This window comes from Hordeum vulgare, chromosome 4H (assembly GCF_904849725.1).
Source record: "Hordeum vulgare subsp. vulgare chromosome 4H, MorexV3_pseudomolecules_assembly, whole genome shotgun sequence".
Lineage (NCBI taxonomy): Eukaryota > Viridiplantae > Streptophyta > Magnoliopsida > Poales > Poaceae > Hordeum > Hordeum vulgare.
Window position 1 is genome coordinate 175,677,022 of NC_058521.1, and position 144,179 is coordinate 175,821,200.

A 144,179-nucleotide genomic window follows, 5' to 3' on the forward strand; every position below is an offset into this window, starting at 1 on the left:
ATTGAGCAGAATACGGCTCGTCAGCCTAGGAATGCTGTAGTGTCCCTTAATGACTTTGTGAAGCTGAATCCTCCAAAGTTTCATCATTCCGTCGATCCCCTCGACGCTGATGACTGGCTGTGCAGCATCTCACGCAAGATTCGCTCTGCAAATGTGTCTGAGGCCGACAAGGTAACCTTTGCGGCGTATTTCCTGGAAGGACCCGCCAATCTGTGGTGGGAGAATTTTGAAGCAACGCGTCCCGCTGAACCAGTAGCCACATGGGCAGACTTCAGTGCAGCCTTTCGTCTGCACCATATTCCGGAGGGCCTGATGGATAGAAAGAGAGAAGAGTTCTGTGCCTTCACACACGGCAAGTTGTCTGTGGATGCCTATAGCCACGAGTTCGGTAACCTCGCCCGCTATGCAACAGAGGAGGTGTCTACTAACGCCAAGAAGCAAGCAAGGTTCCGTAAGGGTCTGAGCCCTGAGCTCCGTCGTGATCTACGCCTCCACGAGTGTGCAAGCTTTCAAGCCCTAGTCAACAAGGCGATCAGTGCCGAGACTGGTCATACTGACTTCGAAGCCACAAGGAAGCACTCCCGTGAATTTGGCTCGTCTTCTGGTTCCACGTTTCCAAAACGCAGGCTGTGGGTTCCGAACAGTTCTCTGCCGCCAAGATACACTCCGAGGCCATCCTACGTGGCGCCTTAGACAAATCAGGCCAACCCTCCAGCAAAAGCTTATGGTGGTCCAGTTAGCAATGTTGCACCACGTGCCAACCAAGTGATATGCTATAAGTGTGGAGAACCAGGGCACTATTCCCGTGAGTGTCCTTAGAATGTGGGTGCCAAGCAACCCGGAAAGTCCGTCGGGCAAGCCAAGTGGGGCAAAGCTTACTATGTGAAGCCAACTCCTGCACGTGGCCGTGTGAACTATGTGTCAGCAGAAGAAGCTGCAGAGGATCCCGACGTCATGCTGGGTACGCTTCTTGTTAATCATCACCCAGCGTCCATTCTCTTTGACACTGGGTCTTCTCATTCCTTCATTTCAGAAAGTTATGCACAGTTGCATAACATGTCCTTTTGTGATATGCCAATCCCATTGGTTGTCCAAACCCCTGGTAGTAAATGGCAAACCTCTAGGGTAACCTATGACAATGAAATTCTAGTAGACATGCTAGTTTTTCTAGCCTCATTGATAGCATTGAAATCTTCGGATATTAATATCATCTTGGGCATGGACTGGATGTCAGCTCACTATGCCAAGATTGATACTCATTCTAGAAATGTCCAGCTTACCCATCCCTCGGGTGAGATAGTAAATGTCTCTACTCGAGCTGCCAAATGCCAACTCTATTCCTTGAATGCCAACCCTCTTCCGGAACTTGAAGACATTCCGGTAGTCCGTGACTTCCCGGATGTCTTTCCAGAGGAACTGCCAGGAATTCCACCTGACAGAGATGTAGAGTTTGTGATAGATCTAGTTCCGGGAACTGTCCCAATAGCCAGAAGACCTTATAAGATGGCACCCCTGGAGCTAGCCGAGCTTAAGAAGCAACTAGATGAGGCCTTGAATAAAGGTTTCATTCGTTGTAGCTCTTTTCCTTGGGCTTGTCCCGTCCTCTTCGTCAAGAAGAAAGACGGAACGGATCGGATGGTTGTAGATTATCGACCAGTTAATCTGGTCACCATAAAGAACAAGTATCCGCTCCCCAGGATCAACGATCTGTACGATCAGCTCGCTGGATCCTCAGTCTTCTCCAAAATGGATTTGAGGTTGGGATACCATCAAATCAAGATCAAGAACGGGGACATTCCAAAAACGGCTTTTGTTACTCGTTATGGCCAATACGAGTACATCGTCATGTCCTTCGGTTTAACCAATGCCCCAGCCACCTTCTCTCGACTGATGAATTCAATCTTCAGGGAGTATTTGGATAATTTCGTCGTGGTATACCTCGATGATATTCTCATCTACTCAAAGAACGAACAAGAACATGCCGAGCATCTAAGGCTAGTATTGATGAAACTTCGAGAGCATCGCCTTTATGCCAAATTTTCAAAATGTGAATTCTGGTTACCAGAAGTGACCTATCTAGGACACGTAATCTCTGGTAAGGGTATTGCTGTCAATCCCGAGAGAGTTCAAGCTGTCCTTGATTGGACTCAACCTGAATCGGTTAAGCAAGTTAGGAGTTTTCTTGGTCTAGCGAGCTATTGTCGCCGCTTCGTCGAGAATTTCTCCAAGGTTGCAAAGCCTCTGACTGAACTCCTCAAGAAGGATAAAAATTTCGAGTGGACACCACAGTGTGAGCATAGTTTTCAGGAACTGAAAAGACGCCTGACTTCCGCACGTGTGTTGCTACCACCAGATTTTTCTAAGGACTTTGTTATCTATTGCGACGCCTCGCGACAAGGATTAGGTTGCATTCTCATGCAAGATCGTCATGTGATCGCATACGCATCTCGTCAGTTGCGTCCACATGAGGATAATTATCCCACACATGACCTTGAGCTTGCAGCTGTGGTCCATGGACTAAAAACCTGGCGACATTACCTTTTGGGTAATCGTTGCGAAATATTCACTGATCACCAAAGTCTGAAATATATCTTCACCCAACCGAATTTGAATCTCAGGCAAAGACGATGGATTGAGTTGATCTCGGATTACGACTTAGGGATAACTTACACCCCGGGGAAGGGCAATGTTATGGCCGATGCACTAAGTCGTAAATCTTATTGTAACAATTTGATGCTACAACAAGGTCAACCACATCTCTCTGAGGACTTTCGGAAGTTGAATATTCATATTGTTCCTTAAGGATTTCTTTCTACCCTGGTGGCGAAGCCTACTCTTAGGGATCAAATCATAGCCGTGCAGGCCTATGATAAGGGTATATCCCGGATCAAGGAGAATATCGCTAGCGGCAACGCTAGGGATTTCTCCATCAATGAGAAAGGTGTTGTGTTCTTTCAGAACCGTTTAGTGGTTCCCAAGAGCAAACGTCTGCGGCAATTGATCCTTAAGGAGGCTCATGATTCTCCTCTCACCATTCATCCTGGTAGTACTAAGATGTATCAGGACCTACGCCAGAGGTTCTGGTGGACTAGGATGAAGAGAGAAATTGCTGAGTTCGTCGCTAACTGCGACGTTTGTCGTCGAGTTAAGGCAGAACATCAAAGGCCTGCTGGCACCCTTCAACCTCTAGCTATTCCTGAATGGAAATGGGATAAAGTTAGCATGGATTTCATTACCGGATTTCCCAAGACCAAGAAAGGGAATAATGCTATCTTTGTGGTCATTGACCGTCTTTCCAAAGTGGCTCATTTTCTTCCTATTCGTGAGAGTATAACAGCTAGCCAGCTAGCAGAGTTATATATCTCCCGAATAGTGTCTCTTCATGGTGTTCCCCTGGAGATTAACTCGGACTGTGGGAGTATCTTTACTTCTCGCTTCTGGGAAAGTTTTCAGAATGCCATGGGGACTCACCTATCTTTTAGCACTGCTTTCCATCCCCAATCAAGTGGTCAAGTAGAAAGAGTGAATCAAATTCTGGAAGATACGCTCTGAGCTTGTGTTATATCGTTCGGTATGAATTGGGAGAAGTGCCTTCCATTCGCTGAATTCGCTTATAACAATAGTTATCAATCAAGCTTGGGCAAAGCTCCTTTTGAAGTTCTCTATGGACGAAGATGTCGAACACCTCTTAATTGGTCAGAAACCGGAGAGAGGCAGCTCTTTGGCCCGGATATGATCCAGGATGCAGAAGAGAAGGTTCGCATTATTCGTGAACAGTTGAAAACAGCCCAGTCTCGTCAAAAGAGCCAATATGATCGTCATCATAAGGCTGTGACCTTTGAAGTTGACGAGAAGGCTTACCTTCGGGTTACACCTTTGAAGGGTACCCATCGATTCGGTATCAAGGGCAAGTTGGCTCCTCGTTACATTGGTCCTTTTCGCATTCTTGCCAAACGAGGAGAAGTTGCCTACCAGTTGGAACTTCCTCCGCATCTTTCCAAGGTTCATGATGTCTTCCACGTCTCGCAACTCACGCGTTGCTTTTCGGATCCTATCCGTGAAGTGGACCACGAAACGCTTGATCTTCAAGATAACCTTTCATACCGAGAATACCCCGTGTGTATTCTTGATCAAGCTGAGCGTACCACTTGACGTCGAAACCTCAAGTTTCTTAAAGTTCAATGGTCAAATCATTCTTAAAAGGAGGCAACTTGGGAAAGAGAGGATCGTCTCCGACTTGAGTATCCTGCGTTATTCCCGACGACTTCTAAATCTCGGGACGAGATTCTTTTGAGTGGGGGTGAGTTGTCACATCCCTGACACCTTAAGCAAGTTAGTCTTGTGCTCATGTCTTCTTTGCATTTGCATCTAAGAATTTTCAACAAGATCAAAGAAAGAGGTGAAGAAAAACTCAAAACCCTAGCCACTACTTTAAATAAAGGAAATCTCAAACTAGTTAAAATCAATGAATCCAAAATGGCCTCAAGAAATGTTCAAACTTTCTGATAAATCATGAAAGTAAATGTGCAATGAAGAAAACCATTTTCTTGATACTTTAGGCATTTAAATAAGTGCAAAAAGCTACTGGCTTCAAGTTTTAAATTTGAAAACAGAAACTTTAAACTTTCAAAAATATTGAAAACTTTGAGAATGGTTGGAAATATTCCAACAAATTTTCTGGTGTGCTTAAAATAATTTTTACAAACTTTTTGGGAGCTGAAATAATTAGCAAGTTAATGAATTAGTAAAACAGAAACAAATCAAAAAAAACAAAAGAGAAAGAATGAGAAAACCCTTACCTGTCGCCCGAGCAGGCCCAGTCCACCAGGGGCAGGGTCGTCTTCTTCCTCTGCCTTCTGGCAGAGGGGAGATCGACCACGGCGGCACCCTCCACCTCCTGCTTCGCCGTGGTGAGCTCCAGAGCCCCCGGGACAGCGCGACAACGGGGTTATCCTCCCCGAGGCTGACCCTATCCATTCCCCAGCGCCAGTTCCCCCCTCCTCTCGGATCTTTCCTCCCTCCTTCTGTCGCCATTACCACGAGCTTGAGCTCGAGCCGCAGCGCCTCTAGCCACGGGAACCTCCCTCCGGGTAGTCCAGCAGCTTCGCCTCGTCGAGCTAGTCCTCCCTGCAGAAGCCGAAGTCTCCCCGAGCTCTGCATCGCCCCCAACGCCATCGTCTTCCACCTTCGGCCGCCGACAAATCGACGGTGAAACGCCGGCAACAGCCCTTCCCCGAGCCGTCTAAGCCCTGCTCTGCACTCCCCGTGAGCATGCGGTTATTTCCCCTCTCTTTCCCCTCGGATCCGAGCCCCCTAGCCACTGGACCTTTGAACCCGTACTCCGGCCGCCGCCCCGGCTCATCGCCGGCTTACTCCGGCCACCTATAGCCCTCCCTGAGGCCAGCAGTGGATGTGGTCGAGCTTGGAGATCACTCCAGTGCTCTCAGCTTCCTGTTCCGAGCACCACAGCACATTCAGCATGTCTCCGGCGAGGTTCCGCCGCGGTTTTGGTTGCCGTCGGCCAGCCTCCGGCGAGGGCCGACGTGGCCAAGCTAATCCAGTAATTAAAACGCTTAAACTCTCGCTGACAGTGGGCCCAAGGCCAAGTCAACCCAGTTAAGGGGCTGGTCAGCGCGGGATTAACCCCAGAGAGGCTGACCAGTGGGTCCCCCGTGTCAGGTTTGACCTGAACAGGTCGGCTGACCTGCTGATGTCAGGCTGACGCAATAAAGAGAATTTCCACTATAGAAATAATTCCAGAAATGTTTAAAACTTCAAAAATTCATAGAAATTAATCTGTAACTCCAATGAAAATAATTTATATATGAAAAAGTATCAGAAAAATTCAAGGAATCTGAATATGCTATTTTCAATCATGTCTGAAAAAGTTACAGAACCCAAACACGCAGATTAATGATTAAGCCAATTCTTATAAATACTTTATAAATGGAATTTGGAAAATATTCAAATTTCATTATGAATGACATGATCACACACTGTCCTAATTACAAATCAGTACCCTAACATGACATCTCATGCATGTTAACATCAAGTTGATCTGAGCATTAGGTCGAATCAATTAAATCGGTATTCGAGAATACCTCGTTTGAATTGATATTTGAATGTGATTCAAATCAACTTCAAACCTAATACATGTTGTTTATAATAGTTTATCACCTTGCATTCTCATGCCATGCTCATGCATCATCTTGTTTGCATATGATTGTTATTGATTGTTGCCATTCATTTCGGTAGGCTCCGCACCCCCGGATTCCACCGAATATCCGTCTGACGGATATTGTCCCTCCTCTGAGCAACAAGGCAAGCAACCATTTTTGATCATCCCGATAAATCCCATGTTCTTGCTCCTGCACTTATTTATTGCATTAGGATCAAATGCTTCAACTGCTTTTGCCACGATTAGTTGAACCCACTTCCTTTGCATGACCTAACCTTGTCACAGTAAATAGCCGAACCTTGCAACCTAGCATACCTGGTAGTTGCTTGAACCTTGATGTGCCTTATCCTGCTATGCATGCTATGCTTAGAGTTCTGTATGGTCTGTCATCTCGGAGATGAACAGAATTGTGAGAATGTGTTCGGTAAGCAAAGGTTGTGTGTTGAACCTGATTTGGTAAAGGTACCGGTGAAAGGCTGTGTAGGAGTACATGGCGGGTTGTTTCATTGGAACCGTCCTTAGGAACTGAGTTCCGTGTATGTAATCCAAGACTAGATACTACCACACGTTGGGATACTTAATTGACCCTCTCGACTTATTAATCGCTTAGTACTCGGTCCAGGAGTTGCAAGTAGTTTCTGGTGTTTATAGTAATGCTGGAGGCCGTGCATGGTGCTGACCTGAGAGGTGGGCTGTGATGCGGTAGGCAGTGGCACGGTGTACCAAGTGGCACCCGGATGGTGGGCTTGGGAACCCTGCGCACATTGTTTGAGGCCGTGGCGGAAACCTCGGTCGGACTTCCGTACGGGTTACTCTCAAATAGGCGATAAACCTGGACTAGGTACTAGTGTGGTTAACAGTCGTGGCCGACTCCGTCGCTGGGCTTCCGCTTGAAGGTTGCCGAGGTGCATGACATGCACATGGCGATAAGTGGCGAGAGCGTGTGTGACGAAGTACACCCCTGCAGGGTTATGATCTATTCGAATAGCCGCGTCCGCGGATATGGACTACTTGGAGACATATGTTGTTCATAGATAACTTCACTGGCTACTCATAAAATTGCCAAGATAAGCGTGAGTGTCATGGACGGCATTTCCGTATGGAGACGGAATGATTCCACGATAGTGTATTGTTGTGGTGTTAGTGGACTCATGTGCGAGAAATCAAGTTGTCAAAATTATTTAAAATGCAAGTTGTCTAGCCACGAGTCAAATGCTGGCTTTCCGCATGAAACCCCACAATACCCTTTTGATACCTTGCATGAGTAGTTAGTTATCCTAAAGTCTTGCTGAGTACCTTCGTACTCATGTTTGCTTAATAAATGTTGCAGAGGTTGCTAATGACCCTAATGGAGGCTTCTTCGTAGACATCGACGACGACGAGTAGCTGGTGTCCCAGCTACGATCTGGCCCTACGTTGGATCTGTAGTATAGTCACGCCATGTGCCTTCTAGTTCCCTGTCTGTACTCAGACAGTTTAAACTCTTCCGCTGGCTTGTAACTGAATGACTGCTATTATGGGTCGTGAGACCCTTAATGTGTAATATTATGTGTGTGGCTCTTCTGAGCCTCCTAAATAAAGCTTGTATGTTTATGGTTATGTTGTGATGCCATCGATGTATCAGTACATATCGGTATGCCATGCGTACGTGTGTCGTACCTGATATGTATGGGGTTCGATTACCTAGTCGTGAACTTTAGTAGCACTCCTTACAAGGAAATGCCCCTTTGTGATCCAACGAGCCTTGGTAGTTCGCTACTGCTCCGGACACATTGGTTGACCGGCATGTGTCCTTCTTAGCTGCTGTGTCTGTCCCCTTTGGGGAAATGTCACGCGATGTAATGGAGTCCTTGTAGCTTGCTACGACTCGTCTACATTCGCTGATGACCGACACCGGCTTTGTTGGGTCATGTATGCCTGTCCTTGTGCGGTACTGCCACTTTGGTTTATGACTAGACATGTTGATCCGGGTTCTTTGACATTGGAATGCTAGCGACACTATTGCATACGTGAATCAAAAGACGCAAACGGTCCCGGCTAAGGTAAGGCTGCAGTCGTGGAGTTAACCGTGCGTGAGACTGCAAAGGGATGCGATGTGTTACAGGCTGGATTCCTATGATTTCACGTTGTTATCTTGCCTTCTTTGTATGTTTTATGTACCTTTTTATATCTTTTTGGGGACTAACTTATTAATTCAGTGCCAAGTGCCAGCTCCTGTTTTTTCCGTGTCTTTGACTCTTTTCAAATCTGATTTTGGAACGGATTCCAAATGGAAGAAAAAATCCCGAAATGATTTTTTCCCGAATGGAAGAAGTCCAGGGGGCTTTTGGTCCAAGCCAGGTGGGCTCCAGGGAGCCCACAAGCCCTCACTCCGCCACCAGGGGGGAGGCGGCAGTGGGCAGGCTTGTGGCCTCCCTGGCCGCCCCTTGACCTAGGTCTTTGCCCTATAAACTCCCAAATATTCCGCAAAAAATCAGGGTGTCTCGAAAATACTTTTCCGCAGCCGCAAGCTTCCGTTTCCGCGAGATCTCATTTGGAGACCCTTCCCGGCGCCCAACCGGAGGGGACTTTGGAGTTGGAGGGCTTCTTCATCATCATCATCACCCCTCCAATGACTCGTGAGTAGTTCACTTCATACCTACGGGTCCGTAGTTAGTAGCTAGATGGCTTCTTCTCTCTCTTGGATCTTTAATTCAAAGTTCTCCATGACCTTCATGGAGATCTATCCGATGTAATCTTCTTTGGCGGTGTGTTTGTCGAGATCCGATGAATTGTGGACTTGTGATCAGATTATCTATGATATATATTTGAGTCTTTGCCGATTTCTTATATGCATGATTTGATATCCTTGTAAGTCTCTCCGAGTCTTGGGTTTTGTTTGGCCAACTAGCTCTATGATTCTTGCAATGGGAGAAGTGCTTGGTTTTGGGTTTTGCCATGTGGTGACCTTTCCCAGTGATAGTAGGGGCAGCAAGGCACACATCAAGGAGTTACCATCAAGGGTAAAAAGATGGGGTTTTTATCATTGGTTTGAGATTATCCCTCTACATCATGTCATCTTGCTTAAGGCGTTACTCTGTTCTTATGGACTTAATACACTAGATGCATGCTCGATAGCGGTCGACGTGTGGAGTAATAGTAGTAGATGCAGAAAGTATCGGTCTACTTGTTTCGGACGTGATGCCTATAGAAATAATCATTGCATAGATATCGTCATGACTCTGCACAGTTCTATCAATTGCTCGACAGTAATTCGTTCACCCACCGTCTACTTGCTTTCATGAGAGAAGCCACTAGTAAACACTACGGCCCCCGGGTCTATTCACATCCATCGTTTACAACTCCGCTTTTACTTTGCTTTGTTACTTTGTTGCTTTCAGTTCTCACTTGGCAAACAATCTATAAGGGATTGACAACCCCTTCATAGCGTTGGGTGCAAGCTTTTGTGTTTGTGCAGGATCTTGAGATACTCCTCCGCCGGATTGATACCTTGGTTCTCAAACTGAGGGAAATACTTACCTCCGCTGTGCTACATCATCCTCTCCACTTCGAGGGAACACCAAGGAAAGAAGGATTCCTGGTGTCGTCAACGTGCCCATTTCTGGCGCCACTGGAAGGTCTTTTGTGCAGTAGCATAACGGACATCAGAAGCATTTCTGGCGCCGTTGCCGCGGAGGAGAAATCAAGATCTATCCAAGCAGGTCTCACAAACTCTTCTCTTGCATTTACTTTTGTTGCCAGTTGCCTCTCGTTTTCCTCTCCCCCACTTCACATTTCCCGTTTTCATTCGCCTTTCGCTTTCGCTGTCTTCTTTTGTCCGTTTCACTCTCTCTTCCTGCTCGTTTGTGTGTGAGATAGTCCATCAATGGCTAGACCCACCACTCCAAACGACACCCCTGAAAATGAAGTTCCTAATTTCAGGCAGAATGAGGAAGAAAATTTGAAGGAAGCTTGGTACAGGATTTGCAATGCTCAAAGTAGATCTACTCGTAAGCAATCCACTACCGTCCTCCTTCACAGTTTCTATGTTGGAATTTCTCCTTGGAATAGGTATATCCTTGATACCATTGTAGGTGGGAACTTTTTGGGGAGCCATACCGTTGACTCCTATAGAGCTATCATTAATTTGGTAGGCTCACCCTCGCTCATGGTTAATGGAACTATCTTGACCTTGGAACACGTGATGCAAAGGCTTGACGCTATTGAAAACAAAATTGCCACAATTGAACTTATTGAGGGTTTGGATAGAAAGATCGACAATCAAATCTCTCAGTACGGATCCAAAGTGGGAAACTTTTTGAAAAATTTAAAGGAGAAGGAACTTATAGTTAATGATTCTTCTAGAATTGGCAAATTAGAAGATGTGATAACCAACTTGGGTTCTGCTTTTGCCGCTGTGCAAAATACACCAAATCTTACTCTCAAAAAGACCGTCAAGCCTGTTTTTGTTCCTAGAGCTAATGGTGAGTCATCTAATAAAGATGAAAATCTTAAGATGATAAATGATCACGCTACCTATGGTTTGAGTACCAAAGATGACTATACGTGATTCCATCACTTTCGCTTAGCTAAGGGCGTTAAACAAAAGCGCTTGTTGGGAGGCAACCCAACAAATTTATCCTTTTTCTTTTTGTTTTGTGTTTTCCACGCTTTCATAATTCTGTTATGATTGTTCTTTTTGTGTTTCTTTTTGTGTCTGTGCCAAGCAAAACCGTTATGATTAGTCTTGAGGATGATCGTTTGGTCATGCTAGAAAAGACAGAAACTTTCTGCACACGAAAATAATTTTTATTTTTTCTGTAAGAGCTTTTGAGTTGATTCCTTTTGCTGCTGATTGCTACATAAATACTTCAGACTGTCGTAATTTTTCATAATTTTTGAAGTACTAGAGGTATACGAAACATACAGATTGCTACAGTCTGGTCTGCTTTTAACATATTCTGTTTTTGTTGTGTTGGTTGCTTATTTTGATGAAACTATGGATAGTATCGGGGGGGGGGGGTATTAGCCATGGAAGATTGAAATTACAGTAACCCAACATCAGCACAAGTAGAATTTAAGTTTTCTACAGTACCTAAGTAAGTGGTGGTTTGCTTTCTTGTACTAATGTTATCACGAGTTTCTGTTTAAGTTTCGTGTTGTGAAGTTTTCAAGTTTTGGGTGAAGTTCTTATGGAAAAAAGATAAAGAGTGGAAAGATATCAAGCTTGGGGATGCCCAAGGCACCCCAAGAGATTCAAGGATGCCGTAAAAGCCTAAGCTTGAGGATGCCCTGGGAAGGCATCCCCTCTCTCGTCTTCAATCCATCGGTAACGTTACTTGGGGCTATATTTTTATTCACCACATGTTATGTGTTTTTGCTTGGAGCGTCTTGTATCGTAGGAGTCTTTTATTTTTGTTGTGTCACAATCATCCTTGCTGCACACCTAGAGAGAGAGACATGCACACACCGTGATTTTGTCGAGCTTCACTTATATCTTTTGGTAGACAATTCAGCTCACACGTGCTTCACTTATATGTTTTGAGCTAGATACTTTTGCTCTATGTGCTTCACTTATATCTTTTAGAGCACATCGGTGCATGGCTTGGTAGTCGATCTATGCTTTGAAAGTAGTCTCAAAAGGGGTAGTTATCCAAAGGGATACGAAAACTTCCACCTTCATGTGCATTGAATAGTTAGAGAAGTTTGATTCATCTCAATTAGTTTTGAGTTGTGATTATGGTAATATTGAAGTCATGCTAGTAAGGTGTTGTGGATCTAGAAATACTTGTGTTGAAGTTAGTGATTCCCGTAGCATGCACGTATGGTGAACCGCTATGTGATGAAATCTGAGCATGATTAGTATATTGATTGTCATCCTTTGCGTGGCGGCCGGGATCGCGCGATGGTTTATACCTACCAACCCTTCCCCTAGGAGTATGTGTTGAATGCTTTGTTTCGACTACTAATAAAACTTTTGCAACAAGTGTATGAGTTCTTCATGACTAATGTTGAGTCCATGGTTTAGATGCACTTTCACCTTCCACCATCACTATCTTCTTAGTGCCGCGCAGCTTTTGCCGGTGCACAAAACCCACCATTAGCCTCCCTCAAAACAGCCACCATACCTACCTACTATGGCTTTTTCAGAGTCATCCCGAGATATATTGCCATGCAACTACCACCATGACTTGTTCCACCACATCTACATTGCCATTGCATGATCGTAAGATAGCTAGCATGATGTTTCCATTGATGTCTATGCCATGCTAGATCATTGCCACGATACACTACCGAAGGCATTCCATATAGAGTCATAGTTGCTCTAAATTTTGAGTTGAAAGTGTGATGATCATCATTATTGGAGCATTGTCCCATGTGAGGAAATAAAAGAGGCCAAAGAAGCCCATAAAAAAAGAGGCCAAAGAGCCCACCAAAATAAAAAAATAAAAAAAAGAGAAAAAGGGAGAAGGGACAATGCTACCACTTTTTCTACACTTGTGCATATTAAGCACCATGATCTTCATGATTGAGAGTCTCTCGTTTTGTCACCATCATATAGCTAGTGGGAGATTTTCATTATATAACTTGGCTTGTATATTCCAATGATAGGCTTCCTTAAAATTGCCTTAGGTCTTCGTCAACAAGCAAGTTGGATGCACACCCACTAGTTTTCTTTAAGAGCTTTCACATACTTGTAGCTCTAGTGCATCATTTGTATGGCAATCCCTACTCATTCACATTGATATCTATTGATGAGCATCTCCACAGCTCATTTATATGCCTAGTTAATGTGACTATCTTCTCCTTTTTTTGTCTTGCAACCTCCACTACATTCCACACCATCTGTAGTGCTATAACAATGGCTCACGCTCATGTATTGCGTGAGAGTTGAAAAGGTTTGAGAAAGTAAAGGTGTGAAACAATTACTTGGCCAATACCGGGGTTGTGCATGATTTAAATTCATTGGGCAATGATGATAGAGCATAGCCAGACTATATGCTTTTGTAGGGATAACTTTCTTTTGGCCTTGTTATTTTGAAAGTTCATGGTTACTTTGCTAGTTTGCTTGAATTATTATTGTTTCCACGTCAATAGAAAACTATTGTTTTGAATCTAATGGATCTGAACATTCACGTCACATAAGAGGAATTACAAAGGACACCTATGCTAGGTAGCATGAAAGCATCAAAAAATCAATCTTATGACTTCCCTACTCGAGGACGAGCAGGAGTTAAGCTTGGGGATGCTTGATACGTCTCAAACGTATCTATAATTTTTGATGATTTCACGCTGTTATCTTGCCTTCTTTGTATGTTTTATGTACCTTTTTATATCTTTTTGGGGACTAACTTATTAATTCAGTGCCAAGTGCCAGTTCTTGTTTTTTCCGTGTCTTTGACTCTTTTCAGATCTGATTTTGGAACGGAGTCCAAACGGAAGAAAAACCCAAAAATGATTTTTTCCCGAACGGAAGAAGTCCAAGGGGCTTTTGGGCCAAGCCAGGTGGGCTCCAGGGAGCCCACAAGCCCCAGTCCGCCAACAGGGGGGAGGTGGCGGTGGGCAGGCTTGTAGCCTCCCTGGCCGCCCCCTGACCTAGGTCTTTGTCCCATAAATTCCCAAATATTCCGCAAAAAATCAGGGGAGCCTCGAAAATACTTTTCCGCCGTCACAAGCTTCCGTTTCCGCGAGATCTCATCTGGAGACCCTTCCCGGCGCCCCGCCGGAGGGGTCTTTGGAGTTGGAGGGCTTCTTCATCATCATCATCGCCCCTCCAATGACTCGTGAGTAGTTCACTTCAGACCTACGGGTCCGTAGTTAGTAGCTAGATGGCTTCTTCTCTCTCTTGGATCTTCAATACAAAGTTCTCCATGATCTTCATGCATATCTATCCGATGTAATCTTCTTTGGCGGTGTGTTTGTCGAGATCCGATGAATTGTGGACTTGTGATCAGATTATCTATGATATATATTTGAGTCTTTGCTGATTTCTTATATGCATGATTTGATATCCTTGTAAGTCTCTCCGAGTCTTGGGTTTTGTTTGGCCAACTATATCTATGATTCTTGCAATGGGAGAAGTGCTTGGTTTTGGGTTCTGCCATGTGGTGACCTTTCCCAGTGACAGTAGGGGAAGCAAGGCACACATCAAGCAGTTGACATCAAGGGTAAAAAGATGGGGTTTTTATCATTGGTTTGAGATTATCCCTCTACATCATGTCATCTTTCTTAAGGCGTTACTCTGTTCTTATGGACTTAATACGCTAGATGCATGCTCGATAGCGGTCGACGTGTGGAGTAATAGTAGTAGATGCAGAAAGTATCGTTCTACTTGTTTCGGACGTGTTGCCTATAGAAATAATCATTGCATAGGTATCGTCATGACTCTGCACAGTTCTATCAATTGCTCGACAGTAATTCGTTCACCCACCGTCTACTTGCTTTCATGAGAGAAGCCACTAGTAAACACTACAGCCCCCGGGTCTATTCACATCCATCGTTTACAACTCCACTTTTACTTTGCTTTGTTACTTTGTTGCTTTCAGTTCTCACTTGGCAAACAATCTATAACGGATTGACAACCCCTTCATAGTGTTGGGTGCAAGCTTTTGTGTTTGTGCAGGATCTTGAGATACTCCTCCGCCGGATTGATACCTTGGTTCTCAAACTGAGGGAAATACTTACCTCCGCTGTGCTACATCATCCTCTCCGCTTCGAGGGAACACCAACACAAAAGGATTCCTGGTGTCGTCAACGTGCCCATTTCTGGCGCCACTAGAATGTTTTTTGTGCAGTGGCATAACGGACATCATACATCACGGCGTCTCTTAGGTGAGGCGGCGAAGAGCTCAGTATATTTTTCCGCTGTCAGGCGGCGACTCTGAAGAGGGACGGCCCGGATCGGTAGCAGACCACCCCTGGTAGCAATACCGGCCCTTCCTTCAGGTGCGCCTTCTTTCTTCACCTTGCGATTCTTCATTTTCTCAGTGTGAAGTAGGCCCTTGACTTGGTGCAGTTCTTGGCGAAGCTTCGTTGATTCCTTAACCAGAAGGTGTTTCAGTGTGTAGGATGAGAGACTGAAGTAGATGTGAAACCTTAATGGCATCCCGTCCTCTCCCGTCCACTCCTTCCTTAAGAAAAGGTAGGTGACGAGTAGCGGGCTCATCAGCCATCTCAGGGAGGATATCGCGGAGACGCACGAGCGCCTCTCGCGCGGCTGTCTCCACTACCAGCATCAGTTCTCCCATTTGTGGTCCTTCAAAGAACCAACTAGTCGGGGAGTCATTAGCCTTCACTATCACGTCCACGTGATATTCCTTGGTGTCGGCGTTGACCCAGTGCTCGTGGTAGAGGAAGATGGGCGTGCGGCATACGTGGCACTTCTCGAGACTATCCACCAGGAGTAGGGGAAAGCCGGTCTCTAGAAGCATCTCGGGTACGGCGACCATCTACAAGATATAGGAGAGAGAGAAAATCATAAGGTTTTAGGTGCAAAGTCGTGTAAGGCTGGTGTACTAATCGTTTTCGGCTAACGTCCATGCTACCTAAGGCTTCCTATAGTCAGGATGGCTCTGATACCAGTTCTGTGGGGACCCCGACTGGTGAGCCGAGTTCGCCGTGCCCAGTGATCCCAAGGATCAATGCTCACTAAACACAGATATAGAATAATAGAGTCTTACATCCAAATACCGAATATTACATCAAATGACCGAAGGGTCAGGTTCACAAACAGAGCCTAAGGCCAAATAAAAACGGGTACAACGGGTAGCGGAAACTCATAAGGGCTAAGCGGGTGCCCATGCCATCAAGCCTACAACGACAGGCATTCTCACTTGGAAGCATCCTAGATCGCAGGTCCGTCTCCGAAGACGTACTCGTCGCCAAACTCTGGTCCTTCCTTGTCTGGTCAATAATATAACCAGTGGCATGCCAATGAGTACTTTGAATGTACTCGCAAATAGCCCATGATATGAACAATGAAAGTGAAGGATGACAATATCATGCCTTTCTAGTATAACTCATCTGGGTAGAATGATCATGAATATGCATCAATTTAAAGAATTACTTTTGAAGAACAGGTTACAGATATCAACATATCTGCTAAGGGTTGAACCATCCGGGTTCACCCTATATGCCAAGTCATCGGACTTGTCATAACATCAATGTATCAGCTGAGGGCTAAACCATCCGGGTTGACCCTATATGCCAAGTCACCGAACTTGTTCATATTATTATTGTAACAACACCTTTTTAACACCACACACACTCACACTTGGTTTATGCGGAAATATCAGGACGTAGTTTAAGTAGGATTACCCAACTGTCCTTGACCTTGGACACGACTATTCAAATAGTTTACACTCTGCAGAGGTAGTACGCTGGATCCACGAGATACAGGAAACTTCTGTGTCATCCACCACTCGCGGTATATCACATATACCCGAGGTAAGTACCCGATCATCATCTTTCCCTTGATGATACTAGACAAAGAGGTCCACTCGATTGGTACCCAGCCCACTTGTTGTACGTCTTACGAGCATCGACTCTGGATAGTTTCAACCATGCGGGGACAAACGGTGTGCCTGGAACTCATAATAATGGCATAGTCGTCCTACCTGGCACGACCCCATCACGAGAGCGACGACAATCACTCCCGCCACTAGTAATGTGGCTCTTTGCTAGTACCACCAGAGTAATCAACAAAGCCCCGTCCCATAAAGGGGTGTCGTGGTTGTACAGGTAAGGTTGGGACGGTCGACACATCATAAATCTAATCCCATTTCTGAAACCATACTCACACAAAACACCGGTGCATCACTTCACCAAAAGTGACCACCAACTCATCATCACCCTCGGGCATTAGTGGCACCCGACGGGGTTTTCATAAACCTTTGATTTAACTCATCAACATGTTCATGATAATATGCTTCTATCTTTACTTGTCAACATGGTATAACATGACCCTCAAGGGGTAGGGTCAAGCTCAATGCAATGGTTCTTTAACTCTACTAGTCAACATGACAGTAGCATGATCCTCATAGATGGTAGGGTCAGGCTCATCATGCTTGTGCTCCGAGGAGCCATATGTATAACATCACCATCATACAAGTGATTCGAAGAAGCCTTCGGTACCATCACACCAATGATGAACCGGCATTATGATCACATGCAACGGAAAAGTACTTGCTATTCTAGCATGCATCAATGTGTATGCTCAAGTCAGGGTCAAAGGGCTGCTTGCCTTGGTCAGCTAAGTATCCTGGGTCTTCGAGGTCTTTTGCTCCGAATCCTTCGTCACTCGGTAATTCTATCATCGAGAATAGAATAAATAAGAAATAGCTCACACAAAAACAGATCATAAATCACTTTTAAAAATGTTGCAAAACTTGGTAAAAATCAGGTTGTTACTTTGAAAATTATCTTCTCTTTGTTTTTACTAGCAAAGCATTTTTAATAATTACTAAACAGAGGCAAACTATTCCTTTTAAAGCCTTTATTTTATTATAAAATAGATTTTGTTTTTGAAAAATGTCAACAATGGCAGAATCAAATACTACTCATTTTTAGAAAAATATTAGTGGAAGAATTATATTTTTCCACTGGGTAGTTATTTTTACAAAAATCATTTTAGTCTCAGGTTTAAAAATAAAAGAAAAAGGCCAAAGCCTGGCCTGGGAAGCAGGCCGGCCCAGCCAGCCAGCAGGCTGCCAGGCGCGCGTGCGGCAGGTTTGAACCTGACGTGCAGGCCCCTGGGGTCAGAGGCCGTGGTTGCACGCGGGGCAGCTCCAGGACGCCGACTGGTCGAGCCCACCTGTCGGGTTCTTCCCCTACCTCCTGCCAGGGAGGAGGAGACGAACGCCGGCGAGGTGACCGTCGTCCATGGGCCTAGCTAAGGCCAGGAATGGGTTCAGCATGCCTCCGCCTACCTGCGGGTGGTCGGGACAGCGCCGGAGAGGCTTGGAGTCGCCGGCGATGAGGTGGCCGTGGTGGAGGGGTTTCGGGATGTGGTTGAACTGGTAGCTAGGGGCACGGAAAAGCTTGGGTCTGTTGGGGGAAAGGTTCCTAGTGTCGAGGGGAGTGCTCTGGTGGGTCGAGTGTCACAGGAGCCGGCGTGTAGCCGGAGATCGACCTGAGCTCCGAGGCGGAGGGGCCTCGGTCGATCTCGAGCACCGGGGCTCTACGAGCTCGATTGGGTGGCTAGGGGGGATCTAGTGGTCGTGTAGAGGCTGTTGGAGGGGTGTTGAGGTGCCGGGGAGGCCTATTTATAGGCTCGCGACGGTGAGCCTAACTCGGTGCGCCAGTGACGCACCGCGGCGCGCGTGCGTGCACAGTGAGGAGCTGGCTGCGAAACCACGGCCTCCGAACATGGTTTAGGACGCTCTGAAGCATCGGCCGCAGAGGGAGAAGGCGTGGGGTCGAACTGCAGCGTTCGTGCATGCTCGGCCGAGTCGGATGCGCGCGGGCACGCGTCGCCCGAGCTCTAGTGCGGGGGAGGAGGGTCCCTGGCGGCTCCTTCTCACTAAGGGGTTGTCGGGGGAGGTCTTGGACACTTCGGGGGAGGTTGGAACCGGCCGGGGGCGTCGTCCCCTTCTAGGTTGCTCCCTGTAGCGCGTCCAGAGCGCAGCTTTGGCATGCCACGGCATGCTGGCGCACTCTGGGACACTTCAGACGTGTCCCTCATGTCGTGGGTGTTGCTGGGAGTGTATCTAGCTGTTGTGTGCTAGTGAGAGCACTGGCTGGTCAAGGGGGACATGTTTTACTAGTGGTGTCAGTCCTGATCTATGGCACAAATTGGAGTTTTTGTCACTTGTGCTTTGAATTGGGAGGGGCCAGTTGACTGGGTGTTTAGGTTGGTCTGAGGCACTAATACACCAAGTTTGAGGCTGTGACATTGGGTAATACAGTGGCTAGGTGGGTTTTTACCTTGCTGTCAGAAGGTGTTCGACAGTGGTTTGGGGTGCTTACACTCCACCACTGGAACTACAACTTAACAGGTTTGGTCTTGGGGTTAAAGTAGGGGTTTCCACCAATTTTGAGCTCCATTGCACAAGTTTAGCTTTGTAAACTTGAAAATGCATGATAGTGGCCAGATCTGTCCTCTCCAAAGGGAGTGTGACTAAACAGAGTCTAGCAAATCTCATTTTTGATGTGGAGTCCTCATTTGAGGTGCCAAACACCCCTCCAAAGTTTCAGCCCTATTGGACAAACTTTGCTATGTAGAGTTGTTCCAACTCTATTCTGGACAGAGATGGTTTTAGGCTCATTCGTTGACCTTCCCCACCTTGGATCAAGGTGAGATTTTATGTGGGCACCAAATATGGCTTCGGGAGGCTCCTGTAATTTAATGGGATTTTATTGAGAATATTTCCGTTGGAAATATCTCAAAAGGTTAAAACAGACAGGAATGGTTTTCAGGGTTTTACTCAAATAATTATAATATAAAATGGGGTTTAAAATGTTATGTATGTAAAATATATGTCCTTCTGAGTTTCCATGATTTTACTCAGAATTTTCTAAGGCAGAGAAGCATTTTTCCTTGTGGGAATATCCTTTCTGGCCTTAGAAACAGACATGTATTTAAAATAGAAAAAATAATGTTTTAAATCATTAAATAATGTTTTCGGCAATAAATAATAGTATTTGAGTTCAGATCACCAACTTTGGTTGGGAGTGCTACTAGGCATCATGAGCTAGTAGTGTAACCCAAGCAAGGTAGAGGTGATTTGATGTCAAAGAAAAGAGTTTTGGAAATTCATTTAAAATAAATAAATTTGCCATGGGTTTGGATCAACAAGCAAACAAGCATACATTCATACAAGGCATTCATAGCATTCACAACATCATTAGAAAAAGTTTGAACAAGCCCTGATTTTTGCAACTTGAAACATTGGTGGTGAAAAACAGGGTGTGACATATGGGATGTACATTGATGAACAAATGGCATTGATGAACTTTATATGTATATCATATATGTGTTGTGACCTATATATCATATATGTGCTATGAATTATATATATGTGCTGTCAAATAGAAAAAGAAACAAAAATGTGACAATATTGGCTCTTTGCAGTGTGCTAGCTGATGGCAAAGGCCTTTGCCATCAGGCAGCTAACGGCAAATGTAGCACGTGGTACACAGCTGTGCAACCTGGGCAGGAGCAGCTGGCCATATGGGCTCTTCGCCGTCCGCTGCCTCGGTAGGCTGACGGAAAAGAGGTAGGGAGGTAGACGTCAAAGAAGCAGACATGCGCTGGCCCAACTCTGTGCTGGCCCATAGAAGCACACGGCAAAGATGGGGAGGGAAGCAGACGACAAAGATGCGGACGGAAGCAGATGGCAAAGCCTCCGTTAGCCCTAACGGAGGCATCTCCTGTCGGCTGTCGTCTCAAATTCTTTGCTGACAACTCAGTGTCTGACACTGACGGGAAAGAGCTTTGCCGTCCGCTTAGGGTAGGCTGACAGCAAAGAAGCTACAATGCCATCGTAAGCTGACACATAATCTTTGCCGACAGGTGTTCTCTTTGCCATATGTGGATAGATCAATGCTGTCGGTAGAGTCCTCTTGGCCGTCTGTTAGGGCAGACGGCAAAGAAGCTGATTCCTGTAGTGAAACCTATAGCGATAGGCCGGCAGCCCAAGGACCCCTCAGTCCTGGACTGCCTCAGTAGACCTGGAACTAGCCTCAAATGTCATAGTCTTGATTCTTAGTAGCTTCTCATGCCCAAATAATCGGCTAGTGGGGCGAGTTCTTATTCCCATTTATCTTTGGCCAGCTTTAGATCGTCCATAGGTGACTTCCTTATTTCAGTGCAGTACGTGTCACTCACCCTCGAAGGCCAACTTCTCGAGTGTGGACATTTCCTTTGTCTGGCCACTTTTTGGTGAAAGGTGGCAGCCAGTCATGACCACTAACCAGTTCCAAAAACTCGATTTGCGGTTCGAGAAAGTTCCTTCACTGCAACGTCCCATCGATATGGAGATCGTGACCCCTTTTAAAGGGTTACTATTTATAATTTGGGTTATCCCACGGGCGCATAATTGCACGATTATATCGGTAAGTGGCAAGGTCAGCAGCGTAGTAAAGCGGCTCTTGGCATTACACCAACTTATAAAAGGGAAACAACCACCACAACGTCCGCATGCTTCTCAGATCTCACATTGCGATTGCCTTCCCCAATCTTTTAAGCTCCAAGCACCAAGGCTAAACCTTCTCCCCAATCTCCTAAAACCACCCCCAGTTAAGCCAGCGCCGACTCCGGTTCCAAGGGCAAGTCGTAGGCCTCTTGCGTCACCAACAGTGATATCCAGGAGATGAAACACGCCGGCTATCTGTCGGCTGACATAGTTCATCGTGCTCTGAAGAAGGGCCAAGTCATCCCCACGCTAAAGCAAGGCGAGAGGGTGGTGTTCATCCGCCACTTCATCTGGGGACTCGACTTCCTGCTCCACCCCTTTGTAAGGGCTTTGATGTTTTTCTACGGGTTAGATTTTCATGGTCTACCCAAAACTCTTTCATTCACATCTTGGCCTTCATTATCGTGTGCGAGGCCTTTCTGCATGTCCAGCCACATTTTGTCTTGTGGTTAAAAGTATTCAATGTCATGCCAAAAGTAGTTACTTAGGAGCAGGCAGACTATGGGGGGTGATGATTAGTGAGCTCCCCGTAGTACAATTGTCGAATGATACTTCTATAGATACCGTCAATATCTGGCAACAGGAGTGGTTCTATATCATTGAACCACGTGATGCAGACTGGGCAGCACCCCCCGGATTTAGATCCGCACCACCCACCAAGCTGGTTTTGTGGACGAGGGAGGGGCTTGATTGGGGGTCAGCCATGGAGGTGGAGTCACTGCAGAGGTGCATCTCCTAACTGGTAAAGAAGAAGTTTGAGGTGACCAACGTGGTTTAGGTCATGCTTCGCCTACACCTCCTCCCCTGCCAACATTGGGCCACCCCCATGTGGTTCTACAAGCCCGAAGACCTGGCCACTGTGCTATGCTTTTACCACACCACCGACGACAAGCTATGGAAGGTGTCGTTCAAGCCCCAAAAGACTTTGTCGGCCGAGGTGGAAGACACGAGCCTTGACGAAACACACCCTCCCGGGGCGGTATGATAAAATTTCATTATTGTGTTCAGGTACTTCTATTTAATAAGTCACTTAACACTTTCTTCTCCGTATTCGCAGGACTGGCTAGAGAAAGCCAGACAGATCAACTAACTGGGACCGCTATCCGAGGGCCTTAGGATAGCCTTATTGACGGCCATGCTTGTCAAAAAAAACTATACACGGTGCCGGAGAAAAAAGAGAACAAGGAAGACAAGAAGGAGGCCTCCGCTCGAAAGGGCCTCCGGACACATAATCCCGAGGAAACCAAAGCCCCTTCTCCTCTTTTGGTAGAGCAGGAAAAGGGCGGGGAGGATAGCGACTCGTCCTAAACAAGGAAGAGGGAGGCGTCTGAAGACATCGAGGGAGATCTACCTCTTGTTGCCCCGAAAAGACAATGCAGGGCCAGGATGGTCCTGTTTGACAATGGCTCGGACTCCGCCGAGGAGTCTGGGGCTTTTGAAATAGTTCCTCAAAGGAACCCCAGCGTCAAGCCCCCAACCCAAAGGTATGTATCTCAAGAATCTATCAGTTTTTCATCATATGCATACTTTTCATGTTGTAGGACATCACGTGACCTTCCCACCGAGAGCGGGATCTCATCACACAACACATTTCCCCCGGTTGCCGAGGAGGGCGGGGAAGTGCTATCTCGAAGGACCCCTCCTGAGCCGAACACAGGGGGCGGGGGTGATGATATTATGACCTAGGTTAACACCTCGGTCGCTGAAGACCAGGAGCACGAACCCCTTCTGGCAAACAAAGAGGGGAGCCTGGTCATCCTGAGCTCTCTCCGAAGACAGTTCGAGAGACTCCCAAGGCTCCAGAGTCGTCTATTCCGGATTCTCCGAGAAGGGAAACTGAAGTGCCGCCACCGGAGCCGCCCGTAGTAGAGCAGGCCCAAATCGGGTGGTGAGCCGGGATGGAAGAGACTTTAAATGACTCCTCCATCGTATAAGAACACGATACTCTTTTGGGTGCTGCTTTACAAAGCATTTGGTCCGTTGAAAGTGTATTGAAGGAAGATTTTGACAACCTCTTGACTGGGTTCAAGGTAATTCATGTAATACCCTTTTACAGAGAGAATTTTATTTCATAAGTTCTTGTAGTCCTCATATATAGTTGCCCGTGAGACCTGTGTGAATTTGAAAAACTCATGCGGGGGTCAAATATCTTAGAAAAACACTTAAAATATTTAAAGTGAGACGTAGCCCCCGAGACTCTGGCAATATTGAAGAAATCTTAGCAAAAGATTCAAAATCTGATAACTTCGGGAGTCTGACACATATGAGCTGTTATGGAGGCCTTGTCTTTGTCAACATCCCCTAACACCATGGAATTGGCGGAGATGAATGAGAAGCTCAAGATCTCCGAGGAGGAGCTCGACCATCTCAACAAGAGCTTTGACGAGGGGCAAGGTTGAGAACGTGGGGTGTTTATAACAACTATAGTTGTCCACGTGGAGGTTGAGAACCTCAAGGTGGAGCTAAAAAAGTGAGGCAAGAGGCTGTCAAACAGAGGTTGGCGGCCGAACAAGTAGCTATCGAATTGACATCATTAAGGACTTGTAGTGATTAGCATAAGGCTAGGGTGGACGAGGTGCAGCTGGAGCTCAAGGATGTCATCGCTAAATGTGAGGTCCTTGAGCAAAAGAATAAGGACAAGCCTCCAAGGTGACCTCGTTGACCTTGATCGTCCAACAAGCACGGGCGTAGGCACATGTCTATTAAACAGAGCTCCTCTAGGGAAAACTTATTCCGGATGGTAAGAGATACTTACTACTATGTGTCTTCCGTGGTAACAAGTTCACATTTATCACATGAGTGTGGTGTTCTTCAGGCGTGTTTGCGGATCTTCCGAAGAGTGCGGCGAATGTGACAAGGAACTTTGCGCCCAGGAGGGGAATGCTGAGTTGAGGCTAATGCGGCCATAGTTTCAAGCCCCCGAGCACCCTCTCCTTCCCATTGATCAGATAAAGAAGCTGATGTAGTTGCATCAGATGGCAGAGCCACCCATGAAGGACATCTTCATTAGGCTATGACCTTCAGAGCTACTGCCGAGCAGCTACTTTGGCTTGGTGTAGAATTTGTGAGATGCAGCACCCTAGATTGACATCTTGAAGCACTCTATATGCATCGAGGGATCTTGGATGACCTTTGCGAAGACCATGGTGCAATAGCCGAAGATAAACCCGACCGAGATGGCCACCGGACCCCCGCCTTCTAGAAAGGAGCATGGGCACCCCGAGTAGTACTTTCCCATTGTAAAGGATCGTTGGTACACTCATTTTGCATTATGAATTATTATTTATATTTGTGTTGATCCTGTCCATTATCCATTATGATCATACAATTCTTATGCCTTCTCTCTCTGAATATGCAAGGTACATCATTGAGAGGGAAATATCTAGAAACTCGAATTCTAGACCCGGAAACCAAGGAAAAGTCAAAAAAGTCAACTTGCTCCAAATGACCTAAAAATTTACGGAGATTTTTTCTGAAATATTTGAGAATTTCTGGGCCAAATATATACCAGAGACGGGCCACCAACTAGGCACAAGCTAATAGGGCGCCCCCCTCAGCTGCGCCCTGATGGCTTGTGGGGCCCCAGCTGACCCTCTAGTGACTATATTTTCCTAGATGGTGTGTTTTACCCTAGAAAAAAATCATAAGTTATCTTTTGGGATGAAACATCACCCTCTCGAGGTGGAAACCTCGGTAGAGGCCCTTTTGCTCTCCGATAGAGAGATTCAGCAGGGGGAATTCCCCTCTAGGAGGGGGAAATCGAAGCCATCGTCATCACCAACGGTTCCTCCTTCGTGGGAGGACCAGTGTTCATCAACATCTCCACCAGCACCATCTCATCTCCAAGCCTAGTTCGTTACGTGTATTCAATCTTTGTCTTGAAACCTGAGATTGGTATCTGTGGGCTGCTAGTAGTGTTGATTACATCTTGTAGTTGATGCTTGTTGGATTACTTGGTAGAAGAAAATTATGTTTAGATCCTTAATTATTATTATTACACCTATGATATTGAACATTTTGATGTTGTGTGAGTAGTAATTATTGTTCTCAAGACATGGGAGAAGTATTGTTATAAGTAATCATGTAGAGTTGGGCTTCGTTCGATATTTTGATGATATGGATGTCGTTACTTCTCTTAGTGGTATCATGTTAACATAGACTACATGACACTTCACCATGTTATGGGCCTAAGGGAAGTCACTATGGAGTAACAAATAGATGATGGGTTGCGAGAGTGACAAAAGCTTAAATCACAGTTTATGTGTTGCTTCATAAGGGGCTAATTTGGATCCACATGTTTCATGCTATGGTTAGATTATTCTTAATTTGTCTTTCGTAGTTGTGGATGCTTGCGAGAGAGAGTAATCATAAGTAGGTGTTAGTTCAAGTAATAACATAACTTTAGCACCGATCCACCCACATATCAAATCATCAAAGTAGCAAACGCGAATCAACTTAATATGATGAACATGACTAGACAGAAATTCCCATGTGTCCTCGGGAGCCCTTGCTTTATATAAGAGAACTTTGAGGCCTCTCATTTTCTATAAAAAGGATTGTGCTACCTTGTTGCACCTTTTATACTATTGTGACTTGACACTTGTTATGAATAATCTTGACACAAAATTATCTATCGCTCTTACTTACAACACCTGGAGAGAATTTCTTGCTGAAAACTACTTATCATTTCCTTCTGCTCCTCGTTGGGATCGACACTCGTAGTTATAAAAAAGACTACAATTGATTCTATATATTTGTGGGTCATCAAGACTCTTTTCTAGCACCATTGCTGGAGAGTGAAGCTCCTTTGGTAAGTGGAAATTTGTAAGGAAATTTTTTCGATACATGCTGAATATTTATTGTTGCTTGTCACTATGAACTGTCACTCTTTGAGTGGCTTGTTCGGGTCATCTTTGCCTCGAACAGAAGTTGAGGAAATTTTTCCTCTACCTGTTGAACCTACTAAAAATATTTATTGTGAGATTCCTTCGGGTATGTTTGATAAACTGCTTGCTAATCCTTATAATGGTTCAACTCATCCTGATTACCATTTGATATATATCAATGAGATTTGTGGATTGTTTCAGCTTTCAGGTTTACCCACAGAAAAAGTAAAGACATAGTTTTCTCTTTCTCTTGGGAGGGAAAATCACTAATGTGGCATAGTCTATTGGATGATATTTCATAATGTAATTGGAGTCGCTTGAAGCTGGAATTTCATCAGAAGTTTCATCCTATGCATGTAATTCATCATGATCGGAATTTTATTTATAATTGCTGGCCTCATGAAGGAGAAAGAATCACATAAGCTTGGGGCAAGCTTAAATCTATGATGCACACCTTCCCCAACCATGATCTCTCAAAGTAATTGATTATACAGAATTATTTTTGCCCGACTTTCTCATGATGATCAAACCTTACTCGACGCTTCTGCTGTAGGTTCCTATATGAAGAAGACTATTGAATTCAAATGGGATCTTCTTGTAAAGATTAAATGCAACACTGAAGATTGGGAACTTGATGAAATTAAAGAGTAAGTTATAAAGCTTAATTTCGATTCTGTCAAATCTTTTATGGAAACTTCTACGTTTCATGAGTTTAGCAATAAATATGGACTTGACTCTGAGATAGTAGCTTCTTTCCCTGAATCTTTTGCGACCTATGTTTACCTGCCTTAGGAAAAGTGGTCCAAATATCATCCTCCCATTGAGAAATTACCCGAGGAACTGGTTATAATTAAGAAGGAAGAAATAATTTTTAACCATGTTGATCTAATTGTTCCTACTGCTGACATTAAGAAACCTCCTTTCCTTGTTAGGATTAGAGAACATGCTAAAGCTACAAGAGTGGTTTATAATAGATATGTTAGAACACCTACACCTTGTGAACAAGTAAATGTTGAGCCTACTGTAGGTATAGTTAAATATCTCCTAGTTGATAATATTGATGTGAAGGTTATTTAACTCTGTGATTAAGCTGCTAGAATTGCAAAACCTATTAGAAACGAATGAGATGAACTCGATAAAAATAAATTGGTAGTAGGCACACATGTCATCTCAGTCAAAATTGGAGATCATTGTTATCATGGCGTGTGTGATATTGGTGGTAGTATTAGTGCTATTCTTTTACATTATATCAAGAAATTATGCATGATATGGCACCAAGTGGAATTTATTTTATTGACGTCACTATTAATCTTGAAACATTGATACTATTTCTCTACATGGGATTGTTAGAGATGTTCAAGTCTTGTGCAGAAAAGTCAAGTACCCCACTGACTTCTTGGTATTTGGTAGGGAACAAGATAACTTTTATCCCATCATATTTGGTAGACCATTCTTGTATATGGTTAATGCTGAAATTAATTGTGCTACTGAGAGGTCAGATTGTGCTTTGGTGATATTTTTCATGAGTTTAACTTTTCTAAGTTTAGAAAACAACCACATGAAAAAGAATTGGCTAGTAAAGACGAAATAATTGATCTTGCTTCTATTGCTGTGCGTCCTATCGATCCACTAGAACAATATTTGCTAGACCATGAGAATGATATGCATTTGAATGAAAGGAATGAAATATATATGATACTCCTTGATCAACACCCTATCCTTAAGCACAATTTTCCAGCTGAAATTTTAGGTCATCCTCCTCCACCCAAGGGAGATCTCGTATTTGAGCTTAAGGCTTTACGTGATACTTTGAGAGATGCTTATCTTGACAAAAAAGAAGATATATCCTAATATGATTAGTGCTAACCTTTGAGAACATGAAGAAAAGAGATTACTAAAAGCTTTAAAGAAGCACATGGCTGCTATTGGATATACTCTTGATGATTGTTGGGCATGTGGGACCGGGGGTACCGAGACCCGTCGGCCTGCGGCCCTAGGCACGTTGCGCTACACAAGACTGGTTCGGCCCATCGGCAAGCCGAATGATGAAGACCCTCGAGAGGGCCCTAGCCTCGCGAGGAAAGCATCTCAGGATCATCGCCTAGGACCAAGAGAGGGCACTCGCTGCAAGGACGCATCCTGAGGCCACCCCTTAGGATCTTGCGGGGCGAGCTCGTCAAGGGCGACCTGACGAGGGTCTCATAACCCCGTGCCTTCACGCGGGTGATGCAACTTGTGTAGGCGGCATAGGAGCGAAGACAGCGGGCATGTACAAGATAGATTTCTAGTTTCGTGCTAAGGAAGCGGCGCCAGCTGGCGGGCTCCCAAAGCAACCCCCAAAGGTTCCGTGATTGATACAAGAGGACTAGGACTGGGGGGGGGGGGCTCGGCAGGACGGATCTCACCCCGAGCCCACCAGCGCGTCATTGGGAAGGGCTTTTGTAGGTGAAGACCACCTTTGTCACGGTGGGACGCAGTCGTGTCCCCTTTCAAAATGGCTGTTCTGGCGACCCTTCTCGTTGAGTGTGTTTTCAGGGGAAGAGGACTATGACCGGTATAAAAGAGAGGCCCGACCTCTAAAGCAGGACCTGGTATCCATCATATCCACTAGGGAAAGAACTCTCCTTTGTACTCGTCTTCCACCTCAAGCAATCCAGACAGGCAGGAGTAGGGTGTTAGACCACAAGGTGGACCAAACCTGGGTAAACTGCTCCCGTGTTCTTGTTCACTTCCCTTAGCTCGAGCCATCGGAGAGCCACAATGCAGCAGAGAGGTAGAACAGGGTAGGAGAGCGAGCACACCCCAGAGTTGGAACTTTTTTAGGTCTGTGGAGCCTTGATTCCGACATTTGGCACGCCAGGTAGGGGTCCGCGGTCATCCACTAGCTCCAGATTTGTCTCCAACTTCATTGACCCCATGGCCTATGCTCGTCGCACGCGTCCCTCGCGCTCGGTGCCGGACGACCATCACCGGCCCACCAGCGTCATGGCCACCGCCGTTGTTGCTCGTGCCGCCCGAGGACAATAGGGCCCCTCGTGGCCGTCGGCGTAGCAAGGAGACCGCCCCGCTGCCCCCTCCCGGCATCCGCCTCAGCCTCTGTTCACGTGGGAGTCCTAAATGTGCAAGGTGCGCTTCTCATGGCCAGTGAGTTGCTTTGCCACCGCCCGATGGATGGAGGGTATGATGCTTGGGCGGACCACGTCGCCGAGCTCGTCACTGTCACCAGGAAGGCCTTGGCACCCTATGCCCCACTTCACCCCCAGTGCCAGAAGCTGGAGGCTCGACCAGTGAGCCTCCTCCACCACCACATGGTGACTCGCTCAATCCTCAGCTCGACGGGCCTGGGCAAGGTCCACCCGCCACCATACTGATTCTCCTCGGGGTCCTGGTGACCGGCTTTGGGCCGCCACAAAGCGCCCGCGGGGGCATGCCCAAAAGATTTGGCGGGATGTTCTACGCTCACCACAACTCTCGCACTCACAACACACAATACTACCGGGTTGGTGGGTCTTCCCAAGGCGAGCGCACCGCCTAGTGCCTAGCCCGCGTTCGTGCCGACATGTTGGGGTTTTAGAAATATGCCCTAGAGGCAATAATAAATAAGTTATTTTTATATTTCCTTGTTCATGATAATAGTTTATTATCCATGCTATAATTGTACTGATTGGAAACTCAAATACATGTGTCGGTACATAGACAACACACTGTCCCTAGTGAGCCTCTAAGGACTAGTTCGTTGATCAAAGATGATCAAGGTTTCCTGGCCATAAACATGAGTTGTCATTTGATAACGGGATCACATCATTAGGAGAATGATGTGATGTACAACACACAAACTATGAATGTAGCATGTGATCATGTCAGTTTTGCTACTGTTTTCTACATGTCAAGTATATGTTTCTATGACCATGAGATCATACAACTCCGAGACACTGGAGGAATGGCTTGTGTGTATCAAATGTCACAACATAACTGGGTGACTATAAAGGTGCTCTAGAGGTATCTCCAAAGGTGTCTGTTGGGTTAGTGTGAACCAGGACTGGGATTTGTCACACTGTATGGCGGAGAGGTATCTCTAGGGCACACTCGGTAATACAACATCGCAATGAGCTTGCAAGTAATTTGACTAAGGAGTTGGTCACGGGATCTTGTATTATGGAATGAGTAAAGAGACTTACCGGTAATGAGATTTAACTAGGTATGGAGATACCGACGATCGAATCTCGGGAAGTAACATACCAATGGACAAAGGGAACAACATGAGGGATTAAATGAATCCTTGACATAGAGTTTCAACCGATAAAGATCTTCGTAGAATACGTAGGAGCCAATATGGGCATCCAGGTCTCGCTATTGGTTATTGACCGAAGAGTGTCTCAGGTCATGTATGCTTAGTTCTCGAACCTGCATGGCTGCACACTTAAGCTTCGGTGACATTTCGATATAGTTGAGTTATCTATGTTGGTGACCAAAGGTTTTCAGAGTCCTGAATGAGATCCAGGACGTCACGAGGAGTTCCGCCATGGTCTGGATACGAAGATTCATGTATAGGAAAGAGGTATAAGGGTTTCGGAAAAGTTTTGCGCATTGCCGGTAGTGTACTGGGAATGACGAATCGTTTCTGGGGGTCCATCGGGGGTGCCCCACCCACCCCATGGTGCCATATATGCCTAGGAGGTGGCATACCAGTCCCTGATGGGCTGGATAGCTAGCCCCTATGGGCCTATGCGCCAAGAGGGAAGAGAGGGGAGGAGTCCTAATTGGAGAACGACTTCCCCACGCCCACCTCCTAGTTGGAGGTGGATTCCTCCACCTTTGGCGGCCGGCCAACCCTAGGGTAAACCCTAGGGCGCAACCCTGCTATCCCACAGACAACAACGCCAGAAGTTGACACGTTGACAGAGGCTGGTCTTGTATTGGTTCTTCCCTTGAAGAGGAAAGGGTGATGCAACACAGGAGCAGTAAGTATTTCCCTCAGTTTGAGAACCAAGGTATCGATCTAGAAGGAGGGTCTCGTGAAGTCCAGAGTACCTGCGCAAACACAAACAAGCTTGCACCCAACGCTTCAAAGGGGTTGTCAATCCCTTCAAGATTGTTTGCAAAGTGAGATCTAAAGGACGAAAGTGCAATGAAGTAAAAAGTGTAAGGCTGCAAATATGGTGTGGAGTAGACCCTGGGGGCCATAGTGTTCACTAGAGGCTTCTCTCAAAATAGCAAGTATTACGGTGGGTGAACAAATTACTGTCGAGCAATTGATAGAACCGCGCAAAGTCATGAGGATATCTAAGGCAATGATCATGGATATAGGCATCACGTCCGAGACAAGTAGACCGATACTTTCTACATCTACTACTATTACTCCACACATCGACCACTATCCAGCATGCATCTAGTGTATTGAGTTCATGACAAACGGAGTAACGCTTTAAGCAAGATGACATGATGTAGATGGATAATCTCAAACCAATGATGAAAAACCCATCTTTTTACCCTTGATGGCAACAACACGATGCGTGCCTCGCTACCCCTTCTGTCACTAGGTGAGGTCACCGCACGGTATGAACCCAAAACCAAGCACTTCTCCCATTGCAAGAATCGTAGATCTAGTTGGCCAGACAAAACCCACAACTCAAAGAGAATCACAAGGATATGAAATCATGCATAAGAGAGATGACAAGAAACTCAAATAAGATTCATAGATAATCTGATCATAAATCGACAATTCATCGGATCTCGACAAACACACCGCAAAGGAAGATTACATCGGATAGATATCCATGAAGATCATGGAGAACTTTGTATTGAAGATGCAAGAGAGAGAAGAAGCCATCTAGTTACTAGCTATGGACCCATAGGTCTATGGTGAACTACTCACGCATCATCGGAGAGGTCATGGTGTTGATGAAGAAGCCCTCCGTGTCCGAATCCCCCCTCCGGCAGGGCACCAGGACGTGCCCCAGATGGGATCTTGTGGAGGCACAAGCTTGCGGCGGCGGAAAAGTGATTGCGATGATCACCTAATTTTTTCTAGAATTTATGGGATTATATAGGCGAAAGACCTAGGTCAGGGGACCTCCAGGCTACCGACAAGCCTGGATGGCGCGGCCCCCCTGGCCACGGGGTGGGGCATTGTGGGGCCCCTTGAGCTCCTCTGGCTTGGCTCCCAAGTTCTCTGATCTTCTTCCGTTCCTAAAAAAAATCTTTTCGGGGATTTTTTTCCGTTTGGACTCCGTTCCAAAATCTCCTCTGAAAGGGGTCAAAAACATGGTAAAAACAGGAACTGGCACTTTGCACTGAGTTAATAAGTTAGTCCCAAAAAATATATAAAAGGCATACAAAACATCCAAAGTTTGACAAGATAATAGCATGAAACCATAAAAAATTATAGATACGTTGGAGACGTATCAAGCATCCCCAAGCTTAACTCCTGCTCGTCGTCGAGTAGGGAAGTGATAAAGATTGAATTTTTGATGTGGAATGCTACCTAGCGTAGATGTCCTTTGCAACTTATTTCACGTGACATGAATGTTCAGATCCGTAAGATTCAAAACAATAGTTTGTTATTGACATGAAAACAGTAATACTTCAAGCAAACTAGCAAAGTAATCATGAACTTTCAAAATAACAAGGCCAAAGAAAGTTATCCCTACAAAATCATATAGTTTGGCTATGCTCCATCATCCTCACACAACTAATGTAAATCATGCACAACCCCGGAATTGGCCAAGTAATTGTTTTCGCACTCTTACTTTCTCGAACTTTTTATAACTATCACGCAATACATGAGCGCGAGCCATGGATATTGCACTATAGGTGGAATAGAGTGTGGTGGTGGTTGTGAGACAAAAAGGAGGAGATGGTCACGTTAACTCGGTGTATCAATAGGCTATGGAGATGCACATTCTTAGATATCAATGTGAATGAGTAGGGATTGCCATACAAGAGATGCACTAGAGCTATAAGTATGTGAAAGCTCAAGAGGAGAACTAGTGGGTGTGCATCCAACTTGCTTGCTCACGAAGACCTAGGGCAATTTTGAGGAAGCCCATCTGGAAGGACGTGGATGTCGCCTAGAGGGGGGGTGAATAGGCGCTTTAAAATAACTAAGGTTTAGGCTTGAACAAATGCGGAATAAAACTAACGTTTAATATGTCAAGCACAAAACCTACAACGAACTAGGCTCACCTATGTGCACCAACAACTTATGCTAAGCAAGATAAACAACTAAGTGATAGCAAGATATATTACAATAAACAATATGTCTATCACAAAGTAAAGTGCATAAGTAAAGGGTTCGGGTAAGAGATAACCGAGGCACGGGGAGACGATGACGTATCCCGAAGTTCACACCCTTGCGGATGCTAATCTCAGTTAGAGCGGTGTGGAGGCACAATGCTCCCCAAGATGCCACTAAGGCCACCGTAATATCCTCACACCCTCGCACAATGCAAGATGCCGTGATTCCACTAAGGGACCCTTCAGGGCGGTGACCGAACCCGTACAAATGGCAAACCTTGGGGGCGGTCACCGAACCCGTACACGTGGCAACCCTTGGGGGCGGTTACCGGTACCCGTACAAATTGCTCGGGGCAATCTCCACAACCTAATTGGAGACCCCAACGCTTTCCCGGAGCTTCACACCACAATGATTGAGCTCCGAGACACCACCAAGCTTCTAGGACGCCAAAGCATCCGCGAAGAACAATATCTAGGGTACTAAGTACCAAAGGTAATAAGCTTCTCAAACTTCACTTCCACGTATCACCGTGGAGAACTCAAACCGATGCAACTAATGCAATGGCAAGAACACACGAAGTGGTCAAGTCCCTCACACTCAAATCCCTCCACAACAACGAAAGCTATGGAGAAATATGAGAGGAAGAACAAGGAGCTCACAAAGAACTCCAAGATCAAGATCCAAGGAGTTCCCCTCACATAGAGGAGAAAGTGATTGGTGGAGATGTGGATCTAGATCTCCTCTCTCTTTTCCCTCAAGAACAAGCAAGAATCATTGGAGGGATTGAGAGTAAGCAAGCTCTAAGAATGTCAACAATGGAGGTAGAACAAGAGCTCAACAGATGGATAAGGCCAAGGGGGAAGAAGACCCCCTTTATATAGTGGGGGAAGGAATCAGACCGTTACCCCCACTCTCTGCCCGAGCTCCAGCGGTACTACCGCTGGCTGCAGCGGTACTACACCTGGCACTCCAGCGGTACTACCGCTGACTGCAGCGGTACTACCGCCAGCTAGCGGTACTACCATTGGCTGAAGTGGTACTACCGCTGGCACTCCAGCGGTACTACTGCTGGCCCCAGCGGTACTACTGCTGGGCCCCTGGTAGTGCAAAGGCACTACCACCGCCAAGAAAGTCTTCGCAAAAAGGTCCGTCCACGAACAACCGCTAGGCAGGCGGTACTAAGCTCCTAGAGCGGTACTACCGCTGACTAGGGGTGGTACTACCGCCAGCCAGCGGTACTACCGCTAGGGCCAGCGGTACTACCGCTAGGGCCAGCGGTACTACCGCCAACTCTAGCAGTACTACCGCTAGGTCCAGCGGTACTACCGCTCGCCACTGAAACAGCCATAACTTTCGCATACGAGCTCCGAATCGAGCAAACCCAAGCTTGTTGGATTCAGGACGACAAAAGCTATCCAAACGGCGACCATGGTATAGAGCTGTGAGTCCTCTATGAATGAAGAACCGGCAAAAACTCCAACATCGAAAACATCATAGTAGATGCATATGGACTCCGTTTTCGATGAACTCGAGCTTGTCACGAAGATGACCATAAGCTCTAAAACTCACAATGAGAAACACCAAACAAGAACCAAGAAGTATGATGCAAGGATGCAAATGGTTTGAGCTCTCAACGAACGATACGATCAAGCTACTCACTTGAGAGCCCCCCTTGATAGTACAACAATCTATCCTAACCAGAAAACCTATCAAGGGCAAACCTATAACTTGCACCTCGTCCTCTTGAGCTAGATGATGATGATCTTGGCTTCCTCAAGATGGACCACCTTTCTTGATTGCGTTGGCTTGATGAAGACTAGTGATTGCTCCCCCATACTCACTATGGGTGAGCCACTCTTCATCATATCTTCACAAGTCCATTGCCCCCACAATGGACGGCAAGCTTCAAGCATGCTATCTTCGTGCTGATCCACTTGAACTTGCACATCACAATCTTGATGACAATCACAACTTGACGTCATACTCCGTGGGTTGTATGAGATCTTCCTTTTGACGCAAGCCCATGGAAACACACCTAACCCCCACATAGAACTCTCACGAAGACCATGGGTTAGTACACAAACACGTAATGGACAATGCTTACCATACCATGGGATCACTTGATCCTCTCTCGGTACATCTTGTACGCTTTGTGTGTTGATCATCTTGATTTACTCTTTGTCTGAGATCTTGATCAACCATGTGTCTCTATGACCATTCTTTGGATAATACCTTGAATACCATCTTGGTCATCATATGAGATCTTCCCTTTGACGCAAGCCCATGGAAACACACCTAACCCCCACATAGAACTCTCACGAAGACCATGGGTTAGTACACAAACACGTAATGGACAATGCTTACCATACCATGGGATCACTTGATCCCTCTCGGTACATCTTGTACGCTTTGTGTGTTGATCATCTTGATTTACTCTTTGTCTGAGATCTTGATCAACCATGTGTCTCTATGACCATTCTTTGGATAATACCTTGAATACCATCTTGGTCATCATATAAACTCCTTGAACCCAACAGATGGACTTCAAGAAGTGCCTATGGACAAATCCTATAAATGTAACTTAAGGCAACCATTAGTCCATAGGAATTGTCATCAAGTACCAAAACCACATATGGAGATATATGCTCTAACACCATCATTGGAATATACAAGACAAGTTGTATAACGAAGATTCCCACTAGCATATGGTAGTGACAAAGCAAGAAGCTCTCAATCATGAAGAACATGGTGCTAACACGAAGCACAAGTGTGGAAAAAGAAAGTAGCATTGTCCCTTCTCTCCTTTTCTCTTTTTTTCATTTGGGCTCTTAGGCCTCTTTTTTTCTTTTCTTTTCTTTTCTTTTTTTTTTTGTTTTGGGCTCTTTGGCCTCTTTTTTTATTTCCTCACATGGTAAAATGCTCTAATAGTGATGATCATCACACTTTTATTTACTCACAGCTCAAAGATCACAATGATGATGACTCCAAAGGAAATGCCTCCGACAGTGTACCGGGATGTGCAACGATCTAGCATGGCGTATGACGTTGAAAGATCTCGCTAGCTATCTTACGATCATGCAATGGAAATATGAGAGTGACTGCACAAGTCATGAGACGGAACGGTGGGAGTTGCATGGCAATATATCTCGGAATGGCTATGAAAATTCCATAGTAGGTAGGTATGGTGGCTGTTTTGAGGGAGGCATATGGTGGTTTTGTGTACCGGCGAGAGTTGTGCGGTACTAGAGAAACTAGCAATGGTGGATGGGTGAAAGTGCCTATAATCTATGGACTCAACATTAGTCATAAAGAACTCACATACTTGTTGCGAAAGTTTTTATTAGTAATCGAAACAAAGTGCTAAACACATACTCCGAGGGGAAGGGTTGGTAGGTGTAAACCATCGCGCGATCCCGACCTCAATACAAAGGATGATAATCAATAGATAAATTATGCTCCGACTTCCTAACATAGCGGTTCACCATACGTGCATGCTACGGGAATCACTAACTCCAACACAAGTATCTCTAGATTCACAACACCCTACTAACATAACTCTCAATATTACCGAATCCACGTCTCAAAACTAATTGAGAGAAATCTAAACTTCTCTTTCTACTCAATGCACATGAAGATGGAGGTTTTTGCATCCTCTTTGAGTACCTAGCACATTTGGGATTACTTTCATAGCATAAGCCAACTACCAAATCATGCACCCCCGTGCTCTAAAGATATAAGTGAAGCACAAGAGCAAAAGTATCTAGCTCAAAAGATATAAGTGAAGCACTAGAGCAAAAGTATCTAGCTCAAAAGATATAAGTGAAGCACAATGAGCATTCTAGCAAAATCACGATGAGTGCATGTCTCTCTCTCTCAAAAAGATGTGCAGCAAGTATGATTGTGACACAACAAAAAGAAAAGACTCCCAAGATAGAAGACGCTCCAAGGAAAACACATATCATGTGGTGAATAAAAATATAGCTCCAAGTAATGTTACCGATGGATTGAAGACGAAAGAGGGGATGCCTTCCTGGGGCATCCCCAAGCTTAGGCTTTTTGGTGTCCTTGAATTTGGCTTGGGATGCCTTGGGCATACCCAAGCTTGAGATCTTTCCACTCCTTATCTATTTGTCCATGAGAACATCACCCAAAACTTGAAAACTTCACAACACAAAACTTAAACAGAAACTTGTGATAACATTAGTACAAAAAAACAAACTACCACTTCTTTTTGTACGGTAGCAAACTTGAATTCCATCTATATTGATGATGGGCTACTGTATTCTCACTTTTCCATGGTTAGTACCCCCCGATACTAACCATAGTTTCATCAAAACAAGCAACCAACTCAACAAAAACAGAATCTGTCAAAAACAGACTAGTCTGTAGCAATCTGTATACTTCGTATACTTCTGGTACCTCAACAATTCTGAAAAATTACGATGGCCCAGGAAAAAACATATCAATCAGCAGCAAAAAGAATCAACTCAAAACCTCTTTCTAAATGAAAATTACAAATGATCTCGTGAGCGAAAAGTTTCTGTCTTTTTCCAGCAAGATCAAACAACCATTACCAAGACTAGTCATAAAGGCTTTGCTTGGCTCAAACACAAAAAGAAACACAAAAAACACAATCACAACAGAATTACGAAAGTGTGGACACTACAAAACAGAAATAAAATCACGTATCGTCATCTTTGGTGCTCAAACCATAAGTGGCCCTCATCATGGATTCATAAGACAATCTTATTTTCTTTCTAGGAAAGTGTTCCATGCCCTTCCTTAAAGGAAATTGAAATCTAATATTCCCTTCCTTCATATCGATGATAGCATCGATATTCCTTAGGAAAGGTCTACCAAGAATAATGGGGCATGAAGGATTGTAATCAATGTCAAGCAGAATGAAATCCATGGGTACATAGTTCCTATTTGCAATAATAAGAACATCATTGATCCTTCCCATGGGTTTCTTGACAGTAGAATCAGCAAGATGCAAATTAAGAGAACACTCTTCAATCTCATTAAAACCCAGAACATCACAAAAAGACTTTGGAATCGCAGAAACACTAGCACCCAAATCACACAAGGCATTGCACTCATAGTTTTTGATTTTGATTTTGATGGTAGGTTCCCAATCATCATGAATCTTTCTAGGGATAGAGATTCCCATTCAAGTTTCTCTTCAAGAGATTTTATCATAGCTTCGACGATATGATCGGTAAAGGCTTTGTTTTGGCTATAAGCGTGTGGAGAGTTTATCATGGATTGCATCAGAGAAATGCATTCAATCAAAGAGCAACTATCATAATTGAATTCCTTGAAATCCACGGTAGTAATTTCATTACTACTCAAAGTTTTATCGTCTTCTACTCCACTTTTAATGCTTTTAGCATCAAGATAGATGGACTCCGAATCTTTGGGGCACTTTTCAACCAAAGTGGATTCATATCCAGCCCATAATCATTAGGTTTGACACAAGAAAACAATGATTCAATGGGAGTCACACCAAGCGCTTTAAGATCTTTGTGATTCTCATCACGAGAACACACCTTTTTAAGCCATTCATGTCTAGCGCGAATTTGGGCGGTTCTTTCTTGGCTCTCAATCATGGAAACACGCATATCTTTCAAAGTTTCATCCATGTTGATTTTGGGAGGAGCACATCTAACTTTCAAAGCATCAACATCACAAGAAATTCTATCCATGCTCTTAGCAGAATCGTCAATTTTGAGTAGTTTTTCCTCCATGGACGCATTGAAAATCTTTTGAGAGTTGATGAACTATTTTATATTACTCTCTAAATTAGAGGGTAATCTATTGTAATTTCCATGAGTATTGTTGTAGGAGTGGCCAAAGTTATTAGAGGAATTACTAGGAAAAGGCCTAGGAACATAGTTTCCTCTAAAGGCATTGTTGTTGCCAAAGTTATTCCTACAGACAAAATTAACGTCCAAGCTAGCGTTGCTACTCTCAATCAAAGAAGACAAAGGCATATCATTAGGATCCAAAGGAGCACTTCTACTAGCAACCAAATTCATTAACTCGTCCATCTTAGCACTCAACGAGTTAATTTCTTCTATAGCGTGTACCTTCTTACTAGTACGTGACCTTTCAGTGTGCCACTGAGAGTAGTTCGTCATGATGTTGTCTAAGAGCTTTGTGGCTTATCCTAACGTGATTTCCATGAATGTTCCACTTGAGGCGGAGTCCAAGATATTTCTAGAAGCGAAATTCAAGCCAGCGTAAAAGATTTGAATAATCATCCAAAGACTCAAGCCATGAGCGGGACAATTTCTAATCATTAATTTCATTCTCTCCCAAGCTTGTGCAACATGTTCATGATCAAGTTGCTTGAAATTCATGATATCATTACGGAGAGAGATGATCTTAGCCGGCGGAAAATACTTGGATATATAAGCATCTTTGCACTTATCCCAAGAATCGATACTACTTTTGGGCAAAGAAGAAAACCAAGTTTTTGCGCGATATCGCAACGGGAAAGGAAAAAGCTTCAATTTAATCACGTCATTATCCACATCTTTTTCTTTTTCATATCACAAAGCTCAATGAAGGTATTGAGATGGGATGCGGCATATTCACTAGGAAGGCCAGAGAATTGCTCTTTCATAACAAGATTCAGCAAAGCGGCATTGATTTCGTATGACTCCGCACTAGTGGCGGGAGCAATCGGAGTACTAATAAAATCATTATTATTAGTATTTGAGAAGTCACAAAGTATGGTGTTTTCGTTCATGGTGATTTCAGCAAGCAAGCAAGCAGACAAGCAAACAAAAAGCACGCGAGAAAAAGGGCGAACGAAAAAGGCAAATTGGTGAAATGGGGGAGAGGAAAACGAGAGGCACCTGGAAAACAAAGTAAATGCAAGAGATGAGTTTGCGACACCTACTTGGATGAGTTCTTGACTTGATCTTCCTCCTCGGCAACGGCGCCAGAAATTCTTCTGCTATCCCACAGGCAACATCGCCAGAAGTTGACACGTTGACAAAGGCTGGGCTTGCGTTGGTTGTTCCCTTGAAGAGGAAAGTGTGATGCAGCACAGGAGCAGTAAGTATTTCCCTCAGTTTGAGAACCAAGGGATCGATCCAGAAGGAGGGTCTCGTCAAGTCCAGATTACCTGCGCAAACACAAACAAGCTTGCACCCAACGCTTCAAAGGGGTTGTCAATCCCTTCAATATTGTTTGCAAAGTGAGATCTGAAGGCGGAAAGTGCAACGAAGTAAAAAGTGTAAGGCTGAAAATATGGTGTGGAGTAGACCCTGGGGGCCATAGTGTTCACTAGAGGCTTCTCTCAAAGTAGCAAGTATTACGGTGGGTGAACAAATTACTGTCGAGCAATTGATAGAATCGCGCAAAGACATGACGATATCTAAGGCAATGATCATGCATATAAGCATCACGTCTGAGACAAGTAGACCGATACTTTCTGCATCTACTACTATTACTCCACACATCGACCGCTATCCAGCATGCATCTAGTGTATTGGGTTCATGACGAACAGAGTAACGCTTTAAGCAAGATGACATGATGTAGAGGGATAATCTCAAACCAATGATGAAAACCCCATCTTTTTACCCTTGATGGAAACAACATGATGCGTGCCTCGCTACCCCTTCTGTCACTGGGTGAGGTCACCACACGGTATGAACCCAAAACCAAGCACTTCTCCAATTGCAAGAATCATAGATCTAGTTGGCCACACAAAACCCACAACTCGAAGAGAATTACAAGGATATGAAGCATAAGCGAGATGAGAAGAAAATCAAATAAGATTCATAGATAATCTGATCATAAATCCACAATTCATAGGATCTCGACAAACACACCGCAAAGGAAGATTACATCGGATAGATCTCCATGAAGATCATGGAGAACTTTGTATTGAAGCTCCAAGAGAGAGAAGAAGCCATCTAGTTAGTAGCTATGGACCCGTAGGTCTATGGTGAACTACTCATGCATCATCGGAGAGGTCATGGTGTTGATGAAGAAGCCCTCCGTGTCTGAATCCCCTCCGTCAGGGCACCAGGACGTGCCCGAGATGGGATCTTGCGGAGACAGAAGCTTGCGGCGGCGGAAAAGTGATTGCGATGATCTCCTGATTTTTGCTGGAATTTATGGAATTATATAGGCGAAAGACCTAGGTCATGGGACCTCCAGGGGGCCCACAAGCCTGGATGGCGCGCCCCCTTGTCCGCGGGGTGGGGGCTTGTGGGGCCCTTGGAGCTCCTCTGTCTTGGCTCCCAAGTTCTCCGATCTTCTTCCGTTCCAAAAAAAATCTTTTCGGGGATTTTCTTCCGTTTGGACTCCGTTTCAAAATCTCCTGTGAAAGGGGTAAAAAACATGGAAAAAACAGGAACTGGTACTTGGCACTGAGTTAATAAGTTAGTCCCAAAAAATATATAAAAGGCATACAAAACATCCAAAGTTTGACAAGATAATAGCATGAAACCATCAAAAAATTATAGATACATTGGAGACGTATCACACCCCTCCCCCCTCCCTCCTATATATAGTGGAGGGGAGAGAGCGCAACGGCACCTCAATATTAGGCACGGCTCCCGCTCCATCCCTCTAGTTCGTTCCACCTCTAGTTCGGTTCGACAGTGCACGACGAAACCGTGCCGGATCAGGTCCACCACCATCGCTGCCACACCGTTGTGCCGTCGGTGAACTCATCGACCTCTTGACCCTTGCTTGCTGGATCAAGGAGGTTGAGATCATCATCTAGCTGTATGTGTGCTGAATGTGGAGGTGCCGTTTGTTCAACTCTAGATCGGGATGGATCGTGATGGGATCGCGGGACGGATCATGATGGGATCGCAAGACAGATCGTGATGGGATCGTGGCACGAACTCCGATTTGGATAACAAAGAGATCGACTACATCAACCGCATTATATACGCTTCTGCTTACCGATCTACAAGGGTATGTAGATGCACTCCCCCCTCTCGTAGGTGTTAGTCACCATAGATTGATCTTGGTGAGTATAGGATTTTTTTTGTTTCACATGCGATGTTTCCCAAAAATGGCATCATGAGATTGGTTTATGCATAGATGACATCTCGAGTAGAACAAAAAGGAGTTTATGGGCGTTGATATTCAGATTGCTTCCCTCCTTAGTCTTTTCTTGATTCGGAGGTATTGTTGGATGAAGTCGCCCGGACAAACCTTACTCGTCCACGTACGAGAGACTGGTTCCATCGACAGACATGCAACTTGTTGCATAAAGACGGTTGGCGAGTGTCTGTTTCTCCTACTTTAGTTGAATCAGATTCGATAGAGGCGGTCCTTGGAGAAGTTTAAATAGCAAATTGTATATCACCATTGTGGTTTTGCGTAGGTAAGAATCGTTCTTACTAGGTACCCATAGCATCCACGTAAAACATGCAACAATAAATTAGAGGACGTCTAACTTGTTTTTGGAGGGTATGTTGTGATATGATATGACCAAGAACATGATGTTATATATTTGATGTATGACATGATCATGTTGTAATAGTTAAATATCGACTTGCATGTCGATGCTACGACAACCGGAAGGAGCCATAGGGTTGTCTTTTTTTATTTTAGTGCTTGGTGATGCTTTACTTTATTACAAAAATCAGTAGCTATAGTAGTACAAGCATAGTTGGCGCGACAACCTCGATGGCAGCACAATGATGGAGATCATGGTGTTGTGTGCAGGTGATGATTGAGATCATGCTGGTGCTTTGGAGATGGAGATCAAAAGCACAAGATCATGGCCATATCATGTCACTTATGATTTTCATGTGATGTTAATCCTTTTTATGCACCTTGTTTTGCTTAGGACGATAGTAGCTGTATAAGGTGATCCCTCACAAAAAAATCAAGATAAAAGTGTGTTCTCCCCGAGTGTGCACTGTTGCGAAAGTTCATCGTTTCGAGACACCACATGATGATCGGGTGTGATAGACTCTACATTCACAAACAACGGGTGTGAGACAGTTTTGCACACGCTGAACACTCGGGTTATACTTGATGAGCCTAGCATGTACAGAAGAGACTGAAAGGTAAAACATGAGTCATATAGTAGATATGATCAACAAAGAGATGTTCACCATTGAAGCGAACTCATATCACGTGATGGTCGGACTTGGGTTGGTGGATTTGGATCATGTACCACTTGAATGACCAGAGGGATGTCAATTTGAGTGGGAGTTCTTAAGTAATATGATTAATTGAACTCATTATCATGAACATCTTCAAAATGTCTTTGCAAATTATGTTGTAGATGATTAGCTTGCACTGTAGCTCCTCTCTTTTCGATCTGTTCCTAGAGAAAACTAAGTTGAAATATGATAGTAGCAATTATGCGGACTGGGTCCGTAAGCTGAGGATTGTCCTCATTGCTACAGAAATGGCTTTTGTCCTTAATGCACCAATCGGTGTGCTACCCCCCGAGTGTCGTCTGTGGATGTTGTGAATATCTGACATACATGTTTTTGATGGCAACGTGATAGTTCAGTGCGTCATGCTTTACGGTTTAGAATTGAGGCGCCCAAGACGTTTTGATTGTCACGAAACATACGAGAAGTTCCAAGAGCTGAAATTAGGATTTCAGGCTCGTGTCCATGTTGAGAGGTATGAGACCTCCGACGAGATTCTTTGCCAGCAAAGTAAGAGAGAAAAAGCTCAGTCGTTTAGCATGTGCTCAGATTGTCTGGGTGCTACAATCGTCTGACTCGAGTGGGAGTTGATCTTCCAGATAAGAGAGTGATTGACATAGTTCTCCAAAGTCACTGCCACCAAACTATCGAGCTTCATGATGAACTATAACATATCAGGGACTGAGATGATGATCTCTGAGCTATTCGCGATGTTTGACACCGTGAAGGTAGAAAACAAGAAGGAGCATCAAGTGTTGATGGTTAGTAAAACCACTAGTTTCAAGAACGGCAAAAGGAATGAAGGGCACCTTAGAGAATGATAAGTTAGTTGTCACTCCAATGAAGAAACCCAAGGTTGAACACAAATCTGAGACTAAGTGCTTCTATGATGCGGGAAATAATCACTAAGACGGGACTGCCCTAGATACATGGTAGATAAGAAGGCTCGCAACATCAACAGAAGTATATTAGATATACATGTTATTGATGTGTACTTTACTAGTACTCTTAGTAGCACATGGGTATTAGATACCGGTTTAGTTGCTAAATTTTAGGACCTCAAAGTAAAAGCTACGGAATAAATAGAGACTAGCTAAAGGCGAGGTGACGATTTGTGTTGAAAGTGTTTCCAAGGTTGATGAGATCACCATCGCACGCTCAATTGTCACAACCTGTTTTTACTACCACTTCTCTGTAATGCAAAAATCTGAGCTTGTTAAAACTTTTTCAAAACTAATGATGTGAGTGCCATGTTTTTCATTGAATGACTTGTGTGATGATAAAACCGATTTTACAATATTTAATTGTTTTCAAAACTTTCTTGTTTCTGATCAGGGTAAAACCCTACTTTGAGTTGCACTACTTGCCCATGATGGAAAGACTGGTTTCTACCCAAAGTTGGTGATCTTATTTTAACTTATTTTAGTATTTCAAAACCACAAAAATAATTATTTTTATAATTGTTTTCTTAATTTATTTACATGTCCATTTCTGAGGCCAGAAATGGTATTCCTACATGGAAAAATAGTTTTCTGCCTTAGAAAAATCTGATTAAATTTGGAGATGATCACAAGGACATATATTTTCCATACATAGCATTTTAAATCCCCTGTTTTTATTATAATTATTTGAGTAAAACCCTAAAAATCATTTCTGTCTGTTTTGACCTTTTGAAATATTTCCAAAGGAAATATTCTCAATGAAATCCTAGAAAATTCCAAGGGTATCATTAAGCCATATTTGGTGTCCACATAAAGTATCACTTTAATCCAAGGTGATTAAGGACCCGAAATAACCCAAAACCCCCTTCTGTCTAGATTGGAGTTAAAGCAACTCTACATAGCAATGTTTGTCCTATGATGCTGAAACTTTGCAGGCCTGCCTAATACCTCAAATGAGGGTTCCACACCAAAAATGGGATTTGTGGGACTTAGTTTGCCCACACTCTCTTTGGAAGGGACAGATCTGGTCAAATAGTGGTGTTTTCAAGTTTACAAAGCTAAACTTGTCCAATGGAGCTCAAACTTGGTGAAACCCCATGTTTTAGCACTAAACCCAAACCTGTTAAGTTGCAACACTAGTGGTGGGGTGCAACCCCCTCAAAGCACTGTCGAGCACCTTCTGACAGATGGGAAAAAGCCCTCTTAGCCACAGCTAAACCCAACCCCTTTGCTCCAAACTCATAGATTAGGTGGCCAGTATCAATGCCCAACCACAGTCAAGTGGCCCCTCCCTGGTTCAAAGTGGAAATGCCAAAACCCCAATCTAAGCTTCAGTTCAAGGCTAACAGCACCAGTATTTCTTGTCTCCCTTGACCAGCCGAAGCTCCCATGAGACCCAAATGGCTAGCCTCACTCCCAGCCAGTGCCAGGACATGCTAGACACGTCCAAAGTGCCTCAGAGCGCACCAGCATGTCGTGACATGCCAAAACTACGCTCTGAGCCCGCTACAGGAAGCCACCGAGGTGGGGACGACGCTCTCGGCCAGTTCCAGCCTCCCCCGAGGTGTCCAACCTCTTCCCTAATAACCCCGCTGCATCGAGAAACCCTCAGGTCCCCTCCTCTCCCGCGCTAGAGCTCGTGCGATGCGTGCCCGCGCGCACCAGAACCGGCCAAGGTTGCGCGACCATGGATGCTCTACTCCTCTCTCTCTCTCCCTTTGTTGCACATGGTTCTGGCAGTCCAAAACCATGTCCTGAGACCGTGGTTTCGACCCTACCTCCTCCCTGCACCCGCATGCGCGCTGCAGTAAGTCACCGCTGCTCCCGAATCGGCTCACCGTCGTGGGCCTATTTATAGCCCTCCCCCTCGCTCCTACACCCCTTAGATAGCTTCACCACGACCACTAGCACCTCCCTAGCCACCCCAGCAAACCAGTACAGCCACGGTGCCCGAGATCAACCGAGGCCCCTCCTTCTGAGAGCTCCGGTAGATCTGCGGCTACACGACGGTCCTGCATCCCTCGACCCACCAAACTGATCCCCTCGACCCCAGGAAGCTTTCCCCCAACTTCCCCAAGCATTTCCGTGCCCCTAGCTGCCTCCTCGACCACCTCCCGAAACTCCTCCGTCGCGGCCTCCTCGTCACCGATGAACCCTTGCCTCTCCGACATTGTTCTGACCACCAGCAGGTAGGCGGCGTCATGCCAAGCCCATTTCTGTCCTCGTTGCGGCTTGAGAACGTCGGCAGCCTCGCCGGCGTGCTCCTCCTCCTCTCTGGCCAAACATAGGAGACGACCCCGACAGGTGTGCCCCACCTGTCGGTTGCCCAGCTCCCTCTCCCGTGCTGCCCGTAGCCGCTGATCGTAGGCCCCCGCACGTCAGGTTCAAACCTGACAACGCGCGCGCCAGGGCTGGCTGTCGACTGGCCTCGGGCCGGCCCAGTTCCAGGCTGAGCCAGGCCAGGGACTTAGCCCATTTTTCTTTTATTTTTAAAATCTGATTTCTAGGATTTTTTTGAAAACATTTAACCAGTGTAAAAATATAAATTTTTCACTGTTATTCTTCTAAAAATATGTAGTATTTAATAAGACCTTGAGATGAATTTTTCAAACAACTATTCTGTTTTGCAATAATAAAAAGGACTAAATTGGAATAGTTTTGCTTCTGTTTGGTTGATTTTAAAAATGTTCCTTCATTGGAAACAGAGGGAAATATTTTTCAAAATAACAACTTAGATTTATCAGTAATAAAGAACATTTTGAAAATAACTTTGTGACCTGTTTTTGAGTGAGCTATTTCTTATTTATTCTTTTGACGACGATAGAAAATCCGTGTGACGAGGGAATCGGAGCGGAAGACCTCGAAGACCCCGGATACCTAGCTGACCAAGGCAAGCATCCCTTTGACCATGACTGAGCATATGTTATAAATGCATGTTAAAATAGTAGGTATTTCTATTGCATATGATCATAAGTGCCGGTAAATCATTTGATGTGATGTTACCGATGGCTCCTCCGGAGCACATGCATTGAGCTTGATCCTACCCCTTTTGAGGATCATGCTAGTATCATGTTGACAAGTAATATTGGAATAGTATTAGCATGAGCATGTTAATGACATAAATCAAAGTTTATGAAAACCCCGTCGGGTACCACTAATGCCCGAGGGTGATGATGAGTTAGGTGGCCACTTTTGGGGAAGTGGTGCACCGGGTATTTTGAGTGAGTATGGTTTTGGAAATGGGATTAGATTTATGATGTGTCGACCGTCCCAACCTTACCTATACGACCACGTTACCCCTTATGGGACGGGGCTATGATGACTACTCTGGTTGGTGCTAGAAAATAAACTCATTACTAGTGGCGGGAGTGATTTGTGGTCACTCTCGTGATGGGGTCGTGCTAGGTAGGACGACCATGCCATTTTTATGAGTTCCACGCACACCGTTGGTCCTCGCATGGTTGATACTGTCCAGAGTCGATGCTCGTAAGACGTACAACATGCGGTCTCGGCACCAATCGAGTGGACCTCTTTGTCTAGTATCGTTAGGGGAAAGGCATTGATCGGGTACTTACCTCGGGTATGTTATATAACGCGAGTCGTGGATGACACAGAAGTTTCCCGGATCTCGTGGGTCCAGCGTACTACCTCTGCAGAGTGTAAAACTATTCGAATAGCCGTGTCCACGGTCAAGGACAGTTGGGTAATCCTGCTTAAACTACGTCCATTTTTTCCGCATAAACCAAGTGTGTGTGAGTGGTGATAAAAAGGTGTAGTTATGCAAGTAATGATATGACCAAGTTTGGTGACTTGGCATATTCGGTGAGCCCGGATGGTTCAGCCCTCGACAGATATATTGATATCTGTAACACGTTCTTCAAAAGTAATTCTTTAACTTGATGCATATCCATGATCATACCACCAAGATGAATTCCACCAAAGATGCATGTTATTGTTATTCTTCACTTTCGTTGTTCATATCATGGGTTGTTTGCGAGTACATTCAAAAGTACTCATTGGCTTATTTGATGTAATAATTCGGTACTCGGATGTAAGACTCTTATTATTCAGTATCTGTGTGTTCGGTGAGCATTGATCTCTGGGATCACTGAGCACGAACATTCGGCGATCTCGACTTGTAAGTCGGGGTCCCCACAGAGCTGGTATCAGAGCCATCCTGACTATAGGAAGCCTTAGGTAGCATGGACGATAACCATGACGACTAGTGCACATAGACCTTAACCTGATATTCTGCACCCACTAAAAACTTCTAACCCTCTCCTCTACATCTTGTAGATGGCCGCCGTACCTGATATGCTTCTGGAGATGGGCTTTCCTCTACTTTTGAGTGATAGCCTCGAGAAGTGCCAAGTACGCCGCACGCCCATTGTGACAGCCCGAGACCGACGTTCGAGAAGATTCACCCTTTAGTCCATGGTTGCCGTGTGTTTATTTTATTTGTCGCATCATTCTAGCATCATGCACATCATCTGGATTGCATCGGCATCCCGTTGCCGCCAATTTCCAAGACCCGCATCCGATATTAGTTGCCGGTTCTCTTCGTTTTCATCGATGTCCGTTTTGAGCCCGACCACACACGCACACGCCCGCGGCATCGTCAAAACCCTGTTTTAAAAAGTGCGTATAAAACTTTCTCTGATTGGGTTGAAACTTGGCGTGTGGTCTCATTTAGATATAGTAGGCCGCCTGCCAATTTTCATCACAATCGAGTCTTTCTGGTACCAGAACGGTCGACCGTAGTGGCACCGTCTTCGGTTATTCATCGGACGTGTTTTGGTGTTTTAAATCGCGTTGCCACGCTGCTCCATTTCCCTCTCACCTCCGCCTAGCCACTCTACACAACCACCTAGCCATTCCCGTGTCCGTGGTTGTTTGATCGTGATCACGTGGTCGAAAACTGATCCGGATTCGGGTAACCCTAGCCCCTATGTCTATATATAGACAACCCTTCTCTCTCTCTCTCTCGGTTCCCGTACAAGCCTAGCCCTAGCCGCTGCCTCTGCACTCTCTCCTCCCACCAGCGCCGCCGGCCCGCCAAGCCCACGGCTGGCCCGCCTAGGCACGAGGCACCGCCAGCCTCCCCGCTCGTCCCGTCCTCCTCCTCGGGCAGGAGCACCAGCCCCGCGCAGCCCCTCCCGCACGCGCCGGCATGCCCCGACGCCGCCGCCTCGCCGGACCTCGCCGGAGTGGCCGGAACCCCCCTCCGCCAGATCTCCTTCCCCCTCTCCCTTCCCTTTCCTCTCCCTTCTTCCTTCCTTCTCCTTCCTCACCTGTTTTATCCCTCTCTTCGCAGGTACCTAGTACCATGGACAGCCGCCGCCCTGGGGGCTCGTCGGAGCCGAGCCGCCCTTGCCCCGGCCAGATCCGGCCGCCGCGGTGCCCCTTCGGCCGCCACCCATCTGTTCCTGGCCGCTGCCGTGCCTCCCACGCCTCCCATGGCCGCCTCCCTCCTCCTGGTCATGGAGGACGAGGGAACCGCCGGTGCTAGCCTGTGCGTGGGCCGCGCAAGGCCCAGCCAAGGCGCCTTCCTGAGCCAACGCCAGGCCCACCCGGCGCCCCGAGGCCCAACCCAACTCCACCTCTCCGGATTCGGCCCAGGTGCCCTCTGTGAGCCTCAGATATTCCCCGCCCCCGGCGATGCTTATTAAGTTGTGCCATGCCCTGTTCAGGCCCCATAGTTTTTTAGGATTTCGAATTAATTAATTTCAGGAAATATTAGATAATTTCAAACACCCGTATCTTTTTACTCGTGCATCGGATCGGAACGTTTTAAATATGAAACTTGATTAGTTTTCCGCGTAGATTAATAATTTGCAACTTGCATGCATGTTTGGAGTGGTTTGACCCGCCGTATGCCTAGATTTGCGTGCTGTCCTATTATGTTAATTATTTCGTAGCTATTTTCGAGCGTGTCCGGATTGCTCAAATCCCGTAGTTTAAATGCTCATGTTTTTAGGGGACTTTTTCCATCTATTTTAGAGTGGTTGTTTGCATTTTTGCATGTAGATTTTGTCGGTAGTTTTCTATCTCATGTTTAGCACATATTCTCGCATATACGTGTGGCGATATTTTTATTTTGCAACCCCACATGTTATATATGTTTCCGGGGTAGAATAATCCATAGAATTTAACTGTGCATTTAGTTTTAGCATTTGAGCAAGTTAGTGCACGTGATATTTTGACATGTTGCCCTTTTGTTTACTTTGTGGGATTTAATCCGTGCATGATATGAATGAGTTCTCAACTAGAGCTATGCCCTTGGATGTGTAGGCTAGCCTCTGATAATTTTGGTTGCAATAGAAATCCATGTTTAGGTGTTGTTTTTTTGATGTCAACATGCTAGAAAATAGTGCTATTTTGGAGATGTTGAAATATTTCTAAGTCTGAAATCTGTTATATTTTGTTGCTCTCTTGCCATGAGTTTATCTGGTGATCTGTAGCTCTTTTGAGGTTTGTGCAATGGAGCTAGTTGTAGTCCTTAAGATTGTCTAGCATGCTGTGAATTTTCATGCCATTCGGAGTCCTGTAGAATATAGTTTTAGTGCTGTCAATATGCCTTCAGATCGTCAACTACACTGTTAAAACTGATATTTTCTCTAAGTCTGAAACTGTGTGTGAGATGCCATTTTGTGAGTTCTTTTCCTAGTGATCCATGCTTCCATGCTAGATGTTGTTAGTAGTATGTTGTAGTGCATCTTTCCCTCTACTGTCTCATGCCTTGGTTGAGCATTTTGGATTTGTGTAGCTTGTTCTTCGAGGGTGTAGAAAATGCTATGTGGCCGATTTTGGCACATTATGACTATTTCTTGTATAGCTTGTAGTTGTTGAACCATTGCTCTGTTTTGATCGTGCCCTATATGAAACTTGCTTAGATTCTCGTGTAGTTTCATATTATCTTGCTGGTTGTATGTTTTGAAATGATTGTGACTGTCGTTGCACACATATTGCATTCATGCCATCATATCTTACGGTGTTTGTATCTTTTGAACCGTAGCTCCGTTGGAGATGTTCTCTATCTGTAAATTGATTGGAGCGACGCGTAGAATCACGTGAACCTATTTATTTTTCTATTTAACAATTATTAAAACATGTTAGTTCAGATCTGGACAGAATTATAAATTAATGTATGAGGTCATTTCGGAGATGCTATATGTCATTTCCAACCTCATTTAAAATGCCTAAATAGGTAGTTTAGTTACGCTTCACCTCTTGCCATGTTTAACCAACATTTAATATGGTCGTGTACCTAATCGTGATAGAACTAAATAATTTGTATGTGGAGTTTCGTCAATATGCAACTCGTTGCATATTGAACTTCACTTAATGTGTAGTGTTTGATTGTTGTGAATTGCCATGCCATGTCTTGCATATATTCAATTGATCATGCATCATATGTGGATTACATCTTCTCGTGCTTGTGCCATGGTGAATACCTGTGTTGATGCTTGTTTCCGGTTTTCTTCGTCTCGATAGAGTTCCGCAAGCGTGACGGAAAATGAGGATCCGTTCGACTACTTCGGTTCGTTTGCTTCACGGAGTCATTCTTCTTCCAAGCGGGATCTCAGGCAAGATGACCATTTCCCCATATATCATTACTATCAATGCCATGCTAGTTGTCTCACTTCTATCGCTATGTCTCGTTGCCTAGCACGTGTTAAATGTCAGCCTCTCAACATTGCTACGATACCTTCAACCTGTTCACAACCAAGCAAACCACTGATTGGCTATGTTACTGCTTGCTTAACCATGTGTTAGCTTTGCTAGTTGCAGGTGCAGTTGCTTCCATGTGATAACATGGGTTCCTTGTTATATCACCATATTTATGCTATTTAATTTAATGCACCTCTATAATTTAATGCACCTCACCACCATTGCTAACACCTAGAGAGACCCTGATCTGGAGATTTTGGTGGGCATCTAAGATCATTGGGAACCCCTGGCATTTCATCAAGCACTTTTGGAGCATGACCAGAGTTGGCATGACTTTGAACCTGCATTGTGGAGTTGGTGATCCAGCCCAACCAGGATGTCTAGGATATTAGTCTTGACACATAGCATGATCCTGTTTAGTTTGCGCTGTTTTGGAGCTCTTGTGTGTTCACTCGCATGGTGTCGAACACCTTACGTCCATGCTCTGGGTGCACCAGAGCGCATGTTTTGCATGCGCAGATGCCGAGTCACCGTGTCCTGGTGCCCCTTGCCCTTTGGTCAGCTGCCAGAACTGCGTCAACCCCCTCTCCCCGACAGTTGGTCATCGACCTGTGCTCGAGCTGCAGCGGCAGCGCGACGGCCATGGCCACTTCTGTGCTGTTGTAGTGGTCGGCCAAGCCATTCCCGGCTGCCAGCTGCCCCCTGGACCGCCTCTTCCGCACCAGCTACTGCTGCCCCGCTGCCCTGCTGCCCTGCTGAGCCCCTGCCGCTGCCATAGCTTCGCCATGCTCCTTCCCTCCTGCTGGCATGAGCTCCTGCCGTCGATCTCATCCACAATGTCGGTGAGACGACATGATACGGCTATATAAGGACCCCCCGAAGCCCTCTGAGCTCATAGTAGCCTCTCCTGACCCTTAGCCCCTCCCCCTCATCCCAATTTGCCGGAGTCGCTCGTCTGTGTCAACAGTGCCGCATGCGGCCTCCAGCCAAATTTTTCAACAGCCCCGAGCCCCTTCTGCCTTCCCTTGGCACTACTAGAGTCCCCTCACGCCCCTGAACCCATCCCCGATGCGACAGTCGAGCCATGGCAGCTGTAGACCGAGGCAATTCAACCAGAAAAGCTTTCCACCATTATTGAAGCACCGCCCAGCCCCAAGCTCCATTGCTCTCCTAACCGCCAAAAATGGATGCGGCGTGCCCCCACGAGCATGTGCATAGTCGGATCATGGCGGGAGATGCCTTGTGCCCCCGGCGAGCCTCGCCGGAAGGACACCTCTGCACTGCCCAGGCTCGCGCGGGAGGTAGTAGGAAGATCCGACAGGGGGGTCCCGTCTGTCGGTGGGCGAGCCAATCCCCGAGTGGTGCAAACCCCCTAGTGCGTCTTCTGTTAAGTAAACCATATTTCCTGGCAGCTGTCTCAGCTAATACCCTCCCTCTGTTAGAAAGCGTATTTGCACCCGAAGCGTTTTCATTTATTTTGGTTCTAAAAACAAAGTTGGCTAGAAAGTTTGACTCGCTCTAACTTTTTATAGGAAACTCCAATTCAATTGATTCTTTTTCCTACATGTTTAGAATTTCATCTAGTTTATTTTAAGATTTATTTCAAAAAAATTCAAACAACATTTGTGTTCTGTTTTTAATATGTCTGTTAATTTAAATATTTTTCAATATAGGAATTGAAGAGAGGATACCTACTCCAAGATATGGGGTACACATCATCCTCCTCAAACCCCTAAGACAAGCATCTTGAATCCAAATTTTGCATAAGTTGTGTGATGATTGTGGTGGTGCATATATTGCGTGATTTGAGGTTATGTTGAAAATAATCTCGCATGAAATGATACCTTGCATTCTTCATACATGCTACTCATATCGTAATAAAGGTGAAACATGATGATGGCAGGTGCTAGGTATGAAAGGTCATGGAATAACCTAGTCACGCGGATCGTGATAGGTTATGCCCTGGTCTTGACATGTGCACGATGGTGCCGGGAAAACTTGGTTAATTCCAGTATCGACCTAGATCGAGTCTTGTCCGTGTCATACTTCTATAACATGCCACCACAGTTTCCTGGATAATGGATTCAGTAAAGTGAGTTGTAGACCTATTATCAGTCGCACACCAAGTAGAGGGGCCGGTATAAAGGTATCCATGGCCATGGAATAAATCCAGTCATCCGGTCAGGGGGCATGGGTGTTCCCGTCTGGGACCGGGAGGGAATGGCCCTTCCCAGTGAGCGCGCGGTATAAATTTTTGATCCCATGCTAGTCGAGGTAGGAGCCTCCTCGTCTTATGGTTTTGCCTTGGCACCGTAGTCCGGGTGAAGGCCGGCTTCACGGAGGAAAATCGGTGTGTGATGATTCTGAGTGTCCACTTCTAAAATGCCGTACGCGGGATTAGTCTTGTCGACTATCGGAAACTGTGAGTTGTGGGTAAAGAGTACACCCTCTATAGAGTAAAAACTATTCGAGCATCCGTGTCCCTGGTCAAGGACGTTGTTGGACGAGTCAAGTGTCGGCCCTAGAGTCGGTCTTTGTAGTATAAACGTGATAAAAATAATGGTTGTGGAAAATTATATGATGATGTGGGGCATGATCATATTATCATTATTACTCTGGACTAACCACTATGATTACGATGTTGAATATCCCTGGGACGGTTCTACCTCCTGGATATTCAATATTTGTTATTATTTCTTATTAGCCCTTTCCATGGTGTTGCTTAGACGCCCAACTATGGCATGTTTATCATCTCATATAAGTCCTTTATGTGGTGTTGCTAAGTCGCCCGACTGTGGCATGCTTATTATCATTTCTTATAAGCCCTTTCTATGGTGTCCCTCAGACGCCCGACTGAGGCATGCTTATTGTCATATCTTAAGCCCTTTCTGTGGTGTCGCTCCGACGCCCGACTGTGGCAAGCATATTACTCATTATTATCGTCTTTTGCTTTTTTGTAAATCATTGGTGGAAACATTGCATATCTTCATGAATACATCCATGAATTAAACTCTAATGGCAAGATATAATTGTTAGTAGAAATTTGCATGCATCTCACCCGCTTAACTTAATTGTTTTCTTAATGTTTGCGAGTACATTCAAAGTACTCACTAGCTTGTCCCTGGCTATTGTCTTGGCTAGATTGCGTTCGGAGAGGAGCACGATGTCGTCAACCCCAGAACCTAGTAGTCAAGGATAGTAGCCTTGTGAGATAGGAATTTATCCACGTCAGTTGTTCCTCTGGGAATGGAGTCCCATGGGCAGTGGAGATTCCTCGAGTCGCTTCCGCCGACAACTTCAGCCTTTTTTCAGCCCAGTAGACCTTCATGGTCTTGTAACCCAGATTTTGTATTTTTTTCTTGGATATTCTGTATCAAGTAAGTGTCTACCAGCTAACAGCAATCCTGGGGCTCGTAAACACAGAGATATGTTTTATGGAAATTATTTTCTGAAAAACACGTCGCTACTGGTGGCAACCCAATGAATAAATTTATTTTTGCTTTATGTTTTATGTTTTTGAGTGTTTGCATAATTATGCTTCTGTTATGATTATTTTTTTATGTTCTGTTTAGTGTTTGTGCCAAGTAAGACCTTTAGGATGATTCATAAGATGAGTAGAAACAATGCTGAATCTGAAACACAAACGTTGTCTCCAGTGCACGAATTTTCATTTTTTACTCGAGCGTGATAATGAGCTGATATTTTAATAAAGTATTGTGCTACATATTATTTACGTTTTCCTATTTTTTCCGAGTTTGTAGAGTTACAGAAGTATGGTTGTAGTACATATTACTACAGACTATTCTGTTTAAGACATACTCTCTTTTTATTGTATTGTGTGCTTGTTTTGATAAAGCTATGACATGTATTTGGTGGTATAAGCCATCGTAAAGTTGGAATACAGTATATATAATGCAATGTTAAAATATCAACGGGTTTGCATCAGCACCTTAAGGTAGTAATTTTTTGCTTTATTATACTAACGGATCTCACAAGATTTTTTTTTAAGTTCTGTGTGATTGAAGTTTTCACGTTTTGGGTGAGATCACGATGGATGAAGGAATAAGGAGTACAAAAGCCTAAGCTTGGGGTTGTTTGCTACACCCCAAGACAATATTCAGGAAGGTATCAAGCAACTAAGCTTGGGGATCCCCTGAGTGGCATCCCCTCTTTCTTCTAACAACCATCGGTATTCTACTTGAAACTATATTTTTATTCATCACGTATTATGTATTTCACTTAGAGAGTCTTGTATGATATGAATTTTTGCTTCTTTTTCATTTTGCATTGTCATTTGTATTCTTGCTGGACACACCTATTTGAGATAGCCAAAATATGCTATGATTTGTTAGAATTGCTCTATGTTCTTCACTTAAATCTTTTAGAGCTATGTAATTGCTTTAGTGCTTCACTTATATCTTTTTTAGCACGTGTGATTTATCATGCTTGAAGAAATTCTCTCATGCTTCAGTTAGATCTATTTGAGAGTTAGTAGTTTTGAATAAATCCTCTCATCCTTCACTTAGATTCTATTGAGAGATGACAAATTATATGCTCAAGATCTTCACTTAAATTATTTAAGCTTGTCAAAAGCAAAAGAAACATATGAAACTAGTCCCAAAGTGATAGATATTTAAGAGGGATATAATAAAAATTTCATGAAGATCATTGGACAAATTAAACTCGATTCCTTGTAATAGTTTTGAGATGTGATGATAGTGATATGTGAGTCATGTTGATGAGTAATTATGCTTTAGTAAGAATATTTGTGTTAAGGTTTGTGATTCCGTATGCAAGCATGCAAGTCAATAGTTATGCAATGAAATTACATCTTACTTATGGTGCATTATTCGGTGTTAGTTATTATCAATGCTTGTTTACATGATTTTTCGTTTCTTGGCTGGATGCTTCCCAATATTTTGCTAGCCTTCACTTTTACTAAGTAGGAATACTAGTTGTGCATCCAATCTCCTTAAACCCAATTTTTACATATGAGTCCACTATACCTACCGACATGCGATATCTCCTTGCTGCTCTAAGAAAATTTGTATGTGCCATCTCTAATTTTCAAAATAAATTTCTGTTTTGTGTACCCGTACTAGCTCATGAGGCGGCGAAGGGTGGATTATATTTTTTTCATGCTAGCTGTGTTATTCTCAAGATGACTGTTTATTCACTTGTCATTGCACGAGAGTATGGCGGTAATAGCGATGCCTAGTTCCAAAATGAAAAAAAATGTTCTCAAATAATAAATTCCTTGGAAAGTGTTGGTATGGACGGTATCTGTGGATACGGCTAGCCGTGGAACGTGAAAGAAATGGTGGAAAAGGAATAAACTTTATTTTCTGCCTGGGAATCACCTATGATGTTCTAGCATGGAAAGTATAGGGAACTCTAAGTCGTTCTCATTGATGGGAATGTATACCTCCCAAAATGTTTTATCTCCAAAGTTTTCGTTTTGAGCTCTGGCACCTCTACAAATCCCTACTTCCCTATGTGAAGGGCCTTTCTATTTGCCTTTGCAATTTTTACTTTGTGTCTCCATTTTTCTAATTAAAAGCACCAACTAGGGGGCACTATGATCGTACTTGAGCATTTGGCGTAGCTAATATGCGAGTGTGTTTCATGAATAGATCAATGATTGAGCATACTAGGCTAGGGATAACTTTCTTTAGTGTTGATATTTTGAAAGACATGGCACCTTGTCAATTTGCTTGAGTATTGAAGTCTTCATGTCAAAACTAGACTGTTGCTTTGAACCATATAAAAGTCCAAATGTCCATTCTACAAAGAAAATAATATGTGATGAACATGATAGGAAGCATTCCACATAAAAAAATCTGTTTTTATCATTTACCTACTCGAGGTCAAGCACGAATTTAGCTTCGGGATGCTGATACGTCTCTAACGTATCCATAATTTTTTATTGTTCCATGCTGTTATATTACCATTCTTGGATGTTTTACAATAATTCTATAGCAACTTTATATAATTTTGTGGGACTAACCTATTGACATTGTGCCCAGTGCGAGTTGTTGTTTTTCGCTTGTTTTCTAGTTAGTAGGAAATCAGTACCAAACAGAGTCCAAACGCAGTGAAACTTTTTGGAGAATATTTCTAGGTCAAAAGACAAGGGATGGGCCAAAGAAGTACTAGAGGGGGGCTCCGAGGGGAGGACCACCCTCTTGGGCGCGCAAGGAAGCCCAGGTCCGCCCTGGTGGGTGGTGCCCTCGTCGATGGCCTCCTGCACCGCCTCTTCGCCCTATAATTGCCCCAATATTCCAGAAACCCTAAGGGAGTCAACAACAAACAATTCCAGCCCCGCAAGTTCCAGAACCACTAGATCCAATCTAGAGCCCTATTCTGGCACTCCGCCCAAGGGGAACACGATCAAAGAGGGGTTCATCATTCTCATTGGTGCCTCTCCAATGATGCGTGAGTTGTTCATATCACACCTACAGGTCCGCAGGCAGTAGCTAGATGGCTTCTTATCTCTATGTATCTCAATACAATGGTCTCTTGGAGATATATTTGATGTAATGCTTTTGTGTGGTGTGTTTGTTCGGATCCGATGAACTATGAGTTTATGATCAGAATTTGCATTGAATTTCATATCCAATCTTGATTACTATAGCCTCGTATTTGTTATCTGATATTTGGGTTTTGTTTGTCCAACTTGATCTATTTATCTTGCAATGTGAAGAGGTGCTTTGTGATGGTTTCGATGTTGTGACGTCCTTTCCGAGTGATAGAAGGGGCAGCAAGGCCCATATGTATTGTTGCTATTATGGATAAAAAGATGGGTCTATTCCTACGTGAATAGATCTTGTCTACATCATGTTATCCTTCTTATTACAGTACTCCATTTTTCCATGAACTTAATACACTAGATGCATGCTGGATAGCAGTCAACATCTGGAGTAATAGAAGTAGATGCAGGCAGGAGTGGGTCTACTAATCATGGACGTGATGCCTATATACATGATCATTGTCTTGGATATATATCATCATGATTATTTGTTGTTCTATCAATTGCGCAACAGTAATTTTTTCACCCACCATTGCTATTTTCTTGAGAGAAGCCACTAGAGAGATCTATGGCCCCCAGGTCTATTTTATCATCATATACTTTCAGACCCATATTGCTATTTGCCTTTTACTTTATTTGCAACTTATATTTTTAGAGCTATATTTTCAAAAACACAAAGAATACCTTGTTGCTCCTTTTTGTTACTTCTTTTATTTCGCGTTTACGAGAGATCTATTTATACAAACCATCAATAAACTATCCATCTATTTACCCGTGAGGGATTGACAACCCCTCCCTTACGTCGGGTTCCAAGTGTTTGTTATTTGTGTGCAGGAGCCGTCTACATAGTGTTGCATGATTCTCCGACTAGTTCAATAACCTTGGTCTCATCACTCAGGAAAATACCTACCATTGTTGTGCTGCATCATCCCTTCATCTTTGGGGAAAATACAGACATAGTTCAAGCGACATGAGCATACTATTGACTCTTGCATAAAAGTAAATACTGAAAGGTAAAAGATAGGCCCTTAGCAAAGGGAAGCAAAGGTTGTCATGTGCTTTTTGGTTTTGTATACACAATTCCTGAATGCAAAAGCACGTCACATTATATTGCCCCTTATGATAGCAACCTTTATTATGCAGTGTGCCGCTTTTATTACTTTTCCATCACAAGTTCGTACAACGCTCAATTTTCTCTTACACTAAATGATGAAACACATTTAGAAGAAATTTATCGCCTTTTTGCACGGATGACAACTAACTTGAAGGTTCAATCCATTGGTAGTTATGGTGGACACTCATTGTAAGAAACTGGGTTTAACGGTTTTTGGATGCACAAGTAGTATATCTACTTAGTACAAATTTTTGGCTAGGAAAAGATCCTAAGAAAACACCACATGTGGGAGGATCCATAATACTATGCAAATATACACAACCATAACTCATTATGATTTCTTCCTTGTCCAACTTCAACTAATTTTCTCAATTGTGAAACTAATTAATGGGTATTCACAATCGTAGAAGATGTCCAAGATAATATATTTATATGCGATAGTTCCCTTCCTTATACCAATCATTCATGAATTGCTTGTATGACCAATATTGTGATTGTCAAGCCTCAAAAGATTTCACTTTATGAACCCAATGTGAAGCTACTACTAGGCATAACATCAACATATAAGTTCAACTTCATGGTATTCAGTTCATTCAACAATTTACTCATAGTATATAAGTGAATCACATGAGCAAACAATCAAACTGCTCTCAAAAGATATAAGTGAAGATCAATGAGTAGTTAAACAATTAAGTAGCTATGTGAGGACTCTCTCTCAATAAAGATTTTTAGATATGATAGTTTATTTCAAAGAGCAAATAAAACAAAAGACACTCCAAGAATAGCACATATCACATGGACAAATAATAATTTAGGCTCAACATAGACTAACCGATAGTTGTTGATAAAGACAGGTGGGATGCGTAGCATCCCCAAGCTTAGATGCTAGAGACTTCTTGAAATATTTAGTTGGAGTTCCTTGGGCATCCCCAACCTTGAGCTTTTGTGTCTCCTTAATTCGTATCATATCATGGTGTCACCTAAGTCTCAAAAACTCCATGTACACAAAACTGGAAAAGAACTCGTGAGATAGGTTAGTACACATAAAAGCAAAGCAACTCTTTATCTACTGCCATGACATGTTGCATAACAATTTGCCAACATTTTGTACTCTATAGTATCATTTCCACAATTTATGTCTACGAATATAAGCTATGTAACCAATAGGGTATTTAGATAACAAAGCTATAACAACAATCTGTCCAAACAGAACAGTCTGTAGCAATTTATTATAACGCATACTTCTCTATCTCCAAAAATTCTGAAAATTTAGGAAGGGATAAATAATTTGGAAGACAGTACTGTGTAAAAATTTCAGAAACTTTTCACGGAGCAGTAATATATGATAATTCAAATACTACAGCTATAGTTTTTGTTTTTGTACATCACATATCACACATGCAATTCAAGCATTCTAAAGGCCATTCTTGGAACTTATTACTGAAAACAATATTATAAACAACATCTAACAGAGGACAACAAAATAAAATGATGGTCCAAGCAAAACACATATCATATGACGAATAAAACATGGAGATGAAAGAGGGGATGCCTTCTGGGGAATCCCCAAGCTTAGGTTCTTGCTGCTCCTTATTCCCCTCATATTGCCATCTCACCAAAATCTTGAAAACTTCAATCGCAAAAAACTTAAAGGAACTCATGAGATGTGTTAGTATGATAAATATAGATCATTCACTTAGGTACTGTCAAGACAAGATGCATAATTGTTATTACGTAATACCTGTCGTACTATATCATTCCCATAATTTATATTACTCAATATACGCTGTGGGAACACTAAAATAAGCAAACTATGCATGAAAAACAAAATATGTGACAAATAGAACAATCGATGAAGATCTGCATTAAAACCATACTTACCTGACACTAAAAATTCTAAAAAATTAGGACAGCGCAGATAATTTTCATAAAAAACTGTGTAAAATGTTCAGAAGTTTTTGACACTCGAGTGAAATCATAGAAATTCTGCACTTAACATAAAAGTTTCTGTTTTTGCAGAGAATCAAACCACTAAGTATACACACTATCCCAAAGGCTTTACTTGGAACTTTATTGAAATAAAAGTTATAACACATGATTAATACAATAGTTTAATCTTGTGAACACTAAAAAACATAAAGGATAATTATTGGGTTGTCTCCCAGCAAGCGTGTTTTTTATTGCATTTTGGCTAGGCATGCTGATTTCAATGATGCTCGTATAGGAATAATAGTTGAAACATGCAAGAGAGCATCATGAATCACAGGAAGCACATTTAAGTCTAATCCACTTCCTATGCATAGGTATTCTGAAAGAAAACAATGTATTGTAGGAAGAATCATCTTACATAGGAAGGCAAAACAAGCATAACTTCAAAAGTTTGAACACATAGAGAGGAAACTTGATATTATTGCAATTCCTACAAGCATATGTTCCTCCCAATAATAATTTTCAGTAGAATCATGAAGGAATAAAAGAATATAACTATCACATACATCATTCTTTTTCATTATGCACAAGCTTATAATTTTTATTACCCACACAACTAATATTGTTATCATTCATAGTAGTGGGAGCAAGCTCAACAAAATAACTTTCATGAGATACTTGAGTGGGTTAATCCAAATGAAAATTAAAATTATGATGACAAATTTCATGTTTATGATTATTCTTTATAGCATAAATTTCATCTTCATAATCATCATAGGTAGCAACTTTGTTTTCATAATCAATTAGAACCTCTTCCAAAATAGTGGACTCATCACTAAATATAGTCATGACCTCTCCATATCCAATTTTATTATTATGAAAATAAGATTTAACACCCTCCAAATTAGTGGGATCATTAGTACCTACATTTGAAACTCTTCCAAACCCGTTTTATGAATATAATCATCATAACTAGGAGGCATGCTATCATCATAATAAATTTTCTCATCAAAACTTGGGGGACTAAAAATAGCATCTTCATCAAACATACCATCCCCAAGCTTGTGGATTTACATGTCATTAGCATCATGGATATTCAAAGAATTCATACTAGCAAAGCAATATTACTATCATGCTCATTATTCAAGGAATTCACATTAAGAATTTTCATAAATTATCCCTCTAGAAATTGAGCACAATTTTCCTTTCCATAATTTCCAAGAAAAACATGATAAAGATCAATAACATGAGACCACTTTTGTAGTTTTCTTTTATAAAATCAAACAAGTTCTGCACAAGAAACTAAAATATTTAATTGAAAAATATAAAATTATACCTTCAAGCACTCACTTCCCCAGCAACGGTGCTATAAAAGAGCTTGATGTCTACTACACAACTTGTTCTTGTAGACTCATGTTGGGCCTCCAAGCTCAGACTTTTGTAGGGGAGTAGAAAATTTCCCTCAAGTGAATGACCTAAGGTTTATCAATCCGTGGGAGGCGTAGGATGAAGATGGTCTCTCTCAAACAACCTTGCAACCAAATACTAAAAAGTCACTTGTGTCCCCAACACACCAAATACAATGGTAAATTGTATAGGTGCACTAGTTCGGTGAAGAGATAGTGATACAAATGTAGTAATGATAGTAGATATTGATTTTTGTAATCTTAATATATAAAACAGCAAGGTAGTAAGTAGAAAAGGTGAGCATAAACGGTATTGCAATGCTTGAAAATGAGGCCTAGGGTCCATACTTTCGCTAGTGCAATCTCTGAAAAATGCTAGTGTAGTTAGATCATATGACAATCCCTCACCGTGCGATAAAGAATCACACCAAAATTCCTATCTAGCGGAGAACATAAGAAGAAATTATTTGTAGGGTACGAAACTACCTCAAAGTTATTATTTTCGATCAATCTGTCCAATTGTTCGTACTAAGATAACAAGTTATCATTTCCGATCGATCTATCAAGAGTTCGTACTAAAATAACACCATAATAAATTCAGATTAATAATACTCAATCCGACACAAGGAACTTCAAGGAGCACACCAAGATTTCTACTGAGAACATAGTAAGAAAATATGCAATCAACCCCTATTCTTACATTACCCCATTTTCACCTCGGGAATCCACGAGTTGATGCCACAACATATATCAAGTGAATCATTTGAATACCCCAATTTCACTAAGGGTATTTGCATGCAATGCATATAATATGTGCTCTCAAACCTGAATGTTCGATGCAACATAACGACATCTTAAAGTCAAAGATTCAATTTAGCACAATAATAGCGTGGGACAAATACCATATGATCCAACTATATTAACAAGGGCCATCATATATCAAGATCATGAAATCTCAATAACACGAGAGAGAGAGAGAGAGAGATTAAACACATAACTACTGGTACAAAGCCACAACCCCGAGGGTGGACTACTCCCTCCTCGTCATGGCCTTCGCTGGGATGATGAAGATGGCCACCGAAGATGATATCCCCTCTCTGGCAGGGTACTGGAACGTCTCCAGATTGGTTTCTCATCACTATAGAGGTCTGCAGCAGCGGAACTTCTCATCTAGGGCAATTTCTGGAGGTTTCTATCTTTATAGGATTTCTGTGCGTTGGAATCACCCCAAGATTGGCCACGAGGTTCCCACTAGATATCAGGGCGTGCCAGGGGTGCTGGCACGACCTAGTGTCTAGTGGGCACCAGGGGGCCCGCTCGGTGGTTCTTTGCTCCAGTATTTCCATTCTCCTCCAAAAATATCGTCAAAAAGTTTCGTCCAATTCGGATAACTTTTTTTTCTGCACAAAAAAACAACACCACGGTAGTTGTGCTCAAAATAGCGTTAGTCCAGGTTAGTTCTAAATAAATCATATAAAGTGCAGAGAAGCCATATAAAATTATTGTAAACATAGGAAAACATGGCACTAATACTTCATAGATTATTGATACATTGGAGACATATCAGCGCAGACAAAAAAATTATATGGCTGAATCTAGAAGAAACGGGCCAACAGAGGCACATGGGCACAACATACAATATGCCGCATCAGGTGATGCTTAGCGGGGTGCTGCGCTCACCATGGGTTGGGCTATCAGCGAGGAGGCCCACAAGGGTAGATTGGTGTGGGGCTGGCTGAGGCAGTTCTTGGCAAGGCTACTGTTGGCTGGGCCTTGCAAGGCCGAGGAACTGGGCTATGCAGGCCAACGGTTGGGGTAGGCTGTGGTCCATGGCTCACGCGAGCGACGCTCGCTTCATCCCGAAGCATAGGAGGCGAGCGGCTCAGCATCGAGAAGGCGAGCTTGCCCGAGCTTCTAGCTGTAGCAAGTTCATGGCACTACCCTCGATGGCATGAATTACACGAGGAGGATTGGATCCTGTGAGGAAGGGCCCATAGGCGGCGGATTAGGGCAGTTCCAAGGTGCGGACGGTTGTTGCTGTGATGTGGGCGGCCGTGGTGGGGCTTCTCCCTGCACAAGAGAGAGGGAGAGATGAGACATAGAGGGAGACAAGAGGGAAGGATAGGGAAGGTAAGGGCGACGAGGTCGACCCGACGGTTAGTGGCGGCGGCTACTCTGACGAAGGGGCGGCCCTGTGCAGCAGCTGGATCAGGTGGTAAAGGAGGGAACTCAGGCCCCAATACAAATCAGGAGAGCGGGCACCGGCTGCATGGTGCGAGCGTCGGGCTAGGAGGATGTCCTCGAAGTCCAATCTGAGATCACATCTCGCGGTTGGTGTTGGATCACATTTGGTTGATGGTTGGCTTGGGATGGATGAATTTCGATGGTGGAGGCTAGTTGGCTGTGCATGGAATTCAAGGTGGGACTATGGTTTGGACGGATTAGGAAGAGCTAGCCTTCCGTATATAGAAGGGGTAGCTAGGGTTAGGAGTTTTCAGACCCTCCTATCGCGATCGAACGGTCCTGAAGTCGAGGGGTCTAGCTGAGTTAGTGGGTTGTGTAGAGTGTCTGGGCTCTGAGTAGAGAGGGAAATTTGGTGGCCCGGTGACAATTTTAAAACACTGTAACGTCCGATGTTTGAAGGGTTATAATGCCACTATAGGTTGAACCGTTATAGTATCGAAGAACCTCCAAATGCAAAGAAATTTGGCATGACGCCAACCTACAATAAAATAAGACCGCACACGAAATTTACACCCATTCCGAGAATGTTTTATACGCATTTAAACATAATATTTTAAAGATGTCACGGGTGCGTGCGTGCGTGGTTGATCTCGAAACGGTCAACAACAAAAACGGGAAGGACCGACAACTATGAATGGATGCAAGTTTTGAAAAAAGTGATGGAAATGAAGTGTCGATGCAATGCGCATGATGCGATGACGAACGCGAGAGACAAATAAATCACATAGGAAAAGTCGAAATAACTGGAAGGCATCTGGAGCGTCAGTTTCGTGTTGTTACATAATGTTAATCCATGGATGCACTCACTGTCACCATTTCATATTTTCTAGCTCTTCAGTAACATGCATTTCCCATTCTCACCTCGAGGATTCGGGCAAACTTTGCAGGTGCATCCAAACCCCATGACATGTTACGCTATGTTGCACATAAGCCACCCTATATTTTCCTCAAAACAACCACCATACCTACCTATCATGGCATTTCCATAGCCATTAAAAGATATATTTCCATGCAACTTCCACAATTATGTCTCATGACTTCTGTGTTCATCATCATATTACTTCACAGATCATGTAACTCACATAGTATTTGTGGAAAATCCACCGTTCCTCATTGTTTACATGTTATACTAGATCATTGCACATCCTGGTACACTACGAGAGGCATTCATATAGAGTCATCTTGTTTAGTAGTTTTTCATATCGAGTTGCAAGTAGATAGAAGTGTGATGTTTACATTATTCGAGCACCGTCTTGGTGAGGAAAGGATGATGTAGACAATGATTCCCCCACAAGTAGGGATGATACTCGAGACAAAAAAATAGAAGGGAGAAAAAGAAAAAAAGAACAAAAATAAAAAATGAAAAAAGGAAAAATAAAATAAAAAATGAGAGAAAAGAGAGAAGGGATAGTGCTACTACCTCTTTTTCCACACTTGTGCTTAGAGAAAGCACCTTGTTTTTCATACCGAGTCTCATGTTTTTTCATTTTCATATGCTAGTGAGAACCTTTCATTATAGAGATTGGCTTGCATATTCCGATGACGAGCTTCATCCAATTCCTCGGTCTTCACGAGCAAGCAAGTTGGATGCACACTTATGTTGAGCTTTCTTGCACTTATAGATCTACTGCATCCGTTGCATGGCAATCCTTACTCCTCACATTTATATCGATTGATGGTCATCTCCATAGCCCACTAGTCCGCCTAGTTGATGTGATACTTTCTTATCCACTTCTACTCATTTGAAACCTAACACCATATTATATTCCACCTATATGCTACGTCCGTGGTTCACGCTCATATATTGAGTGAGGTATAAAATGTTGAATCGCATTAAAAGGTATAATCCAATTGCTTGGCTTAAGACCATGGTGCTTGACCTTTATATTTATGTGGTGAAGATGGAGCCATGCCATAATAATATTATAAAAGGACTAAGGAGTAAACATTCTTTAGGGATCGTATATTTTCAAAGTCGATGATTATGTTACTTATGTTTATGGATATTACTATGTTGGTGTTTATTGATTTATCATTTCTCAATGATCATATCTGGAAGAGATTACATGTTGGGTATCATGTCACATCAAAAACTCTCTATTTATTATTTACCCACTCAAAGACGACCGATAATTAAGCTTGGGGATGCTAATACGTCATCAACATATCTATAATTTTTTTTCGATGCTATTATATCATCCATCTTGGTAATTTTATAAGAACTTATATGATGTTTTATATCATTTTGAGCACTAACCTATTAGCATAGTGTCGAGTGCTAGTTGTTGTTTTCTGCATATTTTTGGCCTTTCAGGAATGCTGCACCAAATGAAGTCCAAATACCCCAAAACTTTTTGATGTTTTTTCTCAAAAATTAAGACATGGAAGCTTCGGAAGGACACTTGAGGCCACATGTGGTGGCACCAAGCCAATAAGGCATTCCCGGGGGGTGATCATGCCTTGATGGCTCGGGGCCACCTGCCATGGCCTCTGGCCGTGATCTGTTCACTATAAATTCACATATATTGGGAAAACCCTAGACAACCTCCTGAAACAGTTTCTCCACTGACACAAGTCTCTGTTCTGCCGTGTGCCCATTTGGAGCCCTTTTCTAGTCCCCTGTCGGAGGGGGATCAATCACATAGGGCCTCTACATCAAACATTTTTCTCCCATAGTGATGTGTGAGTAGTTCACCATAGACATACGGGTTTGTACTTAGTATCTAGATGTCTATCTCTCTCTATGTTCTTAGTTGCCAAGAGCACCGCGATTCCGTAGTGATCTATCTTATGTATTCAGTCTTTTGTGGGTTCCTTGTTGGGATCCGATGAATTGTGCGTTTTGTTTTGACATTATTCATGAGAAGTATTCGAGTCATCTATGAATTCTTATATGCATGATTATGATAGATTCTTATTTCTCTCCAATCTGTCGGTTTGGTTTGGCCAACTAGATTGATTTATCTTCAGCGGCAGTGATGCATTCTAATGGGTTCAATCTTCGGTTCTCAATCCTAGTGACAGAAAGGGACATGAAATGTATTTGTATTTTTTCCATTAATGAAAAAAATGTGGGATTTACTCACATTAGTTGGATTTACTTTGTCTACATCATGTCATCGTGCCTAAGGTGTTACTCTGTTTTACTTAATACTCTAGATGCATGTTGGATAGCGGCCGATGAGTAGAGTAATGGTAGTAGATGTAGGCAGAATTCGGTCTACTTTCTTAGGAACGTGACGATTATATATGTGATCATTTCCATGAATGAATATTGCATGAATATTTGCTTTTCAATCAATTTCCCAGCAGAAATTTGTTTACCCACTGTATGCTTCTACGAGAGTGAAGCCTCTACAGAAAACTATGGACCCGGGTCTTCACAAATCAGATTCCAAAATACACTAAAGGGATTGCTGCTTATTATTTAACTTTACTTTATTTTGCATTTATATTATCTATTATCAATCTATCACTACTTATCGCTTGCAAGTAACGAATTCAAGGGGATTGACAACCCTCTTGTCTGTGTTGGGTGCAAGTGTGTGCTCTTTTGTGCGCGGGCGTTGAAGACGGGCATTTGCATGGTCCTTCTCTTGGTTTGATAACGTTGGTTCTCATTGAGGGAAATTATTATCTCTACTATGGTTCATCTCCCCTCCTCTTCGTGGAAAATCCCAACGCAGTTTACAAGTAGCAGGGCTCACCATCGTAAAATATGTCCAAGATAATATATTTATATGTGAGACCTCTCTCTCATTATTACTTTTTCATGAATTGCACCGATGACTAATACAATGTATGTCAACTTGCAACAAGTTTTACCAATTATGCTCTTTTTATGTGAAGTTTCCCCTCCCTACGGGATTAGCATATGATGTTTTGTTTATTCTTTTCATTGCTAGGGTTATGCAAAAGGGTAAAGCAAACTAACTCAAACTACTATTTATTATATAACTCTCAAACTCAATTACATTGATTGATACATCATGAACCAAACACTCAAAACTAAATCAAACTAGAAAATTATTCCTCTAAATGATAGGATAACTAAAGATCAAACTGAAGTAGGTAATGATGGCACAAGTGACGGTGATACGATACGAGGGCACCTCGTCCAAGCTTGGAACAAGCCAAGGGTGGTGCCCATACCCTTGTACTCAAGTTTCCTTTTTGGCTGATGGTGGTGATGAAGTTGTAGGCTTGTCCTCAATATTTCACGGCATAGGTTGTCCATTTAAAAGGAAGAGTCATTCTCCGGGATCCTGAAATATGCAGCTATGCTCATCCTTTTGAAACGGGATTCATACTCATAGTTTTGGTTTTGTTGATCATAGATTTGGTCTTGAAAGTCTGTAAGCTGGATATGTAGATTAAAGATTGCCTTCGCAATCACCTTGTTGTCAATCTTGTGCTCATGGAAGAAATCCGTGATCATGGAGTGATTAGCATGCAACCCACACACAACCATCCCTTGGCACTTGAAGATCTCTTGCTCCACACCTACGACCATGGCCTACTCTCCCCCCTCCTTCTTTGTTCCTGTTACATCCTGGGTGTGAAGAACCCCTCTGCATCTCAATGTATAGAGGGTGTTTCATAACCTCCGAAAGATAGGGGTTGATGACCTTGTAAAAGAAATTATCCTTGGATGATCCTGACAAAGCCACGATGATATAGATCTGCCAAAAAATAGGCCGAAACAAGAACAGACGGAAAACTTATGATACAATGGTCAAAAAATAGAGGATCATATATAATGAATTTTCCTCTATAGGACAAGTCTTCAAGAAGAATACAGAGTTGAGGAAGTATACAAGGGGCCCACAAGCGTGGAGGGCTCGTCTAGGGGGTATATCGCACCCCTAGGCTTGTGGCCTCCTCGTGCACTTTCGTGATGGTTTATTTTTTGTAATTTTTAACGATTCCAAAATGGTGAAAACTTGACTTCAAATATGTTTCGAAGATAGCTTCCTTATTGTACCACACACCTACCCCTTTTCATGTTTCTAGAGCATTCTGGAAGGTATCTTTTATGTGCTCTTCACATGTCATAGTTGGGATAATATTCGTTCCCTTGTTAATGGGAGTACTTGAAATATAGCGTTTAATTCTTTGCCAATTAAAACATTAGGATTAGTGCCCTCGGCGTTGTTGATCTTGATGGTTCTGGATCAATAAACCTCCTCGATAATATTCGTTCCCTTGTTAATGGGAGTACTTGAAATATAGCGTTTAATTCTTTGCCAATTAAAACATTAGGATTAGTGCCCTCGGCGTTGTTGATCTTGATGGTTCTGGATCAATAAACCTCCTCGATAATATAGGTTCCTTCCCATTCGGGGAGGAGTTTTCCTACCAAAAAACTCAAACAAGAATTGTACAATAGAACTTGATCATCAATATTAAATTGTCATTTTTGGTTGAATTTTTCATGCCATCTTTTAACTTTTTCTGTAACCAACTTAACATTTTCATAGGCTTGTGTTCTTTATTCATCTAGGGAACTCATGTCAAATAACATCTTCTAGTGGCAAGTTTAAATCGTAATTAATTTCTTTAATTACCCAATAAGATTTACGTTCCAACTCTAGAGGTAGATTACAATCCTTTCCATAAATCATTTTATAGGGGGCATTCTCACATGATTCTTATAAGCAATTTTATTTACCCACAGTGTATTATCAAGTTCCTTAGAATGATTCTTCCTAGATGTATTAACAATCTTTTGCAAAATTAATTTTATTTATCTATTGCTCAATTCAACTCGAACATTAGAATGAGGATGATATGCAGAATCAATTCTATGGTTAACATCATATTTGGCTAAGAATTTGCGAAATGCCCCATGAATAAAATGTGAACCACCATCAATCATCAAATATCTAGGGAAACCAAACCTTGGAAAGGTAACTTATTTAAGCATTTTGATAGAAGTGTTATGATCATCACTAGTAGTTGGAATGGCTTCTACCTACTTAGTGACATAATTAACAACAACAAAAATATGTGTATACCCATTAGAGTAAGCAAAAAGACCCGTATAATCGAAGCACCAAATATCAAATGAATCAATAACATGTGAATAATTCATAGGCATATCCTGATGTCTACCAATGTTACCAGTTCTTTGACATTCTTCACATGAAAGGAAAAAATGTGTGCATCTTTGAAGAGAGTAGGCCAATAAGAACAAGATGGTAATACCATGTGTGCAATTCTGTCTCCAACATGGTGTCCTCCATATGCTTCTAAGTGACACTTCCGAAGAATTTGTTCATGTACATGCTCGGGCACACATCATCTCATAATACCATCTATTCCTTCTTTATATAATTGCGGCTCATCCCAAAAGTAGTGTCTCAAGTCGAGGAAAAGCTTTATATTTTGTTGATAAGTGAAATTAGGTGGTATATATTTAGCAACAATGCAATTAACATAATCTAGATATCAAAGACTATGAGATGTAGAACGATTTATAACATCAGGAAAACTATCATCAATAGGTAATGGGTGCTACTTGTGAGCTGCATTCAGATTTCCCCGAAGAGGATGGGATGATGTAGTACAATAGAGGTAAGTATTTCCCTCAGTTATGGAACTAAGGTTATCAGTCCAGTAGGAGAACCAAGCAACACTATGTAAATAGCACCGGCACACAGACAAAAATACTTGCAACCCAACGCATAGAGGGGTTGTGAATCCCTCAACAATGTAAATTGCATAGGCTTTGATAAAAAGATCTAACTAACACACAAAATAAAATAAAATTGCTGCAACGTATTTTTGGTTTTAAAATATGATAGAAAATAGGTCCGGGGCCATAGTTTTCACAAGAGGCTTCTCTCGAGAAAATAGCATATGGTGGGTAAACAAATTACTATTGGGCAATTTATAGAAATGCGAATAATCATGACGATATCCAAGGCAATGATCATGTATATAGGCATCACATCCAAGATTAGTAGACCGTCTCATGCGTACATCTACTAATATTACTCCACACATCGACCGCTATCCGGCATGCATCTAGTGTATTAAGTTCATGGAAAAATGGAGTAATGCATTAAGAACGATGACATGATGTAGACAAGATAAACTCATGTATGAATAAACACCAACTTTTTACCCTTAATAGAAATGATACGTGTGTGTCATGTCTCTTTCTATCATTGAGACTGAGCACCGCAAGATTGAACCCATCACAAAGCACCTCTTCCCATGGCAAGATAAATCAATCTAGTTGGCCAAACCAAACCAATAAATCCAAGAAGAAATACAAGGCTACAAAATCATGCATAAAAGAGTTCAAAGAAGACTCAAACAACATTCATGGACAGACCAAATCTTAAACTCACAATTCATTGGATCCCAACAAACACATCGCTAAAACAGTTACATCAAAGAGACTCCAAGAACATCGAGGAGAACATTGTATTGAGGATAAAAAAGAGAGAAGAAGTCATCTAGCTACTAAGTGTGGACCCGTAGGTCTATGGTAAACTACTCATACATCATCGAGGGGGCAACAAGGATGATGAATTACCACTCCATGATCGTTGCCCAGAGTGCCGGAAAATGCCTCTAGATTGGATCTCGTGGTTCTCTAACTTGCGGCAGTGGAAAAACTATTTCGTAGACTAATCGAGATTTTCTTGGATTTTAGAGTACTTATAGAGTCAGAGGTAGGTCAAGGCGGTTTTCATGGGCTCCTGAACCCACCAGGGTGCATGAAGGCTCCTGGCACACCCTGGTGCCTACTGGGCCTCACAGGCCTCATCTCGTGGCCTCCAGAAGCTACACGGGCCTCTTCTTGCCAGAAAAAAATCTCCAAAAAGTTTTGTGGCCTTTGGAATTTGTTTGGTATTGATATTTTGCAAAGTTAAAAAACAAGCAAACAACAAAGACTATCACTAGGCATTGAGTTAATAGGTTAGTACCAAAAAATGAAATAAAGTTGATAGCAAATGTATATAAAACATCCAAGATTGATAATATAACATCATGGAACAACCAAAAAATGATATAGACGTATCAACATCCCCAAGCTTAATTCATGCTCGTCCTTGAGTAAGTAAATAATGAAAACCGAATTTTTTATGTGGAATGTTGCGTACCATGTTCATCACATATTCTTTTCTTTTATAGCATGGAAATTTGGACTTTACGTGATTCAAAGCAATAGTATATAATTTAAAATAAAAATATCAATACTCAAGTATATCAACAACCAACCATGTTTTTAAAAGTACCAACACTAAAGAAAGCTATCCCTAGCCCATTATGCTCAATTATTGATCCATTCATGAAGCACACTCAAATATTAGCTATATCCAATGCACAAGTATGACAATAGTATTCCCTAGTTGGTGCTTTATAAAACATGATGGAGACTCAAAATTTAAAAATAGAAATTGCATAAAATTAAAGGGATAGGCCCTTCATAGAGGGAAGCAGAGATTTGTAGAGGTGCCAGAGCTCATGGCTTGAATTGAGAGATAAAATTGTTTTGAGAGGCATGCTTTTCTTGCCAACGAAAACGACCGATAATTCCCAATATATTCCATGCTAGATAAATTATAGGAGGTTCCCAAACATAAAATAAAATTTATTTCCTTTTCCACCATTGTCAAACAATCCATGGCTAGCCGTATCCACGGGTGCCCTCCACTCCAAAATTTTCCAATGAATTTATTATTGACTAGGATATATAAAGTTTTTTTCATTTTGGAACTATGCATCACTATTACCTTCCACACTCTCGTGCAATGACAAGTGAATATACACTCATCTTGAGATAACATACCTAGCATGCAAAATATTGGCCACCCAATACCGCTTCATGAGCTGTACGAACACACAAAAAGGAAATTAATTTTGAAAATTAGAGTTGGCACATACAAATTTACTTGGAACGGCATGGAAATACTGCATATAGGTAGGTATGGTGGACTCATTTGGCACAACTTCGGATTTAAGGAGTTGGATGGACAAGCATTACTCCTCCTTAGTAGAAATGAAGGCTAGCAAATAAATTGAGAAGCGACCAAGAAAGTAAAGAAAACGATTATATACAAGCATTAAACATAACTAACACTGAATAATGCACCAAAACTAGGATGTAATTTTGTTGCATAACTATTGACTTTCATCATTGCATAGGGAATCAAAAACCTTAACAATAATATTCTTATTAATCATAATTACTCACCAACGTGACTCACATATTACTATCTCCACATTCTAAGATAGAATTTGGTAAACCTCTATTTTCAGAGGTTGTGTTTATTGCTTGTTGGCATATATGGCTGGTAAAAAATGCTAAAGTCTTCAGGAACATTACTCCTAGATTTGCTGCTTGGAAAACAGGCTTTGTAACAGATATCTCCATGCTGGCTTATAGATTATAGCTCGGTTTAAAGAGGACCTTGTAAGGTGGGATTCATACTTACGCCCATGATTCCCTTTTCTTTGTTTTCCTTTTAGGATAGATAGAATAGACTTTTCTACTTGTTGGGTTACCTAGGTAACCTTGTACATATTTTGTTCCCTTTACTTTGTGTTAATAAAATCTTAAAGGCCGTGGGGAGGTCCTCCCTACAGTATTTGATAAAAAAACTATTGCAAGGGATGAAGTTTATAGTATCGAATGATCTTCATGAATTTTTTTATTATACTCCTCTTGAATATCTATCACTTTAGGACCAAATTCATATCTCGTGAAAATTATCATTACTATTACTTAACTCTCAAAAATATCTAGGTGAAGCACGAGAGCATAAATATTTCTACAGAAGTTATCATATCAACTCTCGAAATAATTTAAGTGAAGCATGAGACTACATTTCCTTAAAATTTTACTAACTCTCAAATTGATATAAGTGAAGCATGATAGCATATTTCTTTAGAATCTAACAACCGCCGTGCTCAAAAATGTATAAGCTAAGTACTAGAGAAACTTCCTAGCTCAAACAATTTAAGTGAGGCACATAGAGTATTTAAGGAATTTATGATATGCAGGTGGCTCTCTCAAACAAGTGTGTTCAGCAAGGATGATTGTGACAAACTAAAAAGAAAAATAAGTAACAACTCATATAATACAAGATGATCCAAGCAAAACGCATGATATGTGACAAATAAAAATATAACTCCAAGTAAAATTACCGATAGTCGTTAGAAGAAAGAGGGGATGCCTTCCGGGGCATCCCCAAGATTAGTTGCTTGGTAGTCCTTGAATATTGCCTTAGAGTGCCATGGGCATCCCTAAGATTAGGCTATTGCCACTCATTATTCCTTCATCCATTGTGATCTCACCCAAAACTTGACAATCTCAATCACACAAAGCTTAACAAAACCTTTGTGAGATCCGTTAAAGCAAATCACCACTCTAAGTACCGTTTTAAGCCGATCCATATTTTATTGTTGCATTATACCTACTATATTCCAGCTTTACCATGTCTTATACCCACCGATACAGTCCATAGACTCATCAAAATAAGAACACAATGTAACAAAAATAGAATCTATCAAAAACTGAATAGTCTGTAGTAATATGAACATTGACCATACTTATGTAACTCTAGAAATTATGAAAAATGAGGAAAATGTGGGAAATTTGTGTATCAATCATGTGTAAAAATGCAGAGCAAAATCACGTTTCTATAAATTTTCAAAATTCTAGAACTCGGCACAAAAGTTTCTGTTTTTCAACAGGATCAAATCAACTATCATCCAACAAAATCCTAAAGGATTTACTTGGCACAAACACTAATAAAAACATGAAAACATGCTCATAATCAAAGTTGTCAGAATCGCAACTCAAGTCTTAGAATCTTACAACTGTACGATCCGAACTAGCCCCTCCGATTCTACGGTTTTTCTCATAGAATCTAAGTTTCTATGATCCTAGTACTTATGATTCTACGATTCACAATCCTACCAACGGAGCTCCGATCCGATTCAGAATCGCGATTCTGACAAACTTTCTCATAATGTTAGCATAATTGCATGCTTATTGAAAAATAGGAAGGAAAACTAAAATTTAAAAGATAACTATCGGGTTTCCTCCCAACAAGCGCTATTGTTTTATGCAGCTAGCTAGGCATAATGCATAGATTCAAGTATTGTCTTCTTTAGTTTCCTCCATCATACGTTCATAATTCTTTAGAGATATGTCGTGCATATTCTCAATGATCACACTCCTATGAATAAAATTAAATAACTCACTCTTGTGAGTAGGTTTTTGTATCAACTCAGTAAAATCGGGGTGAATACTAATCATTTTAAGATCTTTGTTGCTACTAGAAGTGGTGCCCTTGTTCTTAGGAGCATAGTAGGGTTGCAACTAGGAGGATTATTTTAAATAGGTTTAATGGAAGAAAATTTTGAGCTAAAGTTACTAAAAATTTCTTCCAACTTATCAATTTGAGCGGGGATCTCTTCTACCCTCTCGTTAATTACGAGTCTTTTCTCTTTTAGCGTTTTAACGATATCCTCTATTTATGGCCCTATTCGAGTTGCATGGTTATGTATATTTTTATCCAAATTTTCACTGGTGAGCATTTTCTTTTCGACAACATCTACCACTGCATAACATGCTCTAGAGTTAAAATTATTTTATTAATAATGATAGGTGGTGATCCCACTAAACTTGCCATAGCATTTAAAGGATTAAAAGCGGGGAAACTCAAGAAATTTCCTCTGGTGATAGTATCAAGAGACAATATATACCAAGTAGTAATACCCATATAATAATTGTGATGAAGGATAGTAGTGGATTGCTTATGAATAGATCTATTATGAGCATTGAAAATTCTATACCAAGCATCTTTTAGATTCTCTCCCCCTTCGCTTAAAAGTGAGAACTTCATTTTCAGGGGTGAGCGGGACAAGAGAAGGACTGGCCATAATCACAAGGCAAGCAAAAGATAAAAAAAAGCAAACGAAAAATATTTTTGTATTTTTGTATAACTTTTTATAAGTGGGGGAGATGAAAACGAGATGCAAATGGCAAACAAAGTAATTGCAAGGAGATGAGAGTTTACATGTAGGTACTTGATAGAGATGGATGATGTCTCGCCGGCAATGACGCCATAAATTATTCCAACTACTTGTGATCTGTGTTGGGATTTCTACGGAGAGGAGGGGATGATTTAGCACATTAGAGATAAGTATTTCCGTCAGTTATGAAATCGAACTTATCAATCTAGTAGGAGAACCAAATAACACTATATAAACAACACCTGCACACAAGCAACAAATACTAGCAACCCAATGCGTAGAGGGGTTGTCAGTCCCTCAACGGTATTGAGATATATTAAATTGTATAGGATTTGATAAATAGATCTAACTAAAACACAAAATAAAATAAAATTTCAGCAAGGTAGTTTTGGTTTTAATATGTGATTGAAAATAGGCCCGGGGGCATAGTTTTTACTAGAGGCTTCTCTCGAGAAAATAACATGCGATGGGTAAATAAATTACTGTTGGGAAATTCAAAGAATAGAAAATAATCATGACGATATACAAGTCAATCATCATGTACATAGGCCTCACATCGAAGATTAGTAGACCGGCTCATGCCTGCATCTAGTACTATTACTCCACGAGTCGACCAATATCCAACATGCATCTAGTGTATTAAATTCATGGAAAAATGGAGTAATGCATTAAGAACGATGACACGATGTAGACAAGATAATATCATGTATGAATAAATCCAATCTTGTTACACTTAATAGCAACGATACATGGGCATCATGTCTGTTTCTCTCAGTGAGAATGAGCACCGTAAAAACGAACCCATCACAAAGCACCTCTTCCCATGGCAAGATAAATCAATCTAGTTGGCCAAACCAAACCAATAAACCAAAGAAGAAATATGAGGCTATAAACATCATGCATAAAAGAGTTCGAAGAAAAGTCAAATAATAGTCATGGAAAGATCAAAACCATAAACTCACAATTCATCGGATCCAACCAAAACTATTGCAAAAAGAGTTACATCTAATAGATATCCAAGAACATCAAGGAGAACATTGTATTAAGGATCAAAATGAGAGAATAAGCCATCTAGCTACTACAAACCCGTAGGTCTGTGGTAAACTACTCACGCATCATCGGAGGGGCAGCCAGGATGATGAAGAACCCCTCCATGATTATTGCCCCCTCTGGTAGAGAGCCGAAAAGGGCCTCTATATTGGATCTCATGATTCTGGAACTTGCATCCGTGGAAAAAGTATTTCATCGAATCCTCTAGGGTTTCTGGGATTTTAGAGTATTTATAGAGTTGTAGGTAGGTCAAGGCGGTTCCCATGGGCTCCACTACTCACGAGGGTGCGTTGGAGGCACCAGGCGCACCCTGGGGCCTAGTGGGCCCCACGGGCCTCCTCTCGTGGCCTCCAAAAGCTTCCAAGGCTCTTATTGCCCGAAAAAATCTCCAAAATGATTCATGGCATTTGGACTTTGTTTGGTACTGATATTCATGAAAGTAAAAAACAATCAAAAATAGCAACTAGCACTCGGCACTAAGTTAATTGGTTAGTCCTAGAAAATGATATAAAGTTGCTAGTAAATAGATATAATACATCCAAGATTGATGATATAACAACATGGAACAATAAAAAATATGGATAAGTTGGAGACATATTAGTAGGACGTGAGGTACATTTTCCATCTTAGACAAATTATCTGCTACAGGATTTTCAACTCCTTTTCTCAATACTATAGGATGGTCGAGAGATCAATGAAAGACACTTCGATGAAACTCTATGTGATTCATGAATCAGAAAAGTATATTTCATGATTTGTTGCCAATAACGTGAAATATGTGCGATGGAGGACCCATCAAATTCGATTCAGAAATGACTTACGTGTGCGATTTGTGGCATGCAGTTCTTCCATACGAACTGTTTGTGATTAGCTATAATAACACAAGTGGTTACTGAGATCAAGATGTGTACGAAAGAGGGCACACAGTTCACAACCATAACTTGTGTGCAATGATATAGTAGAACACAAACAATTCAGCATAACAAGATGTGTGAGATATACAACAATCAGGTGAGTAATCAGAATAGTGTGTTAACACTAGAAATAATACAGATGATTGGAGCTAATAATGAGTGTGTTTTGTGGGAAATCACTTGCTGATACACACTTGTCAGCGATTGATGAAACCATCACCAACGAGTTTTGTAGTTTTGACCGCATGTACTGTTATTTTCTTTGTGTGCACAACATCTATGATGCATACAAGCCAGTCAGGTGAACTATTTATGATGAGACAAAATTACACAAACGATTGCACAAGATCTTGTATTAACTCTGTGCATTGAGCCAAAATAACACAAAAAATTCGGTGTAAGAAGATGTGTGTGATTCTCGGACAAATAGGTTAGTAAACTAAATAGTGTGGAAAAACTAAAAATAACACACAGAGATACTAATATGGACGATTCCTGGTAATAATCACCTAATTCAGAAAATTATAGCACCAATTATCGTTTGTACTCCAACATAATCAACTAAACAAAATAATAGTGACATTACATATCACCAAGGTTCGAAAAATAGCAAAATGGAAATATCTACTCGTCGACGTTGTTGCGGGGTTGGCCTGTTGGTTCAACAATATTGAAATATTGTGTGCACTCAAGCAACATCCTCTCTATGGAAGAAGGATCCACATCCGTGTCGGCGAGGTTCTTGAACGCTTTGTAGGCCTCGGCATTACTGTGCTCCTGGTCCATCACAGTAGCTCCAGTCTCATGGAAAATCCCGTCCACACCAAAAGGCGTGCGTGCGGCCCTCTCATAACGGAAATTTTCAAAGCGGTCATAAACATAGTTGCGCACTCTACTAGAGTGGTAACATACTCTAAGAAGGTTGCTGCCCTTACCGCGGCCAAATCTACGCGAGCCGCCAAGGCAACGATGAACTGACCTGTGCATGCCAGCCTTTTGAAGGCCACCGCCAGGGGTTCTGCATACAGAACCGGGCCTGCCCACAACAGATGTAATGCAACCTCCATATTTTCCATTGTTGCCGCCAAGGCCTCCGGACCCTCAGCATCGCATACCACCGCTGCCGCCAACACGGGCTCCTCCTTGCAAAAGACCTTCCTGAACCGCGTGCTTTCTACCACGGAGAGGTGGGGCCAAGATTCTCATGAACTGAGTAATGTTGGGGATCTTGAGGAGGCGAGGAGAGTGGGGAGAAGAAGGTCAGATTTGGGGTTTACGAGAGGGGAAGAGATGATGGAGAGAAATGAGTGGTGATATTTATTTATGACCCTATACACAATTGCAATATTTGTTCCATGTGCGATTATTCGTGCATCGAAAAGAACTAAAAAATGTGAAAACGCTTCTCGTGCAAGAGCAAGCACTAGCCACAATGGTAAATTATAAAGTCCCTAGCCCCTTGGTAGGAGCTAGATATAAATAACCATAGCGACGAATGGCGGTGGGGAGTCAATGATCCCCTCGCCGGTTCCCACATATCATGTCGGTGTACTAAAATATTGGGGCTTTAATACCGAGATTCGTACACAGGCAGCTGCGGCCCTCGGGCCGGCAAGACCCAGCCGAGCAGCACCAATCTTCGTACTACAACAAGCAAAGAATATAAACAATCCCCCGGAAAACAACCTTGTTGGGAGGAGGAAAACCAGACAGCGACCGCGGCCGGCAAGGCCTCTCCATATCTCCATCGTTACACCTTAGCGGGCTGATTGTGAGCATCAGCAAGGTGTTGAGAGGGTAGGCGGTTACGTGGGTCTAGTCAGAGGCATGGAGTCACTTTAGCGATAGCCATCCCGTGGTTTATCAAGCAAATAGAAGGTAGCTGGGAAAATGACACACAAGGAGAGGAAAACCTTGTCGGCGAGCATCGCGAGCGCATGACCTCACGGCTTATTCAATCCGTCTATCTCTGTTCGTCAGACTTTTGTTTCTGTCACTAGTTTTCGCAGTTAGCTAGTGGACTATTCTCCAACAAAAATACGAATTTAGCCACTTTGGTAACACCATAGACTATAAAAGGAGGACCATGGCTACCTGTAGAAGGGTCGATACTCTGTTCATACCACGCTCGTAGCTGCTGCCCTTGAGCATCCTTGTCGGGCGAGCGCGTTTGTATTCTGATCACCCACATAATCCACCAAAACACGCGACGTAGGATTTTACCCTCCGAGCGGCTTGAAACTGTCTAAACCACCGTGTATGTTGTTGTCGATGATGCTCATTGTGCATCCGTCGATGATCCTCGTTGTCCCCGCAAAACTGTAGCAAAGGGGCCTTGTTGATCCCATAGATCATCGATTCAACCCCGATATCTTTGGCGCACCATGTAAGGGGGATTTGGTGAGTGAATGTTCTTCGGCACAGTGTATCTCCTCAACCATGTTCATCAAGCTCCCATGGCGCCAAAGAAGGCCAGGGTAGCATCAACAGTCGTTCTGTCTTTGTCCAAGCTGCACACTCCATCCGCTAGAGGCGAAGGAGGCGGCGACGGATGCCGCTCTCTTCACACTGGAGAGTGCAGCCACGACACTGTGCGGAGCTCTGCCAACCGCGACTAGGACCCAACCATTGTGACGTTCCAGAACACAATGACGAGGTATGGAGGCGACACTACGGTGACGGCCGATGACACGGTTCACACCATGACTTACGCTACGGCGCGTACGGTGGTGCCTCCGTCGCACACTTCGCAAGACCACCACAATCAATGCCCCAGGGGAGGGGACCCCAACCGACGTGCAGACAATACCCCTGTATAGAAGTCTTAGGGTGCACAGGGCCAACATCATCCACAGTCTCCTGGTAAAAATGGGCAGCGGACTACAATGCGCGGAGCTGCTCCTTCTCGCATTGTGAGGAGGTAGAGCACCACCTACGCCTCACTTCGCTCCATGCCCAAAACCAGGGGAAGCCCTAGCGCAAGCGCAACTGCTGCTCAACTTCCCGCACGCGCCAGAAAACATTCTAGAATGGAGGGCGACTACCTAGAGTCTACTCAGCTTCACAAATCACAACGGGCCAGGCACGGCGGAAACTTCGACCACACGTTAGGCTTACACGACAAGGCCTACCACCAGCCGCGGTGCCGGCGGAGAGCCTATGGTGCAGTCACCCCCGCGACATATATCAACCCGCAGGATGAACGTGCAACATGAGATGTCCCACGCCTCAATGGACCAGCGGCTAGAAAAAGACCTACGCTAGGTCTTGAAGGACAGGAGCAAGGAGGAGATGTGCACCACCATTGAGAGGCAACGAGAGACACGTCCCCAATTGGACGGTCATGCTGATCAAGTCATCCACGAGCTACCGTCTGAAGCACCTGACAGCCTACCTTACGAGCTAGGTTGCCCAACGTTCACCTGCGAGCTAAGACAAGTCCTCTGGCCTTCTAGGAGAGCCTTCAAGATGGACTCGCCGAACAACTACGAATGTAATATCAAGCCGTCAGAGTTCCTTGGCATCTACACCATAGTGGTGTAGCCTAACGGGGGACACGACAAAAAAGTGCACATCAACTACTTACCGTTGGCGCTCAAGCCCAACGAGAGGAGTTGGCTGATGAATTTGTCGGCAGGATCTATTTCCTCCTAGGCGGATCCATGCAATTAGTTCATTAGTGCCTACCACGGGGCTCAGAAACTCTCGGGGCAGCCCAGAGATTTGCATGTGATTCCTGAGAAACACGACAAGTTCCCGGATATCCACCCTGCCGTGGTGATCGCTGCGTTCCATATGAATGTACACAATCACCGGATGCGCGAGCAGATTAGTATCAGCAAGATACAGGACGTCGCCGAGCTCTATGCTCTGGCTGATAGGTGTGCATTGGATGAAGAAGGAAGAAGGGTTCCCGGGGAGGACGTAGGTGCGGAAGTTGACTCAGACGACAACAACTACACATCCTCCTTTAAGGGAAAGGGTCAGAAGCGTAACAAGAAGAGCAAGATAACCGAAATTTTGACTGCCGGAAGCGCTAACAACCCCACTGCCGGCAAGAAGGCAAAGTCCGAGGGGCCCGACAAGGATGTTGCCGCTTGCTCAGGAGACGATGAGGCCATGGTACGAGAGAAAACGAGCATGCCATACTACACCATTCACCTGACCAATGGTCATGAAATTAATGAGTGCCACCAAGTGGACCAGCTCACCGAGAAACAGAAGCAACAATACGAGAGATACAACAAGGAGAAGGGCCAGGATGGCACGGGTGGATCCGACAAGGAGAAACATGCCAACCGCCACAACAAGGCCAAGCAGTAGAAGGAAAAACCTGCTTGAGGCCGTGACAAGAGATCCAACAATGAAGAATCTGGCAATGATGAGGACGAAGAAGGATCTGAGGACCAAGAGTTCCAGAAGGTCGTGGATGTTATGTTCACGGAGGTGCACCTTTGCCCTCCTCCCACAGGAAGCTCAAATAGTGGGCTCGTGAGGTCAAGGCAATAGAACCAGCGGTAGAGGCAAGGAAACCCCTTAAATTGTCCAACACTCCCATCATCTTTTACGTCGAGGATCACCCTGACCGCACCACTGCCGTCGGGTGTGTGACATTGTTAGTCGCGCCAAAAATTCGCAACCTCAAGGTGATGAAGATGTTGGTTGACAGTGGGGCTGGTTTGAACTTGATCTCGCCCGAAATGGTCAAGCAGTTGCAGATTCCCGACACGGAGCTCAAACCGATAGGATCCCTCCATGGGGTCAACCTAGGGAAACTGTAGCCCAAAGGAAAGATTAGTCTGTCAGTGTGGTTTGGAAATGAGCTAAACTTCATGGCGGAAATGGTCACCTTCGATATTGCCAAGATGTCCTTGCATACAACGGGATCTTGGGCCGACCTGCACTAGCGATGTTCATGGTAGCATCCCATCACGCCTACGACACAATCAAGATGCTAGGGCCGATGTGCATCATCACCATCCATGCTGATAACAAGGACATGATCCTCTACGGAAACAAGCTGTACCAAGAAGCAGTAGCAGCATCTGGTGTTAACGCACTCGCTCCTATGGGAGAAACTCTCGGGGGGAAGAGGAAGAGCATGAAATCAGGCAAGGACTCTCACTAGGAGCCCATGAAGCGTGCTAGGGGTGCTACACGCCCATCGAGGATTCACATGAGACTTCTACTGCTAGGAGCAAGAAGAGTAAAGTGATCATCCATGAGGCGAAGTAAGTGGTTGCACAGGAAGATGCCGAGGGCGGCACTTTCACCATAAGTGCCACCCTCGACAACAAATCGGAAAGTGCACTCGTCTCCTTCCTTTGGGCGAATGTCGATGTGTTTGCTTGGCAACCATCTGACATCCCCGACGTTCCCAAGAGGGTGAACGAGAACCACCTTGTCGTGTGTCCCCATGCGCGCATGTCATGCCCTTCGTTTGTACCACTTTGTTCTGATATGAGTTTATAAAAATTTGGACCAATTAAAACTTTTTGTGTGCATGTGCTGTTTGAAATGATTGTTATTTTGTTGAGTGCTTGATTGTGCAAAAAATCCCCTTCTCCAAAGACTCATCTTCTTGCTCCAAATCTTTTCCCAATCACCATGCCATGTGTATAGGACATAAAACTATTTAAAAAATATATTATTTTGACCAAAAAGCATTTATTTAACTTAAGCTATAAAAAACCCTCAATCAAGGTTTGTACTACAAGTCTTCAAATTATGAAAAATGATTTGCCCCAAATATTTTATTTGGATTCTAGTATCAAAAAGACTTCCCAAAACCTTTTTTGAGGAGAGAAATAGTCCTTTGTAAGGTAAAATTATTTTCATGCTTAAAAAGTATTCGAGAAAATTTAGGGAAACTCAATGGACATATAAGAGTTTCAACACATGGTCTTGTTCAAAATATTGGAAAACCCCCTTCAATACCTTTTCTTCCTAATTCAAGAATTTGAAATAATTGTATACGAAATATTCTAAAATAATTCTGGGAAACTTCTAGCAAGTCACACATGATATATGTGATGATCTTGCCAAGTTTCATCTCAATCCAAATTGATTTGATTCACGAAAATATTGAAAAACCCTCTCTCTCCAGAACCAGATTTGATCAACTTTACATTGTTAAGTTTTCCCAATTGATCCAATACTTTTTGGGCATGCTCTAATCACCAAATAATGCCTTCACACCAACTTGCGGATTAGGAGGAATTGTTTTGCATGGTTAGATCAACATAAACTATTTTTTGTTGACTTCTAATGTCTTCCAAGTCTTTATTGCCAACTTTCTTGAAATATGCTCAAATCCTGTCATCAATCTTATTTTTACTCATCATTTGATCTTGTTAAATATCAATGTAAGTGGGCAAAGTTATCTTCCCCAAAACTGCATCAAACACCTGTTGGTGATTTGGTAAAGTCCCTGTTTTGACCACTTCTACTCTTCTCCTTCACCTCAAAACTTTACCACAACACCTCCCATGTCTCTCCCACCTCGAGTAAAAACTGTAAGTCTTGGGTACAATAATTGGCAGGTGAAATCTTTGTTTTTACCCCTCTGGCCAGTTGAGACAGCCCCATTACTATGGCTTCTCTTACTTCTACCCACAATCCTTAGCCCCCTGGCTCCAAGAGCATCTCCAGAACCCCCAAGTGCTAATGGACATGCTGGGACATGTTTTAGAGCACACAATGCATGCCATGGAATGCAAAAAGCATTTTCTGGAGCATTGTACAGTTCATCCTTGCACTATAGCAGGAATATCCCAACGCTCCCGGTAGTGTTGGGACACTAGTAGGAGAAAGCTTATACATAGGATTTTAGTAGTAGCACTGTATAATCCAGGCACGCTACTGCTAAGTAGTATTAACACGAGTCCTTGTACCCTAGCCCCTCCTCGATGTTCGCAAACCTCCAAATGGCTGGGGACCTCTCATTTCTCTCTTCGGCGACTCCAGTCGTGTGTGCCCGACGCCGCATGAGCCGGCCAACTACTGGCCACGAACACGCGCGCATCCCCGCTCCCCCTCTTGCTTTCCCTGGTCGTAGACCAATCCCAGAAACTTCCCGACATGAAGTCAATCCCTCCCGTGGCCTCCATTGCCTCTCCATCCAACTCTGATGGACCACGGCCATGGTGCTCCGTCCTATGGCTATTTAAAGCCGCCCAGGGTACTCTTCTCCCCTCTTCTAGCTCCCTCTGCTCCCCAATTTTAGCCGTGTGTCTCCCATTTCGTCCCTGAAGCACCCTGCATGCAGATCGATCCGAAGCTCCGGGTAGAGAGCCCCTCCAGCCCCATTCTCCTCCTCCTTGGTCCCCTCTCAACTCCCTGATGTCGTTCCACGCCTTCCCAGTGCAGCTTGCATCGAAGGCGACCGGAGTGAGCTCGCTAGCATCTGCTCACCGTCGGCGACTCAAGACGCGCCGACAATCCCTTCAACCACAACCAGAATTGGGCCACCTTCTCGTCTCCGTTCACATTGCCAGCTCGCCTCGTTGTCCTCTCCTAGCCGCCGGTGAGCCCCTCCGTCCTCTAGAGAGAGGTTGACGACAACCTACCAGTGGGCCCCAGTCGTCAGCCTCTACCTCGCCCCATCTCTTTCTCCACCATGCTGACCGGCAGGCCCCGCCCGTCAGGTTTAAAACCTGGCGCACGCAGGAGGTGCTGGCTCGCTTGGGACGGTTTCGTCACTTGGGCGAGGCTCGGATGGCCATTTAGGCCAAGGGGCACAATGCCTTTTTCCTTTTTATTTTTCTGACATTTTCCAAATTCCCCCTTGATAAAATAAATGCCCAAATCCAATGATTTTAATTTCTTAAATCTTTTAATATTCTTTGCTATTTAGTAATGCCACTTGTCAAATTTTTGGAAAAAGGATTATATACTATTTTTATTTGAAACCCTGTTTTAAATATTTTTACCCTATGTTAAAATGCTTTTCACCACTTTTTATATTTCAAAACCAGAGACTAATAATTTTCTCAATGATAATATTCACCTTAGTATTTAAAAAAAATAGTTTGGCATTTTTGTGAGTGTTGTATTTTTCCTGGCTTTGTCGTGGCCTTATTGTACCTCGTTACTTTGCAACGATAGATCACATTCTTGATGAGGGACTTGGAGAGGAAGCACTTGAAGACTTTGAATACCTTGTTGAGCGAGGAAAGGATCCCTTTGATCATATCTAAGAAACCATTTTTATGGATAACATATTTCACTATTCCGGTTAATTGAATCATGATGAAGTGGTGACCACCTTGATGGGTTTTCGTGTTACTTTCCCATTGATACTTGCATTAGCATAAATCGACATTCTACTTAGAGTTATCTAGGCCAGAAGTAGATGGGCCGCCTGTAGTTGCTACGCAAGTGGGACAGGAATATGCATGGTTTTGGGAAAAAATGATTTCAAGAACTTTTCAAAAACCCCGTCGGTTGCCACTAATGCCCGAGGGAGATGTTATCTAGCTAGGTAACCGCTCGATAAAGAAGTGGTGTACCGAGGCAAGTGAGTGTGTTGTTTTCAAAAAAGGATTGGTTTAAGTTGCGACCGTTACTCCAACCATATATGTACAACCACTATACCCATTATGGGATGGGGATTTTTTGATTACCTTGGTCGATACTAGTAGAGAGCCTGCATTACTAGTGGCGGGAGTGACGTGGTCACTCTCGATACGGGGTCGTGCTGGAAAGGATGACCATGGGCTATTTTCAAAGGCATCGGGCACACCCTTGCGTGCCCTCATGGATGATACTAGTGAGTACATCATGAGGGATGGCACCAATGAGTGGACTCTTTGTTAGTATTGTCAGGGAAAAGGCATTGTTCGGGTAGTTACCTCGGGTATGAACAATACCGCGAGTCATGGCTTGACACGGTAGTTTACAGAGTCTTGTGTGCAAAGTCTGAAACCTCTGTAGAGTGTAAAACTATTCGAATAGCCATATCCATGGTCAAGGACAGTTGGATGACCGCTCTTGGGATACGTCCATTGTTACTAAATTGTGTGTGTGTGAAAGAGAGAAAGATGATACTGGAGTTAAGTTAGATGACTTGTAATGACGTTGAACATGAGATGTTTAATCCCTACTTACATTTATATCTGCAACCTCATGATGCATGCTTTTACAAGTTGATTGATCATGTCATTGCACTTAAAACTAGCTTTCTGAAACTTACCTACGTAGTGCTATATCATGCATTGTTATCGCCTTGTTCTGAACATGGATTGCTTGTGAGTACATTCAAAGTAGACATTGACTTGCCACTAGTTATTTAATTGGCCAGGCATGGAAGATAAGGAATATGGCTAAGAGTTCGTTGGTGATGAACATGCGCACTAGGACGCTTCCAAGTCAGAATGCGTTTAGGGTTAAGGCAGACGACATGGGTTCACACTTTTAATCAGGATTTCTGCTGGTAGTTATGATTGGTGTTTGACGTACATATGTAAGACTTAACCTTGGTGGTCTTCATTTGTTTAAGACGGTATGTATGGATGTAACACTCTTGTTATTCAGCTTATGTGTGTTCACTGAGCATTCATCGCTGGATCATGTACAAGTGCATTCGATGTTTAAGAATTATGAGTCGGGTCCCCATAGCGCCCACTCAACCACAAGGTCTGAAAGCAAGCACTTGAGGGCAAGATTTCATTTCTAAGGAAATCAAGAAGCTGGAAGCGGTAGACCTGGTTAGAGGTGACTTCAACCCAACATGGTTGGCGAACCCTGTGGTAGTGTGTAAGGCGGTTGGGAAGTGGAGGCTTTGCATCGACTTCACTGATGTCAACAAGCCTTGTCCGAAGGACCCATTTCTTTTGCCGCGCATCGACCAGATAGTGGACACTGCCGCTGACTCTGACCGTATGTCCTTCCTTGATGCCAACTCCGGTTACCACTATATTTTCATGACCAAGGAAGATGAAGAGAAGGCAAAATCCATTACTCCTTGTGGTATGTACGGTTTCAAGCACATGTCGTATGAACTCAGGAGTGTACGATCAAACTTCATGAGGGTTGTCCAGATCAGTTTGGCCCAAAGTTTCACAGTAATGTAGAAGCCTACATGGATGACAATGTGGTCAAGACCAAGGACGAAGCCACGCTCGTTTAAGGCCTTAAGAAACATTTGCCAATATACACATGATCAACTTGAAGCTCAACCCCGAGAAGTGTGTATTCGAAGTTCCATCCGGCAACCTCCTCGGCTTCTTTGTGTCACAATGCAGGATAGAAGCAAACCTCGCCAACATTGAAGCCATTGAGAAATTGGAAGCTCTGAAGCCCGTCAAGGACGTATGCTGCTTGGCGAGGTCACCATGCCATTTTATCTCCAAGTCTATGGAGCGCACCGTGCCATTTTCCAAGATCTTGAAAAAGGCAGGTCCTATGAAATGGACTCCGGAGGTGAAGGCTGCACTAAAAGACATGAAGAAGTACCGGTCATCTCCGCCAACCCTAGTCGCACCCAAACCCGAGGAAAGGTTGGTGCTCTATCTAGCAGAAACAAATCAAGTGGTTAGCATTGTGCTAGTGGTAGAGAGGGAAGGTGAGGAAGACGAAGCAAAGAAGTCAAAGGCAAGCATGCAATGCAACAGGCCAGATGGCAGGTTGTGCAGAAGAAGATGGTGCAGCGACCAGTGTACTTTGTTAGATTTCTCCTACAGGGGGCTAGATCAAGGCACACCAGGATACATAAACTACTCTTCGGCCTCCTCATGGGTTCTCGGAAGCTACTTCACTACTTCCAAGCACACCACATCACTGTTGTCCCCCGATTATGTCTACAACGCATCCTTAGAGACCCGAAGCCAACACACAGGATTGTCGAGTGGTCCCTGGAGCTAGCGAGTTTTGATCTTGGTTTTGAGAGCACAACAACCATCCAGAGCAAAGCCCTAGTGGAATCCATGCTGAATTTACACCAACACCAGATGAAGAGATCCTGGAAACGACCCTTCAAGGAAAGGAGGAGACTCAAGAGTGGGTCACGTACTTTGACGGGGCTTCTTCGCTCAAGGCGCCGGTGCGAGTGTACTACATGCCGCACCCACTTGAGAGCACCTCAAGTAGATGATCCAGATGGAATTTGTGTGGGAGACATCGACAAACAACACTTTGGCGTATTAAGGAATTCTTGCCGGACTACGGATATCAGTCGGCCTTGGTATCAAGAAGCTGTAGTCCAAGGGGATTCTCAGCTGGTTGTGCACCAAGTGAAAAAATATTATGCGAGCCCTCTGATGGAAGCATACTTCGATGAAGTGAGGAAGCTGGAGGAATGTTTTGACGGTATACAAATGGATAATGCCCCCCATGTAGAGAATGACATTGCTGACGACCTGTCAAAACGAGCGCCTCAGAAGTCGCCTATGGAACCAGGAAGTTTTGTACTCCGACTTACCTACCCATCTATCGTAGTATCAGTTCGATGATCCAAGAATAGGAAGGTCAACTCCAACGACTATTTCCTGGCAAAGCCACCAATTGCCCACAAGAAGGTTGCCGGGGGGAAAGGAACACCTCCCAGTGAGAAACTAACTCCGACAGGCCCAACTACCCTTCTCGTAGAAAATTGTGCTCCCATGGCGGAAGAAAGGCCTTTAGTCCTTGTCGTCGAGCCCTTGGCTCCGGCATTGGCATAGCAGATCTTCCAATTCCTCCAAACCGGAGGCCTACTCGAAGATCAGGAACATGCCGAAAGAGTAGCTCGGCGGTCAAGTATGTACCCGTTTGTGGACAATGTTTTGTTCATAAGAAGAGAAAACGGGGTGGAATTGAGGTGCATTTGCCGGGAGGAAAGACAACAACTGTTGGCAAAGATACATGGAAGGATACATGTCTCCCACATTGGGTTGCGAGACCTAGTCAGAAATCCATTCTGGCAATGTTTCTAATTGTCGGTCGCCCTCCAAGACGCCTTGGCGGTAGTGACAACATGTGAAGCATGCCAATACCACGCCAAGCAAACACATCAACCCGCACAAGCCCATAAAACCATACTACTCTCGTGTCCATTCTCACTCTCAGGGCTCGACATAATCGGGCCCTTCCCCTGTGCTACTAGGGGCTTCGAGTACTTGTTCGTCAGAGTCGACAGGTTCAGGAGGTGAACTAAGATGGAACCGGTGAGAAAGGTAATGACGCTAGAAGCAGTCAAGTGTCCCAGAGGAATAGTCTACCATTTTGGCGTGCCCAATAGGGTAATCATTGACAACGACACACAATTCACCAGCAAAACCTTCCTGCATTATTGCCGAGACATCGGTGCTAAGCTCTTATCTGCATTGGTACCTCACCCGAGGAGCAAAGGCCAAGCAGAGAGGTCAAACACTGAAGTGTTGTGGGGCCTCAAGACGAGAACTCTTGACACCTGCACACGTATGGAAGGCACACTACAGGAATTTGAGACTTTGCCGTCTTCCATGGCTGACGGCAAAATGGGGAACCCCGGACGGCAAAGGCTTTGCCGTCCGTTAGCTGACGGGAGACGGCAAAAAAATATCCGGTGAAGAGGTTATTTGCCGTCTGCTTTTGGAAGGCGGATGGCAAAGAATCTTTGCCATGGGGGGCAGACGGCAAATAAAATGGGACGGCAGATCCACAGACGCTCCCGTTAAGTGTTAACGGCAGGCTGCTGGGCCCATCTGTTCTTTTCCGTCTACCCTCCCCGCTTTGCCGTCTGTCCTCCCCTCTTTGCCGTCAGCCTTGTTTGAGGCCGACGACAAAGGGGGGCACACAGCCGCTCTCTCCCTTCACCTTTGCCGTCTGCCCCTCCCCCCTTTGCCGTCTTCCCTCCCCCTTTGCCGTCAGCCATGTTTGAGGCCGACGGCAAAGGGGGCACTCCTAGCGTGTTTCAGCCAGGCTGTGGAGCCTTTGCCGTCGGTGGGTGGACGGCGAAGGCTCAAAACAGCCCCTGTTTATTTTATTTTCTATTATATCTAGCAATTTTCACAATAATCAGGATATATATATATATTTGGCAGAAATAATTTTGTTTCCGTACTCATAACCATATTAAAATAAATGTCATCCATAATACATACATATTGTGCAAGTTGCATCCGTACCAAACCATATATTACACAAGTTTCATCCATGCATACAAAGTTTCATATACATCCTTATACTATAATAGTTTCAACCCAAGCTTCCATGAAACCATGGTAGAAGAAACCATATTCAAGCATTCCATCAATATAATCCAAGCTTCTCGTGAAGTGAATGTAATCTGCAAAATGGCAAACAAGAAAGTTAGAAGAAGAAGACTAGATGAAGAAGAGAAGTATAGGTTATTTCGGAGAGGACTTAGCTAAGTATAGGCCATTTAATAGCTAAGTTATGTGGAATAGGTCATCTTGGAGCTACATAGCCTTATTATGTCATTTAGGAGAGAACTTAGCTAAGTATAGGTCATTCTAGAGCTAACTTGGATAAAATATGTCATTTTGTAGCCAACTATGATTATTAAGCCATTTTGAGTTATTATGTCATTTCGGAGCTAAATTATTCATTTTAATGAGCTAACGAAGGTTCTTATGATGTTTTTTTCTAACTAAGCTAATTATGTCATTTTGGAGGATAATTAGCTAAATATGTCTTTGTTGGGGGAAAATAAGCTATGTAGAAGAAGAAAGAGAAGAAGCAAGAAGAGAAGAAGAAGGAGAAGAAAAAGAAGAAGAAGAAGGAGGAGGAGGAGGAGGAGAAGGAGAAGGAAAAGGAAGAGGAGAAGAAGAATAAAATAAGAAGGAGAAGAAGGAGAAGAAGGAGGAGAAGAAAGAGAAGGAGCTTCTCTCTTCCTTCGTCTCCTTGTTCTTCCTCCTTCTCATTCTTCTTCTCTTCTTCTTCTTCTTCCTTCTTTTCATTTTTCCTCTTTCTTCTCCTCTTGTCCTCTTATTCGAGCTAAATTAGCTAATTATGCCTTTTTTGACCTAATTATGTCATTTTGGAGGATAATTAGGTAAGTATAGGCCTTTTTTTTATTAAATAGGCCATTTTCGAGCTAACTAAGCTAATTGTGTCATTTAGGTGGAAGCCAAGGTAAGTATAGGCCATTCTAGAGCTAACTTGGGTAAAATATGTCATTTTGGAGCCAGCTATGATTATTAAGGCATTTTCGAGCTAAACTGGCTTATTATGTCATTTAGGTGGTAGCCAAGCTAAATATATAATATTCATGAGCTCACCAAGGTTCTTATGCCATTTTGAGCTTATTATTTCATTTTGGAGCTAAATTAGTCATTTTAATGAGATAACCAAGGTTCTTATGATGATTTTACCTAACTAAGCTAATTATGTCATTTTGGAGGATAATTAGCTAAGTATGTCTTTGTTGGATGAGTCTAAGCTACGTAGAAGAAGAAAGAGAAGAAGCAAGAAGAGAAGAACAAGGAGAAGAAAAAGAAGAAGAAGGAGGAGGAGGAGGAGGAGAAGGAGCAGGAGAAGGATAAGGAAGAGGAGAAGAAGAAGAACAGAAGAAGGAGAAGAAGGAGAAGGAGCTTCTCACCTCCTTCTTCTCCTTCTGCTTCCTCCTTCTCCTTCTCCTTCTTGTTCTCTTCTTGTTCTCTTCTTCTTCTTCATTCTTTTCATTTTTCCTCTTTCTTCTCCTGTTGTCCTCTTCTTCGAGCTAAATTAGCTAATTATGCCTTTTTGGAGCTAATTATGTCATTTTGGAGGATAATTAGCTAAGTATAGGTCATTTTTTATTAAATAGGCCATTTTGGAGCTAACTAAGCTAATTATGTCATTTAGGTGGAAGCCAAGCTAAGTATAGGCCATTCTAGAGCTAACTTGGATAAAATATGTCATTTTGGAGCCAACTATGATTATTAAGGCATTTTGGAGCTAATTTGGCTAATTATGTCATTTAGGTGTAAGCCAAGCTAAGTATATAATATTCATGAGTTAACCAAGGTTTTTATGCCATTTTGAGCTTATTATTTCATTTTGGAGCTAAATTAGTCATTTTAATGAGCTAACCAAGGTTCTTATGATGTTTTTACCTAACTAAGCTAATCATGTCAGTTTGGAGGATAATTAGCTAAGTATGTCTTTGTTGGATGAGTCTAAGCTACGTAGAAGAAGAAAGAAGAAGAAGCAAGAAGAGAAGAACAAGGAGAAGAAAAAGAAGAAGAAGAAGGGCGAGGAGGAGAAGGATAAGGAGAAGGAGAAGGAAGAGGAGAAGAAGAAGAAAAGAAGAAGGACAAGAAGAAGGAGAAGAAGGAGGAGAAGAAGGAGAAGGAGATTCTCTCCTCCTTCTCCTTCTTCTCCTTCTTCTTCCTCCTTCTCCTTCTCCTTCTTATTCTATTCTTCTTCTTCTTCCTTCTTTTCGTTTTTCCTCTTTCTTCTCCTCTTGTCCTCTTCTTCGATCTAAATTAGCTAAGTATATCTTTTTGGAGCTAAATTGGCTAATTATGTCATTTAGGCGGAAGCCAAGCTAACTATATGTCGTTTTGGAGCTAACTTGGGTTAAATATGTCATTTTGGAGCTAAGTATGGTTAATAAACCATATTGGACCATTATGCGGTTGTTAAGCAAAATGCTAGAAATAACATACCATTATCGTCATCACGGTGGTGAAGCACGGTGGCTCTCGCTTGTTTCACCTGGAGAAGGCTCCACTATAGAAGTATCGTGCGATGCGTTTCGGGAGATATTCTGCACCGAGCATCGTTTGCAATGTGTCGTTAGCATGATGACACTCTTAAGATCACTGCATTGAAATGAAACTCACCGTCCCCACCATGTTAATGACTGGCATCGCTAGAGGGACTTGGCCGGTCATCTCGCACATAGACTGTACATTTGGTTTTGACAAGTCAAACTTTTTAGTTATTAATGAAACGAACATTAAAATGCAAGATTTGAAATAATATGAAGAAGAAACTTACCACGAAGAGCTCGTATATGGCCCTGTTAGACGCATCATTCTGTGCCCTCTCCGCCTCCAGCAATGCAGTCGTCCTCTCCTCCAGCACCTTCATCTCCTTATCCTTCTCCGCCAAAACCGCCTCCATTGCCTCTCTCTCTTTCAGAATAGCAGACTGCAACACAACTCATTGTTAGCATTGTAATCATATTGGTTCCCACATACAACATAATGCGGAAAGATAGTTGAGTCCATTAAACTAAACTCGATGGCGAGCTCGACTGGCCGTGGACGAGGTGTTATCTCAGGACAGGAGCTCGTTTGGCATGCCTTTATCTGCCAAAGAGTGCTAGGACAACGTATAAGGTCGTCTCCAATGGCGATCGAGCCATGGGGCCTCCCATTGCCAGCTATCACCACCAGCTCTGGATCAATAGGCCCCTTGGTCGGGTTAAAGTCCTCCCCTTTCCTCGCCTTCTCGTGATCTCTGTACTTCACGACCTTGTGGTGGGAGGAGATGTTGGTGAAGTTTTCTGGATGCTCGAGGTCAGACTCACAGAATGCCTTGACCTTCTTGTATGAGGTAGTATGGGCCATCAAGATAGCATCAAGAATGAATTCCATGAGGCATGAGGCAAACCACATACCCAGTTCTCGCCAAATTGGATTAAGCTGACGCTCCCTTGATGGTGTGGCAGACCAACCATTTTGCCATGCCTCTCCTTGGCATTGTTGTGGCTGGCCTCCCATGTTTTGGAGCACCACTGATCCACCAAGGCCTCCCAACAATCCATCTTATCCACACACCATCTCAGGGGCACCTAAGTTAATAAAGAGAAATTTGAGCGCGTAAGAACCAAATCAAGGAAACTAACTACAAAGCCTTAATAATATGTAATTACCTTCTTGTAATGCTCCTTCTCCATCTTAGAATCGCGGCACTTCGCCTTGTCCTTCCTAGTACGCCGCGAGCCGTAGTAGTCTCGAACAGCCTACACCCGAGCCTCGTGTCGAAAGTTTTGAAGTAGGCGGCAACATTCGGTTTCGATAACCTTTGCCACGTCCTCCTTTTATCCCTATTCACACTTGTAGTAGGTCTGCAAACGAGACAACACCGATTAGTACAATAACTAGCTATGGTTGATTTAAAATTGTGTAAAGGAGAAATTACCTAGAACTGTCGGATAACCATGTCGGCCCTCGTGTGGCACAAAACACCGTCGATCTCCACCTCCGGCGGGGCCGGGGTACCCAAGTAGTGCTCCCAGGTCATTCCTACCTCTCGCTACCGACCGGGCAATGTAACAAATCCCGGAAAGTTTTGACGGCAAAGCACACCAAGGACGCTGTTGGGCTTGCGGACACCCTTGTCAACAATCCAACCCATGCAGTATGAAAAATTAAAGCCAAAACATTAGATATTTGAGAAAATGTGAAGGCAAAAGGTTAAATAATAGTTAATTAACTTACTTGTCCCCATTTGGATTAATCGAACATCTCTGCTCGCGGGTCGCCGACACGAGCAGGAGCCATGAACTACCACGCTCGTAGACGGTAGCCCCCTCACCCAGCTCCTCGTCGCTTTCAGCATGGCCACTTGGCTCAGGCTAAACAAGATCAGCCCAGGTATCCCACTGGGTCTCTGGGGACGTACCCTCATCCCTGCTTTTCTCCGGAGTCGCCTGGAACGAAGCTTCTAGGACATGAGTCTCGTAGGTCGAAGGCTCATCGACCTGAGGCTCGTCGACCTAAGGCTCGTGAACCGGAGACGGTGTAGCCTCCACCTCAGATGAATCCACCCTAGAAGTCCTGTGCTCAGGTGAATCAGCTTGGGGTGGCGGCGAGGAAGGCGTGGCAGCCACCGCCCTACCTCTCCCGCGGCCACATGTACCTTTAGTAGAACATAAATACCAACATGAGTAATAAAATGTATATAAATACCAACATGACTACAACATAAATACCAACATGAGTACAACATAAATACCAACGTGAGTAATACCTTTAGTACCTCTCGGCTTCGCGGGGGGTACCCCTCCTCTCACGAGGGCCGCGAGAGTCGAAGAAGCGGCCACTCCATGCAGAGTAGAGAGCAACGCTCTCCAAAGAGGCGAGGCACGAATGGAAGTACCCATCGCACCACCCATTGACGAAGAAGGAGCCGCGGAGTGCTTTCGACCCTTTCCCACCATCTTTCAACACCTGTCATGACAAAGAGTAAATGAAATTAGTACAACATAAATTTCAACATGAGTAATAAAATGTATATGATTTAAGTGTATCATCGTCATAAATACCAACATGACTAATAAAAATTGAATACCTAACATGAACTCAAAATTTATATATAGTAATAGTTGAATACCTGACATGAACTAATAACAATCGTGCTCGTCTATATATGCTTCGGGGTCAATAAATGCATCATAGTCATTACTATCATCAATAAATGCATCATCATCATCACTATCAGGAAGAACATGTGGAAGGCCACCATTATGTAATCGGTCAAGAAGTGACAGGTCATCCGCAGCAGTAACCTCTTCTTCTTCCGGCTCTTCCTGTTCGAGGTCAGGGGTTAAGACGGATTCACTGTCGCTATTTACTTCAATGTTCTGGGGTGAAGTAGAACGGTTCTTGAAACGTTTCTTGGACATACGTGTTTCTTGGAAGAATTCTCCTTCATATGTGTCTGGGTTAATGTGAGGTTCGTAATCCTCTTCATTGAGGGTAGGTGGTCTAAAATGTGGTGGCACTTCATAAACGACATCCTAACCTTTGAGATTTGGATCAGTTTGGGAGGCCCACGATAGATAGAAAACTTGTGTCCTGTTGAGCCGTAATATAGACATCGGGAACATCTAAGTGGGTGTTTTGGTTGATTTCGACTAGTCCTATATATTCATGAGTCCTTCTAGTCTCCCTCGGCTAGAACGAATAACATTTGAAGACTACGACGGTGGGTGGGTTTTCACCATAGAATAGAAGTTCATAAATTGCTTCAACTCTTCCATAATACTCGGTGCCTCCTTCGCCGATAGCAGAGACATAACAATTTGTAGTCTTTAGGTCGGGCATAGATAGCTCTTTGCCAAAGGTATGAAAGAGATGCGCATTGATGTTGTATTTGTCAAATGAACGAACCTTATAGTCAAAACCATTAGCGACTTGTCTCAACTCGGCGTCCATAGACTCTGCATCAGCCTACAAGTTTAATATGAAAGAGTGGATGCATTAGCCACAAATTAGACCAAGAAATCAAATGGACCATTAATGGTAATTAATTACCCTTTGTTTGAACCAAGAGATGAAACAGGGATAGTCGCCTCCATGCTTTGCAAGAAGCTCATACTCTTCGACGGAATCCTTTTCGATGACTGCTCCATCCGAGAATTCGGCGACGTACCGACTATATCAAATATGCAGGAATAAGTGTAGTTGAAAGGAATTAGAAGTTGCGGAACAATAATTTATCGAGAACTTACTCGATGTACGGCTGCACTTCTGTTAGGTTGGTGAAGATATACAATGAAATGGTCCGCCATTATTCGACATCCAACGATTTCCCTTTCGAAGCACTGGATGGTGCGAGCTTCCCTTTGAATAGGCCGAGGTTGGATCGACCTTTTTTTGGATCGTCATCATTGTATTGAGGCTTCGGGTTATGCAAATGATGATTTTTGGCTTCGTAGTTTGTTGTCATGAAGTTTGCCGCCTCCTCACTAATGAATGCCTCAGCCATCGATGCTTCAATTCTATGTTTATTTTTACACTTAGCTCTAAGCGTCTTCTGCATCCTATCAGTTGAGTAGCACCATCGATTTTGAACGCCCCCCCCCAATCTTGCCTCGGTCAGGAGATGCAAAATCAATTGCTGCATTGGATTAAACAAGCCCGGTGGAAAGATCTTTTCTAATTTGCAGATCAACTCTGCCACGAACTATTCCATTTCATCGAGCACGTCAGGCGATAGTTCTTTCGCACAAAGAGAACAGAAGAAATAGCTCAGCTCTGCCAGTACTAACCATTCATCCTCAGGGATAAAGCCACGCAACATCACCGGCATTACCCGCTCAATCCATATGTGCCAATCATGACTCTTGAGACCAAATATTTTCAATTTCTCAAGACTCGCTCCCCTCTTTAGATTCGTAGCATACCCATCGGGGAACATCAACCACACTTTCACGCACAATAGCATTTCCCTCATAACTGGCCTTTCAAGATTGAACCATGCCTTTGGCTTCGCTATGCTTTGCTTTCCTTTCCGTTGTCGCAAGTTTTGTAACGGTCTATCACATAGAGCCTCCAGGTTGATTCTAGCCTTAGGATTATCTTTTGACTTCCCCTCTATGCCGAACAATGTACCAAAAATGGCCTCCACAATATTCTTTTCATTGTGCATCACGTCGATGTTGTGTGGGCAAAGGAGGTCTTCGAAGTAAGGCAGATCCCATAAGCATGACTTGTGAGTCCATGCGTGTTCCGTAGTATACCCTTTGAAGTATCCTGGACGCAAAGGATCAGGCTCGAGAGCGTTTAACTGAATAAGGGTCTGTTGGCCTGTCAACGCAGCTGGTGCAGTGTTTTTGACAACTCTACCTTTGATGAAATTCTTCTTGTCTTTTCTGAACTTTTGGTCAGGACCCAGGAATTGTCTATGCATGTCGAAGCAAGAAAACTTGTGACCAGCCTGCAGCCAACGGAACTGAAGAGCTGCCTTGCATGTGGTGCACGGGAACCTTCCATGCACACACCAGCCAGCGAATAGCGCAAACGCCGGATAATCATGCGTCGAGTACATGTACCACACATGCATTTTGAATTTTTTTTGGTAGCGGCATCGTAGGTCTTGATCCCATTATCCCAGGCTTCTTGCAACTCATCCTTAAGCGGCTGCATGTACACATTCATATTCTTCCCCGGATAGTTGGGCCCTCGAATTATCAATGTCAGGAAAATGTTCTTTCTTTTCATAATCTCTCCGGGTGGGAAATTGAGTGGAATGACAAATACAGGCCAACAACTGTATTGTGCTGCCATCATACCATACACATTGAACCCATCCGTGCTGATGGCAACTTTAGGATGCCTTGGATCTTCCAATTTATCCTTATGTAATGCATTGAAGTGCCTCCACGCAAAACCATCTGAAGTGTGTACCAGCATCTTGTACCCATCCGCATCTAGTTAGGTTCTTTTGCCCAATTTGTGCCATGTCATCTATGTGACCGTCTCTTCGACCATGAAAAGACGTTGAAGTCTTGGTACGATTGGCACATACCGAAGAACACTAATGGGGATTTTGGTCTGATTCTTCTCACCCATAGCGTTGTCTACCACAATATACCTCGAAGAATTGCAAATGGGGCAATAGTTCAAGGCCGCATACTCAAGCCTAAATAAGGCACATCCATTCTCACAGGCATGTATCTTCTCATAGGGCATCTTAAGTACACGGAGGATTTTCTCTGACTGGTACAGGTTTGGAGGCAGTACATGGCCTTTGGGTATAAAGTGTCCAAATATCATCATCATCACGTCGTAGCATTCTCTGCCTAGGTTCAATTGAGCCTTTAGAGCCATTACTTGCGCGATGGCATCCAGCTGACAAAGCTCAGTCTGCTTGTGGTGAGGACGTTTTGAAGACTCCAACATTTCATCGAAGGCCTTTGCAGATTCTTCCATCTCATCGTCTGAATCCCAAGCATCATCAAAGTCTTGCACCATGTCTTCGATCCCGGTAACATGCTCGTCGGTGCGACGACGAATCACCTCAGCTCTGGCACGTTGGTCAGACTCACCATAAAAAGTCCACACCGTATAATTAGGCGTAAAATCCGACTTCTGCAGGTGTTTACCCATTTCAAACTCTGTTTGCTTTTTCAAGTTGTCGCAGTTGGGACAGGGGCACCATGTTTTTTGCTGGCCATTTTTAAATGCGGCTCTCACAAACCCCCTAGTTTTTGTTAACCATTCATTGGTCATGTCTTTGTGACTAGGGTGACCAGTGTACATCCAATCAAGGTCACTCATGTTGCCTAGCTACCTATGGGCGCACAAGAAATAAATATATAATTCATCATCTATATTCATCCGCTAATCAAGTTTGTCAGTTTTATTACGTCCATGCAACCTACACGCTAATAGGTAAAGATATGTCCTAATCCCACCCGAGTATGTGTAGATTGGGTTCGTCTTCACATGCTTAGCTCCAGATGCGACACAGAATTTTGGCAGCACCTCCCCGCTGTTCTCGTGATACACGTCTCGGCAATAAGCACAGAGGATGTGTACCCGCAGAACAACAGGGAGGCACTCACGAAATTCCGCATCGGATCAGTGGCGTCGAGGGTCGGTGGTCGGGGGTCGAGGGTCGAGGGTCAGTGGCGTCGGGCGTCAGGGGTCGGGGGTCGAGGGTCAGTGTCGGGGTGTCGGGGTTCCTTTTTCCTGTTCTTTATTCTTCTCCTATCTCGTGTTTCTCTTCTTCTTCTTCTTCTTCTTCTTGATCATCTTCTTCTAATTATTCTTCTTCCTTTTTCTCCTCCTCCTCCTCTTCTTCTTTTTCTTCTTTATTTTCTCTTTCTCCTCCTCGCCTCTTTCTTCTTCTTCTTCTTCTTGTTCTTGTTCTTGTTCTTCTTGTTGTTCTTGTTCTTCTTCTTCTTCTTCTTCTTCTTCTTCTTCTTCTTTTTTCTTCTAGTTTTTTTCTTCTATTATTTTCTTATAAGTTTTTTCTTTTCTATCTATTTTGTTCTTTTCTATATACTTTATTCTACCTAATAAACTAACTATCTAATTTAACTGAAAAAAACAGAAAAAACTAACTATCTAACTTAAAAGAAAAACAGAAAATAGGGGTATCAGAGGCACACACCGGAGTTGGGGACGGCCGGTGAGGGGAGGGGCGTCGCCGGAAGCCGGTGAGGGGAGGGGCGTCGATGGGAGCCGGTGATGGGAGGGGGCGACGGGAGCATCCCATTAGGGGAGGGAGCGGCGCTCGCAGCCGGTGAGAGGAGGGGCGGCGCCGGGAGCCGGTGAGGTGAGGGGGGCAGCGCCGGGGGCGGGTGAGGGAGGGGCGGCACAGGGGGCGGCGCCCGCAGCGAGTGAGAGGAGCGGCGGTGCTGGGGGTCAGTGAGGGAAGGGGGCGGCACCGGGGGCAGGTGAGGGGAGGGGCGGCGCAGGGGGCGGCACCGGGGCGGTGTAGAGGTGGCCGGCCGCTGGTGGTGCTGGAGCGAGGCGCACACGGTGGAGAGAGAGACGGTGGGGGAGTGGGGGTAGGGGAGTGAGGGGCCGGGGTGATGGCCGTTATAGGCTCGTCCCCTTTGTCATCTACCGATGTACGGCAAAGAGCCCCATGGCGGACGGCAAAGGCCAGACGGACGGTAAAGAGCCCTTCTGTCGGACCTGGCCAGGCCCGATGTTTAGTGGGAGCCATCTGTCCTCTTTGCCGTGTGCCCTAGGTTACTTTGCCGTCCGCTGGCAGACGGCAATGGAGTAACCAATGGCAAATAGTATGTTTGCCATCAGTCAGCCCTTTACCGTCTGCTTGAAGTCAGCTGACGGCAAAGAGGTTCTTTGCCATCAGCCAGCAGACGGCAAAGAACTGGGTGATGGAAAATTACTGGATTCCAGTAGTGGCACTGGGTTCATGAGCTGCCGACGGTTCTTTGGTCAATTAGAACGACACCAAATCGAGCTACTGACAAGATATCCTTCTCCCTCATCTATGGGGCAGAAGCTATGCTCCCCACGGAACTCACATACAAGTCACCTCGAGTGCAGGCCTTTGACGAGGACAAGCAAGAGCCTCCATGGCAAGATGATGCCACGCTCCTCGAGCAAGAACTTCCATGCCACTAGATATGACCTGGCACTTTGCCTCTATAATAGCCGCAAAGTGCATGCAAGGAGCGTTGAGGAAGGCGACCTTGTTCTTTGACGGATTCAGTCCGCGACGAGATCCAACAAGTTGACGCCAAAGTGGGAAGGCCCTTACTGGTTAGGGAGAGTCACTAGGCCTGGCCTAGAGACCGAAGATGGCATCCCGGTGCTGAATCTGTGGAATATCGAGCATCTTCGCAGGTTTGAGGCATGGTTGTTGGTCCTTCCGGCAACCACTTTTGTACAGATCTCCTTTCAAAGCATGTAATCCTTTGTCCAAAGCCAGGTGGTGACCTCTGTGTAGTAAATAAAGCTAATAATTCCCCAACTTAATTTGAAAGTACATATTTAAGTTATGTATTCTTGCATGAAATGTTGTGCTTGCTCATTACCTATCCAAGGTGGATGCAGGACTGCCAAGGTTCCTAGCATCTGCTATTTTTATTTTCTTAATTTTTTTTAAGTGGAGGAGAAGCCCCGCGCGTATAATCCTTCCAGTGGAGGGTGATGGCAAGGACACCTACAGACGTGAAAACAACCACCTTGCAACAAAGGAACGACAAAACAAAAAACTAAGTAAAAATTTCTCAAAAATTTACCGCAACATAGTTGACACTCGAGTAAAAAACCTACATGTAGAGGGCCTTCATTAAAAAGACCTACACACAAAGCAGCCGCAGCAAGGGCGACAAAGAGTTCTTGCTGGCTGCAGCGCCATCGCTGGGATACGAAGGACTCGATCATGCCCAGGGTGAATATGTTCCCCAGCAAGCAACGCGTAGGAATCCTTATGGAATTGTTGCGCACTTGGGTGTCTTAGCTAAACACTCCAAGCATTCACGACAAGGACGACGAGGTAGTCCTACAGGTAGAATGTAAGCAAGTGTTCCTAGAAAGCATAAGAAATAAATGCACATGAGTGTGGGTTCACAACAGGAATAAAAGAGAAAAAGAAAGAGCAGGTTTTCGTCAATACACGATGAAAATTTATAACACTTAACAGGGTAAACACGTAATGTTTTGTTTGCATGATTTCTTGCAGTATTACATGTGGTGCTAGCTAGGCCTGATGGGAAGAAGAGGTCAAATATCTTCTATAGCTTCAGCAGCGCCTCCTTCGTCTCACTATCAGCCGCTCTCTTGGCCTCCTTCGCCTTCGCACTTGTTTGCTTCTTGGCCTTATTTGCCAGACCTGTCGCGATAGAAGACGATGCATGTTTTGCCGCCATGATGGGAATGGTGGCGGCAAGGATGAGGAGAGAAACCTATGGGCTTTGCGCTACACAGGGAAAGGAGGCGAGGAAGTAGAGAAAATGTCAGCGGGGTGAGGAGCACGCTTGCGGAAACACTTGTTTCTACACGGGGGGAAAACTCAAAGGTCATCCCACCAGCATCGCACGCCCGGCTTGCCAGGCACAACTCCTCAAAACAACTGCCTCTCTCCACCACTCCCATGACCCGCAGTAAATGCGTGTCGTGCGAAAACAGGAAGAATCAACATTACCACAAGGAATTGCGGCCGTGTGTGCGTGTGCACCATTTTTTTAGGCCTAGCCCAACAAATTTCACAAAGGCATGTGTGTCCTAGACGTGGTGGCTACTCTCGATTCACTAAAATACGGAGCTGTAGTACCTAGACTCGTACACAGGAAGCCGCGGCCCCCGGGCCGACAAGACCTTGCTGATCAGCATTACTTCTCGTACTACAACAAGCGAAGACTAGAAACAAGGCTCCGACGAACCACCTTGCCGGGAGGAGGAAAACGAGATAGCGACCTCGCCTGGCAAGGCCCCTTGAGATCTCCGTTGCTCCACCTCATCGGGTTGATTGTTAGCATCAGCGAGGTTTCGAGCGAGCAGGTGGTTAGGTGGGTCTAGTCAGAGGCATCTAGTCGCTTTAACAACACCCATCCTGCGGCATGCCAAGGAAATACAAGGTAGTGTGGCAAATGGCACAGAAGCAGAGGCTACCCACGCCTGGGAGCATCGTCGGCGCGCCACCTCACGATGCTTTTAATGTGTTTGTCTCTGTCTGTCACAGTTAGGTATTTCCCATTGTTGTTTTTGTCAGTAGTTTTGGCAGTTAGCTAGTGTACTATTATCCCACAAAAATACCAATTTACCCAATGTGGTAAGCCGTTATTTAGACTATAAAATGAGGACCATGGCTACCTGTAGTGGATCGATACTCCGTTCATTCCAAGCGCATAGCTACTTCCCTCGAGCATCATTGTCGGGTGAGCATGTCTGTATTGTTATCATCCACATAACCCACCAAAACACATGATGTAGGGTTTTACGTTCCGAGCGGCCCGAACCTATCTAACCCCCATGTACTTTGTGGTCCATGATGCTCTTTGTGCATCCGTAATCCCCACAAAACCATAGTAAAGGTACCTTTCTAGTCCCATAGATCATCATGTGACGACAACATGGAGTTGTGCGATGGCAGAATCGAGGCTGTTGGCGCGATAGTCGGCCTGAGGGTCGACAACCAAGCTGCTACCTCTCCGGATGACAACCAGAGGAGGAAGGAATCACGACATGAGAAAGCCAGCAGGTTAGCCAGGGTCCTCTCGAAAGAAGCTAAGGATCGCCAGTGGGCGATTTTGCTGCCTAGATGGTGAGTGTGCAGGATGGTGCTGGCGACGGAGCAGGAACCGCGATGCCGCAAGGACAACTGCAGCAACAGCCGATGCACGAGGCACATGCTTATCTCCAGGATAGAGGAGGACGTAGCTCTGGATGCCGGAGGAGGATTTAAGGCCGTTGTTCTATCATTAGCCATGGCGAGGGTCTCGTCGGCTGCTGGGATGTTGTACCAAGATCCAACGAATTACGCGACAGTCCTACTGAGAGCTACGCCCGAGGCAGTATTGGAGATCACCAATGTTGAGGCTGACCCTGCCTCGGTCGATCAAGGCGTACGTCATCGACTTGGCGACCTCCTGTCATCATGTGTTTTGGTGTACGTCTGTATTGTTATGATCAAGGTGTACCGAATTTGGATTTGAAAGTAGGATATATCAAGAGTTCTCAGAATTGCGACTCAAGTAATAGAATCTTACGATCTTACGATCCAAACTAGGCTCTACGATTCAACAATTTTGCTCATAGAATCTAAGTTTCTATGATCCTGATAGTTATGATTCTACGATTCATGATCCTAGCAACGGAGCTCCGATCCGATTCAAAATCGCGATTCTGACAACTTTGGATATATCTTTATTCATATCCATCCGGTTCAAACAACCAATGCATTATTCAATTCACACGTACATATGTTCAAGAATTATATAAGCACCAAATAAATAATGATGAACCAAAGTTGTATACTTGTACTATTAAAGACGGCAAAGAAAGGGGCGAAAGACATTCTGCTTGCTGAATAAGGTGAAGATGAATGCCCATATTGTGCACTCCTCCATGCAGAAGGCACACGCGAGTCTAGGCCAACCCCATCTTTCACTGTCTTCATGAACACATCTTGATATTCATCGTGTTCTGGTAGAAATACGTTAACCTTTCATTCCCACCAATCATGTAGTTTAATAGGTAATCTTGATTGAACTGCTTTAGGAACCACTTCAAAGGAAGAAGATTCAGACATTGTTATCTAACACAACTCAATATGGGCAGTAAAAAGAAGGTTGTAGAGTTCTTACTTACCATCATGTTGTTTATAGTTGTCTTGGATAATATCTAAACAAATATTCTAATTTCCATATTATGACCCATTTTACAAACAATCTTTATCAGCATCCTCACTTGATACTGGTTCATCAATATCTGATTGCCCCATATGCATAAAGGGTTGAAGCACATATCTTTACCAATGACATATGTACCAAAAAGCACCAAGTTAATGTTAGAAGCTAAACAACAATTGCACAATGATGTAGTACAACACTCCCTCCGTCCCATTATATAATATCTTATAACATCCAATATACTCACGTATTGGATGAATTAACATCGTATATTATCGGTTGGAGGGAGTTTATTTCATTTTTAGAAATTATCAGTTGATTAACAACAGTTAACTACTGTTGTGTTGTTGTTGTTTTTGCTGCTCTTCTACGTATATCTAGACATCATCAAAGCATTAAGGTAACACGCTTCCTTGTTTCTATGTAGCCCAGGATTGCATATTTAGACATCCAGTACAGTGCATGTTGCAATGTATCCTCAGATATACTAGATATGGCCCTAGTTAACCTAACGATAAATTGGTTACAGATATATTCAACTAAAAGTCTGATTCACCTATTAGTACGTTATCGGCCCCCTGCTTATATGGTACCCACTACCTATATCCTGAATAATGAGTAGATATAAGCCATGGGATGAAACTAACCTCGATGGAAAAGGGTAGTCGTTCTCAAAATTATCTAATGTAAGTACATCGAGAGGCATGTTAAGCACAATAGGCTAAACATCAACCAAATATATCCATGGTATACAAAATAATCTCCAAATGATAGCATACGTGTGCAGGTTTAAGCATGCTATTTAAGAAAAACAAGAAATGGAAAGGTGTGTTAACTTAAACAGGCCTAACATTTAACAACAAGAAAATGTAGTCATTCGAACTGGTATTGTGTTGGTCTAAGTACAATGGTTATTGCTAAATAAAAATGAAAATGTGTGTTAACTAAAACATGCTTAATGGCAACCGAATGTAGTCATTCATAGTGGTATTGTTGAAACTGGTATTGATGACATTGAACTTCGCAGTTCATACTTGCCCATATAGAACATCGCGTTGTTAATAACTGGAATAAACAAGGCATATTACGAACAACCAAAGATAGCATTTGAAACGAGACATATGCTAACTACAAACAACCGAACAACCAAAAAACTTTAAAAGAGGCATATGCTAGCTATAACAGGCTTAACAGCAAGCAGATATATTCATGCCAATCGGTATGTTTAAAACTTGTGTTGATGAAAATGTATTGCACACTAAATAATTGGTAATATAGAACATCACATTATGAACAATTGAAATAAACAAGGTATACTGCAAACAACCAAATATAGAGATTAGAACTGGACATATTCTCACTACACTACAAAAGGGAGTCGACAAAACAAATCATGGGTTCCCCCTGTGAAGATGCATAACAAAACAAATCATGGGTTTCCTAGCTTGTCACAGATGGTCTTGTTCTTGCACAAAGAGGACAGACCCTGGGTGCACTCCATGTTGTTGCATATGGGCTCATTTCCCTTTGAAGAGCACGAATGTAGGGTGCCCTCCCTGATGTCATAGATGGGATCTTTCCTCTTGGAAGAGATGGAGAGGGTGCCCTCCTCGTGGTCACCGTCGATGAGGTCTGACTTGACAGATGTGAATCCCAAGCCAGTGTTGTAACGCCCAAGATGCGATCCTATCCTTATTTTGGCATGAGGGCACATCTATTTGTTTCGCAAGAAAGGATATTGTTACAAGTACATGTAAAGAAGAGATGAGTATATGAAATTGCCTTACACTCGCCACAAGCAAATCATGATCATCTCAATACAACAAATACAATAAATCACCATGTAGAAGAGCATGGGCTGACTACAGACGAAATCAAACAATAAAAATGACGTCCATCCTTGCTATCCCAGGTTGCCGGCCTAGAACCCATCCTATGATCGATAAAGAAGATGAAGATGAAAACTCCAAATGGAGTAATCATCGCACTCGCATCAAAGTATCACTTTATCTGTTCCTACGACTATTGTTGTGTTATTCTGTGAGCCACAGGGACTCAACAATCTCATTTACAAGGATATCAAGACTAGAAAAGCATAATAGGTGAATTATTATTAAGTGGTGAGGCTGCAGCAAGCAACTAAGCATTTATTTGAGAGCCTAACTTACGAGTACAAGAATAAGCGGGGGAGGTGGTATACGCATAAACAGGCGTGAGCTAATGATGATTAAGAAATGATCCTGAATACCTACTTATGAGTCATACATAACCCCACCATGTCCACTCTCAGATATGGATCTCACGAGAAGAGACAATCACGATTACGCACACAATTGGCATAGTTTAATTAAGTTTACTTCAAGTTTTCTATGACCGGGTGTTAACCAAAGTTTCCAAGTTGCCACATAAGAGTGGGAACGGCTCTCAGAAAGATTTAACCCTGCATGGGTGCTCCAAATAGACCATAAAAAACTACCACAAGCTACGTGGAATAACCTCAACCACGGAAAACCTGTGGGCTCCTCGATAATTCTGATGGAAAACGTGAACCTCGAGATATCCCAAAGTATCCTCGTAATCCCGCACACAAGATGTTCCAGAAAGGTAAAAAAATCCAGCAAGACCAATCGACGTGCCGACGAACCCAATAGGAGCCACGTATCTTGTTCTCAGGGCATAATCAGATGAGCGCAAAGCACAGTGGCCTAACAGAAATCTCCCGAATTGCCTCGGTTTGGTCCCGCACACAACTCTAATTTGGACCAACACTTATGAGGAGCACTGGCCCGGGGGTTGATTATATATACATGGGTGCCGGTAGGTCCCTATGCAATTTATTAGTTACTAGGAAATGTAGTACCAATGTTGTGCCTTGCTAGAGAAGTTATATCCAAAAACAGAAACCAAGGGCGTTCCCATAACAACCCCAAGCATGTTAGGAGCGCTCAATATGGAACATAACACTAGTAACAAGCAACTAGGGCAACAATGATGGAACAAAACACCAAGCTAGAAGGCCAAGCCTTCCACCTTTTACCAAGTATATAGATGCATTAAATTAAATAGCAATAATATGGTGATATATCAAGGAACCCATATATGGAAGCAACTGCACCTGCATCTAGCAACGCTATAAGAAGACCGATCAAGCGGTAACATAGCTAAAAAAGGTTTGCTGGGATGCAGGGGATGATAGAGGCTTTTCATGGCAATTTTGGAAGGATGACATTAATAGGTGGTAGGCAGCGAGACATAGCGATAGAAACAATACAATTACCGTAGCAATAATAGTAGTGGTATCTAGGCAAATGATCATTTTGCATGAGATCCCGCTTGGAAGAAGAGCAAATCCGTGAAGTAGACGAACCAACATAGTTGAATGAATCCTCACACTATGAAGCAGTTTCAGAACTCTATCGGGAAGAAATAATCCGAAAACAACAATCAACACATGATAACACCACAACAAATTCAGACATGATGTACAATCAAATATGATGCATGTCCATTTAATTATGCATGACATTGTAAAGCAGAACAATCAAGTCCTACACATGGAGTGAAGCTCAATATGCAACGAGTTAAATATTGAAAAAACTCCACATTTGAATAATTAGTTCACTCCCGTTTAGGTACATCAAAATATTAAATGTTGTCAAATGTGGCAAGCGGTGAAGCACAAATAAACTACACTATTTAGGTATTTTAAATAAGGTAGGGAACAACATATATCATTTCCAAAATGACCAAATAAGCTAATTTATAAATTTGCCCAGAGCTGAAGTAAACATATTTTTATATTTATTAAACAGGGAAACAAATTGCATCATGTGATTCTACACATTATTCTAGTCGATTTACATATATAGATCATCTAAAATAGAGTTACGGTCTGAGAGATATGACCAACACAAGATAATATGGCATGAACGCAAAATGTATGAAAATGAGAGACACAAGTATATAAATCATGGATGCAATAATATATTATGGAACTACATGAAATTCTAGGCAAGTTTGATATGCGGCATGTTCAAGACGGAGCAATGGTTCACCAAATACATCCAATACAAGATGTAGCTATAATCTGCCCAAAATCAGCAACCTGGCATTTTGCGCACATCAAAATAACAAGCTACATGAATCTAAAATTCTCAAGCAAGAGATGAGGCAGTAGTGGACAAGATGCACAACAACCATCTCCTAACGAGAAATTGAATAGAAGCCTAGATCACTTTGAAACGAGCTCACAAAATGGCTACTTGAACACAGTTTCAAACTTAGGGAAATTGTCAATTTTAGCATAGCAGTTTTTATCATGATGGAATATTGACAACAAGAAAAACACATGCTACAGGGAAAATAATGGCATGAAAATTTACCGCATGGTACTAGGCATGATGCACTTCATTTTATTCGACGCTAGCAAGGTCTGAATATGCACACAATCATAGGCTTTACTGGAGATTCATCTTCCACACTAGAAGATCACACAACACATGTTCCCCCAATCATACAAAACATTTTGAAAGACTTCAGTGACGTATTTGTGTTAGGGAATGTTGCATAGGAAATAAAAAATTTCCTACGCAGACGCAAAAGCTATCATGGTGATGATCATCTACGAGAGGGGAGATCCGATCCACATACCCTTATAGATCTCTAAGCGGGAAGTGTTAAGAAATGCGGTTGATGTAGTAGAACGTCTTCACGATCCGAATAGCAAGCGTCCCATGAACTCCATCCGGATCTAGCGCCGAACGGAAAACACCTCCCCGTTCAGCACACGTACAGCTCGATGACGATCTCCGCCTTCTTGATCCAGCAAGAGAGACGAAGAGGTAGTTGAATTCTCCGGTAGCACGACAACGTGGCGGTGATGGTGTTGGAGCTACTCCGGCAGGGCTTCACCGTGCTGTATCGAACTAGCTACGGGGTGTCACGAAGTGGTGGAGGGAGAGAGGGCTGCACTATGGCTTGGGGTGCCAAAAGCCTCTCAAACCTCCACTATATATAGGTGGAACAAGAGGGAGGGTTGCCTTGCCTCCTACACAAAGTAGGAGGGTGCGGCCGAGCCAAGTGGAGGAGTCCTCTTCCAATTCGATTTGGTGGAAGACTCCTTTCCCACTTGTCCACCTCCTTCCTTTTTTCCCTTTTCATTGCTTAGGGAAATGATCATCTTGCGTGCGATCCCTCTTGGAAGAAGAACAAATACATGAACTAGACGAACCAACATAGTCAAACGAGTCCTCACACTCTAAAGCGGTTTTGGAACTCTATCGAGAGGAAACAATCCAGAAAATCCCAATAAACACATGATAATCACCACAAAATATGCATGACCTGATGTGCAAGAAAATATTATGTATGTCCATTCAATTATGCAAGGCATGGCAAAGCACAACAATCATCTCCAACACATTAAGTGAAGCTCAATATGCAACAAGTTGCATATTGGCAAAACTCCATATTTGAATCAATTGATTCTCTCCTGTTTATTTACACTAAAATTTTAAATGTTGTTTAGCATGAAAAAAAGAAGAAGCATAAATAAACTGACTATTCAAGCATTTTAAATGTGGTCGGAAACAACTTATAGTATTTCCGAAACGATCCCATATGTTCATTTCTAAATTATTCCATATCTGAACTAAAGACATTTTACATTTATTGAATAGCAAATAAATGGGACCACATGGTTCTACACGTCATTCTAGTCGATTTATATATACAGATAATCTAAAACGGAGTTACGGTCTAAAAGATATGACCAACACAAGATGATATTGCATGAATGCAAAATGTATGCTAATGACGACAACATGCATGAAAAAACATGGATGCAACAAGATATTATGGATCTACATGAAATTACAGGCAAGATTAAATGAGGCCGGAACAAGCTTAAATGAGGCAAGCTTATACTCGTCGGGGTATGTCATGTACATGCGCCCTCTTCCGTCATCGAACTCCCACTCGAGTTGCGAAGCATCGATCATCACTGGTGTCGGGGCCCTGGGACCGGGGGTACCCAGGGCCGCCTGCTTGTGACCCAAGGCCTACTTTGCATTGTGGGACCAGGGATTTTCCCGTTAAGGCCCAGGGGTCCGGCCCTCATGAGGGCCCCTCCCCGCTAGGGGCCAATCATTGAGTTTCCCCTTGGTCGTTTCCCATGAGGTTCCTCCTAACGGTCCTCCCGCAAGCATCATACTTACCGAGGGAGGCTTGCCAAGGTCGCACGGTTCAACCTCCTCACGTGGGTGACGTGAGCCACGTTGGACGGCACCAGGGTCGGTGCCAGCAATCACGGACAGAGAAGCTTTCACCTTTGGAGCTAAGGGAGCCGAGGCAGTTGCGGGTTCCCAAAGGAACCCCACAAAGGTTTCCCGCTCGGTGCTACAGGTCAAAAGCTGGGGGATCGGCTGGATAGAGGTAACCCCCGAGCCCACCAGCGCCTCATGGAGAAGGTCTTTTGCAGGCAAAGACCAAATTTGTCACGGCGGGCCGAAGTGTTGTCCCCTTTCGAAATGGACATTGTTGCAACCCTTCTCGCTAATTGTGTTTTCGGGGAAGAGGACCAAGGACAGTATAAAAGACAGGCCCGACCTCTATAGCACAAATGGGATCCCCATTTTTTCAACTATGGCAAGAACCCGCCTTTGTTATTGTCTTCCACCTCAAGCAATCTATACAAGCATGAGTAGGGTTTTACACCACAAGGTGGCCCGAACCTGGGTAAGCTGCCCCTGTGTTGTAGTTCGCTTCCCTTAGATTGAGCCACCAAAGACTCACCGTGAAGTCGAGAGGTAGAACATGTTTGCAGGGCGAATGCATTCCAGAGTCTAAACCTTTCTGGATCAGCGGAGCCCCGATGCTGACATTTGGGGCGCCAGGTAGGGATGCACAGCCGCTCTTCATCTATAGTTTTCCTCCCGGCTTCACCAACCCCATGGTTGATGCTCGTCTTGTGCACACCGAGCACAAAGCTGCATGGGTCATGGCGACTGCGCCCTTGGGCCCTGGCACCCTCCGTCACTCCGCCAGGATGCGGTGTGCACCTTGGGAACCCACCTCGTGAATCACCACTACGCGCCGAAGAAGAAGGAGACAACTGCCAGATCGTCCAGCGCGAGGCTCCGCTAGATTCGTGTGCGGTCCTCGAGCACCAGCATCAGCACCTTGACTGGGTCGTCCAGGATGTTGCAACGGTTGGGCGCAAGAACTGGACCGATCTTGTGCTCGGGGGCCGCTCAAGCACCATTTGTTGCTGGGCCGTCACCCGCGAACTGCGCAGGGTGTTTCGGATGGCTAAGTTCAACCCCGACTAGCCCTCGCGCTACGACAGCTCCCTCGACCCTGCGGAGTTCTTCCAGCTCTATACCCTGATCATCAAATCGGAGGGGGGCGACGACAAGGTCATGGGGAATTCGCTTTCGATGGCGCTCAAGGACGGCACACGGTCCTGGCTACTGAACTTCCCTGGGGATTCGGTCTCTTCATGGAGCGACCTTTGCGAGCTATTCTTCACCAACTTCAAAGGCACACACGACCTCCCACTCTCCGTCAATGACCTGCGCCTCGTGAAGCAGCGCCCTGATGAGGCCCTCCGCAAATACATCCAACAGTTAAGCCAGGGGTGCAACAAGAGCCCACGCACCACAGACGAGGTAGTTATCATGTCGATCACCAATGGCGTCATGGACCTCAAGATGTGCGAAAAGCTCGCCATCAACGATACCCTGAGTACAGACATGGAGCTATTCAACCTAGCCGACAAGTGCGCCAGGGCAAAAGAAAGCCGCCTGTTCACCCGTGACAACCCTGACGACACGCTCTAGGATGCTAAGGCCAAGGCCAAGGAGGTCGAGCATAAAGGACCCATCGTGCTTGCGGCTGAACCCGAGAAGAAGCGCGGCCCCGAGCAAAGCATACCCGAGAAGTAACGCCGCCCATTCTGCATCTACCAGGATGTGCACACCGACAACACCGAAGTGTGCCAGGAGCTCTGGGTCCTCTGGGACGAGCGGGTGGGCCGTAGCCCCGAGCAGGATGACCACGGTGGTGGTCGTGATGGTGGCCACGACGGTGGAAGATGGGAGAGCTGCAACAACAACCCTCGCGAGGGATTATACGAGCAGCCTCGCGTAATGGTTGGCGTGACCAGCCTCATGAGATGGGCCCTCGAGATAATGCGCTGCTCCCTCCGATGCCAACGCCGCTACAGAGGAGGAACGAGGGAAACCAATGCAATGAGGAGGTTGGGGCCTATCAGGATTTTGCGCGGGGGTTTGCATTCTTGGCGGTGACCAGAACCCCTTGTCGAACCACCTGTTCAAGGAGTGAATGTCGTCCTCCCAAGCCCGGGTGCTTCGAAGCCCCTCAAGTGGTCCTAGTACGCCATCACCTTCGACACCAGGCATGACCTCAAGTCTGTGGTCATCATGGGGACACTCCCCATGATGTGCCATCCCACTATCAGCTACGTGGCAGCCACCAAGGCCCTCATCAATGGAGGCGCGTGCCTCAACATGCTCTCTGTCAAAACCTTCGACATGCTGCAGGTGCCCTATGACCAGCTGATATCAACCAGGAAGTTCTCACAGGTAACCAACATATTAATCAGCCCGTTGTGGCCGGTCTTCCTTCCTGTCACCTTTGGCACGCATGACAACTATCACACCGACCAACTTGACTTCGACGTAGCGCACATCGGCCTCATGTACAATGCCATCTTGGGCTACCCGGCGCTGACCAAGTTGATGGAAGCAACCCACCATAGCTACAACATCCTCCAGATGCAGCGACGGGAGGGAAGCGGTCTCCTCCCTCGAGCGCGCATACAAGGCCACTGCAGTAGAGCGCTCTGTCGATGTTGGAGGCAATGAGCCTTGTGAGGGTGCACCTCCGAGGAAGAAACAATCGTTCCCGTCTTTGGTTCTGCCAAAGTGAAGGGTCTAGTGGCCTAGGACAAGGTCGCAATCCCCGCGTGTGTTGTGGGTGCTTTCCCCCTTTCAGCACAGGAAGGCGCGCCCGACACCTGGAGGAGTACCTTGATGTGCGCCCGCATGAGCAAGGAGTATGTCGTCCGCCAACGGGGGCGCATGAGTTCATTGCCCAGGAGATCAACAACCTACGGGAGGCACGCACCATGCGAGGCGGGCGCGGCACGGAGCGCGTCATCACGAGGCTCATAACTCCCAAGTAGACCGTGGCGGCGCACATGTGCATTGACTCGTGGGCCTCAATGGGGTCGCTTCTCGGAGCTCCTTCTGGCCCACGTGCTCGGGGCACGGCCGAGGTGCCCATGCTGGCCACTTCCGCATGCCTTTTTTGTCGGATTTTGGGCTCCGCAAAACCCTAAAGATTCGAGCTCAGGGGCGTGTACGAAGATCTCTCGCGGGCTCGCCTCACCTAACTCACTACTCGCAGGGGATGGCAGAGAACTCACTCGATGGTGAGGAAGACACATAACACGACAGTTTACCCTGGTTCGGGTCGTTGAGAAGCGTAATACACTACTCCTGCTTTGGTGGATTGCCTCTCGTGGAGGTTGGTGCATGAACTGGTACAGTGTTCGAGGGCCTTCGGAGGCTGGGTGGCCTTTGTGTGGTGGAGGTTGGCGAAATGAATGGATCCCCCCTATGAAGTAACCTGCTCTCTCTATATATAGTGGCGGCCCCGGTCCTCTTCCCTTATCGTTTCAACGGGAAGGGATCCCACAACGTCCAATTTTCAAGGGGGACAGTGGAACATGCTTCCCCTGTCCAAAAGTAGTCTTCGCCTGCAAAGTGGCTGCCAGCGCTGCAGGGAGGGGTTCAGGGCTGATGCCTAACCTGCTGGCGGGCGGCGATGGCCTTGTTGCACCTGAAAGGAAACCCTTGGAAGATGCCTTGGGAACCTCGGTTCGTCCTTTCCCCCTTTGCACTAAAAGGGGAAACTACTCCGTCCTGTTGTTTGCTGCTCGCCTGTCCTTCCTCCGCGTCATCCTTGACTCGTGAGGCCGGGTCTCACCTCAGAGTATCCGCCATTCCGAAGGTATCCTGATGAGGCCCCCTACGGGTCTTGATGCTATTCCTCCTCACGAAGCTTGGCCCCTCGCAAGGACCTTCCCCTGAGTGGTGCCGCGACCGATTGTGCTTGCTTGATGAAGTGGGCCAGCCCTAGGCCGTAGGAAGGCACATCTGGGTTCCCCCATTCCCAGAACGCCGACAGCAGCCCCCGGCCCAAGGCACGCCTGGGCTAGCTTCTCAGCAAAGCCTTGATGGCGGGCGGAAGCGTCGCGGGCCCCAAATGCCTGCGGGCCAGGCCTTTTAAATGGAGGACCCGTCTTCTCCGTGCAGAACCTCCCGACCCGAGTGTGCAAGCCGCCTCCACCTCCTGTCGATTTCGCCACTAGCTCTTCCTCCTGTTCGGACCCGATTCCCCTCTTCGAGTCTCGTGTCGTGTCGTTTTTCCCCCTCCGTCCTCCTCGCCTTGCCTCCAAAGGGGGAAAAATGGGGGCCCGTGGGATCCGATCAATTTGACGGTGCCTCAGCCTGCGCTAGGCCAGCCGACGGTAGTGAACTCCGAGGGATTAGAAAAGGTTCGCATGGTAGTCGCTGCCGGCTCCAACGAGTGGGGGGCTACTAGGATCTGGCCAGGCTGATGGCCTCATGGTGAGATGGCGGCCCCGGCAATTCCCCTTCACATCCATGCTCTTCTCGCTGGGGTACTGCCGCCATTCTGGAGCTTCCTCGTTGAAATGCTCTCGCATTACCAGATGCATGCGCTCCACCTTGACCCCAGGTCTTTTGTTCTCCTCTCGGCCTTCGTGTTTCTGTGTGAGACTTTTGTTGGCATTACCCCTTCTGGGCATTGCTTCACCACTTCTTTTCTCTTGAACTGTTTTCTAAATAGCAATGCTCCGGGTGCGCGTCATTGAAGGAAGACGACGCATTAGCCCGAGGGGCGTTGGACGTCGTGCTCCTGCCCGAGGCAGAAGGGTTCCGGCGGCAGTGGGTATTGGTCGAAGAGGCTGAGGCGGGAGATCTGTTCCGACCTCCGTCGACCCCCGCAACGCTGAATCAGGGGTGGACGAGCCGGGAGATCAGCGACTCTCGATTCGCGCGGTCCTGACTCGGATGGTGGAGCTGAAGCGGGCGGGGGTGACGATGGCGATGGTGGTGCGAGAGTTCATCTGTCGGCGGATTGCTCCTATCCAGCGCCACTCCCGTCCGATGTGTAACTTCAGGGGGCCTCGGGACCCAATGAGGATCAAGGTTTTGCCGCATCCTCCTAACGTCTTGCGTGAGCTGCTCTGTCGGCTGACAGGCGGCGATCCCGACGAGCTTCCCCTGAACGGTCTTCCTCTGTACAAGTTCAAGACCCCAGAAGCCCTCGTCGCGGAGATGCCGCTCTTTGACGAATGGGGGTTCCTCCCTGGGAGGGACGGGCGCCCCCGAGGGGCCCCAAACTTTCGGGTTCAAGCCTTCATGAGCTCCAATCATGTTGCCCCTTCCGCGGCCAGGACGAGTGGTGTTTTGCCGCCCGCCTCCCCGGCTCTTTCTCCGGGTCGAGCCGGGGCCTGCGGTGGCGATCCGCTGACGGCGGAAGTTTCCGTCCCCATCTCCAAGCTTCGGTCGGGAGTTGCCGGGCCTTAGCACCAAGTCCCCACGTTGGCTGAAAGAGGAGGTCGCCGGAGGACGGCCGTCCATCGACGTGATGGGTCCGGGTGAAGAGGAAATGGGTCGGCGTGGACGAGTATGCGCTCGAGCCCATTTTTCGTCTTTCTTTTAGCACCTCTCTCCTAAGACTTTGTTCTACAGGCTCCCTACTGGCGATAGGACAGGAGAGTCAGCGCTGCCCGCCCCTATGTTTATCGAGTGTCTCGTGGTTTCTTCTTTCGTACTCCACAGGGTCCTTCCTCCCAAGCTCCCGACGCGTGAGCCTGCCACGGTCTTCTTCACCGCTGGCCTGAGGCTCCCCGGGAAGGGGCCATTCCCCTCGCATGATGTCGGTGCACTAGAGCCTGGTGTCCCTCATGCCCCAGACTTGTGCACGGGAATCGGCGATGCCCCTGATAGAAGTGCACCAGGAAGAACAACACAAAGGCAATCCAAGACCAACCAAGGCCACGCCCTTCCCTCTCTCCAGGGGCGTGGAGTACAAGGGCTCCAGATGCAAGGCCCGACAAGCCCTCCTTGCCGGGAAGATTCCCAAAGCCCCGACAAGCTCACTGCGCCGGGAAGGCTCCCACAGATTAGCAAGGACCCGACAAGCCCTCCTTGTTGGGAGAGTATTCAAGCCCCCAGGCAAGCCTTCCTTACCAGGAAGGTACCAAGTCATCCGACAGAGACTCCAGGCCAGCAAGCCCCCTTCCGGTCGCCAGATGTCCTCTCTCGTTTCTACCACAATCCGACCGCTCCAGCACATCCCTCATGTGCCAGCACAAGACCCAAGGGTCGATTCACCTAGGTACGTGTCGCGAGCACCTTGCGGTAGGTCAGGGGTCAGACAAGGCATTTATTGCCCCTAACACCACCGAAGAAGTAGAGCGTGAACACTGTTCACTGTACACCCTGTGAGCACACTATTGGTGACCCCTTTGCCTATAAAAGGAGGCCCAAGGCTCATTCTTACGGGTTGGACTTTTTTTGGATCGGAGACTCCCTAATCACCTACTAAGTTACTGTAGCAAATCATCCTATAGTAAGCGCATAATACAAACTAAGCAGGAGTAGGATTTTATGCGCCGAGCAGCCCGAACCTGGGTAAAGGACCTTCCTGTGTTGATCGCTCGTTTTGCTCTCGACGCCGTACCCCTCTCTCCCCGCCAAACGATCAAGGGACTCCTTGAGTTTCCCATAGGTGTCGGTTTTCCCGACATCTTTCGCGCCAGGTAGGGGCGCGGTGGTTGAGAGCTTTTTCGCGGATTCAAGCAAGGTCCGCCACAGATCTTGGGAAGTTGGGCGCACCACTACGGTCCCTTGGAGGAGGGCGCAGCGGTCGTCGGTCTACTTCGACACGGCCTCCTAACGCCTGCGCGAGCGCCCCGCTGCGCGAACGCAGGCCAGGGAGACGGAGACATCGAGCTTGAAGACATTAGGCTGACACGCCGCTCTACGACAGTTCGCTGCTGTCGAAGGTGTGCCTAAGGGTCGTCGACGAGGCCTCCAGCGCATACTCTGGTCGACGCACCTCCACGGAGTGATGCATAGCCATCGAGAATGTGCCTATGTCACACCCTGTTTTTGCTATCACCTGTCTGTGTTGTAAAATTCTGAGCTTGTTGAAACTTTTTCAAAACTAATGTTGTGAGTGCCATGATTGACATTGAATGCTGGTATGCTTGATCATGTGAGGTTTTAAAAACCTAAATTCCTTTGGTATTATACTGATTTCCAAAAACCTTTGCCGACCAAAGTAAAACCACCTTTAGTTGCACTACATGTCCTTGATAGCAAGCAGTGCTTCTACTCATATTTGGTAATCTCATTTTTACCTATCTTTATATTCAAAACAACAAAAATAATTATTTTTGTGATTATTTTTCTAATTAAGTAACCTGTCCATTTCTGAGGCCAGAATTGGTATTCCAACATGGGAAAATACTTTTCTGCCTTGGAAAAAACTGATTAAATTTAGAGATGATCAGAAGGACATATATTTTCAATACATAGGATTTTAAACCCCATTTTATATTATATTTATTGATTAAAACTATAAAAGCTATTTCTGTCTGTTTTGGTATTATGAAATATTTCCAAAGGAAATACTCTCAATAAATTCCTAGAAAATTCCAGTGGTATCCCTAAGCCTTGTTTGGTATCCACATAAAGTTTCACCTTGATCAAAGGTGGATAAGGACCCCAAATAACCCAAAAATCCTGTCTGTCCAGAATCAAGTTAGAGCAACTCTACATAGCAAAGTTTGTCCAATGAGGCTAAAACTTTGCAGGAGTGCCTAATACCTCAAATAAGGGTTCCACAACAAAAATGGGATTTGTGGGACTTAGTGTGCCCACACTCCCTTTGGAAGGAACAGATCTGGTCATAGTGGAGTGATTTCAAGTTTACAAAGCTAAACTTATCCTTTGGAGCTCAAATTTGGTGGAACCCCATGGTTTACCACCAAAGCCAAACCTATTAAGTCTCAGCACCAGTGGTGGGGTGCAACCCCCTAAACCCACTGTCGAACACCTTCCGACAGATAGGAAAAAAGCCACCTTAGCCACAGCTAAACCAAACTCCTTTGCTTCAAACTCTTAGATTAAGTGGCCAGTACCTGTACCTAACCCCAGTCAACTAGCCCCTCATCGGTTCAAAGTGGAAAGGCCAAAAACGCAAATTTAGACCTCAGTTCATAACTGACAGCACCAGTATTTCTTGCCTCCTTTGACCAGCCGAACCTCCCACTAAAATCAAACGGCTAGCCACACCCCCAGCAAGTGCCAGGACATGCTAGACACGTCCAAAGTGCCTCAGAGCGCACCCGCATGCTGTGGCATGCCAAAACTGCGTTCTGCGTGCTACAGGGAGTCACTGATGTGGGGGCGACGCCCTCGGCCAGTTCCAGCCTCCCCCGAGATGTCCAACCTCTTCCCCAGCAACCCCTCTACGTCGGGCAAGCCTCGGGGCCCCTCCTCTCTCGTGCTAGAGCTCGCGCGACGCATGCCCACGCGCTCCAGAACTGGCCAATGTTGCGCAGCCACGAATGCACGACTCTCCTCTCTCTCTCTCTCTCTGCAGCAGATGGTTCGGGCGGTCCAATACCACGTCCTGAGACCGTGGTTTGAACCCCAACCTCTCTCTGCACCCCCATGCGCGCCACGGTGAGTCACCAGCGCTCCCGAATCTGCTCACCATCACGGTCCTATAAATATCCCTCCCCCTCGCCGCAACACCCTCAGATAGCTTCGCCACGATCACTAGTACCACCCTAGCCACCCCAACAAACCAGCAGAGCCCCGGTGCTCGAGATCGATCGAGGCCCCTCCGCCTTGGAGCTCCGGTCGATCTCCGGCTACACGACGGCTCCTGCGCCCCTCGACCCACCAAACTGACCCCCTTGATCCCAGGAAGCTTTCCCCTAACTCGCCCAAGCTTTTCCGTGTCTCTAGCCACCCCCTCGACCACTTCCCGAATCTCCTCCGCCACGGCCTCCTCGTCGCCGGTGAACCCTACCTCCCCGTCCTTGTTTCGACCACCAACAGGTAGGCGACGGTCAGGCAAACCCATTCCCGTGTTCATTGAGGCATGAGTGCATCGGCAACCTCGTCGGCATCCTCCTCCTCCTCTCTGGCCGGAGATAGGAGATGACCCCGGCAAGTCTGCCCCACCCGTCGGTGGCCCAGCCTCCTCCCCAGCGCTGGCCTCGGCCACTAACCGCAGGGCCCCATGCGCGAGGTTCAAACCTAACGGCGCATGCGCCTGGGAAGACCGTTGGCTGGCCATGGGCCAGCCCCGCTCTGAGTCGAGCCAGGCCTAAGCTAGCCTGTTTTTATTTTTATTTTTAACCTGGATTTCTAAGATTTTTATAAAAACATTTAACCAGTGTAAAAATATAATGCTTCCATTGTTATTTTTCTAAAAATGTGTATTATTTAATGATATGCTTAGATGAATTTTTCCACCAACTATTCTATTTTATAATAATAAAAAGGACTAAAATGGAATAGTTTTGCTTCTCCTTGGTTGTTTCAAAAATATACCTTCAAAGAAAACTAAGGCAAATATTTTTTAAATGATATCTTAGATTTATCAGAGATAAGGAACATTTTTAAAATGACTTTGTGGACTGTTTCTGTGTGAGCTATTTCTTATTTATTGTTTTATCGATGATAGAAAATCCGTGTGACGAGGGAATCGGAGCGGAAGACCTCGAAGACCTCGGATACTTAGCTGACCAAGGCAAGCAGCCCTTTGACCATGACTGAGCATATGTTACTTTGCATATTAAATAGCAAGTATTCCCGTTGCATTTTGATCATAAGTGCCGGTAATCATTTGATATGATTTTACCGAAGGCTCCCCCCGGAGCACATGCATTGAGCTTGAATCTACCCCTTAGGGTCATGCTAATACCATGTTGACAAGTAAAGATAGTAGTAGTATTATCATGAGCATGATGTTGTCATAAAGCAAGTGTTTATGAAAACCCCGTCGGGTGCCACTCATGCCCGAGGGTGATGATGAGTTAGGTGATCACTTTTGGTGAAGTGATGCACCCGGTATTTGTGTGAGTAAGGTTTCGGAAATGGGATTAGATTTATGAAGTGTCGACTGTCCCAACCTTACCAGTACGACCACGTTACCCCTTATGGGACAGGGCTATGTTAATTACTCTGGTCGGTGCTAGCAAAGAGCCACATTACTAGTGGCGGGAGTGATATGTGGTCACTCTCGTGATGGGGACGTGCCGGGTAGGACGACTATGCCATTTTTATGAGTTCCAGTCACAACGTTGGTCCCTGCATGGTTGGTACTGTCCAAAGTTGGTGCTCGTAAGACGTACAACATGTGGGCTGGGTACCAATCGAGTGGACCTCTTTGTCTAGTATCGTCAGGGGAAGTCATTGATCGGGTACTTACCTCGGGTATGTGATATACCGCGAGTCGTGGATGACATGGAAGTTTCCCGGATCTCGTGGGTCCAGCGTACTACCTCTTCAGAGTGTAAACTATTCGAATAGCCGTGTCCACGGTCAAGGATAGTTGGCTAATCCTGCTTAAACAACGTCCTGATATTTCCGCATAAACCAAGTCTGCATGAGTGTGTGTGTGAGTGTGGCGATGAGAAAGGTATTGCTATGACAGCAATGATATGACCAAGTTTGGTGACTTGGCATATAGGGTGAACCCAGATGGTCGAACCCTCGACAGATATATCAATATCTGTAACCTATTCTTCAAGAGTAATTCTTTAACTTGATGCATATTCATGATCATTCCACCCAGTTGAGTTATACTAGAGATGCATGATAGTGTTATTCTTCACTTTCGATGTTCATGGCATGGGCCGTTTGCGAGTACATTCAAAGTACATATTGGCTTGCCACTGGTTATGTTATTGACCAGACATGGAAGGACCGGAGTTTGGAGATGAGTACGTCTTCGGAGACACCCCTGCGAACTAGGACGCTTCCGAGTCAGAATGCCTGTCGGTTTAGGCTTGATGGCATGGGCACCTGCTTAGCCCCTTTGTTTTCCGCTATTAGTGTACTCGTGTGATTCGGCCTTAGGCCCTATCTTGTGAAACTTGACCCTTCGGTCACGTGATGTAATAATCGGTACTTGGATGTAAGACTCTTTATTCAGTATCTGTGTTCGGTGAGCATTGATCTCTGGGATCACTTAGCACGGCGATTCTCGACTAGTAAGTCAGGGTCCCCACAGAGCTGGTATCAGAGCCATCCTTACTATAGGAAGCCTTAGGTACCATGGACGATAGCCGAAACAATTAGTGCACATAGAATGACCCAAGAACCGCAGCCACTAAATATTTCTAACCCTCTCCTCTACACCTTGTAGATGGCCGCCGTACCCGAGACGCTTCTAGAAACGGAATTTCCTCTGCTTTTGAGTGATAGCCTCGAGAAGTGTCAAGTGCGTCGCACGCCCGTCTTTCTCTACCACGAACACTGGGTCAAAGCTGACACCTAGGAGTATCACGTGGATGTGATAGTGAAGGCTAATGACTCCACAACTAGATGGTTCTTTGAAGGGCCACAAATGGAGGATCTGATGTTGGTCGTGGAGACTGCAGCACGAGAGGCACTCGTGCGACTCTGCGACATCCTTCCTGAGATGGTGGACGAGCCCTCTACTTGTCACCTACCTTTTGTTAAGGATAAGGTAGACGGGAGTTGGACACTCAACCCCTCATCCGAGGACGGGATGCCATTAAGGTTTCAGACCTACTTCAGCCACTCCTCAGACACCTTGACGCATCTTTTGATCTAAGAGTCGACTAGGATCCGCCAAGAGCTGCACCAAGTAAAGGACCTACTTTGTATGGAGAAGATGAAGAACCACAAGGTGAATAAAGAAGGAGCACCCGTAATATCACCTAGCTTTGCTTTCCGAGGAGGAATACCCCCGCTTCAGGTTGTTCCTCTTCAGAGTCGTCGTTTAACCGCAGAAGAGTACACCAAGCTCTTCGCTACCTCACCAACCAAGAGACGTCGTGATGGTCTGCTTCCTTCCCCTACTCCCTCGAGGAAGGGAAGCACTAATGAAGATGAAGGTCGAGAGGAAGATGAAGACGAAGATCCCATAGAGCCGGCTTATGAGACCCCGCAGTCCATCGCTTAGTAGCGTAGGATGTACCGAACATTGGAGTTCTTGTATCAGGATTTTATGACCCGGATGTTGTGTCAACCTGTTGGATGCAAGTCGCATTCTGCCTGAAGCAGCTTGTGAGCGTCTACATCACTTGTTTTAAATTAATGCAATAGTTCTTTTTAAAAAACCTTTGTCATAAAAACCTGGCACACTAGCACACACCAGACCCCCTCTTTACTAGAACGTCATCCCTTTTGAGTGCAACCAATTCGGCAATTTGACCTATCTACTCCCCTGATAGGATGGTGAATGCAACTCGCAACAGCACTTTCAGCAACCCCAGCTCTGCCTCTTCAGGACAGCAACAGGGAACCGGAGGGGAAGCTCAAGTTGGAGATCACCATGTGCAGCAAGACGATGTTCCACCGCCGCCGCCTCCCCCTGAAAGCTTGACCATGGCTCAGTACCTTCAAGCTCTTTGGGAGGAGCGTCAAGCCAACAATGCCGCTATCCGGTAGCTGGCTCAAACCTTGGTAAACCACCCGCCTTAACACGGGAATGGCAACAGTCGCTCAACTCTCTCTGAGTTTATGCGGACTACGCCGCCCATATTAACAGAGATGACTGAGCCCTTGGATGCCGATGACTGGACCCGCACTATTGAAGACCTTCTCGCGCTGGTCAAGTGCACTGACGACAACGAGAAAGTCTTTTATGGAACCCACTGTCTCGGAGGCACAACCAGAGCCTGGTGGGATGGATTTCAGATCATGCGAGACGGCCAAGTCATCACTAGGGCCGTGTTCAAGGATGGATTCCGCGCTGCTCACATTCCTGTGGGAATGATGACCATTAAGAAGCGGGAATTCCGAGCCTTAAGGCAAGGCAGTGGATCAGTCAAGGAGTATTTGCGGAAGTTCATACTCCTATCAAGATATGCACCTGAAGACGTCAGCACTGAGGCTGCCAAAGTGGAGCGCTTTATGGAAGGACTGCAACAGTCACTCCAATATCAGTTGGTTGTTTGTGAATGTCGTACCTTCAGTGACCTGGTTAATAAGGCTCTCATGTTGGAGGACAAACGTCGTGCAATGGACGATACCCGTAAGCGCAAGCTAATGGGTAGTGGAGGACCAATTAGCTCGAAACCACGACCGTGGCAGTCAGCCCCGGCAAGACCCAACTATCAGCAGCAGTAGTACAAGCATCCAACGTTTCGCCATAATTACCAACCTCAGCAAGTTAGCGTCAAGCCAGCAAGCATTCCGCCAAACAACGGTGGGGGCAAGACCAACCTTCCAACGCAAGTTACCTGTTTCGGGTGTGGACAATAAGCGCACTATTCTAGGCAGTGCCCCAACTAGAAACCCGATGCTCCGCGCCCCAATGCGCCAAATACAGGCCAAGGAGCACCAGGCAGGAACCAGGATCCCCGCAATGAGCAGTATCACAACAAGGGGCGGATTAATCATATTTCCGCAGAAGAGGCACTGGAAGACCCAGACTGCATTGTGGGTACAATCCTCATCATTTATACCCCAACAACAGTATTGTTTGATTGTGGTGCTTCGCATTCCTTTGTTACGCAAAAGTTTACGGAAAAGTGTGGTCTAGAACTTACCTTGCTTCATGGGCATATGGCAATTCAAACCCCGGGAGCGGTTTTGAGGACCAACCTAGGGTGTAGGAAGGTCGGGGTTGTTATCAATGGGACAAGCTTCTGAACGGATCTCATTGTGCTTAGTCGCAAGGCCTAGAGGTAATCCTCGGTATGGACTGGTTGGCCAAGCATCAGAGTATCTTGGACTGTGCTAATAGGGCCATTACCATGACAAGTGACCATGAGTTAACAACCTATCAGAGGAAGGACTCGACCGAGTGCCAATAGTCTGTGAATACCCGGACGTCTTTCTTGATGAGCTACCAGGGATGCCTCCTGACCGAGACATCGAGTTCATCATCGAACTCATGCCAGGATCAAGGCCTATTTATAAGAAGCCTTACAGGATGGGATCTGAAGAGCTAGCGGAGTTGAAGAAGCAACTGGATGAGCAACTCAGGAGAGGGTTTATTCATCCGAGTGCGTCACCTGGGGGATCACCTGTTCTCTTCGTGTCCAAGAAGGATGGGACAATCCAACTTTGTGTCGATTGCCGTTCTCTCAATGAGGTCAAGATCAAGAACAAGTGTCCACTCCCCAAGATTGAAGACTTGTTCGACCAGCTGAATGGAGCAAAGGTATTCACCAAGATTGACCCCCGATCTGGATATTACCAACTTAAGATTCGACCCAAAGACATTCCAAAGACGGCATTTGTGACCCAGTAGGGTCTGTACGAATGCACTGTCATGTCCTTTGGATTGACAAATGCCCCAGCTTACTTCATGTACCTCATGAATAAGGTCTTCATGGAATACCTGGACAAGGTTGTCGTCGTATTCATTCATGACATATTAATCTTTTCCAAGTCTGAAGACGAGCATGAGCAACACTTGAGGCTAGTATTGGAGAAGCTTCGAGAGCACCAACTGTATGCCAAGTTCAGCAAGTGCCAGTTTTGGCTGAACGAAGTTGGATTCCTCGGTCATACCATGACAACAAGTGGATTGGCAGTTGATCCCTCAAAGATTACCACGGTAACCAACTGGGAATCGCCAATCGACGTGAAGGAAGTCAGGAGTTTCCTCGGACTCGCAGGATATTACCGCAAGTTCGTAGAAGGATTCTCCCGCATTCCGCGACCTATGACTCAGCTCCTGAAGAAAGGCAAGAAGTTCAATTGGACGCCGAAGTGTGAGGCAAGCTTTCAAGAGTTGAAGAAGAGGTTAACCATCGCCCCAGTATTGGCCACTCCAGATATGAGCAAGGAGTTCGTGATATATTCTGATGCCTCAAGGACCGGGCTAGGTGGGGTTCTAATGCAGAATGGAAGGGTCGTGGCATACTTGTCACGGCAATTGCGCCCGCAAGAGGAAAATTATGCCATCCATGATCTCAAGTTGGCAGTAGTAGTACATGCCCTGAAGACATGGCGACATTACCTTCTGGGGAAGGGATGTGAAATATACACCGACCACAAGATTCTGAAGTATATCTTCACCCAAAGGGAATTGAATATGAGGCAACGGAGGTGGTTGGAGTTAATCAAAGATTACGACCTCAACATTCAGTATCACCCTGGTAAGGAAAATGTAGTGGCTGATGCCTTGAGTCGGAAGACAAGCACCTTAAACGTCATGCTTAAGGAAAGGCAGCCCGCCTTATATGAAGAATTGGAGAACTTCGGATTGGAACTGGTGGAACCAGGATTCCTAGATAACCTCAAAGTCAAGCTAACGCTGGAAGACGACATCAAGGGGGCCCAGAAGGGTCACAAGAGCATCAAAGGTATCAAGAAGAAGATTCCAGAAGGCAAGGCCCCAGGATTCTTGGAGGATGATCAAGGAGTGGTGTGGTTTGGGAAACATTTATGCGTACCCAACAAGGCTGAACTCAAGGAACTCATCCTACGGGAAGCTCATGATACACCCTACTCCATTCACCCCGGTGGTACCAAGATGTATCAAGATCTCCGAGAAATATTCTGGTGGCACAACATGAAGAGGGAAATCGCGTCGTATGTGGCCAAGTGCGTTGTGTGTCATCAAGTTAAAGATGAGCATCAGCAACCTGCAGGACTGCTACAACCTCTCCAGGTGCCGGAATGGGAGTGGGACAAGGTAGCGATGGATTTAATTACCGGCCTACCAAGGTCTAGCAAGGGCCATAACTTGATATGGGTTGTTATCGACCATTTGACCAAAGTGGCCCATTTCATCCCTGTCAACACCAGTTATGATGGGAACAAGTTGGCTAGTCTCTATATCGAGCGCATAGTAAGCCTTCATGGAGTTCCCAAGGAGATTGTATCTGACCGAGACACGGAGTTCACCTCAAGGTTTTGGAGGAAACTTCAGGAAGCCCTCGGTACCAAGCTCTCTTTAAGCACCGCCTTCCACCCGCAGACGGGAGGACAGACGGAAAGGGTGAATCAGATACTCGAAGATATGCTCCGCGCATGTGTCCTAGCGCACAGAGCCAAATGGGAAGACTGCCTGCCGTTCGCTGAGTTTTCATACAACAAAAGTTACCAGTCCAGTCTCCAAATGGCCCCGTTCAAAGTGATGTACGGACGGAAATGTCGCACCCCGCTCAACTGGTCAGAAACCGTAGACGGGCTGATTTTTGGACCAAAAGTTTTGCATCGGGCAGAACAGAAGGTGCAACTAGTCCAAGAAAATCTAAAAGCAGCCAAGTCGCGACAAAAGAGTTATGCGGACTCTCGCTGCAGGAATGTGGAGTTCACTCCCGGAGATCTGGTGTACCTCCGTGGCACACCTCTCAAGGGAACCAAGCGTTTCCACGTTAAGGGGAAACTCGCTCCAAGGTTCATTGGGCCATTTAAGATCACGGCAACGCGTGGAGAGGTCGCTTATCAGTTGGAGTTACCTCCGGAACTTTCAGGAGTGCACAATGTTTTTCACGTGTCACAGCTTCGGAAGTGTATCCAAGCGACAAGTCGTTCCCATCCTTACAAGGACATTGATCACAGGGCCATTGATCTTCAGTCTGATCTCACCTACCGCGAGAGGCCAATCCGCATTCTGGATGAAGCAGAGCTATGCACCCGAAGCCGCACCATCAAGTACTTCAAGGTTCAATGGAGCAACCACGCTGAGGCCGAAGCTATCTGGGAGCGTGAAGACTATCTCCGATCTAAGTTTCCAAACCTTTTTAGCACCTAGCTTAGGAATCTCGGGGACGAGAATCTTGTAAGGGGAATAGGTCCGTCACACCCTTTTTTGCTATCACCTGTCTGTGTTGTAAAATTCTGAGCTTGTTAAAACTTTTTCCTAACTAATGTTGTGAGTGCCATGATTGACATTGAATGCTGGTATGCTTGATCATGTGAGGTTTTAAAACCCTAAATTCCTTTGGTATTATACTGATTTCCAAAAACCTTTGCTCACCAAAGTAAAACCACCTTGAGTTGCACTAAATGTCCTTGATAGCAAGCAATGCTTCTACTCATATTTGGTAATCTGATTTTTACCTATCTGTATATTTCAAAACCACAAAAATAATTATTTTTCTGATTATTTTTCTAATGAAATAACCTGTCCATTTCTGAGGCCAAAATTGGTATTCCAACATGGGAAAATAATTTTCTACCTTGGAAAAATCTGATTAAATTTAGAGATGATCAAAAGGACACATATTTTCCATACGTAGGATTTTAAATCCCATTTTATATTATATTTATTGATTAAAACTATAAAAGCTATTTCTCTCCGTTTTGGCAATCTGAATTATTTCCAAAGGAAATATTCTCAATAAATTCTTAGAAAATTACAGTGGTATCCCTAAGCCTTGTTTGGTGTCCACATAAAGTTTCACCTTGATCAAAGGTGGATAAGGACCCCAAATAACCCAAAAAGCTGGTGTGTCCAAAATCAAGTTAGTGCAACTCTACATAGCAAAGTTTGTCCAATCAGGCTAACACTTTGCAGGAGTGCCTAATACCTCAAATAAGGGTTCCACACCAAAAAATGGTATTTGTGGGACTTAGTTTGCCAACACTCCCTTTGAAAGGAACAGATCTGGTCATATTGGAGTGATTTCAAGTTTACAAAGCTAAACTTATCCTTTGGAGCTCAAATTTGGTGGAACCCCATGGTTTACCACCAAAGCCAAACATGTTAAGTCTCAGCACCACTGGTGGGGTGCAACCCCCTAAACCCACTGTTGAACACCTTCTGACAGATAGGAAAAAAACCACCTTAGCCACAGCTAAACCAAACTCCTTTGCTTCAAACTCTTAGATTAAGTGGCCAGTACGTGTACATAACCCCAGTCAACTAGCCCCTCACTGTTTTAAAGTGGAAAGGCCAAAAACCCCAATTTAGACCTCAGTTCATGACTGACAGCACCAATATTTCTTGCCTCCTTTGACCAGCCGAAGCTCCCACTAAAATCAAACAGCTAGCCACACCCCCAGCAAGTGCCAGGACATGCTAGACACGTCCAAAGTGCCTCAGAGCACACCAGCATGCCGTGGCATGCCAAAACTGCGCTCTGGGCACGCTACAGGGAGTCACCAAGGTAGGGGTGACGCCCTCGATGAGTTCCAGCCTCCCCCAAGATGTCCAACCTCTTCCCCGACAACCCCTCTGCGTCGGGCAAGCATCAGGGCCCCTCCTCTCTCGCGCTAGAGCTCACGCGACGCGTGCCCGCGCGCTCCTGAACCGGCCAAGGTTGCGCGGCCAAGAATGCACGACTCTCCTCTCTCTCTCTCTCTGCAGCAGATGGTTCGGGCGGTCCAATACCACGTCCTGAGACCGTGGTTTCAGCCCCAACCTCTCTCCGCACCCCCATGCGCGCCACAGTGAGTCACCGGCGCTCCCGAATCTGCTCACCGTCGCGGGCCTATAAATAGCCCTCCCCCTCTCTCCAGCACCCCTCAGATAGCTTCGCCACGATCACTAGTACCTCCCTAGCCATCGCAGCAAACCAGTAGAGCCCCGGTGCTCGAGATCGACCGAGGCCCTTCCGCCTCGGAGTTCCGGTCAATCTCCAGCTACACGGCGGCTCCTGCGCCCCTCGACCTACCAAACTGACCCCCTTGATCCCAAGAAGCTTTCCCCCAACTCGCCCGAGCTTTTCCGTGTCTCTAGCCACCCCGTCGACCACTTCTCGGAACTCCTGTGCCACGGCCTCCTCGTCGCCGGCGAACCCCTACCTCCCCGTTGTTGTTTCGACCACCAGCAGGTAGGCAACGGTCAGGCAAACCCATTCTCGTGTTCATTGGGGCATGAGTGCGTCGGCAACCTTGTCGGTGTCCTCCTCCTCCTCTCTGGCCGGAGGTAGGAGACGACCCCGACAGGTGTGCTCCACCTGTCGGTGGCCGAGCCTCCTCCCCCGTGCTGACCTCGGCCATTCACCGCAGGGCCCCGCGCGTCAGGTTCAAACGTGATGGCGCGCACAGCCTGGGCAGGCTGTCGGCTGGCCATGGGCCAGCCCCGCTTTGGGCCGAGCCAAGCCTCAGCTAGCCTGTTTTTCTTTTTATTTTAAACCTGGATTTCTAAGATTTTTATAAAAACATTTAACCAGTGCAAAAATATAATTCTTCCACTGTTATTTTTCTAAAAATGTGTAGTATTTAATGATATGCTTAGATGAATTTTTCCAGCAACTATTCTATTTTATAATAATAAAAAAGACTAAAATGGAATAGTTTTGCTTCTGCTTGGTTATTTTCAAAAATATTCCTTCAAAGAAAACTAAGGCAAATATTTTTTTAATGATATCTTGGATTTATGAGAGATAGGGAACATTTTTAAAATGGCTTTGTGGACTATTTCTGTGTGAGCTATTTCTTATTTATTGTTTTATCGACGATAGAAAATCCGTGTGACGAGGGAATCAGAGCGGAAGACCTCGAAGACCCCGGATACTTAGCTGACCAAGGCAAGCACCCCTTTGACCATGACTGAGCATATGTTACTTTGCATGTTAAATAGCAAGTATTCCCGTTGCATATGGTCATAAGTGCCGGTAATCATTTGATATGATTTTACCGAAGGCTCCCCCCGGAGCACATGCATTGAGCTTGACTCTACCCCTTAGGGTCATGCTAATACCATGTTGACAAGTAAAGATAGCACTAGTATTATCATGAGCATGATGTTGTCATAAAGCAAGAGTTTATGAAAACCCCGTCGGGTGCCACTCATGCCCGAGGGTGATGATGAGTTAGGTGGTCACTTTTGGTGAAGTGATGCACCCGGTATTTGTGTGAATAAGGTTTCAGAAATGGGATTAGATTTATGAAGTGTCGACCATCCCAGCCTTATCAGTACGACCACGTTACCCCTTATGGGACGGGGCTATGTTAATTACTCTGGTCGGTACTAGCAGAGAGCCACATTACTAGTGGCGGGAGTGATATGTGGTCACTCTTGTGATGGGGTCGTGCCGGGTAGGACGACTATGACATTTTTATGAGTTCCAATCACACCTTTGGTCCCCGCAAGGTTGGCACTGTCCAGAGTTGGTGGTCGTAAGACGTACAACATGTGGGTTGGGTACTAATCGAGTGGACCTCTTTGTCTAGTATCGTCAGGGGAAAGGCATTGATCGGGTACTTACCTCGGGTATGTGATATACGCGAGTCGTGGATGACATGGAAGTTTCTCGGATCTCGTGGGTCCAGTGTACTACCTCTGCAGAGTGTAAACTATTCGAATAGTCGTGTCCACGGTCAAGGATAGTTGGGTAATCCTGCTTAAACTACGTCCTGATATTCCCGCATAAACCAAGTGTGCGTGAGTGTGTGTGTGAGTGTGGTGATGAGAAAGGTATTGCTATGATAGCAATGATATGACCAAGTTTGGTGACTTGGCGTATAGGGTGAACCCGGATGGTTCAGCCCTCGACAGATATATCGATATCTGTAACATGTTTTCAAGAGTAATTCATTAACTTGATGCATATTCATGATCATTCCACCCTGTTGAGTTATACTAGAGATGCATGATAGTGTTATTCTTCACTTTCGATGTTCATGCCATGAGTTGTTTGCGAGTACATTCAAAGTACTCATTGGCTTGCCACTGGTTATCTTATTGACCAGACATGGAATGACCGGAGTTTGGAGATGAGTACGTCTTCAGAGACACCCCTGCGAACTAGGATGCTTCCGAGTCAAAATGCCTGTCGGTGTAGGCTTGATGGCATCCGCACTCGCTTAGCCCCTTTGTTTTGCCCTATTAGTGTACTCGTGTGATTTGGCCTTAGGCCCTGTCTTGTGAAACTTGACCCTTCGGTCACGTGATGTAATAATCAGTACTTGGATGTAAGACTCTTTATTCAGTATCTGTGTTCGGTGAGCATTGATCTCTGGGATGACTGAGGACGGCGATTATCGACTAGTAAGTAGGGGTCCCCACAGTCTATGCGCCCCGGAACCCAGGCACACACTCCAGCCGAAACGCTCCCCTCGGAAGCATCACATCGTCGCCAGAGATGCGCTCGGGGGCTCCGTCAGCACGGCCTGGAAAAACAGGAAAAGGAGTTATGCTCCGGCAAGCCCCCTTCTATATGGCAGACAAGAACTATCGACAAGTACCTTGCTGGAGGGGAAGTTGCCGGAAGAGTATAGTCTCCTGCTTGCCGGGGACTTGAGACCCCGGCAAAGGACTCAAGCGCCTCGGGGAGAAGTGTCGCGACACGACAGATAAGTGATAAGTATTTCAGATGAGATTTTAGAGTAGATAGGTTGTTTCCTTTCTGGAAGATCCCAAACCTTGTTTGAGAAACCTACGCGTAGATGGAACCTTGTCAGGATCGGCGTGCCTTAGTTCTATTTCGAACTAGTTCAATGATGAGAATGGCTACAGAGCACCTTCACACTGTTTCAGACCTGTTCAACAGACTAAGTGGCTACGCAGCACCTTATTTCGCCTCAAGCCGCGCTCGACGATCTAACGGTTGCACTATGTGTAGCAAGGAGCCTTGCCGGTAAACGACCCGTCAAGCGAACTGCTAAGGATCCGCTCCTCAAGGCACTAGCGGCAGGACCAGTCACGCCGGCAAGCTTCCGAAAAATGCAAAAGGCGTATCATACAAGGGGAAGGATCAGACGCAAGGGAAACAACGTTTCATTCATATGTTTGAAACAAACTCAGACATATTACATGAATGATTTTTTCTACTCTAACCTATTGTATTGTCTTTTGGCGAGGGTCGTGCTCACCGGACAGAAGTTCAAGAAGACAAAAAGCGGCAAGGCCACCGGCATGACCAGTACTGGCCCTTCCTAGACTAGCATTGCGTTGTGGAGAACGGGGCCCAAAGCGACGATGGAAACAAGAACCGGCGCTCCCGCGATATGCGGCAGCGTCGGTTCTTCCGGCTCGTCGGTCCCGGCTCGGGAAGAGGAGGACCGCGGATTGAAAGTGATGGTGCGACCGCCGGTTAGTCCGAGGACAGATCCTCGTACCCAGGCTTAGCCTGCTGAGGATCTTACCCGTACTCGCCGTCGCTACCATCTCACCCGTCCTCGTTGCTCTCGCACGAGGAAGGGTTGTTAGTCCCGCTCGAGAATTCTTCGCAGCAACCGAGGCGTGCACCCGAGCTCCCGTAAATCATGACGGAGAGCAGGTTGTCCGACATCATCTTGAAGTGAAGAACGTGCCCATACCAGAGGTTATGGGCACGGGCGAAGCTCTTCCGCAACATCAGGGGATTCTATTTGCTCATCACCTTGGCGAAGGGGATGGGGAGTTGAAGCCGGGTCTGAATGCGACCTTGTAGTTTGACAAGAAACTCCGATGGATTCCTTTCAACGTGAGTCCTTGGAGATACAAGCCTAGGAGAAGACGGAGGTGTTGGAGTAGCACTCCGCCTCCCCCGTCCATGGACTCCACGGCGACCGCGGCTCCTCGCCCCTCTGCCACCACGGACGCTCGTGCCGTCCTCCACAGCTATGGCCCCCAAAGTTGTGGCATGATCCGAGTGGGATCCCCTTGCCGCCCTGGCAGCCAATGGTGGTGTCCCTCGTCCCCTAGCCATGGTTAGGGGCAAGCGCCACCTGGAACTAGAGAAGATTATACAGATGCAAGCTAGGGGTGGTGGATGTTTCAGGAGCTGATGGATGAGCAAAACTTCCTTGCAGACTTCCTAATTTATTGGGTGAAGCGTGGGGGGCTAGCTCCCCTCAATCCAGAAACCGCCACCCCTCTTGACCAATCACCCATGATCACGGGCGAACAGGGAACCGCCCTGCTACACCAATGCATGCGGGGGGGGGGGGTCCTGCCATGACTGTGGCCTTTATGGCCACGAACGCCATTCGCCTGACCATTACTGCACATGCTTCACCTGTGGCAGTAATGCGTCGGGAGGTGGGGAGGCTACTGTGCGTGCACTTCTCCACCTCGCGCGCTTGATGCGTATTGTCAAACCCAAGCACGTTGGGAGGTGGGAAGGCTATTGTACGCTAACCCGCTACCCGAACCCAAACCGAACCGAATTACCCGAATGTCGGGTAATACGGGTATCGGGTTAGGGTTCGGTTCTCATTTCCTGGCTATTCAGTTTTCGGTTTATGGTTCGGGTTCTAGACTAGGAAACCCGAAATACCCATACTACCTGAATTATTCATACTAGCCAAATTATTCAAGCTATTATTACACGTACATGTTAACCATACTACCTAAAATACCCATACTATTCAAAATACCCACACTATCCGAATTATTCATATCAAAATTTGATGTGTGCTCCGAATATTTTGGGCTTTTTGGATACCCGAATTACCCGACTCCCATTTTTAAATACCCGAATTACCCATTACCCGAACGACCCAAACTGAAATAACCAAAATACCCGAACGCCCAAGCTGAGCGACATGGGGAAGGGCCATCTACAACGGCTCCGAAGCTACAGAGTCCCCTGCCAAGGAAGCCCGTGCACTACTTTGGGCATGGCCCATCAACGCCCCGCACGCATGCGTGGCCTAGACCCGGGCGCTCCTGTCGGTGCACCAGAGATTAGGGTCCCTCGTGCCCCAGGTTTGTGCACGGGCATCGGCGACGCCCATGACAGCAGTGCACTGGGAAGAACAGCAGGAAGGTAATCCAAGACCCACCAAGTCCACGCCCTTCCATCTCTCCAGGGGCGTGGAGTACAAGGGCTCCAGATGCCGGGAAGATTACCAAAGCCCCGACAAGCTCACTGCACCTGGAAGGCTCCCAAAGATTAGCAAGGCCCCGGCAAGCCTCCCTTGTCGGGAAGGCTCGCACAGACGGGCGAGTCCCCCGACAAGCCCTCCTTGTCGGGAGAGTATTCAAGCCCCCCGACAAGCCTTCCCTGCCGAGAAGGTGACCAAGTCGTCCGACAGAGACTCCAGGCCAGCAAACCCCTTCTGCTCGCCAGGTGTCCTCCATCGTTTCTACCACAATCCGACCGCTCCAGCACATCCCTCATGTGCCAGCACAAGACCCAGGTGTCAATTCACCTGGGTATGTGTCGTGACCACCTTGCGGCAGGTCAGGGGTCAGACAAGGCATTTACTTCCCCGGACAGCACCGAAGAAGTAGAGTGGTCAACACTGTTCACTGTACACCCCGCGAGCACACTGTTGGTGACCCCATTGCCTATAAAAGGAGGCCAAAGGCTCATTCTTACGGGTTGGACTTTTTTGGGATCGGAGACTCCCTAATCACCTACTAAGTTACTGTAGCAAATCGCCCTACAGTAAGCGCACAATACAAACTAAGCACGAGTAGGGTTTTACGCGCCGAGCGGCCCCAACCTGGGTAAAAGACCTTGCCGGTGTTGATCGCTAGTTCCGCTCTCGATGACATACCTCTCTCTCCCCGCCAAACAATCAAGGGACTCCTCGATTTTCCCATAGGTGTAGGTTTTCCCGACACCTGCGGACCGTCCTAGAGCCATGATGCGCCCCCTTCCTGCCCCCTCCTGCCTGGTTATGTGGGGTCTCAGGAGCGCTTCCCTCTGACACAGCGCCTGCATGGGAGCCCCCAACCACCGAGCATAGGGCTGGGCCGCGGGGCCCCTTGTGCCCTTCTCTCGTATGCCATGAGGAAGGCGAGAGCTCTCGCTGGCAGCTGGAACTTGTCGAAGGTTCGCGTGTCGCACCGTTGGTCTTGCTCCGCGCCGCACCAGACATGCTTCAAAGTCTGGGGTGGGGCTTGCTAGCAACGAAGCCCGCATGGATGGCGAGCGCTAGCATCTTGCATCTGGGTGGCGCCAGCTTGAAGTTGCTGTGAACCTTGGCCATCTACAGCGTGAGCGCGCCCGGATGGAAGCAGAAGGGTCCCTTGCCGCGAAGGAAGCCCGCGAGCATGCTCTCTCCGAGGCTCAGGATGTTGATTGTCGACGCAGGGCCTTCGAGGATCGCCACAAGTAGCTTTGCACCCTCAATGCCAATCTTGAAGAGGAGGCTCAGCTGAGGGACACCCTAGGGGGTCCGCCTGCTGAGTTCTTCCCTACCGGCGTGGGCTTTCGGGCGTCCGCCGATTCGCTAGCGCTTGTAGAGGTGGAGCAGAGCCTGGAGCAGGAGCGTCTGGAGGTGAGGGATGATACGTCTCCAACGTATCTATAAATTTTGATGGTTCCATGCTATTATCTTGTCAAACTTTGGATGTTTTGCATGCCTTATATATATTTTTTTGGGACTAACTTATTAACTGACTGCCAAGTGCTAGTTCCTGTTTTTTTCCATGTTTTTGACCCCTTTCAGAGGAGGATTTTGAACGGAGTCAAATGGAATGAAACTTCCAAAAAGATTTTTTCGGAACAGAAAAAGATCGGGAAGCCGGAGAATCAGGGCAAGGGGCCACCAGGGACCTCACAAGCCCTCATGGCACGGCCAGGGTGGCCAATGGCCCCCTGGCTTGTGCGCTCCCCAAGGCTCCTTTTCCCTAGATTTTGATCCTATATAATTCCATAAAATCCCATAAAAATCAGGAGATCATCGAAAGTACTTTTCCGCCGCTGCAAGCTTTTGTCTCCGCAAGATCCCATCTGGGGCACGTTTTGGTGCCCTGCCGGAGGGGGATTCGGATACGGAGGGCTTCTTCATCAACACCATGACCTCTCCGATGATGCATGAGTAGTTCACCATAGACTTACGGGTCCATAGCTAGTAACTAGATGGCTTCTTCTCTCTCTTGGATCTTCAATACAAAGTTCTCCATGATCTACATGGAGATCTATCCGATGTAATCTTCTTTTGCGGTGTGTTTGTCGAGATTCGATGAATTGTGGATTTACGATCAGATTATCTATGAATCTTATTTGACTTTCTTATGATCTCTATTATGCATGATTTCATATCCTTGTAATTCTCTTCGAGTTGTGGGTTTTGTTTGGCCAACTAGATCTATGATTCTTGCAATGGGAGAAGTGCTTTGTTTTGGGTTCATACCCTTCGGTGACCTCACCCAGTGAAAGAAGGGGTAGCGAGGCACGCATCGTGTTGTTGCCATCAAGGGTAAAAAGATGGGGTTTTCATCATAGGTTTGAGATTATCTCTCTACATCATGTCATCTTGCTTAAGGCGTTACTCTATTCGTCATGAACTCAATACACTAGATGCATACTGGATAGCGGTCGATGTGTGGAGTAATAGTAGTAGATGCAGAAAGTATCGGTCTACTTGTCTCAGAGGTGATGCCTATATGTATGATCATTGCCTTATATATCGTCATGACTTTGCACGGTTCTATCAATTGCTTGACAGTAATTTGTTCACCCACCATTATATTTGCTATTTTGAGAGAAGCCTCTAGTGAACACTATGGCCCCCGGGTCTACTCCACACCATATTTTCAGCCTTACACTTTTTACTTCGTTGCACTTTCCGCCTTCAGATCTCACTTTGCAATCAATCTTGAAGGGATTGACAACCCCTTTAAAGCGTTGGGTGCAAGCTCTTTTGTGTTTGCGCAAGTACTCTGGACTTGACGAGATTCTCCTACTGGATTGATACCTTGGTTCTCAAACTGAGGGAAATACTTACTGCTTCTGTGCTGCATCACCCTTTCCTCTTCAAGGGCAAAACCAACGCAAGCTCAAGAGACTACAGAAGGATCTCTGGCACCACTGCTGGGGAAGGACTTTTGTTGCCGTAGCAGAAGGATTTCTGGCGTCGTTGGCGGGGAGGGTCAAGTCAAGAATTCATCCAAGTTTGTGTCGCAAACTCATCTCTTGCATTTACTGTGTTCTCGAGTTGCCTCTCGTTTTCCTCTCCCCCACTTCACAATTTGCCCTTTTCTTCGTTTGCCTTTTTTTGGTTGCCTTTCCTTTGCTTGTGTGCTATGTGCCTTCAATATGCTTGCATCTTCGCTTGCTGAAAATCAATTGATATGGATCCTCATCCACTTGCTAATCTCTTTAAGAGATCCACTTATGTGGAACCAATTACTAGTGAGTTGAGTGCACTTGAGTTTCTCTATGGAGTTTTGCTTGAGATGCATGAATCTGAAAATCGTGATGAAGAAATTTATGAAATGATTCACGAGGGCTCCTTGAATGAAAAGCATGATTGCAATGATTTCATTATAAATTCTATTAATGACAATCATGCTAAAAATATGCAAAACCCTAAGCTTGGGGATGCTAGTTTTGCTATGTCCACTACTTGTTGCAATGATATTTGCAATAATATTGAAAGTGGGTTTGGAGAAGTCATGACTTTAGTTGATGATAATCCCACTATTTTTGAAGAGCGCCAACTTTGCATGCATATGGATCATGAAAAGAATATCCTTTGTGATAGCTATTTTGTTGAATTTGATTATCATCCCACATGTAATTTCTATGAGAGAGGAAAATATTGTGGTAGAAACTTTCATGTTACCAAATTACCTCTCGTTTTGTGGAGATTGCTATTGTCTCTTTCTTCTTCCTTACATATGGCAACTATTGGTTCTCTTGACAATCTGTTTTCCTATAAAATGCCTATGCATATGAAGTATGTTAGACTTAGATGTGATTTTCACATGCTTTATGATTCTCTCGTTGTGCTTCAATTCTTGTCTTTTGTGTGAGCATCGTTGATTTATCAATGCCTAGCTAAGGGTGTTAAACAATAGCGCTTGTTGGGAGGCAACCCAATGAATATACTTTTTCTTTCTGTTTTGTTGCGTCCACACCATCATAATTCTGTTGTGATTGTGTTTTTTGTGTTTCTTTTTGTGTTTGAACCAAGCAAAACCTTTATGACTAGTCTTGGTGATGGTTGTTTGATCCTGCTGGAAAAAGACACAAACTTTTCGCTCACGAGATGATTTTTTATTTTTATTCAGAAAGAAATTTTGAGTTGATTCTTTTTGCTTCTGGTTGATATTCCTTTTGCCCAGGCAGTCGTAATTGTTCAGATTTTTTGAGGTACCAGAAGTATACAAAGTATACAGATTGCTACAGACTAGTCTGTTTTTGACAGATTCTGTTTTTGTTGAGTTGGTTGCTTGTTTTGATGAAACTATGGTTAGTATCGGGGGTACTAGCCATGGAAAAGTGAGAATACAGTAGACCAACACCAATATAGATAGAATTAAAGTTTTCTACAGTACCAAAAGAGGTGGTAGTTTGTTTTCTTGTGCTAATGTTATCACGAGTTTCTGTTTAAGTTTTGTGTTGTGAAGTTTTCAAGTTTTGGGTGATGTTCTCATCGACAAAGAGATAAGGAGTGGAACGAGCTCAAGCTTGGGGATGCCCAAGGCATCCCAAGCCAAATTCAAGGACACCAAAAGCCCAAGCTTGGGGATGCCCCGGGGAGGCATCCCCTCTTTCGTCTTCAATCCATCGGTAACATTACTAGGAGCTATATTTTTATTCACCACATGATATGTGTTTTGCTTGGAGCGTCTTGTATCTTAGGAGTCTTTTCTTTTTGTTGTGTCACAATCATCCTTGCTGCACACCTTTTTGAGAGAGAGAGACATGCACTCATCGTGATTTTGCTAGAATGCTCATAGTGCTTCACTTATATCTTTTGAGCTAGATAATTTTGCTCTATGTGCTTCACTTATATCTTTTAGAGCACGGCGGTGCGTGACTTGGTAGTTGGCTTATGCTATGGATGTAGTCCCAAAGGTTATAGGTACCCAAAGAGGATACAAAAACCTCCATCTTCATGTGCATTGAGTAGAAAGAGAAGTCTTGATTCCTCTCAATTAGTTTTGAGACGTGGATTTGCTAATATTAAGAGCTATGTTAGTAGGTTGTTGTGAATCTAGAAATACTTGTGTTGAAGTTATTGATTCCCGTAGCATGCACGTATAGTGAACCACTATGTTAGGAAGTCGGAGCATAATTGAGTTATTGATTGTCATCCTTTGTGTTGAGGTCGGGATCGCGCGATGGTTAACAACTACCAACCCTTCCCCTAGGAGTATGCGTTTAGCACTTTGTTTCGATTACTAATAAAAACTTACGCAACAGGTATGTGAGTTCTTCATGACTAATGTGAGTCCGGGGTATAGATGCACTTTCACCTTCCACCATTGCTAGCCTCTCTAGTGCAGCACAATTCTCGCCGGTACACAAACCGACCATATGCCTTCCCCAAAACAGCCACCATACGTACATACTATGGCATTTTCATAGCCATTCCGAGATATATTGCCATGCAATTCCCACCGTTCCATCTCATGACTTGGGCCATCACTCTCATATTGCCATTGCATGATCGTAAGATAGCTAGCGAGATGTTCCAACGTCATACGCCAAGCTAGATCCTTGCACATCCCGGTACACTACCGGAGGCATTTCCTATAGAGTCATCATCATTTTGAGGTTTGAGCTATGAGTAAATGAAAGTGTGATGATCATCATTATTAGAGCATTGTCCCATGTGAGGAAATAAAAAAAAGAGGCCAAAGATCCCAAATAAAAAAATAAAAGAAAAAAAAGAGGCCCAAGAGCCCAAATAAAAAAAGAGAGAAAAAGAGAGAAGGGACAATCCTAATATCTTTTTCCACACTTGTGCTTCATAATAGCACCATGTTCTTCATGACTGAGAGCTTCTTGCTTTGTCACTACCATATGCTAGTGGGAATCTTCATTATATAACTTGGCTTGTATATTCCAATGATGGGCTTCCTCAAAATTGACCTAGGTTTTCGTGAGCAAGCAAGTTGGATGCACACCCACTAGTTCTCCTTTTGAGCTTTCACATACTTATAGCTCTAGTGCATCTCTTGTAATGCAATCCCTACTCATTCACATTGATATCTATTAATGGGCATATCCATAGCCCTTTGATACACCGACTCACTGTGACCATCTCCTCCTTTTTGTCTCACAACCACCACCACACTCTATTCCACCTATAGTGTTATATCCATGGCTCGCGCCCATGTATTGCGTGATAGTTATAAAAAGTTTGAGAAAGTAAGAGTGTGAAAACAATTACTTGGCCAATACCGGGGTGGTGCATGATTTACATTACTTGTGTGAGGATGATGGAGCATAGCCAGACTATATGATTTTGTAGGGATAACTTTCCTTGGCCTTGTTATTTTGAAAGTTCATGATTACCTTGCTAGTTTGCTTGAAGTATTATTGTTTTCATGACAATAGCAAACTATTGTTTCGAATCTTACGGATCTGAACATTCATGTCACGTCAAAGAAGTTGCAAAGGACAACTATGCTAGGTAGCATTCCACATCAAAAATTCATTCTTTATCACTTCCCTACTCGACGACGAGCAGGAGTTAAGCTTGGGGATGCTTGATACGTCTCCAACGTATCTATAATTTTTGATGGTTTCATGCTATTATCTTGTCAAATTTTGGATGTTTTGCATGCCTTTTATTTTTTTTTTGGGACTAACTTATTAAGTCAGTGCCAAGTGCCAGTTCCTGTTTTTTCCATGTTTTTGACCCCTTTCACAGGAGGATTTTGAATGGAGTCCAAACGAAATGAAACTGCCAAAAAGATATTTTCTGGAACAGAAAAAGATCGGGAAGCCAGAGAATCAGGGCAGGGGGGCACGAGGGACCCCACAAGCACTCATGGCGCGGCCAAGGGGGACCCGCGGCCCCCTGGCTTGTGGGCTCCCTAAGGCTCCTTGGCCCTAGGTTTTGCGCCTATATATTCCCTAAAATCCCATAAAAAATCAGGAGATCATCGAAAGTACTTTTCTGCCGCCGTAAGCTTCTGTCTCCGCAAGATCCCATCTAGGGCACGTTCTGGTGCCCTGCCGGAGGGGGGATTCGGATACGTAGGGCTTCTTCATCAACACCATGACCTCTCCGATGATGCGTGAGTAGTTCATGATAGACCTACGGGTCCATAGCTAGTAACTAGATGGCTTCTTCTCTCTCTTGGATCTTCAATACAAAGTTCTCCATGATCTTCATGGAGATCTATCCGATGTAATCTTCTTTTGCGGTGTGTTTGTCGAGATCCGATGAATTGTGGATTTATGATCAGATTATCTATGAATCTTAATTGAGTTTCTTCTGATCTCTCTTATGCATGATTTCATATCCTTGTAATTCTCTTCG